The sequence below is a fragment of the Cupressus sempervirens genome, chromosome 4 (assembly GCF_028749045.1).
Source record: "Cupressus sempervirens isolate cs-2001-9-10 chromosome 4, ASM2874904v1, whole genome shotgun sequence".
NCBI lineage: Eukaryota > Viridiplantae > Streptophyta > Pinopsida > Cupressales > Cupressaceae > Cupressus > Cupressus sempervirens.
In genome coordinates this window covers 288345298-288489476 of record NC_143121.1, presented here as the reverse complement: position 1 = coordinate 288489476, position 144179 = coordinate 288345298, and the positions used below count along the sequence as shown (strand labels likewise).

Here is a 144179-nt window from a genome sequence, read left to right as displayed (position 1 = left end):
GTTGTAAGTATTAGTAAATGAAAAATTGTATCAAATTTTTTATATAATGTGATGGGAAATGCTAGGACTCCCTTTTTAGCTCATTAATTATAAATAGGTCAATAGAATATAATAACAATAGTGGATTTTTATATTCAATATAAACAATTCAACAATTGAAGTCAGACTCTACAATCTAGATTAGTGAAGATTCCTTCATTTACTAATATGACATTATTTACAGCTGCAAGAGCAACAAAGTGACCAATATAACCAGTGGCTCCAATCACTAATATTTTACTTTTCTCTTCGTTCACAAAATCCTCATATGAAGAAATCTCACAAATGGAGGCCATGGTTGAGACTGAATTTTCCTCCAATAGTTGAGAATAAAGGCAGTGATTGAAAGAATGAGGGAATGCAGCAGCACTTGTAGCCATTTTTATTTCCAAAGAGCTGAACTAACTCTTACCCAATTTAAGAATTTGGAGAAAATATGTTGGTACAAGCAAAGCATACAAACATGCAACATTTATATAGTAGATTGCTCCATCAAAACTGCTCGATTTTTCTCCTATTATATTGTGATGGATATAGATGATTTGTTGTTGATATTTTAACTACCCTCCATTGGTTGATGAAAAAATGCAAGTAAAATTCACCATACCACACAAAAATGTAGGGCTCAGAGTTCAAGAGATGCCTCATAGAAGAGGATAAGAGAATTGGCTTCCAACAAGGCTATAGAGCCGTGGCTGAATGGCTACGAGCTGAAATCAGTGTGGAAGGTTCTAATAATGATGCATCTAAGCCACAGGTAAATAAGCTAAATGAAATTTATTTCAAATTGAATACTTTACCAATTAGTCTATTTGATGTTAAGTTCCAATATAAAGTGAGTATATTTGTTTTAAGCAAGCAATGATAACAATGCGTAGAATGTTGGAATACAGCCCGACAATCCTTCTACACAATCTGTGGATGCCGAAGCTTTGCATGATGTGCATCCTAGTGGTGGAGGTATAAATTTGCTATTAAAATTTTAATATGTAATTGCAATTGGTGTTTTGATTAAAGTAACATTTTGTATAGAAGCTGTAGAGGATCGAGGGGTCGATGTTCATGACAAAGTTGACGTTGAGTCCAGACAAAATGATGTGGTAAGATCAGGTAAAGAGCACCACATTTATGTTATTTAAAATAATTAAATACTTGTAACAATTATAATAAATTATTTTTAATTTAACTCTTTTATTTTTTATTGCAGAGGACCCCCCTTTGCAACAGCATAGGAATTTGAGATCATCAAGAATAGAGAACAAAACAATTGATGAGGGGGGAATTGATGATGCTCCTCTTAGAGCTTACATAGAAAAAAGAAATACAAAGAAAAAAAAGAAATGATTGTCATCTACATACCTTAATTGATAATGAATGAATTTTATGTCTCAATGAATTTAATTATGTGCTAATGAATGTTCATGAATTATGTGTTAATGCAGAATATTGATGAATGTTGCATGTTAACGAATCTAATGTGTTAATGAATTTTATCATGTGATATTGATTGAATGTTACATTTTATTAATGGTTGAAAGAATGAATGAATGTTAGATGTTAACAGGGAATGTAGAGTGATGTTAGGGGGAGGGGGGTGGGGCCAAATGAGCTTCCACCTTCACGTGGTTGGCCCTGTTTAGTAGAGAATATTAAACTATTCTCGAAACAAAGTGAAGCTCAATAAGATACTAACAATAGGTAGAAACAAGAAGCAATAACAAGCTCCTTCTAGAACATAACTCTTACCAATTATTGCTATCTTCCCCACACTAGGAATCTCCATCATATTCTCATATGCCTGCAAAAATATTCTTTTTTGTCTTCATCAGCATCCTTTCTCTTTACCTCTGCTACAACTTTTTGAACCTTTTTGGTGTTAGGTTCTCCTTACTCTTCAACACTTGATTGCTGCTCATTTGTTATTTGTCCTTCAAATGGACAACTTGTCTTCATATCATCCTTTTCTAGGTTGTTTTCCTCAACCTCATTCTCATTAGCTGTTTGCTTCAAAGCATCATCCTTTTTTTATCAAAACATCTTCCATTGCTTCACCATGTTCCTCGTTTCTTAGGAACATTTCCCTCTCAAAGATGCCAATGCTCGCTGACACCTTTGAAGTTGTCTTGTGCTCCTCCAATGGTGTTAATACCATCTTCTCTCCATTATTTGTGAAAGTGTAGGTGTTCTTTCTGACATCATGTAGGGATCTCTTCTCAACCTGCCAAGCTTTTCCTAAAATTATATGACAACCACTCAAAGATACAATGTCACACAGCACAACATCATTATACGATCCAATGGTGAAGGGAACATAAGCTTGCTCCTTCACATCAACACAAAATCCAACATCCAATCCTTGTGCTTTGTAAGGCCTAACATGTGTTATTCTTGGTAGATTCAATTTGTTAACCATCTCAAATGAAACAAGATTTGTAAATGAACCACTTGAAACAATAACCTTTTAAACTTTCACAGATTGGAACATGAGATTGGATGGCTTGAAGCTGGGAAGCCTTTCTATCCAACAATGTTTGATCCTGTACTTCAGATTTTTAGTCATGACCAACCACTTAGTTGTTTGGGAAGACCCAGGTATGTAATTGCATTGTATTAGATATGGTTTACATTTTTGTCAAGATTCTATTACTACAAAAATGTTGTGCAGTCTGTAACTTCTAATTGTATGGTGTTTTAACATAATTTTTGTTTTAATTTGATTTAGTTAGATTGAAAAATGTCTACACAGTTACTGCTAGAAGCTCTTTCAATTTTCACCTGATGGAATGTAGAAATCTCATATCTTCAAATGTTTAATAGAATATGTATATGAATTTTGCTCACTTTCTTTTATTGCAGGTCAATTATTCAACTAATTTTTTGGGATTGACATTTGAACTTCCATTTTCAGAGGTTAGAAAGTTAGGCTTAGAAAATCAAGTTATGTTGAACCATGCTTGGACATCAATGTCTGGTTCAAATAATAGTAAATCTACACAAGAATCTCAATCTAAGAGAAGCTCTAAGGTATTCTTTTGTCAATAAATAAGTTTTGTTCTTGAATTGTGTTCATCGTTGAGGTTGTACTGAGATTTGAAATGATCTATTGTTGAAAGCATTATCCCATTACACGGTAGTGGAGCAGTTAGATGGGGGTGTGAAAAGAGATCAATGTGAACGATGCAAAGTAAAAGTGAAGGCTCTAGAACAACTCAAAATTGATAAAGCACCACATGTTCTTGCAATTCATCTAAAGTGCTTCAGTGTAGTTGGATTTGGAGGAAAAATTGACAAAAAAGTAGACTTTGGTTGTACGTTGGATCTCAAACCATTTGTTAGCAGTTCACATGTAAGTAGCCCTTACAATATTATTTGCCAGTGGATCACATTTTCAGTGGAATCTAATAATATAGTTTTTGTAATATCTACTGGTTTTTTAATAAATATTGCACATTTGAATGATATTCTAGTTTCTCTGTCTATTGATCAATCATAGGAGGGCAATTTTAAGAACACTCTTTATGGTGTTCTTGTTCATGATGGCTGGAGCACACATTCTGGTCATTATTTATGCTTTATTCGTTCATCCACAGGCATTTGGCATGCTTTAGATGATAATCGGGTATACATTTTCTACAGTTGTGAAGACATGTTTAATTTGCAAAGTGCTTGGAGCTAATTCTTTCAGACTAAGGTATTTGGATGGAACCGAAATACCTGTCTTACAATGGACAGGATTTGAAGCTTTATCAGTTATGATTGTTTTCCAGGTTGGGTTTTGTTGTGTCTTAGCTTAGTCTTTTCCTTTTTTCTTTTTCTCAACTCAGTTTTTAGTCTAGTTTGTTAACTACATTTAGCCAAATGATGCAATTAGGTTTGAAAATATGGCCTGATATACAACTCTGATGATTAAAATAAACCTCAATGACTAGAGCTAAAACTACAATGGCAGGCTGGGATCAAGCTATCTCCTTGAGTCTAATGCCTGTGATCAAATTCAAATTGTTAAGAAGTGGCCCCTCTAATTCGAAACTGAGGTCTTCAGAAAAGGTTGATATCAGACCTGCAATCAGATTTAATTTATTGGTGAAGGCCTCACTATAATCTAAAATCAAAATTTGACAATGGTGTTAGTTTGAAGTCAAATCCTATTTAATTTTAATTGATTTGGGATATAATCTTCTTGACAGTACCAGCTTGAGGATGGATTATCATGATTGATACAGGCACCAGAATAGTCTTAATTTACAAACGCAGGTCATAATGATGGATCAAACCTCTGCTACTCTCAACAGTCTCAGTAAAATGAAACAACTTTATTCAAATCTACCTCTAAAAGTTTGAAATTTCTGCCCTTGTCTTGCAATTGCAATCAAGAGATCTTCAAAATAGAGCCCTATTGCCCTGCCTTCATAGCAAATGTCTTGGTATATGGGGCAATTATCAGTGCAACTTAATCTTAAATGCTTGCAAATTTTCATTAAATGAAGATTGCCTCAAGTTCTGAGGGTGAGAGACATGGAATTTAGTTCATTTCCCTTTGAAATCTGAAATTCAAGATTGTGCATCGGGTAGAACCTGATAAAAGATATTAAATTTAATGCCTCGATTCACAAAGGTTAAGGTAAGATAGTGATAGCAAGGGCTGCCATTGACTTTTGGGCCCAGATCTGCATGTATTTAATTCAATTAATCCTCCATACCCCTACTCGAGTTTAATGCCCAAGATCCAGCTATTTGGATTGAACTAGGGTCTAAGCAACTTAAATTTAAATCCTTAAGGCCAGATGCTACATCTTTAGGGCCTAATTTAGCCAACTGATGTTACATTCTGGGCATAATGGTTCATTTCATTGGTCTTTGAGCACAGATCTGGGTTTAATTCACCCTAATTTAGCCATAGGGCAGACCCCATTTCAAATTACAAACACATTTTGATGCTCTCAGCCCATACATTTTATCTAGGATAGGGCTTAGCTGATTGAACTCTCTAATCTGATCATAATTTGGGCCTATATTAGGCCACACATCTTATACATGGGTCTTAATTAAAAGCCTTACATCCACACACCTCAAATAGGGGCAAGTTTCAATTCATTTCAAGTATAACCCCACTGTCTTAGGGCTTGATCCACCTTAAAATTGGGCCCAGATCTAGCATACATTCAATTATTTGTTCTTATAGTAAGGCCTTAGATCCCCCCCATACTTCATATAGGGATACACTTTGCACAAGATGTAAATTTAAAATCCACTGTTATCATATTTAGATCTGGCCTTCTACAGTAAAGGGAAAATCTGAGTTGTAATTATTTTCAAATTGCAAAGTTCAAGGCCATTTGGAGCTTATTAAACTCGAATCTTAGCTTAATCAGGCTTTTAAGGTCACAACATTTCATTGCCAGGCCCTGATTATTAAGTTTTAGGCCTTCTCAAGCCCATTCACCAACCATAGTGCCCAATTTTAAGCCCCATTCTTATGGAATTGTGACTTGGTGTTATTAGACCCGGCCCCCACGTTTTACCCCCAAGGGTTGTCTATATGCATTAGATGTTGCTCACAAGCCTAAGTTTACATTCTTAGCTATAGGGCATTATTACTAATACTAAGAGTTTTGAGCCATGTGGGATTGAATATTGGGCCCATAGGATCAATCTCGGGCCTTATCCACTTCTCCCTTCACATCTCCATTTGCTAGGAATGAACAAGATTCTTAGCTCCATTTTCTAGGAATGAAGAAGAGTCTTAGTTCTATTTTCAAGGAATGAAGAGGAATCTCATTTGCTAGGAATAAAGACTAGTCTCATATCCATTTGCTAGGAATGAATTGGAGTCTCATTTCCATTTGCTAGGAACAAAAGGAGTCTCAGCTGCATTTACTACTTCAGCGAATTTTACATTTCCTTAGCTCAATTTCTATCTTTACTCCCCCTTTTAGAGTTAGCCAAATTTTCTCAATTTTCATACTCTATCCAAACACAGCCTTTTGCACCCCAGATTGCTGCCAACCAACTCAACTAGCCATGCTCATCAGAAAAAGAGGAGGGGGGGGTCACTATTTGCAATGGGGTGATGTTGTGAAAACTGCTCAACAAGTAGTACATCTAAAACTAGACTAGTACATAAACCTAACTAGGTACTTTTCTCTAAGTTTTTCTACATATAGTGATGTGCCCCCCTTATCTCAAGACATCAACAGATAAAGTGCTTCATTATCTATGCATCCAAGAGAGAAAGAATGCCATCTCCTATCTCTTTGAGGAATATGGTGATTTATCTCAACGTGTACCTTTTGAGAATAAACATTTAGATGCTTTCTCTCCCACTGTTTGATGTCTTTTTATTGTTTTATTATTGGTATCCCTTTCTACAATCTTTTGATAAGAACACCGTATTTAGTTTTGAAAGTGTAATTTTAATCTTATAATTCATTCTGAATTCACAATATCCTTTTCACCGTATGTGACATAAAACATGCATTCTTTCCAAACGACAAAAATCTCTTTTAGTGTTGCAGGTGTAAACAAGATATCCCAACAGGTAGAAAATTTGTCAAATGTCAATTTCATTTCAAAAAGTCTAGAAAAGAACACAAGTTCTGGCCAGTCATGCAGTAAATCTAGATCATCAGCAAATCATGATGCATCATGCTTGTGGCGGGGCCGCTGTGGCGGCAACGTGAGTGGCCTCGTCGCAAGCATGATGCACCATGATCTGCTAATGATCTGGATTTACTGCATGACTGGCCAGAACTTGTGTTCTTTTCTAGACTTTCTGAAATGAAATTGACATTTGACAAATTTTCTGCCTGTTGGGATATCTTGTTTACACCTGAAACACTAAAAGGGATTGCTATCATTTGGAAAGAATGCATGTTTTCTGTCACCTGGGGGGCATATGAATTCATATGCCCCATGATGCATCATGCTTGTTGTGGGGCTGTTGTGGTGGCGATGGTAGTTGGCGTCGCCACCATAGTGGCCCTGCCATATTGCTAATCATGGACGTCACAATTGCGACACCCGCCCACGCATTGCGACAAAATGTGCATCGCATGCTTAGCGACGCCATCGCAATTCCTGACTATGCGTTGCAATTGTGACACATTTGGAAACATTGTGACAGCCAGCGACATTGACACTAGCGCTACCGAGTCGCTAGCACCGTCACATCCTCGTCACAATTTTCCAAGACTGTCGCAAGTGTGATGCCCGAGGATCAGCGAACCCATGGGCAAATGCCGACACCACCCCGTCACAATGCATGGGGAATCCGTCAGAATTGTGACGAGATCTGCATGCATTGCGACAGAAGTCGTGCCGATTTAGAATGGTGAGATTGTGATGAATAGGCATCACAATTGCGACGTCTAAGGATAGACATCGCAATTTGCGACTAAAAAACAATGAAGTTTGTTGTCGTCGCAATGGCGACACATTTTTGTCGCAATGGCGACACTTGGCCATCGCAAATCGATGCCAAATGTATTAGTGAGATATTATAGATAGAGAAAAATGGCATACAATTACTACGTGCTTCTTGGAATTAAAAGTTTTAAATGCACGAAATCTAATGATATATTTACTTGCATAAAATCTCATAATATTTCACTTGTATCAAGGCATGCCACCCAGAACACATTGCTAATATATCATTAAAAGTTAAAATTCAACTTTTAATGTCCTTAATTTCCTTTATGATGAAATTATAGAAGGATGAGTCATCAAACATGTGATGATAGTCTTCTTATAAGACAAAAGCTCAAACTTTACATGCAATTTGAAAGTTTTGAAAAATAAATATCCCCCCCCCCCCCCAACTAAGTAAGAGCATGGGCCCCACCAAGCTAGGATATGCAAGAGTAGAAAATTAAAATGATAGGAATTCCTAATAAATAATGAATGAAATAAAATATGTACAAGTCTATGTGGCATGAACTTGGTGAGTGTTATAGGAAAAGTGCTCTAAAAAAGATCATCTACATTGATGGAGTGATGGGATGGTATGGAAATATGGTGAAGTGAGAGGGTGAAGTAGAATGGATGGCAAAGAAATTACTTTCAGGAAGAAAGTTTTAATTATGGGGATCTTCAATGGAATCAAGAATCATCAAAAGTCAGGGTAGAAGACCAAGACTCTTTGGCTATAGGAATGAATATGTCTTCATTGTGATGGAACTATTGTAGGAAATTCTCGTGACTAAATGGTTTGTTGTAGAGTTTGAGTCAATTTCTGTTGACAAGTAGCTTGAACCATATAGGATCAATGGTAGATAACTAGACCGCTCCATTTGGAAACATAGCAATGATTTCATATGATCCTAACGAATGAGTTTGAAACTATCTTGGATTGTGTTGATACCTGGAATCATAAAGAAGTGCCCAATCCCCCACAATAAACTTTTTATCCTTGATAAACTTATCATGCCACTATTTTCATTGATGTTGGATGAGTTCTATGTTATTAAATGCAGATTTGCATCATTCATCAAGGCCAATTAAACTCAAAATTTGGTCTTGTTGTGCAATAGTAAGATCCATACCAAGCTCCAAACTAGTCCTTAATGTCTTATATTCAAACTCCATAGGCATTACAACTAACCTACCATAGACTAGCTCAAAAGCAATGAAACTTGTTCTAGATTTTTTGGTGATTCTATAAGCCCAAAGAGCTTCAAGTAGGTGTGCGGCCCAATCCTCCCTATGGAGTACTAAGAGTTATAGAAATCATCATAAAGATGTTGAAAGGAACAACAATCAAGATAGAAGTATTCACATTGAATATATTAGGAAGATGAACAAATTAAGGTAGCAGAAGAAGATGATATAATTTTATTAAAACCTACATAAAATTAAAGAGGCATATCAATATGTTTTAAAGGTTTCCAAACACTTGAATAGAAAGTGACAAAATAATAATAGAGAAAGAGGGATGAATACAAATGATAAAGTTCATAATAGTGGTGAAGAGGAAATTCTACCAAACAAGATTGAGTCGGTACCTCTCAACTAACTTCATACACTCAAGAAATAAGGGGTGGATGGGATTTTAGAGGAAAAGGAGAGTCATCTAGAGGATGTGGAAATTTTGGAAATGAAGAGAAGTAGACTTCACTTGTACATGCTACTAATGTTGGGAAGCAGGGAATAGAGTATTTGAATGTCCAAAAGATACAATTGTTGAGATTTTATGTTGCACACATTGCACAATATTTTTTATATTGTATTATTTTATTTTATTATGTAATATTGCACCTAGGAGCACCTAGATGGATGTGCACGACGTAGAGATTCCCATAGAATATCCTTGATAAGTTATATTGACACATTCTGATTATATTTTATGTAATTAGTTAGTATTGGGGAAATAAATTAAATTTTCAATAATGAATGTGGGTCAATGGAAATTTAGTAGCACGTGATTTTAGTAAATGGTTATTTAGTACCATTTGGTGTTTTTGTGGGAGATTTTTACTATAAAAGAAACCATAAGGGTAGTTCTTGATGAGAGACAACTGATCTAGATGAATTAACCAAGGGGGTATTCAGGGAGGTTAGAAGTGTGGCATGTGATGTGTGAATGCATGCTTGTTCACATGGATTGCTTGGTTGTGGCTATGGGTTTGAAGGCTTCTATGGTTTAATTGCAATGGTATTTTTTCTGAATAATACATAGTGATGGATGCTTTTGGAGGCAAGGGTTTTTCTCTTGATGAGGGTTTCCTAGGGTATATCTTGTGTCACATGTTTGTGGGTATGTTGTCTTTTCTCTTGCATGTGGGTTCTAAGTACTTTTTGTTTTAAATCTATTATGGATTATGTGAAAATGGTACTCTTTTTTGTTAGAATTTTCCTTACCAGTGGTATCAAAGCTATGGTTTTTTTGTTGTAACCCTGGACTGAATCCATGGGAATGCATGAAAGAATGAAATAAAGAGAAATATATATGGATTTTCCAGGTTGTTTATTGAAGATTTGAAGGTTTTTGGATTTGTTGTTATGATGGGTTGTTGGCAAATTTTGGGCATGTGAAATTGTTGGTCAAAAGAGTTTTTGGATGTTTCATTTAGATAAGGGTTTTAGGGGGGAGCTTGTATAAATGATCTCCTTGAAAAAAAATAGACCTTGTGACAAGTTGACCTTTTTCTAAATTTTGATACATAATTTTCCCGAGTTTGGCCATGTTGAGATAAAATGCAAAGATTTTTTAGTTTCAGGCCATGACAACCTTCAAATTTAATATTGTCAAAAAAATCTCCATTAAGAAAATAATTTCTTTGAAAGTGGTTTATATAAGCAAATAGGTTGTCTTCTTAAAACGGCCATAACTTTCACCCAAGATGTCAGATTTCAAACTTCTTACAATCATTAGAAAGCTAATTCAGAGAACAATATTTTGGTATACATTAATTTTGTAATTTTGACATTTTTGTAGGTTTATGAGCTTAAAAGTTAGATGTTATTAATTTTTAGCATACTATGGGTATAACTTGGGCATATGGAGTCATATTTTGTACTTTGAATTGTCAAAAAAAAGCTAATGGAGAGCTCTACAAATTGGTTTGGATTTGGTGTAGGTTTGGAATGGTTAATTTGGTGATATATTGATCTAAATTTTTTATGGTTTACATTGCTTATGGTAACATTATGAGTTTGTGGAATTTTTTTATTTTGGATATTTGGAGTTTGATGTCATTATATACTCTTCTTGTATTTTAGATTAGTCTCATGTTGATATGGTTATCAAAGTTTGATTTGGATATGTATGATGACTTGTTGGATCTACAAGTTGTGCAATGTTGTAAGTAGTCTAACTTATAGGTTGTATTCATGGCTTGGATATGGGTTGTATTTTCTCGTTGATCATTCATTATTGATGTATATTTAGATTGGTAGCTTGGATTTGGGTTTTCTATTACATTAGTCACATGAGTTTTTAATTTTTCTTCATGTAGAGGGGATGATATGTTTTTACCATGTACAATAATGGTGGAGGATTCTAATTGAATATTTTATGCTAACAAGTTGGACACTTTGAGAGTTAGATGCTTGGTTTATGGATGTGGTCATGTCACCATGTTTTTTGGCATGAAATTATTAGATATATAGGTTCATCATTGATGTTCATTGGTTTAGATTCCTAATTTTGTTATGGTGGTATATCTTCTTGGTTAAGGATCATGGTTATTTAGTTTCTTTGAGGAGCTCATGATGTGCACTTTGAGTTCTTTGATGATTTGATGCCTTGGTTAATTCTCATTTTTAGAGGATGGTTTTACATTATGTCATAGATATCTTGGATATACATTTTAGAATGCATCTTTTGATAGTGATGATGTGGTACTACAAGATTGGTTCTATTGGAAACTACAATTGGAACAATTTTTGTTTTTTCATTGATGTCAAATATACTGATGAGACATGTTGCTATCTGATCTAAATGTCATATTTATTTTGATTGATGAAGAGGATTTAAGAGCTTGCTCATTAAAAAAGTACCTAGAGGAAAGGTTGAGTTATGAAAAGCAACCTACAATGAACATTTGATTAGTTAGACTTTGATAAGATAAATTGATTGTTTATATCATTGATGTAAAGCTTAACCAAGCAATAGAGTAAAAGACTAAGTAATGTCAAGTGATGCTAGTGTCAACCAAGCCACAGTAAGTGTCAAGCAAATTCAGTGTTGATTGAGCATCAGAATCGACTGAGAAAGCTAGTTGATGTCAAGCCAAGAGTTCTAAAGTGATCAAGTAATTAACAGATGAATGAGTTCCAAAAAGTTAGTCGAGTAACAATATTTTGAATGCGTAAGAAGAATCATGATTTCTAGATAATTTGATTGATTTCTTGGGATATGGAAACCGTGTTGAAGATAAGATTGATGAGTTGGATCATTTAATTCAAGGAGATTATGTATTATATTTAAGATAGAATTTGATAGATGAAAAGTTTCTAGAAAAAGAAGAAGATGGACAAATACAATGAACCTGATGAACCTGATTGTAGACCCTAAGATCTACAGTGATCATGAAAATGACAAAAGACCAGAATTACCTATTTAAGGAGGCATAGAGTCAATAATAAAGTATGAGCAAGTGTGAGAATGAAACAAGAGAAAGGAATACTTGCACAAATACTGCTAAAGTTGATAAGTGAATATGACTAGAAGGCTTAAGTTTTATGTGGTGATAATTGACTACTTGAAGGGTTGACGAAGGGGGACTTATCAGTGAATTAGCACATGAGTCAAGTAGTGATCTAAACTTGAAAAAGTGAGTTATAAATCATACAAATAAAAACCCTATTATTTTCTTTCTAATCATTGTAAATAGTTTGTATTGAAATCCTTTTAATCAAAGGTTGACCTAATAGTCATTGAATGACTTAACAATCTATGTAAATCCTTTAGCAAGGTGACATTCTAAATGGAATGATCAAATTCCTTTGATAAGGCCACTCCTAATAGGGTGAATAAATCCTCTAAACAAGTCATATTTAATAGTTTGTAGTGTAACCTTTGACAAGGTTGGCTCCTAATAGAGCTCACTTTGAAAGAGTGAAAAAGTAGTGACATGTTATTGGTGGTTTTTAACAAATTGGGTTTCCATGTAAAATCCTAGTGTCAAATTTGTGTTTAATATTTTATGATGATTTGCATTTACATGTTTACATTCAAAAAAGTATGTTATAATAGGACAGTGAACTACTAGTAATTATTTTATCAGTAGTAGAGACCGAGCTACAGCTAGATAAGAAGAACAATGAATGTGTAATAATTGATTGTTCAAATGGTACTTGTGGACCTTGAGTAATTGATTCACCCCCTCCCCCCACTCTTTATTATTCTAAACATTTTAACAATTGGTATCAGAGCTCCAGTGCTTACAAAGAGAAGTTTGAAGGTACTTAAAGCTAAATATCATCACTCACAATACACAGGTACCAAAGTTGAACAAGGAAAACTTTTGTGGATGGAAAAATTTGATGAGGTTTCATATATCTAGTATCGGTGGTTCTACTATAAACTTTGTGGATAATGAGTATGTGAAAATAATGACTACTCCTCTGACACTTGAACAACTAAAGCAAAAGCAAGAACACAATCAAGCTATGTTGGAGATGGCCTAAGCCCTAAGCCATGTTGATTTTGATAATATAAAATAATGTGATAGTGCAAATAAGATGTGGGACAAATTGAAGACCATATATGGAGATGACAATGTTTTGAAAGCCAAATTAGAGAGCCTAAGAGGAAAATTTAATGAAATGAGAATGATGGAAGGTGATAACATAGTATAATACTACACAAGAGTCAAAGAAGTTGTCAATTCTATTCAAGGTACAAATGGAGAAATCAAAGATGAAAAAGTGATAAGCAAGGTATTGAGGACTCTACTCCAAGGTAAACTTTAAGAAACCCCACTCCACAAAAAAGATATAAATTATTGGCAAATCTTTCATTATTTTGAAAAAACAAATTATTTTTATCACCGAGTCTCTCAATTTTTTATTTTAAATATTATTTACATTGGTGATTATTTTGAAATCATATTTTTTGAGTAGAAAATATTGGTGAATCTCAATGATAATTGTCATGGAATATTACAAATCAAAATTGAACATGTTTTATCTCATGGAAATTATTAGGATAATTACATCATATTTTAAATCAATAGTGAAAACTAAATATTGGTAATATATCCCTAAAGTAACCAATAATTACGACAATTATTAGTGAATTAATTTTAATTTCTTTGATAATATACAGTATTTAGGTGAATCAAATCTAATCATGTATCGAATATTATGGCAAATTTTTGAGTTTAAATTTTTTAATAAAATAAATTATTGAGCGATTTTAGATATTTTAGAAATAAATTTAATAAAAATTTGGCGATTTAGGTTGCATTAAATCTTAAATTATTAGCCAAATTACTAGTAAAAAATTTCTAAAATTCACAAAATTACTAATATTCACCATTAAAAAACACCCTACTCTACTCCCTGTATATGCCATTAGATTTTCTACTATACAAGAGTTAATATGTACTCCAAGTAACACTTTGACCTTAAAATGTGTAATTGGTAGACTTACTACTTTTGAGATGTCTAATTTTGATAACTACACACCTACTACTATTAAATCTTCTTTCAAGTAACAATTGGTTCTTAGTAAAAGAAAAGGAGAACATGTGAAGAGTGGCAATAAAAATTATAATGATGAGCTTGATGAACTTGAAGCAAGGTTGGTCATATTTTTGCTAGATGTCCTGATAGGGAAGATAAGGATGAAAGAAAGGAAAGCAAGTACAAAGGAAGAAGAGATGACCGAGATTACAAGAAGAACAAGGATGAAAAAGGTAAGAAATATTTTTATATTTTTGAAGAAGAAACTAACACTGAATTTGAAAGTAATGATGATGAAGTTGTATATGTTGCTATGAAAGAAGATTCTGATGAAGATGAGAAAAATGTATTAATCTCTTATGTGAAAAAGAGTGATGGATGGACAATTGATAGTGGTTTTTCTAACCATATGACTGGTGATAAAAACAAATCTAATGATATTGGGCCATACAAAGGTGGATGTGTTAAATTTGGTAATGATATTCCATGTGTTGTGAAAGATAAAGGTACTATTCAACTGACTAACAAGATCAAGAGTGACAATGTTTACTAGGGTTGAAGGACTTAATTATAATCTATTGAGTGTTTCACAGTTAAACAAATTAGGATATAGAGTTTCATTCCATCACAAAAAGGCCAATATATATGATGTTGATGGAAAGCTAATTAGAAGTGGTGATTAGACAAGAGGTAACTTGTTCTATCTAGATTTATCTAATGAGACATGTTTGTTTGCACAAAAAGAAGATGTTTGGTCATGTCATGTGAATTTTGGAAATTTGGTAAACATTAGTAAAATGAAGAAAGTATGAGTTTTTTCTAAACTGAGGAATCTTGACAATGCTATGTGTGAACAATGTCAATTGGGAAAAATGACCAAGTCTAGTTTCAAGAGAAAAACATATGGTTAATACTAACCTATGTGGACCTATTGATGTTCAAACCTATTATGGAGATAAGTATTTAATTCTATTTTTTCATGACTAATCTAGGATGATGACTATGATGTTTCTTAAAGCTAAATCTAATGCTTTTTAGTTGTTTAAGTGGTATTTGGCCAGAGTTGAAAAAGAAATAGGGAAGAGTCTGAAGTGTCTAAGATCTAACAGAGGTGGTGAATTCAATTCCAATAAGTTCAATACCTACTACAATGACAAAGGAATTAAAATATATATGTTGAAGCATCAAGGACCCCTCCTTAGAATGGATAGCTAAAAGAAGGAATAGATCAATAATGGATTGTGCAAGAACATTGATGATAGAGAAGAATGTATGACAGAAGTATTGGAGAGAATTTGTTTGTACTATTCTTTATACCATGAACATAGTACAAGTCAAGAAAGGTCAAATGCTACACCTTTTGAACTATGGTATGGATATGCTCCTAATGTGAAATAATTCAAGATCATTGGAAGGAAATGTTATATATTCAAAGATAATAGGAATGGAAAAATTGATGCAAGGAGTGATGAAATTATGTTCTTAGGATATTCCACTAAGAGTGAAGCCTATAAGTGTTTAAACTCTAACACTAATAAGTTGTGGCAAGTGAAAATGTGAAATTTGATGAATTTCTAGAAAGAAATAATCTTGCATGTAAGGAAGAACATGAAGGTTACAACCCATTCATCTATGTGCATGATGATCCTCTAAGCACTCCTACTAAAAAGGTAAATAAAGCTACAGCTTCCCAATAGATAGGGAATGTCAAGGTGCAATAATAGGTTGTTGAGCAGAAGATAATGGGTGCCGATCAATAGGTTGAAGATGATGAGTCATGGATAGGCAATATCAACCATTAGGGAGACAATGTCGACCATTAGGGAGACAATGTCGACCATTAGGGAGACATTTTCAAACATAAAGAGCCTGGACTAGAACTTGAACAAGAAAGAGTTAATGAGCATAAGATTATCTTTCAAGATGAACTTATTGAAGAATAGAGAAAGAAACCACTTGTGCTAGCCAAGTTTGTAAGAAGACATCACAAACCTGAAAAAATCATTGGTGATCTATTGAATTAAGTGTTATGAAAAGGAAAATCTTCAAAGATGATACATCCTTACTATGTGAATTTGAGCCCAAATCAGTGAAGGATGCTCTAGATAATGAAGATTGTATTTAGATAATGAATGAACAAATTGAGTAGAATAGTACTTGGACCCTATTACCAAGACCAAATGATAAAAATGTATTGGAAAAAAGTTGGTTTTCACGAATAAGTTGAATGAAAATTATGAAGTAACAATGAACAAAGCAAGATTGGTATGCAAAGGATATGCTCAAGAAGGAGTTGACTATGGATAAACTTTTGCTCTTGTGGCAAGAATTGAAGGAGTCAAAACCCTACTTGCATATTCAACCTACAAAAATTTCAAGGTATATGAGAAGGATGTACAATATGTATTTCTGAATAATATACTTGAGGAAGAAATGTACATTGAACAACTTGAAGGATTTGTAGACCCAAAAATAAGAATATGGTATGTAAACTAAACAAAGATTTATATGGATTGAAACCAACCCCAAGAGCATGGTATGAAAGATTGCATAATTTCTTAGTAAAGATTGGTTTTGAAAGGACAAACAATAATAGTAACCTATATTTGAAGACTTGTAAGAACAATGAAGTACTGGTATCTGAAGTATTTGTTGATGACATTATATTTGGAGGTAAAGAAGCATTAAATGCAAATGATTTGTTGATGAAATAAAGAAGGAATTTGAAATGTCTATGTTTGGTGAAAACAAATTCTTTGTTGGGTTACAAGTATGTCAAATGAAGTTTGGTATTTTCATTACTCGGTCCAAGTATATCAAGGAGATACTAAAAACTTTTGGAATGGAAGATTCAAGACCAGTAAGCACACCTATGTCTACAAGACATAAGTTATCCAAAAATGATGAATATATTGATGTGAACCAAACACTATCCAGATCAATGATTGGAAAATTGCAATGTGTTATTCATAGTAGACCTAATATTGCATTAGTTATTGGGATAGTTGCTAGATTTTCACCAAATCTTATAGAGAATCACATGATGGTAGTAAAAAGGATATTAAGATATCTAAAAGGTACAGAAGATCATGGATTGTATTACAAGAGAATCGATAGGTTTGAACTTAAGGCATTCACTGACTCTGATTGGGAAAGAAATATTGATGACAAAAAAAGCACTAGTGGAGGTGCATTCTTTCTAGGAAAGAGATTGGTTTCATGGACAAGCAAGAAACATAATTGTATTTCCCAATCAATAGCTAAAGCTAAATATGTGGTTGTTGCAATAAAATACTCAAACATTATTGTTAGAAATGCTTTAGAAATTCTTTAGAAATATTGATACTTGGCACATACTATGTTACTCAGCATCAACTACATTTTATTGATGCTCGGCACTTGAAGTTCACTCAACACCTATTAAGATTTTCTAGTACTCAACACCTGTTACTTTGCTTGGTACTTGAACTTCACTCATCACCTGAAGTTTTCTTGGCACTTGAAGTTCACTTGACACACACTAGATTTTCCTTTTTTCTTGGCTCTAACTAAGAATTTTCTCAACTTCAACTAGCTTGCTCGGTACCCACTAATGAACTTAGTTTAGGCTTTGCAATCAACCTTATTACAACTCATTCCTCTAGTGTTTCTAAGTGTGACCAACCTTTGTATCTTCAAGTATGTTATCAATACATCATTTAGCCATTGGGTTAACTGATACTTGCACTTCATTACAATATCATAACTCAACCTTTCCCTTAGGTGTTCTTGTTACATCTTGTTGATCAAATCCTCTTCATCAATCAACTAAGTGATAGTACTTGGATCTTATAAGAAAATATCATTCCTACACATAGCAAGTTTGACATCAATGACAAAACAATGATTGAAAACATCCTTTTAATAACAATCTCCCTCTTTCAATCAATCTTCTTCATCAATGGTATTTTCAATCAGATTTCCAACAATTATGTGGATCAATCAATTATTGAAAGGAATAAAGGAATAAATTACACATCTAGTGGCTATCTATTGTGATAACACAAGTGCTATCAACATATTAAAGAATCCAGTGATGCACCCTAAGACTGAGTACATTGCTATCAAATATCACTAGTTCAAGACAAAGAAGTGAAGTTAGAATATGTGCACACCAAAGAACAAATTGCTGACATATTAACTAAAGCCTTACCTAAAGATGCTCATGAATATCTTAGAGGTAAATTAGGGGTGATTCCCCTTACAAAAGTAACTTAAGGAGACATGGTGCATTGTATTAAATGTGCTAATCAAAATACCATACACATTGATGTGGGCAGTTCTACTTTAGGAGATGCCTAAGATAGTGAAGTTAAGAAGAAGACCAACATAACAAATTAGTCATACACACATGTCAGAATTCAACCATTTATGCCAATATCTACATAATCTAGATGTAGGAATTAATTGAAGCCATGAATGCTGGTGTATTTGGCATTGTTGTCAAAGAGGGAGAGATTTACTATAGAGGGATACATATATCAAAGGAGAGAATTACAACCTTAAATGGAGAGATTTGAATATGAAGGATGACACAAATTGATAGAGGGAGTTTTCATAAGTTGTGGAGATGTGAATCAGAATGAAACTCATGTTAGTGAAATATTTTGGATGTATGGTAAAAAAGAGGGAGATTGTATTCTTGTATTGTAAGATGTATTGAGATATTGTCATCAATTCCAAAGATGGATATTGTTGGAAACTACAATTGGAACAATTATTATTTTGTCATTGATGTCAAATCTACTAATGAGACATGTTTCTATCTAATATAAATGTCATATCTATTTTGATTCATGAAGAGGATTTGATAGATTGGTCATAACAAAAGCACCTAGAGGAAAGGTTGAGCTATGGAAAGGAAGCTACAATGAACATTTGATTAGTTATATTTTGATAAGAAAAAGTGATTATTTATATCATTGATGTAAAGCTTAATGGAGTAATACAGTAAAAGACTAAGGAATGTCAAGTGATGCTAGTGTCAACCAAGCCACAGTAATACAGTAAAAGACTAAGGAATGTCAAGTGATGCTAGTGTCAACCAAGCCATAGTAAGTGTCAAGCGAATTCAATGTTGACCGACCATCAATATCAACCAAACAAGATAGTTGATGCCAAACCAAGAGCTCTATAGCAACTAAGTGCCAAAATTTAGTTATTACTGAGTAATAGTATTTTGAATGCATAAGAAGAATCATGATTTCCAACTTACTCAATTGATTTCTTAGGATATGGAAACTGTGTTGAAGATAAGATTGATGAGTTGGATCATTTAATTCAAGGAGAGGATTAGGTGCTATATCTAAGATTGAATTTGATGGATGAAAATTTTCTAGAAAAAGAAGAAGATGGACAGATATAATAAACCTGATGAACCAGATCATAAACCTTAATATCTACAGTGATCATGAAAATAGAAAAAGAACATAATTACCTATCTAAGGAGGCATAGATGAATAAGAAAGTATGAGAGAGAGTGAAATAAAAGAAAGAGAAACAAATTCTTGTGAAAATGTTTTTGAAGTTTATAAGTGAATCGAAGAAGAAGGATTAAGTTTTATGTGGTGAAGATTGACTACTTGAAGGGTTACCAAGCATGTTAAGAGACAAAGTTGACAAAGGGGGACCTATCAATGAATCGGCACATGAGTTGAACAATGATCTGAACATGCAAAAGTGAGTTGTAAATCATATAGATCAAAACACTACTATTTTCTTTCTAATCATTATAAACAACTTGTATTGAAATCTTTTTAATAAAAGGTTGACCTAACAATCATAGAAGGACTTAACAGTCTATGTAAATCCTTTAGCAAGGTGACATTCTAAATGGAATCATCAAAGTCCTCTGACTAGGCCACTCCTAATAGGGTGATTAAATCCTCTAACCAAGTCACATTTAACAATGTGCATTATAACCTATAATAGGGTTGGCTCCTAACAGAGCTCACTTGGAAAGAGTGAAAAAGTGGTGAGATGTTGCTAGTGGTTTTTCTCAAATTGGATTTCCACATAAAATACTAGTGTCAAACTTGGGTTGAGTGTTTTATGATTTTTTTCATTTACATGTTTACATTCAGAAAAGTATGTTATAATAGGATAGTGAACTACTATAAATTTTTTCTATCAGTATTCAGTAGATACTGGTTGGTCTCAAAATGGTTTTGACATTTGAGTGTCAACACACTTAACCACTTTCTACATAGAAGCTTACTACTCTATGTATGTCAAGCTACAGTATGTGCCAAGCCAAAATTCCAACAGGTGCCAAGTGATATATAGGTTTCGAGTCACAATTGATGCCAAGCAAGTAGGAATGCTTCATATGACAAGTAATCCAGATTCATACATGTGTCGAGCAAGACAGAGTGCAATAGGTGTTGACAAAAGTAGGATAGTATATGTGTTGAGCACCAATAGTCCAATATGTGTCGAGTAACATAGAATCAGCATATGAGTTTGTGCCTTCACAAACTTAGATATAAACCATTTTTGGAGCCTACATAGAAGGATTTTGAAGGATAACAAGGATAAGAATGAATCTTTTATATTTCCTATGCAATCAGCATGCAGCCAATAAGAAAAATGGAGAAGGCATGCAACCAATGAGAAAAGTGAAAGGAATAAGATTTAATATGGATCGTAGATCCATACCTAACCCTATGTCTACAAAATCTTTATAAGAAGGCCTAGACCCCACAATTTTAAGTTTCTAAATAGAAGTTAAGGAAGTTGCTAAGCAGATAGAAAAATTGTAGAACAAGGCAAACAACAGGGGTATCAGAGGCTTAGTGAACTGAGAAAAAATTACACATTTAGTTGATTAGAATAGTACAAGGGATATGGACAGATATTAGATCAAGCAAGGATCACATCAAAATGAGAAAATCAAGTGCCTAAAATCAGCAATTGAAGATAGTAAGCAATCAGGTCAAAGGTTTCTAATACTCTCTAGCAATTGTATTAGATAGTGAAAACCCTATGTTGATAGGTTAGCTTAACAGTTATTTTGTAAATCCTTTGAAGAGGTGATTAAATGCTTTAACAAGGTGACACTTCATGTGAAGTATTTGTAAATCTTTTAACTAGGTCACTATTGACACAGTGTAAATCCTTTAACAAGGCAGGCCTTTCACAGGGCAGACCATCAGAAGTGGTCAAACAATTATTGCTGTAGTGATTTTGTGGGTATCATCCCCACCCCAGTTTTACCTTCTTATTCCTGGAGGGTTTCTGGGTTACCAAATTTTGGTGTCATGTGTTTACTTTATGTTTATTTGATATGTTTGGATGCATGCAGTTTAATTTCAGTTATTTGTTTTAAAAGGATTTGCAAAGTTGATTGTTCAAATGGTACTTATGTAACTTGAGTAACTGATTCACACCCCCCCTACCCCACTCTTCTCAGTTATTCTAACCATTCTAATGGGTTCTTGGTTTTTTTTGTATCTTCTTGGTTTGGATATATTGGTTTTTCACTTGGTACTAACACTTTGGTTGTATGTGTGTAGACCTCAAGGATCTTTATGTAGGAGATAGATGTTATGATGCCATGGGTAACTTGGTACCATAATTGAGGGGGAATTTTTGGAACACACACACACATAGAGTTTTTAGATGTTGGAGGATGTCTTAGATCCTATTGTTTCATAAGTGTCTTTTACATTTTCAACATGCACTTTTTGGTGTTGTTTATCATCATGTTGTGTAGGGATGGTCGCATCTTGAGGGCTCATGGATCTCTTGGTAGAGTTTTGATTTTGGCTTTTATTTAACATGTTATCCTTGTCATTAGGATGGTTTCATTATTATATCATGATATACTCTTGATACATGTTTAGAGTTTTAATATGTTATTTTATATTCATATGGAGCATGTTTTCTCTTTGGTTAAGATGGTCTATATCATGTTGTCATGTTCTTAAGGTATTGGTTGTAACTTTGACATTGGTCTTGGTTTAGTTTCTTGGTATTAAGTGCATTGATCATTTCTTGGGTACTTCTTTGCATTTCTATGTTGGATTTGGAGTTGGCACAGATTGATTGGTTATAGGTGCTCATTTATACTTAGATATGATGGTGATGTTGATTTCTCTTATGATTAGAGATGTATTTGTTGGAACAATTGATGGTTTCAGCAAGAAGTTTGAGGGGAATTCACCTGATATGGACTAGAGAGGATATTTTTCTTATATTGGTCTTGGTTAGAGACTTGATATCTTGATGAGAATTCTCATTCCCCACTCTTGGACTACTTGGTAGTCTAGTACTTGAGAGATATAGTACATTGTTTATCTTAGGTGCATTAAGTTTATGCTTGTCTTTCAATTATATGGATATTGAGCTATGATACATGAGTTAGTTTTAGAGGGTTCATTTGAGAGATGTTTTAGCATTGGTTATCTCCATGTGCATATTTTGTTATGTTGGTTGAGTTTGGGAGATAGTTTATATTGGGCATATTCCTTAGATTAAAAATTGTTATTCCTTGGGTTAGGAATAGTTTGTGAGTTTGATCTTCTTGTGAGAGGTTTACATCCATGATTAGTTATATGGTATGGTTTGGGTGGTTCTGTGGCTTCTTGGTTGGGATTTTATGGAGGGGATCCTACTTGGAATGTTTTACATCTAGAGGTGTGTGCAGAAGAACATGGTATAGGTTAGGATTTGCATGTTTTCTACTTGGTCTTGGTTATCTTCCTGGATGTTTGGTTCTACTTACTTTGGATTTGGAATTGGTTGGATTTTGTGATCACTTTTTTATGTTCATGTATTTCATGTGAGAGATGGCATGGTTTTTCTTTATCTCTTTCTTTATTGGTTTTAGAGAACTTGGGAGAGTGTTGGAGACTTGTTATGATAGTTGTTCTTGGAAGTTATTGGTTGATGTGTTGTGGATGTCCTTGATGCTACATGGATTCACTTCTATGATATGTTGTGAGTGTATTGGTTATAGATTTGAAATTTTCTTTTTCAGTGGGAGCTTCTTGGTGTATATCTAACTAGTAGGCATTTCTCTGAGGCTTATGATTGCAGGTTATAGATTGGATATGTTGATTGTGTGAGATTCACTTACTATACCTTTGGAGGTATGTATAGTTGGATGGTTTGCAACTTATTGTGGATATTATTTCAGATATGGATTTTGATAGTTATTAATACATGTGATTACCTTTTGATTAGGGGCTTGTGCTTAGAATTTTGGTTGTTATAATATTATTTTTCAATCTTATGTGACATGTCAAGTGACTTTATCTTTGAATGGATTCTATATATGTCCAATGATAATGACATAATAGGAGGTGGGATCATTCATGTTCAAGATGTTGAATACTTTGATTTTGTTCTAGGCACCTAGATGAAGTACATGGTGGATGTGCTAGGAGGGATTGTTTATGTGGCTATAGGTTGACCCTGTGCAATGTATATAGCAAGTAGGAGATTGTTCAGATTGTGTGTTGTACACATTGTACAATATTATTTATATTTTATTATGCAATTTTACACCTAGGAGCACATGGATGGGCGTTCACCATGTAGAGATTCCCATGGAATATTCTTGATAAGTTGTATTGACACATTGTAATAATATTTGATGTAATTATTTAATATTGGAAAAAAAATGAATTAAATTTGCAATATTAGATGTGGGTCAGTGGGGTTTGGTAGCACATGGTTTATGTAATACCACTTGGCAATTTTTTAGGAGCTTGCTACTATAAGAGAAAGCACAAGGGTAGTTATTGATGAGAGCCAACTGATAGACAAATTAGCCTAGGAAGAGTTTGTGAAGTTTGAAGGCATGGCATTAGATGTGTAGATCCATGCTTATTTACATGGATTACTTGGTTATGGCTATAGGTTTAAAGGCTTCCATAGTTTTATTGCAATGGTATTTTTGTTGAATAATACATGGTAATATATGATTTTGGAGGTTGCATTTTTTTCCCTCAATGAAGGTTTACCAATGTATATCTTGTGTCACATTTTTTGTGGGTATGTTGTTTATTCTCTAGCATGTGGATTCTAAGTGTTTTAATTTTAGATCTATTATGGGTTATGTGGAAATGATGATATTTTTAGTTGCAAGTTTCCTTAAAAAAACAAGGTGGGGGTAATGAAAAATAACCTACAGTTCATGCTTATCAAGAAAAGGATGAAGGTGAAAAAATTTCAAGATAGAGAGAATGCAAAGGATGGAGAACCTTTAAAGATGAGATCAATTTTGTTAAATATAAAGAAGGTAGAAGCTGAAGTAGTTCAAAGGAGAATTTTGTTTCAAATCAAATGTAAGTTCGGTGAAAAATATTGTAAAGTGATTGTACAATATTGTTTTTGAAGAGATGGTAAGGAAATCAAAGGTGAAATGGTTAAAACACCTTAGCCATACAAAGTGTTATGGGTGCAAAAGGAGCATCAATTATGGGTAAGAGAACAATGTTTGGTCAATTTCAAATTGGTTATTATAAGGATTAAACAATATGTTATATAATTTCAATATATGCATGTCACATCTTGTTGGGTAGGGCATGGAAATATACTAGGAAAATTGTTCATGATAGAAAAAATAATACTTATACTTTTGAGAAGGATGGAAAGAAACTTGTTTTATATCTCAAGAAGAGTTTAGAAGAAGTTGAGATTTTTTAGTTTTTGGAAGAAAATCTTGAAAGACTTAAAGAAAAGGGATTAGTTTTTCTTTTATTTTTCAGGTGATGCCAAAAGGGATAGCAAGCAAAGAGAAAAAAAAATCCCATAAAACTTCAAGGGTTGATTAATGAATATGTACATATAATGATGAAAAGAATTATTAGACGAATTGTCACAGGAAAAAAAATAGTTATTGCATGGATTTAATTCCATATTCAAATTTGCAAAATAAGACACCATATGAATGACACCTTGGAAAAATGAGCAAATAAATAAACAAGCCCAAAAGCTTATGAACAAAGGGTTGATTAGATAAAGTCTCATTTCACATGTTGTACAAGCAACATTGGCACTATAGAAGGGAGGTGAATGGAGCATGTGCACTAATTATAAAAGAACTAATAATATTACCATTAAATACAAATTTTCAATACCCAAAATGAATGATTTGATGGATTGTTTCAATGGGGAAAGAATTTGTTTTTAGATTTGATTAGAAAAGTGGATACCATCAAATTAGAATCTATAAAGTGGATGAATGGAAAACAACATTCAAGATAAAATATGGATTGTATGAGTGCTTGGTCATACCGTTAGCCTTGAAAAATGCACCCAACACATTCATGAAATTGAAGAATCATGTCTTTAAACCTTTTATTGTCTATCTTGATGGTATTTTAATTTTTGGCAAAATTAAATAAGAACATTTGAAACATACTAAGATAGTGTTACAAAAATTAAAATAGGGAAAATTGTAACTAATGGTAGATTTTGAAAAAAAAAAAGTGTACTTTCATGAGAAATAATAAAGATTATATGGGATTTGTAGTTTTCGAGGAAGGGCTGAAAATGGACCCAAAAAAAGTGAAGGGCATTATTGATTGAGTATCTCCAAAATGTGTCTTTGGGCCCAAAGTTTTCATGGGTTTGAGAGTTGCTATTGCAAGTTCTTAAGAAATTATAGTGGGATATGTGCTCCCATAAAAAAATAAGGAATTCAAATCAACAACATCAAAATAAAGATTTTACAATTGTTGTAAAAGAAAGTGACAAAGAATTTAGTATTGGCACTACCAAATTGTGGAAAAGTATTTCAAGTTGACAGTGATGTGATCGATACAACAATAGAGTTCTTATCCAAGAGGATAGATCATTTACATACTTCATAGAGATGTTGAATGAAATAAAAAAAAAAATTCTATATATGACAAGAAGTGGAGACAGTATTTATTACCAAAAGATTTTGTGGTGCACACAAATCATCATGCATTGGAATTCATTAATAGAAAAAGTAATTAAAACCAAAGGCTATAGACTGGATTGAATTTATTCAAATTTATTATTTTTTTAAAAACATAAAAGTGGTATATCCAATAGAGTTTTTGATGCACTAAGTAGAAAGTTTTTTTTTTAAATAAGTCAAAAGAGTGTACTATTGAATTTCATTCTTTGAGTGAGATGTATGAACAAAATCCATATTTTTAAGAAGCATGTGAAAGGTGTAAGAATCCAATTGGAGTGAATTGAAGTCCATGGATAGAGTATTTTATGTAGGAGAATTTGTTGCTCAAAGGCATAAAGAAGTTGTGCATGTCTTAAGGTTCCATGAGGGATAATTTGATAAGAGAGAAGCAAAGTGGTGGATTGGTTGGAAATTTTGGTATGGATAAAAGAATAGTTATTTTGAGTGAGAGTTATTCATGGCCAAGGATGAGCATTGATATAAAGATGGTTGAAGGATGTAGAGTATGTTAGCATGCAAAGAGAGTGAAATAAAATATTGGCTTATATCAACCACTACCAATACTAAAGAAACCATAAGAATGGATTAGTGTGTATTTTATTTCAGAGTTGCCTCAAACACAGAGAGGTAATGATTTAGTTTTTGTTGTTGATAGATTTTCTAAAATAGCTCATAATATTCTTTGTCCAAAAACTAGTGATGCTTACTATATTGCCAACTTATTTTTCAAAGATTTAATTTGGTTGCATGGTTTGCCAAAAGTATTATTTCAAGTCAAGATACAAAATTTGTGGGCATAGTGGAATAAGCTACACACATGATTGGATTTTAATTAATTATATCATCTAGAAACAAATGGTCAAAATGAAGTAGTAAACAAAATTTAATGTAATTTGTTGTGGTGTTTGGTTGGTGACAAACCAAATCAATGGGATTTAATATCATCACAAGAAAATTTTATGTCTAATAATTTATTCAATAAAATAGTGGGAAAAAGTTCATTTGATGTTGTCTATGGACATGGCCCAACCAGGTTTGATGAGATCAAAGATATAAATCATGATGTAGCTACAAACTTTTGCAAAATTCATAAGAGATTTGCACAAAGAAGTAAAGAAAAAATGGAGAAGAGTAGAGTCAAGTACAAAAAAGAGCATGATCTTATAATCCAGTGGTTTTTGTGACCTCTTATGATAGGGAAGTCCAAAGTTTGAACCATGGGAATTGCACTCAAGATAGATGGTGTATGTTGGGTATAGGAGTTGAAAAGAATCATCATTCGGCACAAGTGCATGGTTCAAATATTAGAGGAATTACACTCAGAGTTAACTAATGTAAGTTGGGAATCAGATTCATAAGGAAACTCTATTAAGTGTAATAGTCACAAGAGTTGAAAGGAATCACTAACCAATAAGTGCATTGTGCCAAATAGTTGTTGATGGAGATGAAGATGAGGATGAAGGTTTTCACAAATACAGTTGTTAGACCCTCATTGTTCTTAGAGTTCTCATGATCATTGTATCAAACCCACATTGGGTGTGTGTCTCTTGCAACCCTTGGGCTCGGTGTCCCTGTTGGACTTTTGTGCTCACATGTCTAGGGTGTTGATTTCAAGGGGATGAGGTCCCCCAAATTTTTAGCCTCCCTAGTTCATAGCTCTAGTTAAAAGTGAATTGTTACCAATCAAAAACAAAAGTCTCAAGTATCTTTTATATATATATATATATATATATATATATATATATATATATATATATATATATATATATATATATGCATAGAAGATAGAAAAAATTCCATGTTGGTGAGCTAGTATGGATTCATCTGAGAAAAGAAAGGCTTTCAAAGAAAACTAATAATTAATTAAAATGGAAGAAGATGGTTCCATATTCCAAAGGGCATTAATATTTTACCTATATTCAGTGTTACTGATTTGTAAAGATATTATAGAGAAGAGACCAATACAACACACCTACCAATAGAAACATGTCATAGAACAACATGGATTAATAATTTGACAAAAAGGGAAAGCTAAGAATGTAGATCCAATTGTTTATTCTTGGAGAAGAAAACATGATATAAGGAATATGTAAAGTATTGCAAAAATTGATGTAAAAAATTAGAACATAAGCATTCCCAAAAAATATAGAATTGCAATTAATGGATTTGGAAAAATATCATCTTCAATACACGGAATACTGGGTTCGATGGAAAGATTAAACCAAATCAGCTTAATTTAACTTTTCCATGAACCAAATTTTTCCTATAATAATTTAGTGAATAGAAGTGTAAGAAATAATTCACTCAGTGTTGTCTATGGATATAGCCCAACGGGTGTGGATGAACTCAAATACAGTGCAGATCTAGTGAGGAACAATATTTTAGTTGAGGATTTTTTAGGAAAAATCAGATATTTGGACAATGAAGTGAGGATAAATGGAAAAGAGTATTGTTGAATACATAAATTATGTTGATATGCATTGAAATGATAAAATATTTCATGTTGTTTAGTTCATTTTGACTCATCTAAAAATAGAAAGATTTGTACGAGGAATCTATAAGAAACTAAAATGTAAGAAGATAGGGCCATGTCAAACCTTGAAAAAGTTGTTTTCTAATGCTTATGAAGTTGAACTTCCAAAGGACATCAATATATCACTTATTTTCAATGCTAGTGATTTGTATAGATATTATGTGAAGACTAGTACAAAAACACATCTACCAACAACCCTGTCTTCATAAGCACGTAGTTTTGAACAAGCTTCCTCCACCACTAATAAAGAGATGAACACTAACTTCTCTACTTCCCGCTCTGCATTTTCAAATTCATCGAGGCTCATTTGGAAATGGAGCCCTACTTTTTCCCCACATAACTATTGGATTGTCTGTGAGTGCCATACCTTACTTAAGGGTCCCAACTAATAACAAAAAATGTTAGTGTTGGCTTGATTTTGGGGTTGTCAGTTAACATTGTCAAAGATTCTTTGTTGGGTGACATTGGTTTGAGTCAATGTGGGCATCAAGTTGATGTTTCCACTTCCTATGGCCTCCCTAACTTTTCATCAAGTGGTGTCATTTTTAGTGGGGTTAAAGGGAATCTTGGGGATGTTGTGTCAAACAACCTAGGGAATATTGGTCCTAGTTTTTGGGGTGTTGGATCTAAGACTATTACAAATGGACTTCTCCCAAAATGTACAACTATTGGTTGAAGGATATATGATTCATCTACTAAGACTAATGCTACCATCCCTTATAAGGTGAAATATTGAACTATCACCTATGCCAAAGCCTCCCCTGTGGTGGTTTGTGGTTCTGCAATAATGAATAATGTGATTTATACCAACGATGTGGTTTGGTCTCCAAGTTCATAAACCTCCAACCATTCTTCTAGATTTACACTATTTGGTAACTTGTTCTTAGTGGACCCTTTTTTTTGGTGATATTGAGCTATATCCTTGTGCAAAATGTTTTTTATTGCGTCATTTTTTCTCTCTTGAAATCATGATTTAATTTTAAACAAGTTGTGGGTTTGAGGAAATTATTCCCTTTCTTCCAAATCATGGACAATAACATTAAACCAACCTATTGAACCATTCAAATTGTGTTTAGTGTGGGCTCACCTTCCTAATTTCCCACTTCATTTCTAGGAGATATCTTACTTCAAGGTGTTAGGAAATAGGATCATTTTTAATGCCTTTATTTCAAATTTATATGCTTGATCTGCAGAATATTATCTCTCAAAAGGATCTTCTTGATGACATTATAAACATATTTCTTATGCATATTTTTTATAGCTATATGTGGCAACCAACTCCAAGTATACTTTGAATTGGTTATGATGATTGTGTTTGTATATATAAATCAGATCTCTAGAATATTGATATAATATTGATTTATTATCTATGATTTAGATTGTTGCATCTTGAATGCCATTGCTTGTTATTTTTGTGTATTCAAATGTATCAATTAATTAGTCTCTTCATGACATACTTCTAGTCCCAATAAGTAATATAGCAAACTCAAGTTCTTCATTTCAAATTCAGAAGCAAGATCTTCTTTGCATTTTATAATGAGATGATCTTCTCATGTGATTAGTAATCATCAATATAAAGAGTGAGAATTAATGTATCACCATTTATTACCTTAAAGTGGAAGTTAGAATTTGCTTCATTTTTGGAAAATCTCAACTTGGTAACATAATTGTCTATCCTTTCATACTAGGATCTAGGGGCTTATTTGATCCCATAAAGAGTCTCTATCAATCTACAGACATGAGAGGCATTATTGTGGATAATAAACCTTTAGGTTTCTTTATTTATGCTTCTTCTTCTATAATATTTTTTAAGAATACAAGTTTTACATCCATCTAATGTAGTTTCCATCCTTTTGATGTAGTGATAGCAATTATGGTCCTTATTGAAGTGTACCTAGCAACTGGGGAAAATTTTCGTTTGTAATCAATTCTTATCTTTTGGTAGAAAACTTTGGCCACAAATCTATCTTTTAATTTATCAATACTTTCATTTTTTATATGTTTGAGTTTGAATAGCCATTTGGATGAGACTACTAATTTCCCTTTATGTCTGGGAACAATGTCCCAAACATCATTCTTCAGAATGGATTGATACTCTTCAATCATGTCATACTTCCAAACTTGATGTTTTAGTGCTTCTTCAGCATTTGGAGGCTCAAACTTAATAAATTCACTCATAAGAGAAAAATAATTTGAGTGACCTCTTGGCTTCCTACTTTCTCTAAATGTTCCCTTAGGTGCAACATAATTTTTTTCTTCTTCAAGAACTTTCCTTCCCCAAAGTGGTCTCTTTCTATTATTATTAGTAGGTTCAAGAGGTTCAAGAGTAGAATTTATAGCTATATAATTTTCTAAAGTGTCTCCCTCTAAATTTCTTGAGGTGACTCATCATTTTTCTCACCAATATTTTGAATTCTATGTCCTCTTCAAAGGTTACATCTTTGTTTAGTTCAATTTTTTTTGGTCAGGAACATATATCTTGTAATCTTTGGATGATTCACTATATCCAAAAAAATATATTCTTCTTTCCTAATAGGTCTAGTTTTGACCTTTTCTCCCTATGAATGTGAATATAGATCAAGCAACCAAATATTCTTAAGTGACTTAATTTGAGCTTGCTTGTAGTGAAAACTTCTTCAAGACTTACATTGTCAAGACTAGATTGAGGACATTTCTTATGTATGTCGATTGCAATGTTAAAGACTTCTCCCCAAAATGAGGTATGAAGGTTTTGATCATGCATCATAGCTTTAGCAACTTCTAGTACAGTTTCATTCTTCCTTTCTACTACCCCATTTTTTTAAGGATTATATTGCACATTGTACTCCCTCTTAATCTTGGTAGTATACAAAATTCTTAAAGTTTTTGGAGACATTTTCTCCCCCATTATTTGAACTTAGGGTTTTGATTATTTTCTCAAACATATTTTCTACTAAGGTTTTAAATTCTTTAATTTTTCTAATACTTCATTTGATTCTTTAAGTTTTAGAAAATAAATCCAAGTTTTTTTTTTTCTGGAGTAGACATCAACAAAACTAACATCATACAAAAACCCTCCTAAGGAGAGTACTTTCATTGGTCCACATAAATTAGTGTGGATACGTTCGAGTACATTTTTAGAATTGTGTTCACTATAATGAAAGGTTCATTTAGAATTCTTTCATATTCCATCATGTTCAAGTTTTAATTTAGGTAATCATGTAACAAGTTTTTCTATAGAAGGTAAGACATGTAAGTTTAGATGTCCTAGCATTTTATACCAAATTACATTTGTAGTGGAAACATAATGAGTCAAGCCTTATTTGTGAACATTACATAGCTTATACAATCATCCATCAAAAACTCCTTTTGTATATGCATTCTTGATGTTAGAGTTCTTAGGCCAAGTAAAAGACATTTCCATCCAAGAATGTGATGCAATACCTTGTCTTCCAAGGCTAAGATGGATACTAGATTTCTTTTTTATCCCTAGCACAAATAACACTCCAATTAGTTATAAGGAAACTCCATATTTTAATTGGATTGCGAAGTTCCCAATTCCTTTCACAACTAATTCATTTTAATTTTCATCAAGACTATCTAGTTATTCTTCGAACCCTATTGTATGATGGGATGCTCCATTGTCTATGACCCAAGTATTTCTACAGTCATTAATTCACTCGATAATGCTTAATAAAATATTATTATTTTTGTATCTTGACTTCTACTATGGAAACTTGAGAGTTGAGTCTTTTAGGGAAATTTACTATGAGATGTCCAAACTTATCACATGTATAGCATTTTACTTTAGAAATGTCCTTCTTTCTTTTGAATGGATGTTTATTGTATTTTCTTGTCTTTCATTTGGAGTTTCCTTTCTTGTGCGATTTTTGTTTAATACTTGAATCTCTTCACTATATTTATTCAGTATGATTCCTCTAGTGATCAATTTTGACTCTTCTTGAATGTAGTGAATTTTTAATCAATCGAACTTGGGATTCGGGACATTTGGATCGGGCACTTATCCCTTGTATAAATTATTTCCAAGATGTGGGAAGTTTTTTTGGGGCCAACAGTGTTAATTTTTTATTGTCAAATATATGTCTGATTGTAGATAATCAGTTCCTTAATTCAATAATTCTTATAAAGTAAGAAGTAATAGTTTCACCCTTATTCATTTTTATATGGTGTTGTTTCTTCAGTGCGAGGGCTCAACTAATATTATTTATCTCATACATGTTTCTAAGAAGGTAAACATGGCATGAGCAGTGTCCAATTTTGATATGATGAGGACTATGTGATCCTTTACTGAGTCTACTCGAATCTTCACAACTCTATTGATACTCTTTTTCCATTGATTTTTTGAGTCTCATCATCAGGTATAGGTACAATATCTTACACATATGAGTCTAATTCTTATTCTCTAAGTTTCATCATTGACTTGAGTATTGTTAAGCCAAAGTTTTCAGCACCTTCAAGTCTATCTTGAAATCTAACATTGTTCACCATGATTGCTAATTAATTGCTAATTCTTTATTATGTTTTTTTTAAAATTTTCTAAGGTATATGCTCTTGGTATTATTTCAAAATTGGCTCTGATACCATGTTCAAAAAATAGCATCAATTGTAATGCATTTATTTCAAATTTATATGCTTGATCTGCATAACGTTATCTCTCAAGAGGATGTTCTCGATGGTATGAAAAACTCATTTCTTATGTGGATTTTATAGAGGTATATGTGACAACCAATTGTGAGTATTCTTTGAATTGATTATGATGAAAAATTTTGTATCTATAAATCAAGTCTCTACAATATGGATATGATACTGATTTATTATCTATGATTAATATTGTTACAAATTGAATATCATTGCTTGTTATGTATGTGTATTCAAATGCAACAATTGATTAAGTATATATGGATAGTGGTAGGGACATGTCCCATGTAGAGACATGTCTCTGTGTGGCTTAAGCCATGTAGAAACATGTCATGCATGGTACATGCCCTTATAACCAACCCACAAATTCATGAAAAATGTTGTAAATGTCATTACATATAATGTGTGATGTGCATAATGATTACCAATCACAATGGACACATTTTACATAATGATAATTGGGGTTTGTAAGTAACTTGATTTGCATTATTAGTTCATGTCGTAGGTAGGAAACTATTGCATTCATGAAAAGCAACTTATTGACCAATCACAATATTGAATTTTTCAAAAACATTTTATTCTATATAGTTTTAATATATCTTGTTTTTTTTTTTTTTTTTTTGAACTAATAAAATTGATCTCTAATTCTATTGTCCATTTTGTCAACTTTATATCTTCCTATTTACTATTATGAACTTTGGCATAAATTATTATTATTATTATGAACTTTGACATTATTTATATTTGGCAAGATATTAATGTAATCATTCAAATCAATTAAATGTCAAAGTATCAATCAATCATCCTTCACAATTAATTAGTCACCTTTTTAAAAGTCAAACCATCCACCAATAAGAATGAAAATATATTGGTTGATTTTTGAATAATCATATTTTAACAAATACATACAATTATATGTTTTGACTTATCTATTTTTAAAATATGTGGATGATAAAACTACCTTTTTTTTTCTAAAATGTATCTCTTCGAATAAGACAAATGATACAATAAGATCAAAAATTCACCATGAGATTTAGAAAGATCTTTTAAATATTCCTCTAGAGTCTTCCAATTAGCACTATTTTGGAGTCTTTCGACTATTAAATGCATGCATATTCTTTCTATTCTCATTAATTCTCTATCTTATCAACAAACATTTTCTAGACCCACTTTGAATAAGACAAAAATTATTTTACATATTCCTCTAGAGTCTTCCAATTAGCACTATTTTGGAATCTTCGAATTATTAACAATATATGCATATACTTTTTCTCTTCTCATTAATTCTTTATTTTATTAATGTTGATAGGCATTCTACAATGATAGAATGGGTGAAGTGGGATGGTGTGAGCATGTTAATGTTAAATTTTATCTTTTTAGGTTAAATTTGACAATCATCTACATGTCAAAAAATTTAATTTAATTATAAACATAATATACTTTTAAAAATAATTTAATAAACACCACATAAAATATTTGATAAAATTATAATGTTTGGAAATATAAAAATCATCAATTTTCTTTAGAAATTATAATAAAAAGCTTAAGTTAATGAAAAAAAATAGAGATAAAGGAAATATAAATAGTTTTGGGTGTTGTAAATTAAGTTTTAATCATTTTGTAGTAGATATCTATCGGCATTCCTTTAGATAGATTTATTTAAGATAACTATACTAGTTTACATATTCCTCTGAAGTCTTCTAATTAGCACTATTTTTAGAGTCTTCTAATTATTAACAATATATGCATGCACTTTTTCTCTACTCAATAACTCTTTCTTTATCAACAACCATTTTTTAGGCAATATGATTTCATATGTGTACACTTATTCGTGCTCATTAATTGTCAATTTTATCGACAACCATTTTAGAGGTAATACAATTTTAGAGGTGGTATGAGTTTCCAATAGAGATTTCAGAGGTAGTGTTGTAAATTTGCAACCATAGTTGTAATTAGTTTCTTTCTATTGTATTTTATCGCAGATGTTGCTTATTTATTTAAACAAATCAATAGCTATTTCTAAAAATAGACCTAACCAAAATTGAGTAGATTATAAATCGTAGGTGATGACGAGCCTTTAACAAATATGGAATCCAGAAAAATAAAGCGAACAAGCAAAAAACACAAAAATTGTGAAAAAGTAGATTTTTCCAAGAAAATTTTAGTAAAGGTAACCATAAGTCTCAATGGCACTTTTCCCCAAGAAATCCCATCTATTATGAAAATCTAAAAAATCCCCTTAAAAATCAATTTGACATTCTAATTGAGCGGCATGAAGAATGAAACAAAGAAATAGCCGATCAAAATCAAAAGCTTTCTAGGAAACCTCTATTGAGCCCAAATCCACAAGTGCATGAAATAGAAAGAAATCAAAGGAACACTAAGGAAGAAGGATGGGAGAAAGTTCACCCACAAAAGGAGATCCAAAAACAAATAGATCTAAAGTGCAAAATCAATAGGGACCTCCAAGGCAAAATATTACAAAATCATGGTGAAAGAGAAAAGAAAGACAGAAAAACCAAGCAAATTTATTTGGGAAGACAAAGTGTGCAAGGTATACGCAACAAAATCATATCTTAGCAGTCAAATCACCCATGGAGCTTAAAAACAACATGAATTTAAGTAAGGACTCTAAGAAATGGAAAACCCTAAATTGTTTGAATCGTCCAATCTCACAGATCTTCCCTAAACCCTGTATAGTTTTAGAAGAAAATAGTATTCATGTTAACTCTAAACCTAGAAATCATCCAAATTACTCCTCAAACCTAATTCTTTATTTCAATTTGGACAATTTCATTTTCATAATCTAGGAATAGAACAATTTTGGTCACTCATGACCTAAAAATTAGAAGCAAAGGTAGCCTCTACCATCATTATCAACAATAAGATAAGCGAAGACAAATGGTTTGATTGTGAAGAAAGGGGTCTATACACGGTATGGACAAGGCTAGAATTAGAGCGGTCTAAAATGGTGAATTGGTTCATATCCATGGACTCTAAACAAGTATAACTTTCATCTCAAACTCTTTAGTTTTCTTGCATTGCATAGATTAAAGTATTAGGACATCTTTGCTTAAAAATTCTCTCAAATATATTAATGGATACAGTCTAAACTTTATAAAATGGAAACCCAACTTTAATGAAACCCTAGTGAGTTCTCTTAATCTCCCAATATAGATAACATTAATAACATCCTAGCTGAATTATGCAACATCAAAATTTCCATTCAAATTGGAGAGTTACTAGGAGGAATTAAGGGTTATGAACCTCATCATATCAAATCTACATCAATAAAACTCTTAATTAATTTAAAACTAGAACTCTTTGACCAAGAATACATCAAAATTATCACAAATAGATTATTGTATAAAATCAACTTCTCTATATACCAAGGGAAAATTAGACAGGTGAAATTTCTCAAAGAAGGAAGAAGGGTGGCATCAAACAATCCAAATTTTGAAGAAATCAAGTTGGATACTGATGCAAGAGCATCTTGGGTGTAAGAGCAATCTTGCATTATCCAAAAATATATTGTTTTCAGTCTTTTCTATTTAAATAAGGACTAGAAGACAAGGTGGTTATTGTTGACATTCCAGTCATGTTTTTTATTAGTGACATATACTTATTCAAATTGTAAGTATCTATTGAGCATATTGTACAGTCAACAATTTCAACCAAGCATTTCAGTTGCTACCAAGTTCTACAGTTGCTACCGAGTCCTTTCGACAAATTTTAGTTTGCGCCAAGCAGTTACTACAATAGTGATGATTAGTAGTGTAAATCGAGCATCTCAGTGTATGTCGAGTTTACCAATGCAAATCGAGTTGTGCGGTGCTTACCAAGTTCACAGTTGATGTGATGCAAGTCTAGTGCTAACTAAGCTACTCAGTGTTAACCCAGTGACTTGATTTATACCATGCTCGTAGTGATAGTATTGACCGAGCTATGTAGTGTGAATCAAGTGATTCAATATATATGCCAAGTTCCACAGTATTCATTGAGTCACCAGTGTAGACTAAGTTCAAGACTACTTAAAAGTGATTAGTATGGATTGGGCTTCTACGTCTACCAGTGCATGATGATGTCAAGTATTGATAGTGGATGCTGAGTATCAGAATTTCACTGAGTCAGTCTTCAAATCCTAAGTTTCTAAACTTTGGCCAACTTTGTAATATTTGTGTAAACTTGTATTGTGGCTGACTTTGTAATTTTTAATTGCATTGGTATATATGTAATGTATTGTATCACATCTAAAGTAATAATGAGATATGCAATATAACAAGCAGAGAAGAAACAAGAGTGAATTAAAAGGGCTATAGCAATATAAGGAGCAGCCAAGATTTATATATCACAGCAAGGTGACTTGTACACTCAGAGGAATCTCATTCAGCAAACCAAGTTGTAGATCAAAGTTAGCTACTACTTCATCCTAACAGGTGGATCAATCAAATCCTTTAACAAGGCAGACCTAACAGTCTTATGTAAATCTCTTTACCAAGTGCATACTTCATTGTATGTTTGTAAATCCTTTTGCAAGGTGGACCTAGTAGCCCTTATTGCTCCTAACAGGGCAGATCATCAAAGTGATCATTGTAAGCCTTAACAAGCCAACTTTATACTGTAGTACTAAAGCTTGTGGGTATCATCTCCACCCCAGTTTTACTTTCTATCTGGAAGTTTTTGGGTCACCAATTGTGTGCCAAATGTGTTATGAATGCTTTAATGTTTTCAATTTCTCATGCATGCAATTAGATCAGAATTAACATGAAGGATTAATTGTTAATTAAGGATGAAGTTTTATTAGTTATTGATTCACCCCTCCCCTCTCAGTAACTTAGCCTTTCATAATATTTCCAACAATTGGTATTAGAGCTTTGTGGTTCTTAGAGGAAAGTTTAGTAGCATGAGCAAAGATCAAAGGCAATGGAGGTATTCAGACTTCACAAGGCTATTGACATGAGAAGTTAGATTTGGAATTGGCTATTGGACAACTCAAAAAATCAAAAGAGCAACTCTCTCAATCCTTGAAAAGAATAAAAGATCTTGCAATCCAGATGAATGATCCATTCTACATTGAAGAAAGAATTGAAGACATCCATTCAAGCAATTCAGATGAAGCCAATGAAGCAATCAAATAACTATTGGAAAAGAATAGTACTCTTCAAGAAGAAGTAAAAAACTAAGAAGAGAGCAAGAATTTCAGTCAATAAGATTGTGTGAAGTCATGGAAGAGAAAAACGAGATAAGAGAAGAGATAGAAGGAAAGAACAATGAAATTCAACACCTATCCCTTCAGCAAGAAGATGTCATTGATCATCTCACTAATGCAAATGAATAAATTATAAATCTAAGGTCGAAGAATTAAAGATTGCAAAATGATCTAAACATTAAAAGGAAAACCAATGAAAGAATGATAAAATCTCAAGCAGACATGAACCAATTGAATGAGCAAAGTCATTACAGACAAAAAGGAAAAGCAATAATTGGATGTACAAAAGAAGGTGAATCATCCAAGAAAGGAGCTCAAAAGAATCAAAAACCTACTTGCAATCACTGTGGTAAGATAGGTCATACATCAAACAAATTTGGAGCAATGGGAAAGCAAAATTCAATGGAAAATGCTATAATTGTAATTGGCATGGTCATAGAGCTAATGAATGCAAGGAGAAATCTAAATTTGAAGCCAAATGTCACAAATGTAAGAAGCGTGGGCACAAGTCATCAGAATGAAAAACTATGATATTGAATCTAGTAGAACAGGTTGTAAAAGCTATATTTGGTTTGGACTACAATACTTGGTACAGATGTCATTACTGTGGAGAATTTGGATACATTGAAATGAATTGTGAGAAACATCACATGAGGAAAAGGGATACTACCAGAAGATGTTTCATTTGTGCAAACTTGGGCATCTTGCCAAGAACTATATGAATACTGGAAGAATTGAAGATGAAAAGAAGGAAAAAGTTGATAACATCATAAAGCCAATGAGACAACAATGGGTTCCAAAGTCTACTAAAAATGTAAGTCTGATCACTGATGATCAAGTCACTTAAGAATTGGGTGACTCCACCATTTCCACTTGATTTCTCAAAGGAGAACTAGAACTAGGATACTAAAGAAGACATTTAATATTAGTTCTATTTGACAGGATAAAAGATCCATATCAGCATTCAAGATGCAAAGGGATCACCGAGTAAGACATGGCAGCCACTACTGAATTACTATCCTTATAGAGTGAGGTCAAGTTGCAGACTCTACCGACCAAGGTCGAGAGTAACTAAGTTTTATGTCATTATCAAGTTATGGAAGACTACCGAGTATTCAATGCAAGTAAAGTGGATGACAGTCTGTCATTTGAGCGAACAATCATACCAAACTTATGAAAAAAATTGATAAAAAGGATGAAATTGAAGTCATTTCTCACCATAAATTTTTTAGAGTTATTTGTGCAGAGCGATCTTCAGAGCATTCAAGTGATTTGAGTGAATCATTACCAAAAGTTTTCATATTATTTCAAACCCTACCAAGTGAAGATGGCATCCACAAGTAGAAAAGTGAAAAGAGGTTCAGACATGTTGGTTCGTGGTGTGGAATGGAAGGCACCAGATTTCAAGTTGACTCTTGTGGTTGTAGAAACCTTAGATCTGAGTGGAGCGCAGTCACAAATCCCTCCTAAGGTATTGTTAATTAATGATACCCATTTGCATTTCAAATGTGCTATTCAAGATATCAATACACTAGAGATGGATGAATGTTTGAAAGAGTTATGTGTTGATGGTGTGTTGAAACCTAAGCATCAACATCTCAAGGCAAAGGTTTAACTCACATGCCACGCGATTTCCAAGTGAAATGGATAAGGTTTATCCTCAGTTGTGTGCACATTGGTCAGTTGTGGTTGGATAAACCAATATTGATAACCAAGAAGATGATCCATAGGATCACTAGTCTTCCCATGTTAACCAAGGCAAAAATGACTAAAACCCTAGGTTGGGTTGAGTTGGAGAAGAAAACCCTTGTGGAGTGGGATGGAAGGGGAATAAAGATAAGTTATGTCACTGACATGGAATTGAAGTTGGGCATTCATGTCATCGCCCACAAAATCTACAGTTCAAGGAGATTGAACAGTTTATCTTGTGAAACGGTTGATTTGGCATATAAGATGGTCAAGAACAACCTTTCTCTTGACCATGATGAGTTATTTTTGAACCATTTCAACAAAAACATGGAGAGCATCAAAACTTCCAAAAAAAATCCATGTGAGTTTGGTTCACTCTTGACCTGTTTATTTTCCTATGTTCAAAAATTCTTCCCATCAAAAGGTACTGTCATTTGGAGAAAATATGTACCAGTCCTTTATCAAATTAATGAGTATATTGCTGAAATGGGAGAGAATTATGCAAGCATTATGGACAACTATTTTGATGCATTTAAGGAGAAAATGAATAACAAATTTTGGATTCCAAGGAAATCAGTTGAAGATTACAAAGATGATGTTTGTTTCATGGTAGATAGTGATAAAGTTTACATTCAGGCAATTAGGCCAAGAATAGCATGGGTAAAACCTCTAGGATATGAAGTGAATATTGATGAAACCAAAGACATAATTGAGGCATTGATAAATGAGCCTGTTGATCCTAAGGCTACTTACTTTGGCATCTATGACAAGGAAAAGGCCAGGATAGAATTAGAAATCAAACTTCCTCAAGCAATTAACAAGGGCAAGAAGAGGATTGTCAAACTGAAAACTAGTTCCAATCTTCTATTAACTGAAGGAAAAGGAGAGGATGAAGAAGCAAAAGATGAGGAAAAGTCAAAGGAAGAAGAGCCACTGAAGAAGAAAGGTAAGGTAATCATTACCAAGCCTACCAGGACATCTATTGTTGTATTCACATAGAGATCATCCAGAAAGAAAGCAGATAAAGAAGGAGGAAACATAATCTTCAAGAGGTCTCCATGACCTTTGAAGAAAGAATAAAAGAATTAGAATCTAGATCTGGCATTACAAATTTCAAAGCATTGAAATATGAGACTGGGACTATAGAGGAGTAGAAGCAGATTGAAAATACATTAATATCCAAGATGGGTAAGTGGAGATACTCACCTTACTAGCTTACTTAGCAGATTCCTAATGCTTTGATGGACAAGATTAAGCTAAGACGGGAGCATTCCATGCAAACTGCAAAAGATATATATGAGCAAACCCTGAGGAAACTCATGCCAAATTTAGATGACAAGGAAGTCAAAGAATGCTTAAAGAAAAATGAAGAAAATTTAACTTTGAGATTCAATACTTGTCTTATACTATTGAAAGACATTGAGCATGTTGTGAAGAATGCTACAAACACATGGAAGAATGTTATCTTCTTCACAAATCGACTGATTTTTTAGTTAGTGTAAGTGATAAGGATGATGATGATGATGAGTAGGAGGAGAAAGATGAGGAGAAAAATGATGAAGAGGTGACTCATTTTGACAATGTAGATGATGATGAAGAACAGGGGCAGGAAGCTACTGAGGAAGATGCACAAGATACTGAAGAGACCAACCCAGTAAAGATTGTTGCAGCAATCATAGCCTCACTTCCTCACTCGCCAAACAAAACATTGATAATACCAAGCCCAGAGATAGCTTCAGTAGGATTGATTGTGACTAGCACTCAATCAATCTATGCAGCTATCTAGCTGAGTACTTCATTGATAGTGGTGCCTACCACCTCATCTACCAAGCAACAAGTTCTTCCCTCTAGTTCTTCCCTCTAGTTCTTCCCTCTACATCAATTTTGGCCACATCAGGTATTCCTACTACTAGTATTTCAATGAGTGCAGTATCTACTTTTGCAGCAAGTTTTACTATTTCAACAATTGTTTCCATTCCCAGTATGCAAGTAATAAGTGCAAGGACAGTTGAGACCAAGCCTCAACCGAGCACAAAATTTTTGGAAAAAGGAAAAGAGAAGGAAGATGATATAGATCTTGATGAGGAGATCATCATTCCTAAATGGGACATCCCAAATCTAAATCCTGATCAGATGCAAATTTTTGGTGAACTACTTCAAAAGAAAGCCAAACAGCAAAGGCTTAGAGAGGAAAGAAACAAGGAATTCAAGATCAGTGAGGATGCTAAGAATATTCTAGCAGAGGCTCTAGGCATAGAGGTTGATACTTCTCAACCAATTTTGTATCAGTTAGCAGAGGTACTCCATAAATACAATGAAGATTTGGATGGACAAGATAAATTTTTGTAGAAAGCCGAGAAAAAGTTTGAGAATAATTTTTTTTAACTTATTGCTCAACAAATTGGAATTCATCAAGTAGAATTATCTACTATCTTAGGCTCTCTAGAGACCTCTTATATCAATGTATCTTTACTTTTTGGTAAACTATGTGATACATCAATTTTCACAAAAGAAATAAGAGATTAATTGTCAAAAGTTGATAAGGATCTAAAGGCAAGTGCATAGCAATTGCAACTTAACCCGAGTTCAAGCTCTGCCTACTTCAATAAGCTCGAATTTATGACAAATATAGAGGCAAAATTGTTAAGAGAGGAGGCAAGAATCAAATCTGCATTGATAGATATTTAGAATATGATTCTCCCTAACATGGATGCATTGCAGAAGCACATTGTACATTAAAAAATGCTCATCCATGACAATAACTTCTCCATTGCAGACCATATGATAGAATTGTTAGCAGAAGTGCAAATTGCATTGCACACCTCCAAGGTGTTGTAGGAGAATTGGGACAAGACTTTGGTGTTGATCCTAAAGGTACATTTAGATTTCTTCTCACATTTTGATATTACTATATAGAATATATATTACATAAATCTTTAGCATTAATGTCAAAAAGGGGGAGAAGATTGAGAAAAGATTGAGATTGGAGAAGATGTAAGGAGAAAGGGAGAGAAAGTTGTAGATTGTAAATGTATATTTTACAAAGGGGAGAAGATGTATTTAGATGTATATTGTATGTATAGTATATTGTAAATTATGTATGGGGGAGCCTTACCATGTACAGAAATATATCTCTTACAAAATCAATCTTGAAAAATCTCAAAAATAGTATACTCTACCAAGTTTGGAGACATAAGGTGATGGATAAGGATGTTCTTGAACATTCTTGAATTCAGTTTTGACTGATAAATGTTTTTGTCACTAATGCCAAAGGGGGACATTGTTGACATTCCAATCATGTTTTTTATTAGTGACATACACTTATTTAAATTGTAAGTATCTACTGATGTGCAAGAATATTGTACAGTTAACGATGTTAACCAAGCATTTCAGTTGCTATCGAGTTCTATAGTTGCTACCAAGTCCTTTGGACAAATTTCAGTTTGTGTCGAGAAATTACTACTATGGTGATGATTAGTAGTGTAAACCAAGCATCTTAGTGTATGTCAAGTTTACCAGTGCCTACCGAGTTCACAGTTGATGTGATGCAAGTCTAGTGTTAACTGAGCTACTCAGTGTTAATCAAGTGACTCAGTTTATACTGATCTCATAGTGATAGCATTGACCAAGCTATGCAATATGAATCAAGTGATTCAGTTTATATGTTAATTTTTACGGTATTCGCTGAGTCACCAGTGCAAACCAAGTTCAAGACTACTTGGAAGTGATTAGTATGGACCGAGCTTCTACGTCTACTAAGTGCATGATGATGTCAAACATTAACAATGGATGTCGAGTATCAGAACTTCACCAAGTCAGTCTTCAGAACCCGAGTTTCTACACTTTGGCCAACTTTGTAATATTTGTGAAAACTTATATTATGGCCGACTTTGTAATTTGTAATTGAATTGGTATATATGTAATGTATTGTATCACATCCAAAGTAATAATGAGATATGCAATGTAACAAGCAGAGAAGAAAGAAGAGTGAATTAAAAGGGTTATAGAAATATAAGGAGCAACAAAGATTTATCTATCACAGCAAAGTGATTTGTACACTTAAAGGAATCTCATTTAGCAAACCAAGTTGCAAATTAGAGATCAGTTAATGCTTCATCCTAATAGGTGGATCAATCAAATCCTTTAACAAGGTAGACCTAACAGTCTTGTGTAAATCTCTTTACCAAGTGCATACTTCATTGTATGTTTGTAAATCCTTTTGCAAGGTGGACCTAACAGTCCTTATTGCTCCTAACAGGGCAGATCATGAGAAGTGGTCATTGTAAGCCTTAACAGGCCAACTTTATACTACAGTACTAAAGCTTGTGGGTATCATCCCCACCCCAGTTTTACTTTCTATTTGGAAGGTTTCTGGGTCACCAAATTGTGTGTCAACTGTGTTATGAATTCTTTAATATTTTTAGTTTCTCATGCATGCAATTAGATAAAAATTCACATGAAAGATTAATTGCTAATTAAGGACAAAGTTTTATTAGTTACTAATTCACCCCTCCCCTCTCAGTAACTTAGTCTTTCATAATATTTTCAACAGGTTACTATTTATGGGAACTTGCTATTTTTAGTAATTTTTTCATATGAACTCGAATGTTCTCATTTTCTACATGAAGGTTCAGTTTAGAAATATAAGCCTAACATAAAAATCTCATTGCTCCAGCTTAAGTATTAGAGAAGTTATTGTGGATTTTTGGTGGAAAAATTTGGAGAATAATCTTCAGGCTCACTGTTGGAGGCCTTAAACGATGTCCAAAAATTTGATGTATGGGTGCTCCCGTAGTTCTGAGTCTGTTGATCAAGAGCTGTTGTTTCCAAAAAGTGGTATAATAGCCAATCGGAGCAACGATTTGTGAGTTATGGCCTTCTAAAGTTGGGCTACCTGAAATTTCCAAAATAATTGTCAAAGATGTATTTGGTTGAATCTCTATGTTTTTTTAGGGTATGTCGGCCCTAGATATATTGTTTCAATGTCTAGAACCTTCTTGAGCGGCATAAAATTGTCTATTTAAGAAAGGCCCGAATGTTATCTAGAATAGCTCTAGATGGTAGTTCACAACTTAGTCTTGCAGATTATTGTAATGGAGTCGATGTGGGTTAGCATATTGTACTTGTGAATTCTATAATTCTACATTTGTGGGGCAAATAAGAAGTCCATATTTTGTTCTTTCATTTGATGTTGTTTCTTTTTTTTTGTTATGTATTTATGGTATTAAGGGGAGCACCCTTCATCAAGTGGTATCCGAGCTAGAGTTCTTGAGTGTGTGGACAAATCTCCAACTGTGAGGCAATTCTCACCAAGACTGTGGTTTGGGCTAAGGATGTAGATAGATCACTGATTGTGAGGCAATTTTCATTAGGGTTTCAATGGAAGCACAAAAATGCCTCCACGAAGAGAGCGTGGCAAAAGAGTTGGAGGTGTTACACCAAGGGTTTTAGAGCCCTCCAAAGACAAATGCAAGCATTGGAAGAACAAATGTGTAGAGAAATAAATCTTCCTGTAAGAGACGAAAGCAAGGGCGATGACGAAGTAGAAGAAAATGCCAAAGCAGAGGTAGTTCTAAACCTAGAGGAAGAGAGGCTTTTTAGGGTCATCTCCAAGATTGGAAAAAGACCTAAGTTTGAGGTTCCCAAATTTTTGGAAAACTTAACCCAGAGGAGATGACCAATTGGATCAATGAATTGGAGGAGTACTTTGAGTATGAAGATATTGAGGATCCTAATAGGGTCAAGTTTATGAAGGCAAAACTGAAGGGACATGCAAAGATCTGGTGGCAGGAGGTTCAGTTAGAGAGAAATAGAAAGGGAAAGAATGAAATCACTACATGGAAATGGATGATAACTAATTTGAAGTGACAATTCATTCTCGTGGATTATGAACTTGATCTATTGAAGAAGATGCAAGGGTTGAAGCAAGCGAAAAAATCTGTTCAAGAATATACCGAAGAGTTCTACCGAGTTCTCATTAGAATCAGCCATGCAAAAGCTGATCAAGAGAAAGTGAACCATTATCTTAATGGGTTAAGTCCAAGTATTTCGGAAAAGTCGACTCTAGTTTGAATGAACAGTATTGTTGAGGATTACCAGTTTTCCCTAAGGATTGAGGAGAAACTAAGCAAGATGTTTGACAACAAGAATAGTGGAAGAGGTTGCAGTGAAAGATCTAACGAATAATCTTATGGTGGTCGTAATGATGATTAGAAGAACAAGGATGAGGCTAGAAGTACTAGTCATAACTAGAGGAGAAATAATGTCAATCGTTTCCATGATCAGAACAATAAAGGTTAGAGACGAAGAAGCAAAGAACAAGGATCTACAAGAGGAGGCATCTGTGGGAAATGCTTTCACTATGGAGAAGAAGGGCATAGAGAATTTAAGTGTACCCAACACCAAGCAATGGTAGATCGAAGAACAGAAGGCCAAGCAAGAGTTGCACATGTTGCTGAAGATGTTAGATCCTCAAATTCTAAAGATTCTGAAAAAGGAGAAGTCCTAGTTAACAGAAGAGTCCTGCTGAGTGGTGAGAATGAACCTAATCAAAGAAGGAGCTTGTTTCGCACAAGGTGCAGATGTAAAGATAAGTGTTAAAATGTGATCATTAATGGTGGAAGTATTGACAATCTGGTGTCAGAAACGATGGTCACCAAGTTGAAGCTAAAGAGATAGAAATACGCGCATCCATAGTGTATTGCTTGGGTGCAAGATGACTACAAGGTCATGATCAATGAGCAGTGCTCAGTGAAGTTCAAGATTGGAAGATACCAGGATGAGGTAATTAGTGATATCATACCTATGGACATATGGCATATGTTGTCGGGTAGGCCGTGGTAGTTTGACAGGCATGTTGTACACAATGGGCGAGCAAATACTTACACTCTGACTAAGGATGGAGTGAAGCATAAGTTGAAGTCATTGAAGGAGAAAGAAGAAAAGGTATATAGTGCTACTAGAATATGTTTTATTGATGGAAAAGAGTTTTTGAAAGGTATGAAGAGTGAGCATATGTGTTTTTCTATAATTCCTAAAGATAGTAAAGAAGAAGTAGAGGAGGTACATGTAGAAGTTACAGATATGTTGGGAGATTTTTCTGATATTGTATCAGATAATGTACCTTATAGATTTCCCCCAATGACGAATATCAATCACTAGATGGATTTGGTTCCAAGAGCCAATTTTCCAAACAAGGTAGCGCACAGAATGACACCAACAAAAAGTGAAGAGTTAATTAGACAAGTTCATGAGTTTTAGAAGGGGTTGATTCGAGAGACTCTAGGTCCATGTGTTTTACTAGCCATATTAGGATGAAAGAAGAATGGAGAATGGAGGATGTGCACAGATTCTTGCGCTATCAACAAGATCACAATCAAGTATAGATTTTTATTGCCAAGGATGGATGATATTATGGATTGTTTGAGTGGAGCTGAGTATTTCACAAAGATACATCTAAAGAGTAGGTACCATCAGATTCATATCAGAGAAGGTGATGAGTGGAAGATAGCTTTCAAGAAAAAAGGATTGTACAAGTGGTTGGTCATGCCTTTTGGGCTAACCAATGCACCGAACACTTTCATGTGACTCATGAAGGAGGTACTAAAGTACTTTTTGGATAAGTTTGTCATTGTTTACCTAGATGATATTTTGATCTTAAGTAAGACATTGGAGGAGCATTTGATCCATATTCACAAGGTTTTTGATAAGTTGAGGGAAGAAAAGTTGTTGATAAACCTAAAGAAGTGCAGTTTTGTAAAGAAGCTGATGTACCTAGGATTTGTAGTCTCAGTAGAAGGTTTGAAAATAGAGCTAGAGAAAGTGAAGGCTATCCTTGAATGACCTACTCCAAAGAGTGCGACAAAGGTAAGATCTTTTCATGGACTGGCTAGTTTTTGCATAAAGTTCATAAGAGGCTTTAGCAGTATTTGTAGACCCTTGACTGAAACAATGAGAGGGGATAGGAAAGAATTTAAGTGGACTGTAGGAGTAGATCAGAGTTTTAATCTGTTGAAACAGAAAGTTATTGAGCAACCTATTTTAGCACTTTCTAATTTTAACAAGGTGTTTCAAGTAGATTGTGATGATAGTGGTACTACAATAGGAGTTGTTTTGAGCCAAGAAGGTAGACCTATTGCTTATTTTAGTGAGAAATTGAATGATGCAAAAAGAAAATATTAGGAAGTTTATGCTATAGGTCAAGCATTGAATAAGTGGAGACACTATCTTCTTCCTAAGGATTTTTTTTGTATATTGATCATCAAGTTTTACAATATTTGAATAGTCAAGGAAAACCTAACCAAAGGCATTTGAAGTGGATTGAGTTTTTGCAAAGTTATATATTTATTTTGAAACACGGGAGTGGGAAGTCTAACAGATTTGCAGATGCTCTTACTAGTGTTAGTGTAATTTTTTATTTTTCCTATTTTGATAGGTTTTTCCTACACTTTTAATAATCTCGCTTAGGTTAATAAAGCATGTCCTATTAGGTGAATGGTTGTGAGGTGTCACCTTCTTACATGTGAGCATCCATTAGCTATCTTGGGAAGATACTTTGCTATCTTTAGTCCAATAGATGGTTGCTCCTCATCGGTTGGTGTTGCCACCTCCTCCCTCTTCCTAGCCTATATAAGCATGCTACCTGGCTTGTATTTGCATCTCTTGTTTTTGCATCCCCTTAATGCTATTTTGCTTCTAGCATTTGCATTACTCTCTTGGAGACTAACTCTATGATGCTATTTTGATTTTGTATCATCTGCATTCATAGTTTAGATATTTACTCTTTGCACTAGTTTTCTAGGTTATTAATCTTATCAAATTCTAACATGGTATCAGAGCTTTTCTATGTGCAAGAGTAGATTTTAGTTTCCTTATTTGAGAGATTCGAGGGGGGCAAATAAACTTTATTGTAGTTTTTTGAAAAACAAAGTATGCTCTTCTCTTGCATCTTTGGATGATCCTAAGAATCAAAAAAATTTTGACAAAAACAGTTTTTCTCTGGGGTTTCAATCTCAAATCTGACAACCAACTTGCATATTTGGAGTTTTCAATCAGTTTTGTAGGTTTCAGCATGTCATTGATGGACTTAAGAAGCTGATCCAGCATTTGCATGTCATATTTTGGTTGCTGGGGTCATTTTTTGATTTTTGGAGCCGTTTTTTATTGTTAAAGGCATCTGATTTACACTACAACAACATCTTCTGTACATCAGCAAGAAAAACGCTTTCTGGGTTTTGTTCACAGCCCCGAAAAACCATTTGGGTATATTTTAGATTTTGCATGCAAGCTATATATTTTTCAGAATCGAGCATGCAAAGCTACGGCCATACCCCTCTCCGTTGGCAGTCGCAGATTTGAATGCAGTTTTCAAATATCTCGTTCTTGCTCATATGGACTCCGATTTTGATGATTCTTGTTATGAACTTGGCTATTTTTTTGTGCTCTATCCACTAGTGGAGTTGTTTTTTGATTTTCATGCATGAATTCTTCAGAAATTGCAGATTCTCAGCCGTGACTGTGCATAGTTCTCATTTTGGAAACTTCGGAGGATCATAACTTTCTCATATGACCTCGTATCGAGGCGATTCTTTTTTTGAAAGTGCATGATTTTTCGAGTAGATCGCAGTGGTGCTATTTTTTTCCTTGATTATTGTGCCCAAGTTTCACTTCTAGCATATACTCTTCATGAGGGTTTGTAATGCATTGAAATCAAGACCACTAAGTATTTCTTTCTAGTGGTAGTTGTAAACGCACTAAAATAAAGTGTCAAATCATATTTATTTGGGGGTGGGTTCTTTGATTGAGTAAAAAGGGGGGGGGTATTGTCGTGGCTGGGTTCTCTTCTTTTTAGCATTTCTTCTCTGCATTTCTTCATCATGGATCAAACAAATATGCCCATCCTAACTCCATACAACTACTTTGAGTGGAAATCACGCATGACAATTCACTTAAAGAAAGCTGGATTAAATAGGATAACTATGGGACTTGAAACTGAACCTACTAAAGATGAAGACAAGCTTAAGTGGTTTAACAAATGTGATGAGGCATATGGAACATTGTGTTTGTCTGTTTCTCCTAACTTGCTATTTCACATTGAGTCTTTGGATACACCAAATGAAGTATGGACAAAGCTAGAGACACTATTTGGCACACAAGATTCAATGAGGGGTCATATGTTGGAAAATGAATTAATTAGTTTGAGTCCAGGGAATTTCAACACAATCCAAGATTTCTTCACCAAATTGAAATCACTAAGGCTGCAGTTAAAACAATGTGGAATTGAAAAGAAAGATGAACAACTGATTCTTAGTATTCTCTCTAAACTAAGTTCAGAATATTCTGTGTTTATCTCTACCTTCTATGCTACTAAGGGTGCACTTGGTACTCAATTCACCATGCCATCTTTAGATGATTTTGCTATCAATCTCACTCGAGAACAGGACAAGCTAATCCAGATGGGCATTCTTAAGTCCTTTAAGTCACATGCCTTGGCTGCTAACCAAGGCACACAAGAACAACAAGGACAGAGTAGTAACAACAATAGTAAGGACGAGAAACAAAAGAATAGCGAGGAGAAGAAGGATCAGATGTCGGTTTCTTCAAAAGCAACTATTGATACACCATCTTCCAAGGGCGATAAGCCTAAGAAAGAAAAGGTCAAATGTGCCTATTGTAAAAGACTTGGTCATGATGAACATAAATGTTGGCAGAAACAACTTGATCGCTTGACATACATTCTTGAGAAGAATAATATCAGTGTTCCTGAGTCTATCAAACAAAGTTCTAATGAAGGGTCTAACAAGGAAAAAGAAAACAGCAAGGGGAAAGGAAAGGGCAAGGCTCTTTTTGTAGTTGCTTCCTCACCATCCACTTGGGTTCTTGATTCAGGTGCTTCATACCACATGGCTTCATCTAAGGAAGAACTTGCATCCTTGGAGCCGTGTACTATGCCTTCTATTTTGATGGGTGATAACACTCTTGTTGAGGTGTGTGGTAGAGGGTCTGTTGATGTGGGGGATGGTACATTCCATGATGTTCCTTATGTACCCTCATTGTCAACTAATCTCCAATCAGTACACCAAATCACTCACACATGTTTAGGCAAGCGGGTTGAGTTCACTGCTAATTCAGTGGAGATATGTGAGTTGCACAATGATTCTACAGTTGCAGTTGGGAGAGCAGATCATCAGTCACGACTCTATATGTTTTCTCACTTTGTTCCTGATCTTCCTTTGATTGTTTCACTCACTCACTTTAATGATGTGAGCAGATTATGGCATGAGCGGTTTGGCCATCTTAACTTCCACTACTTGCATCAACTTAACCAGCAGAGCATGGTCACAAGGTTGCCTTCTACTTTGACATTGGAGTCACTTGGAATACATGATAGATCTTCTAATGGGTCAGATTCACTTGAGCAGTCTTCTACCTCCACTTCTGATGCAGAGAGTGATTCAGAGGACTCACCTCCTTCCTCTCCTAGTCATCATTCACAGGTTGATGATTCTCCTCTAGATTCTCCATCTTCTGGTCCACTTTGGGCTAGACAAACCTTGCAGTTTGTAGGTGATTGGGTTGGGAATCCATCAGACACCAAGCAGACTCGTTTACAATTCCAAGATGCTCTACATATCTTCATTGCTACCACCTCAAATCCACAGTCCTTTCATGAGGCTTTTGGTATTTCTGAGTGGGATATAGCTATGCAGGAAGAGTATAGTTCCTTGATGAGGTACCACACTTGGGATCTTGTCCCTTTTCCTAAGGGAAGAAAACTTGTTCGATGTAAGTGGATCAACCGGACAAGATTTGCAAGCTTTGCTGGAGGTGCGGGATGCTTCATCTTTTGGGGGGGCCTCTTCCTCTCACTTGGAGTCCTAATTTTCTTTGGGGAGTTTCTTTTCTCTCTCTTTTGGGAGAATTTTATGTACATGGGTACTTTGCTATCTTTAGTCCAATAGATGGTTGCTCCTCATTGGTTGGTGTTGCCACCTCCTCCCTCTTCCTAGCCTATATAAGCATGCTACCTGACTTGTATTTGCATCTCTTGTTTTTGCATCCTCTTAATGCTATTTTGCTTCCAGCATTTGCATTACTCTCTTGGAGACTAACTCTATGATGCTATTTTGATTTTGTATCATCTGCATTCATAGTTTAGATATTTACTCTTTGCACTAGTTTTCTGGGTTATTAATCTTATCAGATTCTAACAACTAGGAGACAACTTTTGCTGACAGAAATGCAAATTGAGGTGGTTTGGTTCAAGGAACTCAGTACTTTGTATCTAGATGATCCTGATTTTGGTGAAGCATAGAAGGCTTGTATAGAACTTGTTGCACTTGACAGGACAAAGTGGTTGGATTTCATGATCCAAGATAGTATGGTGTTCAAAGGAAGCCAGTTGTGTATTCCCATTATTTCAATGAGAGAGAATCTCATCAAAGAGAAGCATAGTGGAGGATTGCTTGGACATTTTGGTAGAGATAAGACCATTGCTTTGGTTACTGAGAATTATTATTGGCCATAGTTGCAACAAGATGTGAAGAAATTTGTGTAGGGTTGCAAAGTATGTCAGATGGCAAAAGGAGTGAAGCAAAATATAGGGTTGTATCAGACGTTACCTGTACCAAAGAAGTCATGGGAGGATGTCAGCATGGATTTTGTTCTTGGATTATCGAGGACTCAGCGTGGGCATGATTCTATTTTTGTGGTGGTTGACAAGTTTTCAAAGATGGCACATTTTATTCCTTGCAAGAAGACTAGTGATGTTGTTCATGAAGCAGAGTTGTTTTTTAGAGAAGTGGTGAGACTACATGGTCTAGCAAAGAGTATAGTTTTAGATTGAGATACCAAATTTGTTGGGTATTTATGGTGTACATTGCGGAAGAAGTTGAAGATAGATTTAAAGTTTAGTTCATAAGTGGTGAATAGGAGTTTGGGAAATTTACTAAGATGTTTGGTTGGAGATAGACCAAAAGGATGGGATATGATTTTACCATAGGTAGAATTTGCATATAATAATTTTGTCAACATGAGTACCGGTAAATCACCATTCCAGATTGTATATGGGAGTAGTCTCACAAATGCTTCTGAATTGAGGCAGTTGGATAAAGGGGAGATAAGTAGTGTTGAACCAGAAGAATTTTTTGAACATTTGAAGAACATCCATGAGGAGGTGAGGAAGCACATCATAAAGATGAATACACAGTACAAGACTAAGGAAAAGGAGGTATAAGGAATTTCATATTCAAGATGAAGTCATGGTTCATTTGAGAAAGGAGCTTTTTTCAATGAGTACATATACTAAGCTAAAGATGAAGAAGTTTGCACCATTCAAGATAGTGAAAAGGCATGATTCTAGAAATGCTTATGAAGTGGAGTTGCCTACTTTGTTGAATGTTTCACCAGTATTTAACATTTCATATTTGAGAAAGTATTATGAAGGAGGTGATGGGGATGAAGTTACATAAGCACAATGGAGTATTCAGCAACTAGTTCGGCTACAAAAGAGATTGAGGAGATGCAGGACAATCATGTTGACAAAAGTACCAGGAACAGAACTTATGAGGAATATCTAGTCAAATGGAAAGGGAGGCTAGTAGAGGATTCATCATGGCTAGAAAGGAGGAGGTTAACTATCTTGGTTTTTCTTTGAAGACCTGAGACGTGATGAAGTCACTTCTCAAATTACCCCGGGTCTCTGATGCAGGAGCATCTTGGGTATAAGAGAAATTTTGCATCACCCAAAAACATTTTATTTTCATTTCTTTCTATTTTAATAAAGACTAGTAGAAAGGGTGGTTACTATTATGGGAACTTGCTACTTTTAGTAAGTTTTTCATACGAGCTCGAAATATTCTCATCTTCTACATGAAGGTTCATTTCAGTTTTATAAGCCTACCATAAAAATCTCATTGCTCCAACTTAAGTATCAAAGAAGTTATAGCAGATTTTCAGTGGAAAAATTTTCAAAAAAATCTACAGGCTCATCGTTGGAGGCCTTAGAGTGCTCGGATGAGGTCCGAAAACTCAACGAAAGGGTGCTTTCACAATTTCAAGCTTGTAGATCACAATCTGGCATTTTTGAAAAGTGGTTATAATAGTCAATCGGAGCAACAGTTCGAGAGTTATGGCCTTTTGAAGTTGGGCTACCCAAAATTTCTAAAATAATTGTCAAATATGTATTTGGTCAACACTATATGTTTGTTAGGGTCTATCGGCCATAGTATTTTGTTTCAATGTCTAAAACCTTCCCAGGCAGCACAAAATTGCCTATTTAAGAAAGGCCTAAACATTATCTAGAACAACTCTGGGTGGTAGTTCGCAGCTTAGTCTTGCAAATTACTGTAATGAAGGTGCCCATGTCAGTTAGCATATTGTACTTATGAATTTTGTATGCAAAAAAAATGTAGAGAATTATGACAAACATCCTGTGAATTATCATTTTCAACGTAGGCCATGGTTCGCAGATTGTAATCGCGAGAATTTTCTCACAGACACGAAAATGTCAAATTAAACGGACAAAGCCAATTTATGGGGACGTTTCTGTAATCCCGCATTTGCGGCATAAATAAGAAGTCCATATTTTGTTCTCGCATTTTTTGTTGTTTCTTTGTTTCTATTATGTTTTTATGGTAATAAGGGGAGAACCCTTCATCAGATACCACCATAGAGGATCAGCATCCAAAGTTGGTTGCAAAAGAACAACACAATTACTATAAAAGAGGAGAGATCAAGCAACAAAATAATAGAAATAGTCTTATTATATCCTCAAATGGGGAGATTGAAGAAGGTAAGATAACATAACCAAAGATCATACAAAGCATACTCGGAAGTATTGAAAATAAATCTAAAAAATCAGAGGGAGAAGAAATTAATTAGACACACAGCAGAGATATATGGAAGGAGTCAATTTACTCAACTCACTAAGTAAAAAAGTTGCAAGCTATAAAGAAGAATCAGTACAATCAAAAATAGAAATAATGGAACTAGAGGAGAATATTAGGAGCATTAAACAACTCAATGAAGAAATCACACTCAAAATCAATGACACCATAGATCCAATAGAGATCCTAAAACCAAAAGAGGCTCGAGAAATCATTAAAAAAAAAAAATTCTATATCAAAAATAAAAAAGCTTCAAAGGAAAGTCCTCAAAAAGAACAAAGAAAAGGAAAAATAGTAGTTGGAAAAGGTTCTATACCAGGAGAATGATAGTCAAATAGTTAAGAAAAAGCATTCATAGGCCCTTGTTCAAGAAAAGGACAGAATTAAAGCTATTGAGGATACAGAAAATGCATGGCTTTTCACAACAAAGGATCCTCAAAGAACAGATAAGAATACCCACAATCTAAATAAAGAGAGATCCAAATCAGCATCAATCTCACAGGAAATCAAAAACAATAATTTGGAACCGAAAATAGCAAATAATGAAGAACAGAATATAGAAGGATCAATTCCACCAGCATCATCAACATAATGGAGTAATATCATCATCAAGAAAAGAGCCAAAAAATGGAGCTACAAATTCTGGGTAACCCCAGCGAATGGAATAGATGCATTTGAAGTAAAAGCCAACAAGGAAACACAAAAGCCTAAAGAACCTAAATACAATGAAGAAATTTCAATTCCAGCAAGAGAAGATACACTCTTTAGAAGTCCAAATACTAAAGAACAAAGCACAAGTCAGGGACAAGAAAAACATAATGAGAAATGAATATGGCAAAATTGGGAAGAATATGGAGCTCTGATGGATCTAGAACAGATGAATGAAAATGAAAAGGTCAAAGAAGGGAGAACACAGATTGAGAAAAACACAGAACAATATGAAAATCGGATTGATTTAGCAGAACAAATAATTAAAGAACTAGAAGGGGAAAAAGAAAATGAGGAAGAAGAAAGTCATACAATAAGCATTCACAATGCTCGGGAGAATCTAGAAAACCTTAGAATCTCAATTAATCGGGCAGGCATCAAGACACCCAAATGTGGTAAACAAAAGTCAAAACGAGGGAGGAAATCACTCAAAGAACTAAGAGAGGCAAATGGCCAAGAAAAAGAACAAAAAATGCTTGTTCAAATTCTAAAAGCAAGGAAGGGGAAAAGCCTTCCCATGTCAATATGAGGATTACAACCTAGAATGCTAGAGGCCTAAATGCCCCTTGGAAAAAACGCTTACTAAAGGGAAACATATCTCTAATTGAATCTAGAAAGATATTAATACAAGAAACAAAACTTAATAAAGAAGAATGAATTAAATTAGGGAAGAAACTAGGAAGTTGGAGAATAGTCTTACAGGAATTTAGAGGAGCATCAGGTGGGATAGGTATGATATGGAACCCAAGGAAAATAGCCCTAGATTTAATAATCTCGAACCATAACTGGATGGGATGTAAAATCAAGAGTATCAAAAATAATCTCCAAATTATCCTAATCAATATATACGGGCCAACACAGACTGTAGATAAGAATGATTTTCAGGAAGAAATAAGCATATTCATGAGAGACTATCACAATGAATACATACTTATAGGTGGGGATTTTAATATTATTTTAAATCTAGATGAGAAATACAGAGGTATGCAGCACATCTCACCGGCTACTATTGACTTCAATAGTTGGGTACAACAAAATAAGTTATTAGATACTCCAACCAGCAATGGAACTTACACATGGAACAATAGAATGAAAATTTTCACCTACATTGCAGAAAAATTGGATAGATTTTTCTTCAAAGGAGAATTAAGAGATATAGACATGGTACTATAATCAACAATCTTACCAATAGCAAGATCATATCATTATCCGGTAAGAACTGAATTAACTAAACCCAAAAGAGCTTCAAGAAACCCCTTCAAATGTGAAAAATGTGGTTTCTAGACACCAACTTCATGGAACACATAAAACTATGGTGGTTAGAAGAAAACTTCCAAGAATCAAAAATGTATTGCTTCATTTCTAAGATGAAAATGATCAAAAAAATATAATAAAATGGAACAATACTCATTTTAATAACATATTCAAAGAAAAATTAGATAATGAAGAAAATCTAAATAACTAAACAATGATGTTATAAAAAAGGAAATGAACACTGAGAAATACCTAAAAGAAAAAGTATTACTGGCAAAGCAGGAGGAAATACTAACAAAAGAAGAGATTAATGGGATAATATTTGCAAACCCAAAGAGTTGGGATGCTTAGGTATAAAAAACCTCAATTGGCAAAATGAAGCATTATGAGCAAAACTAGTATGGCGAATATATCAAGAGTGGGAAAAAAAGTGGGCATATCCTATACAAAAAAATACTTAAATGAAGCAAATCCCACATCCCTTTTTAGAATGCAAAATTTACCAAAAGGATCAAAAAGTTGGAAGTTTATCGTAAAATGTCAATCACTTATTAGCAAATATGTAACTTGGGATATTGTTAAAGGAGAAGAAGCACTCTTCTGGTAAGATTCATGGGATGGACTTCCCCCCTAGATAACTTAAGCATCCCAGCCAATGTAAAAAATATGTTAGTAAATATATGGGGGACTAAGGTAAGCAATTATAAGCAAGTCCGGAAGGAAAATTGGAAAGATATATGGGAATGGAAATCTTTAGAAAATATAGATATGGATCCTAAAGAAAAGAAGACTTTTGAGGAAACTCTTAAACAACAAAAGCTCAATCATAAAGAAAGAAGAGACAAATTCATTTGGGGAGCTTCCAAAGATGGAAGGTATAGTTTTAAAAGAGGACACAAGCTAATAATACAATCAAAAAGATGGGAAGCTATTAATATGCCTCTCAAGTTCACTTGGGACTCAGCATGCCTACCAAAAGCAGGAATTTTCCTCTGGGCAAAAATTCAAAAGAGGATTCTAATAGCAAATAGACTAAGGAAGATAAAAATTGAGGGACCCTCGAGGTGCTATTTATGTAAACAAGAAAATGAGACAACAGAACACCTATTATTCCAATGTTTGTATGCAAAACAATATTGGGAATGGCTCTGACAAAAGCTTAATTGGACTTCCCCCCTACCTAGGAATCTTGAGAGTCTCTTGATAGGATGGCCTAATGGATGCTCTTTTAAAATTTACGAAAAACTTTGGAACATAAGCCCATCCATACTTATGTGGGAGATCTGGAAAGAAAGGAACAAGAAAATTTTTTGTGATTCAGAACTCAATATAGCATCATTACTCAACAAAATAGAAGCATGTATAATAGAAATTGTGAATAATCATTTAAGAAAAATAGTGAAAGAGGAAGGATCCTTCACAGAATGGGATGGAGAAATGAAGCAAAATTGGAGCAAACTCATTAATCCATCACTAGTATATAATAAGAACAACCAAAAAGCTAGGATTGATTACAATTGGGAACCTCCGCCGAAAGGATGGTCAAAATTAAATTTCAATGGAGCATCTAGGGGAAACCTCGAAATAGTAGGAATAGGATGTATCCCTAATTTAGATTCTAGAAAATGGGTCATTAAAAGAGCTAAGCCTATGTGCATCATCACGAATAATTTAGCAGAATTAGAAGCCCTCCACAAGGGACTTCAATTAAGTTTAAGCTTTGAAATAAAGAAACTAATAATAGAAGGGGACTCCCAAATCATACTTAATGCATTAAGGAAAAGAAAAAACCCCAAATTGGGTGCTAAATTCAAAACTAGAAAATGTATTAAAATTATTAAAACTTGTAGAAGAAGCCAAAATTCAGTATATATTCTGAGAAGGCAACCAAAAGGCAAATTACCTGGCAAATAAAGGAGCAAATGGTGAGGATATATTGATATATCAAGACTAATAAATACATGACAGTATTAAATATTATTTATCTCAAGTATACCCTTCTCACATTCTATATCCTTTTAACTCATAAACCTTTAGGCTCTTAACATTATCAATAATGAGTATGGAAATTTGGCAATCATGGTGGCAGAAGATTGCAATCGAGCATGTAAGTTTTACTCATCGAATTTTCCAGAACTATCTAGATCCTTCGACTTCATTTATAAAAAGAGGCATCTTTGCCAAAAGTTCACGATCAATCGCTTTAGCCCCTTATTAATTGGTATCTGTCTTAGTGTAAAAATGGAGACGGTTGTAGTAGTCTTTCATGCCCTGGAAACTCAAACCATGGCATTTAGGGTCAATGTAAAACCAGAAAGGTGGAATAGAATCCTGAATCCCATGGATGATTTGTCAAGGGTAATTATTAGTAGGGTCATAGGTGAGAAAACTTTCAATTACAACTACACATGGCATACCAACAGCTCGATCAGAGGGTCTTTCATTGCTTGTATGGCTAGAGAAAATATTGGTCATGCTGAGATTATTAGCCTTTGCCGTAACATCTTCTACCCCACGCAGCTAGAGGGATTGGAGAATGCAGTACTTTGTATCAACCACCAGTTGAGGATTCCCCTTCCAGAGTTCTACATGAGCCACACGTTGGGTAGTTTAGGGCTAGTAAATGTCCACAATCGTCAAATTCTATCTATAAGGGACAATGTTCTATTTTACCATGAATGGCTGAAGATGGAAGCCAATATAAACTTCCTACTACGCTAGAGAGGGATCGTTGAAGAGAAGAACAAGGAATGGCTTCAGAACTACCTAAATATGTACTCTGCATACATTGAACCAAGGGTAGACTTGGATAATCTTGATGATGTTGAATTCATTCTCCCAAATTTATACAAGTCCAGCAAAGAAAAGATGGCTTATGTGTTTCTTCCAAGGTGTTTGGCAACAAATATTACGAAAGCATTGGAAATCATAATGGTATGTGTGAAGAAAGAGGAGGATTAGGTTAATTGTTGAATAGTTGTAGGTTTGATATAAATAGCGGCTTTATAGGTTATCGAGCTAATCTAGGACCTAGGGCACTTCTTGATATGAATTCATTGGGACCTAGTATTTTAAAGATTTAAATACCTCCTATCGATTTTGAATTTAGCGATTGTTCCCCTTTGTATCGTCATGGGAATCTCTGGTTTTTGTATAAAGAAATGTCAAATTGTATAGTTCTTTGGGTTTTCAGATGACCAAAGACTTAACCTATTTCGCTTGCCTCTATCTTTTAGGGTTCTATATTCGGGATATAGTTGTGTCTTTAAACTTCTTTCTATTGTTTTCACACAATTTGTAAATACCTGACGATATATAATAGTATACTGAAAATTAATACTTGCCTTGTGTCCTGTTGTGGGCTAATGGTTTGTTTGTTTTTTTCTATCAGTGTTTCTCTTTGTTTTCCCTTTCGTTATGTTGAAACAAAATGTTAACTAAAAATTAAAATTAAAATTGGAATTTCCTTCTAACATTAAGTGGTATTCGAATTATCTTACCCCCTTTCTAGTGTTGTTTGGTGCATTTATATCAATTGGTTAGTAAGTGAGGCAGAGACCTGTCCTAGCCTGGAATTGATAATCATTCTTTAGCAATAGTCAATTCTCATCTAACATTGATATAAGGATTAAAAGAATAGCAATATTCAAGGATGGGATCTCTCAAGGCAACCTTAAGATCTCTTAATCGGTCATCTGATCTCTTTATCCTTGCAACTTCATCTTCGGCAATTGAAGTTTTTATCATCTAGCGCCCTGGGTGTGTACCCCCCTGTTAATCTTTTACGGTATTTTTTTTCTTCCCCTTTTTGTGCCTCCCTCTCCTTGTTTTTGACCCTGGATCCTTTCTACTATTATTTGTTTGATCTTCTTAGCATTTTTCTCTTTGTACCCCCTTTTGCTCTCAAGACTTCTTACCTTTACCCTTATCTATGAACTCAAACTTAGATAGGTTTTGTCAGCATTTGGATTATAAGCAATCTTAAACTAAAAATTACTAGACCAATGAATCTATGATCAAAAGAAGTAAACATAATATTTAATAACTGGATTATTTATTTAGAAACAATGGGATAAAGCAATGAAAATATTGATTTTCCTAATGTTACCAACGTTTTATTTTCAGTATAATAATAGCGGGTAAAGTAAGGCAAAAACTATCACATCAGGGTATTTTTAATAAAAGAGCATCAAGAAACAAAGGAATGCACTTATGAACAGACTCAAAACATTTGTAATGATAAGCTAAAGTCATGTATATGTATTAATTAGGGTGAAAATAAACTAGGGTATGCCCCTTTTAATTTGTAATTGTATAGGATGATAGTCCTGGGCAAGACTGGAGGTTTTCTTCCCCATTCCTTCCTACCAGTGCTCGTTTGAACAGAGAAACATTGTATTGTTATTTTACTTTCATCTATGTAATAAAAAGGCTTTGGTCATTTATAGATCTATATATATGTATGTATGTATGTATGTATGTATGTATGTATGTATAGAATCCAGGGGCCGAATTTTTAACTAAAAATTGGAGACAAAATGCACGTAATTAGATTTGCGTCTATTTCTTTGAATCAATATGAGAAGATTACATCAACATGAGTCTTTGTTGGCACTATGCTTACAGGATATATGATTATCATTTAATTCTTGTTTCTTAGCAGATAATAATAAATATTGCATAATTTGGAGCTTCAACTGCTACTGTTGGATTGTCTACTTTATAATTATTAATCAGAGTTATTTTGTTCTTTATTCTAAAATGTGGTGCTACAACGTTCTAGCAAGTGAATATTTGTCTCTTCCTTTAGAGTTGTGATTTGTTTTAAAATATGATGTGATAATTTCATTGTATGAAGATTACTAACGAATTAAGAACAAAAACTATTTTCAAACCATTCTTTTCATTTCTCCTAGGAATTCTACATTGTAGTATTATCTATGGACCAATAGGCTCATAATTAATAGTATGTTGACAACTTGCTTGTTTAATTTGACATTTAACATTTGCTTGAACAATATTTAGCACTTTGAGTACAACCTAAATTATACATGGGCAAAAACCTAGAGGTTATGCATCCTTGTTAAATTTGATATTTTCATTGATATAAATATCAATTGTTTCACACAGGTTTATTGATTTGATCATATTGATAATAAAATGTGTGCGTGTGTGTGTGTGTGTTGATTCAATCATATTGATAGTAACTCTCTTGATTAATTATTATTATATAATATTGATAGACTATTAATATGTTGTGCTCAATTCTATGTGTATGTGCACGTGCGTTGTGTGTATGTGAACTTGTGTGCATATGTGTGTGTGTGAATGTGTGCCCACACACATCTAATAATTATTAGTCAAGGATAATAATGATTAACTAGTAATCAAGGTGATTGATTGGACATAGTTTATCTCTTGATCAAATCCATCCAACTAAAGCTACAACATTACCACAAGCCCATCGAAAACTCTCTCAGTTGTTTCTTGTATGTGGATTTAGTTATGCAACATTAAATTATTTTGTTTTTGCCCATATTCTAGTTGATATAGATATCTCCACCTCACTTCCAGGGCAGGTACTGCTTATAGTTGGTGAGAGGCCATGGGCTTGAACATTGAATTTTTAGGTGTTTCCTTTCCAGTGTTAGTTATGTTTCTCTACAAGACAAATTGCTATTGGTTGCACCCTTCTACATAGAAAAGTAGTTGCTACTTAGTGGAGTGTTGCGAGTGTTGATCCTTGTGATTCTTCCTTTGAAGACACGCAATGTGTGTGTGTGTGTGCGTGTGCGCTTGCATGTGTGTGTGTGTGTGTGTGTGTGTGTGTGTGTGTGTGTGTGTGTGTGCATGTCTCTATATCCGTGATGTGTTTGTGTTTGTGTGCGCATGTGTGCATGCGCGCGTGTACGTGTGTGTGCGCACGATGTGTGTGTGTGTGCGCGTGTGCGTGTGTGTATGTGCACATGTGTGTGTTTGAACGTGTGTGAATGTGTGCACGTGTATGTGAACGTGTGTGCGTGCACGTATGTCTAATAATTATTAGTCAAGGATGACAATGATTAACTAGTAATCAAGGTGATTGATTGGACAATTTATCTCTTGATCAAATCCATTTGACTAAAGCTACAACATTTTGAAAACTCTTAGTTTTTTCTTGTATGCAAATTTAGTTATGCAATATTAAATCATTTTGTTTTTGCCCATATTCTGGTTGATATAGATATCTCCACTTCACTTCTAGGACACGTAGTCCTTATCATTGGTGAGAGGCCATGGGCTCAAACATTGAATTTTTAGGGGTTTCCCTTCCATTGTTAGTTATGCTTCTCTACAAGATACATTGCTATTGGTTGCACCCTTCTACATAGAAATGTAGTTGCTACTTAGTGGAGAGTTGCAAGTGTTGATCCTTGTGAATCTTCCTCTAAAGACTCACAATTTACTGATGAAGATGAAACTCCTACTGCAAATATGAATGTTTCTCATGGTGCTTATTAGGATCAAATCTCTACTGCTTGTTTGACTCCATCTACTAAAACCTTGGATGTTGCCCCTACTACTTTAGGTGTGACCCCTGTTGGCCTTGTGGTCCTTACTAATCCTACTACTACTCTTGTTGTCCTTGTGATCCTTACTAATCCTACTACTACTCTCTATCCTCTATGTTGACAAGTGTCCAGAGCAGGGTCTCCATTGTTGGTGAGCCCAAGGATAGCATTCCCTGAGTAGCTGTCTGACACCACTCAGCACTCGGCGACATCACAGGGCCTCTGGTAGCCTTCAGCCATATCAATAGTTGTTGGATTTTTTCCCTTTGAGGACGGATACCTAATCCTTTCTATGATGTCTCCTGCTTTCTTCTTCATTTATTGTTCTTGTTCTTTTGTGGACACTGTTTGGTGCTCCATTTGTTTGCTATCTTTTTGGTTGTAACCTTCCAGTGCCATAGACCCATATTGTGGTCTTTTGTTGGACATTAATAAAAATAAGCTTATCTTATCTGACAGTGTAAGAACTAATCTTCAAACTCTCGCTTGCCTTCTCATGTGGCATGAGTCTAGCCTTTCCTTTGATTTCTAGCCTTAGTGATGTGTTTTTTTGTCTTTCTAAGCAACACCTATTTTGTTACTGATGTGTTGATGATGGTATGTTTGTCTACCTTTAGGCCTTGTTTGTGTAAGGGGCAACCCCCTTGTTTTGACTGCTTCATTAATAAAAAAATACAACCACCAACAAAAACACATCACAAACCAATATGGATTTGATTAGTTGCCTAAAAAAATTGAGAATGTAGATGTAATTGTTGATTCTAGAGTTGCAAAGAAAACATGAGGGAGGAAATTCATTGCATATTTGGTTTGATGGAAGAATGAACCAGGTAAAGAGGCATCATGGCTAAAAGAAAATGAGCTCGCTGAGAATGGAACTCCAATTCTAAATTGGCCCAAATGATCATGAATTTATTCTCATGAATCGTTTCTCTACCTAGGGTGTTCGATGTAAGAGCATTCAAGCGTGTGTTCAATTTTGGTTTTAATTTGATTCAACAATAGAAGCAATTAGGACACAACAAGAGTAATCAAGAGGTTTTAGGAGTTCTCGAGAGTCATCAGGAGAGCGATCTAGAGGCAATTTGGAGGATTTTCAAAGCTAGATTGTTTGGAGCTATAATGAGTCATCAAAGGCCATGAGTGTAATTCAAAGCAATCACAGTGTTGTGTGGAGTTGTTGAGAGTTGTCAAACACAGCTAATGCACTAAAGTCTCAAAAAAATCCAAATATATATATTAATTATTTGTCAATTTGAATTTTATTCCAACTCTTCAATTCAAATTCGGAATAACTATTCATTTTTCACCTCATGTGTATGTATGTGAATTCAATTGATACAAGTTTCACAATTTTTTGTTATAGAATTCAAATAATTGTTGTAGTTTGTTTCAGAGTCGATTGAGATTTCTTGTTGCATCAATCCCTAGTCAAGATCACTCCATCTTGGGAAGAAAAAGAGACCAAAATATATTAAAATATTAAATATGAAAGCATGTAAGAATAACTATGAAAATTTGAAACAAGAAATCACATTATCCACACTACAAATATCATAAAAGATGACAAAAGCGAGGGAATTGGAACAAAGTATCATACCAAAGGGACTTTTCAATAGAGATACTAAAGAAATCATCCAAAAGAAAAACATCCTTTGCATTGATAAATAGATCTCTAGAAGTAATATTAGCAACCTACATAAGTCTTCTTAAGTAATGGAACTCCTATGAGAAAACAAGTAATGGAACTCTATGAGAAAACATGTCTCCCAAATCTATTGTAATTACCATGCTTTAGATTGAGTTCATTAAAAAATTGAGCTAGTTATGTGCGAGGCTGAATGCATCCGCTCTAGAGGGAAAGTACTAAACAGTCATATTAGAAAAGAGATGACCATTGTTTATTTTTAATCATATTTTTCCAACAGAAACGACAACTGAAAGGTAGATGTGAATCTCCAAAAATATACTGGGAATGAGATTGTTACATCATAACGGTTATCTGAGCCACAAAAATGGGTTTGGGATATTCTAAGATATATTAAATTTCCATAGATCAAAAGTTTGGTCATTGAATGATACTGGTGGGGCATGTTTCCACTCAGTTTAGAAGAACAATTCAATGACAGAGATGGAAGATCCACAGATCAATTCAAGGTGGGACTAGCTTGCACAATATCAACTAAAAGATCACAACATATTCAAAAAATAAACAGGCAGCAAATTACCAACCTTGATTGAGCTTATCTCCCAAGCCAACCTGAATTTTAACATACTGTGAATGCAGGAGAATCCATAATGTCAAAAATGAATTGCCTGGAGATCTGCCATCATAGACTTTTTCTTAGGTTTCATCTTAAATAACAAAATTGAATATATACACGTTGGCTGCTGTAATGTTTTGTACTCAGACACGGAAGCTTTAGATGACTTGTGCACGGATAAACTATGTTTTTGAATTTGTATGATAACTATTGTGTGTTCAAAAGCCATTTTTACATAGCCTGTACTTATGATGTCTTCATAGCTTTCTCATTTTATGTACATAAACAAAACACTTTTAAATAACAAAGAATTGCAGGAAAAAAATCATTTCCAGAATGGCAATGCGACATGACAATGATAGTGTATGCAGTGACTTCAGCTCCAAACATAGAACGTACTTCAACACACTTTTAGTGACCTTCCCCTCTACCAAGCAATTGGACGTGCCTTCAAATTAATGTCTTCTTGCTGCTGCTTGAAATTTGCTCTCTTTAAAGTTTATACAGTTACAGAGGAATTAGGGTAGTTCACCCTCATATGTTGTGTTCCAAAACAAGATCTGGATGGCAGAGAATTTCTGAGTAGGGCTTTACAAACCTTTCATAATATCCCAGATGATTTTAATTACAACAGACATTTGAAGATTATACTGAGCTTCCTATAGCCAGCTGGTAAAGAACAATGAATAGCACTTCTGATAAGGCAACCTTATTATTTGCCTATTATAAATGCTGGATCAACAACCCCCATACATTCCCAAATAACTAAAATGGAAAAGATCAGTTATTTTGATCCTGTATAGATGAATCATAACTGGCAAGACCAACTGTTGTACATAACCTGACCACAATATGCAGCGGAAAACTACTCTTAAATATTCTTGCATCCTAAATCAAACAAATCAGAAATCATACATCCAAAAAGTTGGATTGAATCTTGGCTTGAAGTTCTCAACTCTTCAAATCAGCCATTTCTATTGGTCCTCATGAAAACAATTGGAACTGATCATTAAAATCAAGGCTACTTTTCCTATTTAATAGGTGAGACAGAAGTCTACCAAAAGATTCTATTCAATCCACTTGAACCTTCTCGATAGAGAACTTAATCACAAAACTTGACAATTTTCCCTATAAGCAAACAAAAATCTTTAGGCTCAGGCACACCTGAATCGCACAAAAGCAATCCTCAACAAGCAGGTTACTCAGATTTTGCTTCAGTTTGTTTGGCAGTCTCAGAAACAGGAACATTTGCCAACTTGCTAATATCTTCATCATCAGCTACCTTTTCTGCAATGCTGCTAACAGCCTTCCTGTGTCCGGACAAACTATCATTTCCATCAGTTACCAAGTTGGATGTCCCTGACCCAGCTGTCATGTTAACAGTGTCTGCTTGCTGTGAACCATTCAGTGCATTACAGTGTGGGCAATAATATGTAATGTACGGAAAATCTTCTTTCCTTGCCAAACCTGCAAGCAAAGAGTTAAAGATATTAAAACTGGTCACAACATGAAGCTAAACGTGTAACCTCCTGCTGCATGTATCTTGTGGAAAATATCAGCTAATCAAGCATGTACCATCATTAATTGAAGAAGAATCATAAGGATGTTTGATACCATCATCAAACTCATTCTAAAACTTTTACAAAATTGGATAAATCTGACTAATACAGAATTTTTTATCAGACTAGTGCAGAATCTGCAGATCATAATCGCAAAATGAGAACTGAGAATCTGATCATTTCATGAAATAATCCACTCATATATGAGATACAGAGAACAGCTGAGATGAGAATACTGGGAAATTGAACTTCACTTCATGCTATTATAGTTAATCTACAAAACACTAGATGTATACAAAAGCGCCATTCCTCCTCCTATGCATCTCCCCATGTTTATCATATCAAAACAGGAAAACAGACAATATGAATGGTGGCAATAAATTGAAAAAAAAATCAACAGACGCAGAGTAATAAGTTTGAAAACGAAATAAATTCTAATTAACCAGGTGCAGCAGCACTTTGTGCAAAGAAAGAATGGATAGACCCATTTGCCCAAGTGCATATTAGTGGCTTGTAGTTGTATATGACTGGCAAGAATATGTTTTTGTTTTTTATATGACTGACAAGAATTGAACTCACAGATTAACAAATGGCTTACAATATGCTCGATATGCTTGAGAAACTGTAACTGAACAGGATCACTTTCAAGTGTAAATATAAATCACAAGGCAAACCATAAAACTAACCATATAAGAAAGAAAAGATATCCATATCACTTACCATTATGCATGTGACAGTTGGCACAAATTAAGGCATAGCATTGTGATGGATCTTCACCAACAAGCATGGCTGCAAGACGAGCAATCCATCCCCCATCACTAGCCCTTGCCCTTGGATGGTTGTCAACTACAAATCCCTGATGCCTTCCACCATCCAATGGATTCACTGGCATTGTATGAGGACCTGGATGTTCAGCTTCAGCTAATTGCTCTGTTGTAATGCTTCCAACACTTGGACTCCTCCCATGTAGCTGTTTCCTGTTTCGCAGTCCAGCGGGTTGTACAACTTCCACATCACGGCTTTTACCTTCATTTTGAACAAGGCTTGTATCTTGTATGGAGAAATTCAGCCCTGCTTCTGCCCCCAATTTAGATACCAAAGCACTAGCAGCCGCTGCTTTCGCTGTGGGATCAAGATCATATCTCTGTTGAAGAAAACAAAGAAATAAGAAAGCATGGAACATTGTTTTGAATTCCAATCAGCAGGCTATCTTAAATAGTCTAGATAGATTGATTCCTAACATCACATTTCTAAACACAGATCTGCAAGGCTGCTTCATAATATATCTTATATAGATATTAAAGCACAAGAAATGAACCTACATGCATCTATGTCAAACTAAAGCACAAGAATATTGGTAATTATTATCATTTTGAAGTATTGAAGAACAGCACCTTCTCAGCAAGCATGGCTCTGTGGATATTTCTAAGGTATTGAACAAGGTGAGTTGAGAAACTTTGGTTACGATGATTCAGAAATTTGGTTTCTCTAAGCCTTAAAAAGAGTGAGATTGGTAAATTTATTTTTGGTATATTTATTCTAAATCATATTTATCAGTTTAAAAACTCAAAACAGTTGAGGCAATGGGATCTACTTTCATCATCTCTATCGCATTCTAGCAGAGACTTTTGGGAAAACATTACTGGATGAGAGATGGAGAAGAAATCTCAGGGGTTTCACTTTGAACATCTCATCTAATGATAAAGCCGTTGGTCAATTGTAATTTAAATTCATGGATGACAAGGTGATGGTGACCAAACCTAGTCTCTGGAATGCAATAGCATTGAAAGGATCCTGAATCTATACAAGAAAATATTCAGGTTAATTTTCATGAATTTGGGGATTTGGGAACAAAATTTCAACCTAGTGGTGCGAGTGTTCCAAGGCTTGCTTGCACCGCTACTAAGAGACCTAGTCTCCTCTAGGTCCTAATTGGCTTAGATGATTAACTGAGTCCAATTCTAACTCTTCTCAAAGAGTTCTTAATTTTTGTGCTTAACCTTGAAAGACTAACAACCTTAGATAGTACAATCCTTCACCTTCACTTAGAAAGCTCTAAGTGCTACTTTCTCACAAACTCCACTTTTCATTGCAATGGTATCTATCATCATGAAAACATTCCATTTGCTTCCACTTGGATCCATTTGGAAGGATCTTCAAGTCTTCCTATCAATTTTAAGACTTAGTCTCTAGGAAGCATTATTAGGCCTAATTCCAATTAGCCCTTGACAGTGACTTTTCCCACTTTCTTGGCCAAACTTCCCAAACAACTTGGAAAACTAATTCCAAACTCGAGTACCCTTTTGGATTTCCTAAGAGATTCTGTAGGTTTTAGGGTCTGACAACCTCCGTACACTGGCTTCCTGAACTAGGGCAAATAGGGCTAATAGGCCTAGTTTTTAGGACTGACTGTAATCTTGAAGAAATCTTGTTCAAATCTTGTTCTAATGGATTGTATTAGGCTCAATCCTCACAGCATATTAGGATATGATGAAATCCCACCTGTAATTGTACTTTTGTCGTACATCACCTCTTTACCCTGCAAGAAATCTCCTCTTTCTTCTATCCTAAACCTCTAACCGGGTTCTGTCTGCTCGCCTAGGGCTTAGTAGTAAAAATAGCTACCCAAACTTTCATGACTCCTAATCCTAAACATATATACACTAATGACTCCCCTAACATTTTCATCTACCCTTAGGTGTTTCCCATGGCTAGATTTCATGGGGGAGCCATAAATGTACAGACTGGTCAGCACAGAACCAATAAGATCTCTAGAAAAAAAACAATTTATTCAACACTCAATAACTACTCCAATCAACTTGCCTATCAAATGAAAAACTCTCAAAACTAATCAAAGAACACTAATCAACCACCAGATCGAGACTTTCAATCCATTTCAAGGCACTGTCACTACTAAAACAAGAGATCTTTTTTGTAACACTGTTGCAGAGCTCTATTATCTACTCAAAACTATTACAATGCTTCCATACTCCTCGAGATTCGAGTCTTGACTAATATTAGATGCCATGTCCATGATTCTAGGGCCTGTTTGCCGAACTCCCACTCCCTATCCATGAGGTAATCCAAAGTAACTGAGTTGCATTCAACATTTGCAGTAATTGAAAATGATGTCATGACAACTTCTTGACAACATTTGGCATCTTTCTTTATTGCCATCATCCTATTTCTTAGGATTAATAACCTCCAACATTTCGAGGATCAAGACCATTAATGACCCTATGGCATCTTTGCACTATCATTTTGTGTTTAAAACACATTTAAAACTCTAACCTCAACTTTAGTTCCTAACACTAAGAAAATTTATCAGCAACTAACATTGGCTATTTGTGTGACCTTAGTCCTAGTGACTAACTCACTTAGCCCACATAGCAAATAACCTTCTAAGGTCTTAAAACAAACTAATCTACTCTTCTTGACTTGGCTAGAGTCAAGTACAAGCCAAAATAACTATACATGGAGATGTTAGCCTAGGTGTGCTCTTGCACCACCTAGCATCTAAGACTCTGAGATAGCCCCATCTCTTGGACACCTACCTTGCAATTCCACTCTTCAAATGATAGGCTAGGAGTAGCCATAGGCTCACTTAGCAGAAAGAACAAGGAGGCAATTGGGCAGCTAGAAAGGCAAATGGTTATCTTTCATTGCTTGCCTAAACCTCAACAAGTCTATTCAAGAGTAGCAGGTCTTAACTCTTAAGTATAAGAGCAATCTTGCATCCCCCTCAAACAAAATCATTTTCTTTTGTTTGCAGATTTTCAACATTATAGCCATCATCATCTAGGCACTGCAATTCCTATTGTAATTACGCATTTCACATTGTGGTTGGGAAAACATGTTCCACTAAGCACCAAACACGTCTCATCTATTTTTTTCGAGATTTTGATCACCACATCGGCACCAGCAAGCATAACAAGGTTAGAATCAATTTTACTATTTCAAACTGGAGCATGCAGCAATAAAGGAACATTTTCCTAGACTTTGTTCCTTGGACTGCTTATTAAATGGACTAGATGAGATACAATGAACCATCATCACTCCCTCCATTCTAGAGGTTCCTCTACACATTTGGCCAATGACACATTACACTTGGTACTGACCTTTGCACCTCCTTGCAGCCTATAGAGATTACAATGAACCATCATCACTCCCTCCATTCTCCCTCCATTCTAGAAGGTTCCTCTACACATTTGGCCAATGACACATTATACTCGGTACTGACCTTTGCACCTCCTTGCAGCCTATAGAGATCATTCCAAGTCTAAGACTCACGATATAAACACCACTCATGAGTATTTGAAGTCACTCGGACAATTCAATTCTAAACTACAAAATATATCATAGGATCATGTGACTATTTTGTTACTCACCCATAGTTTCGTCCATATATGTTTAAAGGCCAAGACCTCATATTCTAAGCCCTTGCTGCAAGTTGTAATATTCAATTGTAACTGCAAATCAATAAGGATCATATTGTTGTTTCATTAAGTACCATTATGGTTGGATAATCCCCTATTCAATCCTTGCCCACGATCAAATCCTATTTAATTGGGCCCTACCTATTGGCTTTTCTTTATTCAAGTCCACCCAACATGATAGAAGGGATTCAGGAAGACCCTAGGATGCTTTCTACAACAACGAATGAATAACAAAAGAAAGTTTCCTTTGGTTGCCTAGAACAAGCTATGCCTCCCCACAGAACCGAAAGGAACAAGGATAGAGAATTGTGAGCTTGTCAAACATTACATTGAACACCAAGCTAGAATTGAGGTTGTACAAGGAAGTAGATTCAAAGAATAGTTATCTAGTTCGGAATATATTCTTAAATTGTGATAACCTAGAAAGAACTTTTACTACTCTTATTCTCTAAAAAACTCGACAATATGGAATATCAATTTGGTTAAATTCTTAAATTCTTTGAGCTCCTTTTTGTGTCATAGATTATACACTCCTATCTAATTGATAGGAGTTTGTTTTACAGTTGTATTAGAGCATGATCCTCTCATCCTATAGGGTAAAAGACAATATAGAAAATAATTCATATGAAAGGCTAATGTGGAAAGCCAATGGATATTGGAAGAGATTCAATCATATCCATGACAACAACCTAAGAATTTGGACTAAAGACGTGTATCTTTAAAGTCAATAGAAGAGATCTATTTGCTTGAGGACAAGCACTTTGAAGAAAGGCTAACTTTCATAACCCTATTTTAAGATAGAATTTTAACGAATAATTAGATTATAAAATATTATTAAAAAATAATAATAAAGTCATACTAAAATTATTAAAATATAAAAAAATAAGAAATAATAATTAAATATATATAATCTATTATCAACTAAATAATATGTAGTATAATATTTCAAATAATTAGATAATATTAAAATTGCAATGAATAAATAAATTTAAATACAAGAGAGAATATTGTAGAAAGTATGTTACCTTTCTAAATAGGATTTAATAATAAATGATAATAAACACAAGAGTAAATAAGTAAATAATACAATAACATAAATTAATTAAATCTAATGAAAAGTGACGAGATATGTAATAAAGAGACGTGACTCCTTCAAAATAAGATATAAAAGAGATGAGAGTTTATTTTAACGGGGAAGAAAGAAGGGGAGAAGATAGGAGTTAAAAAAGGATTAATGGAAGAGGAAAGGAATGAGAAGAAAATAAGGAATGGACTTTTTTCAAAAGGTTGCAATGATGAAAAGATGTGACTCTTAGAAAAGGTTGTACTTATGAATGGTTGTGACTCTTTCAAAAGGTGGTAACTATGAAGTTGTGACTTTTCAAAAGGATTGTAATTATAAAGTGTTGTGACGTTTCAAATGATTGTTATTATAACAGGTTGGGTCTCTTGGAAAATTAAAAAAAGACATATTTATCTTTCCCTTATAAATAGCAAAGAAAGGATTTTCGATGAACGAAGTAAATATAGAGTTGAGATGATTTAGTAGGAAGAGTTCATTGAATGACCAACCAAAGATAGAGCACATGGACCAAGCAAAGCAGAAGGTAAGGAATGTATGTTTATGAATTATACTTGCTTAATTATATTTAAGAATTCATTTCTATTCATGAACCATGCTTATGGATGATTTACACATATACATATGTATATATATAAAGGAGGAATTCTAAATGGATAAGACACAACTTGATGGTTAAAGGTTTAACATCAAGAGAGTCCCTTTTGAGGGAAGAGAGATCTTAATATGGCATCACCTCCTTTATATCAGTATGTGAGGTTAGTCTCCATTTGACCTACAAGAGTGGGGATGATATTCTTTAAGGTCAGAATATTTTGTTGATGGTAACATATGCATATGTGATAAGGGCCCTGGACACAGGTTACCTCTTCCAAGAAGGACCTTAGAGGGAGCATTCCAGAGAAGACTGTAAAGTAACCGAGAATGGTACCAAAGTTGATATTATATCATCCTTGACCGGAGATCCTCAAGAGGGTTAGTAAGCCCAATCTGGAGACATCCTTAAGGTTATACTTATGAATGGTTGTGACTCTTTCAAAAGGTGGTAACTATAAAGTTGTGACTTTTCGGAAGGATTGTAATTATAAAGTGTTGTGACATTTCAAATGATTGTTATTATAAAAGGTTGGGTCTCCTGGAAAAGAAAAAGAAGACATTTATCTTTCCCTTATAAATAGCAAAGAAAAGATTTTCGATGAACAAAGTAAATATAGAGTTGAGATAATTTAGAAGGAAGAGTTCATTGAATGACTGACCAAAGATAGAGCACATGGACCAAGCAAATCGGAAGGTAAGGAATGTATGTTTATGAATTATATTGGCTTAATTATATTTAAGAATTCATTTCTATTCATGAATCATGCTTATGGATGATTTACACATATACATATGTATACATATAAAGGTGGAATTCTAAATGGATAAGACATAAGTTAATGGTTAAAGGTTTAACATCAAGAGAGTCCCTTTCGAGGGAAGAGAGAGATCTTAATATGGCATCACCTCCTTTATGTTGGTATGTAAGGTTAGTCTCCATCTAACCGACAAGAGTGGGGATGATTTTCTTTAAGTTCAAAATATTTTGTTGATGGTAACATATGCATATGTGATAAGGGCCCTGGACATAGGTTACCTCTTCCAAGAAGGACCTTAGAGGGAGCATTCCAGAGAAGACGGTAAAGTAACCAAGAATGGTACCAAAGTTGATATTATATCATCCTTTACTAGAGATCCTCAAGAGGGTTAGTAAGCCCAATCTGGAGACATCTTTAAGGTTAGGGTTAGGATAGAGGCTGCAATAGTATAGTTAGACTTATTATCGTAAAATTCTGACATTTGTTTTATAGGTATTACTTGTCCCAAGCTAACCATAATAGTGAGGACATTACAAATCCTTGGATTAATGTCCATCCCCTTTCTGAACACATGAAGGTAAGAGCAATCTATTCTTTAAATTCTTAGGTTAAAGGACCAAAGATGGAGGAATACTAGATCACAAAAAATGGCAGCCAATGAATTACTTGTACATGGAAAGACTTGAAACCCTTGTTCGATAAAATGAACTACGATACTTAGGAGGTTTAAAAAAATCATGAGTGAAATTAATGTTCCTTGGGGTGCACTCCCATCTAGTCTTCAATGGATTATAGGATTACAAGGGATAATATGGTGAAGCAAGAATATTATCAACCAGTTGAGAAGGCCCAAAAGATTTACTACTTGCCAAACACCCTCACTTTCATCTTTTATGTTTTTACCATCATCACCCATGTCAATCAGTGTCATCTATTTTCAAGTTTTGTCTATTTATAATGTCTCTAACAAATAGTTTCGGTTTGTGCCTATTTAATTTTCATAGGCTAAATTTGAGCTTTGCTAGGGAATAGTTTAATTTTAAATTTTATCTAGTCGTAAGCTTCTCAGGATTATTTACATTTACTTAAAAAAGGTTGAACCTTGGTTATTTTAATGACGTGGCAATTTTTTATGTTAATGGAATATTTATAAGTGGGTCATATTATTGAGGGAAAATATAAAATAACATATATTAAATCACTTTATAACCAAAAAGAAACCAAACTGATTCTAAATGAAATTCTGGAAAGGCCCAATAGGGTTTTAATTGGAGGTTGTGAAAGCTCATTTGATATATTAGATTGTTCATTTCTAAGAAAACCCTCTGTGAGAATCTGAACTGTGTTCACCTACTGTGCCATAAGACGGAAACCCATTGGCGAAGATTGGTTTTGGTAGTGAAACATCTACCATAACCGATTTGCAGGTGGAAGCAAATCAGTTTCACATGGGCGGAACAGTTGAAATTTAAACAGTATATCTGCAATTTTGCCATCAAAAGATAAATTGATCTTTCTTCATTTTGCAAGTGAAGATTTTATTGTCACTTTGGTATCAAATAAAGGTAGCGAATCAGGATGCCATATATTTGAATAATAGCTATTGTCAGGTCATAAAGATTGCATTGATTCAAGGTAATTGAGTATTTGTTGCTGGCTGCTACCCTAGGAACCAAACTGAGTGTGTGATATCATTCCTATGGGCAACTAAATGAGTTTATTGGTGTTGCATTTGGAGCATGCATATGGCATCCTGGTGTGCATAAGCTAGTCATGCCTTTTTCATGGAATTTCGGACATAGGCAACACTTTTTGGAGGTGGTGTGACGTCTGATTGGATTCTTAGATGTTGGATCAGCCATTAAGGGAGTTCCAAGAAAGCTAAAAAGCCACCTTGGGACTAGAGGAAGCTCCAGCCAATCGTCGAATGTTAATATATTCTGTCATAAGTTCATTCAGCTTGGGAGATACCTGCTATAGCTATTATTGAGCATTTAAGCTAGCTTTTCTCAAGGTCAAATCATTGTACAGGTATATTTATGTGGTTTGATATGTAAAACAACATACTGCTATATAAATTTCTGATGGGTTCAGTCACCATGGATGAATGCCAACTAGTTATCATATTGTTTCAATACATTTGTGAGTGTTAAGTTGAACTTCAGAGGGAAATTTGCTTTGATAGCCTTGAATGAAATATCCAAGTGATTACAAACACAAACCTATCATAATCAGTCAGATACAAGCTGTTTGACTAAATCCGTACATTACAAACAGGGAAGTTGCAAAAATTTGGCTTAGAAGATTGGTTCAGGATATTTCAGTGTTATCAGAATTGTGCATCCTGCTATCTTGACAGGTTAACAGTGAAAACATCATTTTCAAATTGCTCTGGTAAGTGATCAGTACTTATCAATTTCAAATTGTTGGTCTGATTTAAAGATGAAGACAAATGAGAAACTCCTGACAGAAATTTGGCAAGTCTTTCAAAAATATCAGAAGAATCTGACAATATTGCTAGAGCATCAATAGATGTTAGATCCTCACATATTAATTGAAAGGAAGTTTAAGGGCTGTCACTAAAGGAAACATCGAAATCAAAAATGGATCATTGAGCAGAAACCAATATTAGTTAACACTTGTGTTGCATTTGTGGCAGTTTATGGTTTACATTAAAATACACAAGCTAATGAAGGGCTACTCAACCCAACAATATGTCATGTCCCCTCTTTTAGCTCAGTCTAGCAGAGACATGTGAGTCAGCTTATTATGGGGTCTTGTAGGCTGACAGGGTTGGATAGAGACACAGTATGGCTATTCAGTGTTGGGGACTTGATGTTCTGACAGTTATTGATCAGTTGGGAGACATTCCTTGTTTTTAGGAGGCAGTTCCTACTTTTTAGGAGGTATGATCTTGCCCAGGGTTGGGTCTCCATGAGATTACTCTTTGGGTTCAGTTTCAAAGGGATAGGGCTTGTTTCCTAAATTTTAAGAGCATCCCTAGATTTTTGGGATGAGACTACCAGTGGATCCTTGATTTTCGACTTCAGTCACAGAGAGGTGACAAGATGATTTTATGGTTTGTGATGTCAGTTGGGCATTTTGTGGCTATTTGGGTTATATTTTTAATATTTCCTAAGTTAGCGTTTAGTAATTAAATAAGGCTAAGTTATTAGCCATTTTGGAGTAATAAAGGGTTTTTGGCCTCATCTGAATGCGCATCCTATGGTGTGATAGCTCATTGGAAAGGTCTTGAAATTCTCTAAATCTTTCTCTTTGGTCTCAGGACAATTCAGTGAACAGATTTCTATCTATGAGGAAAAAGGTCATTTTCTAGTAACATTACCACTTTAAAATAAGAAATTATAACACTTTCACTACCCAATGCCACTTGGAGACACTTAGGGTTCGACTTGCAATTGAGAGGGGTTATAAGGAGATAGAAGCTTCATTCTAAGATCATCTTTTGCATATTTGACAACTTGTTTATGAATTTGCTCTGAATGGGCGATTTCTAGTCTGGAACGCAAACCCCAGGTTAGTGATTGGCTGGGACGTAGTCCTCAGCAATCTTTGGCACCGAATATGTTTGGCATTGTGCGTGGTGATTAAGGATAGAGGCATCAATTCTCATTGGGGTTTCAGCGTGGCATACCATCTTTCCAGTTGGGACGTGGTTCATTGCAGCTTGTGGGACACCATTTGCAGCATATACACCACGTGGTGTATAGAGTATTGCTTGTATTCACCTCCAAATGTATGTTGGATTCAAGAACAATCTTCACCTTCCAGTTTGACATCAAATTTGTATGTGAGCTTTGGGAAATGCATTGGAATTATTACTTGGCTCTATAATTCAGACAAATCTGCCTAGTACGGTTTGCAATAATTCTGATTTTTACTGAACACCTTATTTATTTCAGTCTTGTTTCATACTTGTTGTTCCCTATTCCTTTCTATGTTATAAAACCATCAAAAACAAACAAACCTTTCTGCACTTCTGTCTAGTTCTGCAAGAAAACATAAATAAACAGGAAAACAGATTTAAAAATATAAAACTACAGTAGATCAGCAGAAGAGATCCATCAGGGATCTTTCACAATAACAACAAAAAATTTCAAGAAAAAACACTTGTTTCTTATTTCTCGTGGACGTCATTACAAATCTTTCATTCATTCATATTATATATAGTCCAATTTTATTTTTTATAGGAAATCAGTGGGCACTGTACTTTCCACAATTTGTATCCCATTACCTACTTCCAACTCCATATTGCACCCCCTATTCAATCTCACCTTCCATTCACATTCTACATAACACGCTCCCCTGTAAAAATGTTTGATCTTCCCTCCTTGGTTTGTGGAATTAATCCAATTTAATTGTTTTTACCAAGCACTCCCACTTGCTAAAGGTGATTTATCCCATTATGAAATTTATGAAATTTTGGGGTTTTGCAAGTTTATAGCATGTCTTCCACATTAAAATGTATGCCCCTCCCTTGTGCACCAAGCTTAATTTTACCCCTTGCCTTGCCTACAAACTAATTTGTCAGGTTTGCCTCATACCAAGAATGTATGTCCCTCCCTTGTGCACCAAGCCTATCTTACCCCTTGCCTTGCCTACACACTAATTTCTCAGGTTTGCCTCATACCAGGCCAGATCCAAGCACCGGACTGGTTCACCAATGCACCAGATTCTTCTAGGGTAAACCCAAGATGAACCCAACCGCACCTAGATAGAGCAATGTGTCTCTCTTTTCTTCTTTTTTCTTTTTCTTTAGCTTTTGTTAATTTGTTTTCATTTGTCATTAATCAAGCAACCTATTGAATCTTAAAAGTGACAACCAAAACACATTAGAAGACCAAAACAATTTCATTTTTGTTCGTTTCATTTTGCAAACAACAAATATTATTCCAACAGGTTGAGCATTCATTTTTGCTAGTTGGATCAACAAAGGGAATTAAAAATTGATCTTCTGAAGCTTCTACAGCAATTGCATTATCATTCCGACACAATTACAAATGTTCAGTGGCTGCCAAGAAGACCATAGAAGCATATTTTGCAAAGAGATAACTTCCAAATTTTCTCCTCTATTTTTATTTAATAAACATCAAAAAAAAATTATTTGCTTACATTTTTTACCTACATTTTTTCCATTCTTTTATTAATATATCTGTATGTTCAAAAATTGCATATCCTTGCAATTTCACCTACAGTTTTGTATCTATTTTAGTGTCTTGCAAGATTTACGAAGGAATCTTGTGCAAGTTTTAAACTTAAAGATATTTTGTCAAACGGTATGCTTACGTATCAAACTGAAACATTTAAGAAGTTTCCTAATTTTATTTAACAATTTCTGTTTGTATATTTCAAATTTGCAGGTTTAACCATTTTGCTGTTTACGTAATTAATTCTATAAATTTGAAATACTAGTAGAAGCAAGTAGATTCTGACTTTGGGTACTGCAAACTTAATGTCTAAACATATAATAAATCTGTCACAAGATATTACAGACTTGCAAGATGTTTAGCCAACCAACATTGTAGTGAAAGATCAATAACCATATACAGAATAAGACCATTCCCAACAATATAGAACTCACTGAATGAAGGATCAAGCCATCTTTAAACTCACTGGATGACACGAGCTATTCCTGTACCAGAAGGCATTGAATGAATTTCCAGAATAAATTAAAAGGCTTCTATGAGTCATCGAATCAATTGCTAACCTTGCTACAAAAACAACAATCTCACACCAAGGAGAGATTCTTATGCCAAATAGATCATTACTCACATATTGGCAAGCCCGCACAGCAGAGTATGTGCACTAGACATTCTGCCAACTCCAAAAAATGGATTAAAATGCTAACTCCTCATAAACTTTCACACTAATCTCTTCACTAAACTCAGACATGTTCCATCTACTTCACCACACCAAGAGAATAGTCAATTCCTCCTCAGCATACTACTCCAGAATGACATGAAGATAACTCACCAATCAAGTACCACTAGAACATTTTTAACATTGAATGAATACCAAGCCACACAAACTCATGCCAATGCAAGACCAAGTCCATGAAATGGCAAACATATCAAGTCCATGAATGCAATCAAACCATCATATCTGCTGGTATTTTCCTTTACGCTTGTGCACTCAGTCCATATGTTCAATATGCCCAGACATGAATTATGAGATGCTAAGCATGTAATATTCAACATATTCCACACAAATAGACCTTCAACTCAAGTTAATAGCAACATCTCCTCTCTGGGAATAATAGACCTAAACAAAGTAACCTTGGCAGCCATTTATATTCCAAACTCCACCTAGATTCTTTATGCCCAAGTTGATAAGGCTTATGCACAGAATCTGAAGGGGATGCTCTCTTAAATCCTTGCTACTTCATTCATAACAAAAGGGCCCTCAACATGCTTGGAAGTCATCCAAATCCTCCTTAAATACCCACGCACTCATATTAGTATTTTTACCCATATCAGGCATGGCCATATTCATTGACACTTAGCAAACTCAAAATAAAAAGCCCAGCAATAATCCTTCATAATCTTTAATGTCAGTCTTGCTAGTATTAGTGATTTGCTTTGTCTATGGTTTGATTATACTTAATAAAACATCTTCATAATATCATACCAAGCTTGGCCATGCTTAAACAAGGATAAAATGCATCAAGAAAACTCTTAAATATCAATAGGAAGACATAAAAATTGTTAGTTTTCCGAGGATCGCTGCAAATGTACTAAGCACTACGATAACATGTGGTATGTGTTTTCCAAATGGCAGTGACCTCTTATTTAAATTGAGAATAAGCCATGAAGAGACATGTCCCATTCACATGTCTATTCGTTAATTAGATAATTACTATAATAAAAATTTAATTATTGTTATATATATATATAAGATATTGGTGTGCGGGTTTTTAGCCAAGATGTTGGTGCGGATGCGCGGAGGTGTTTGGAAGAGCGTTGGAGGTAGGCAAGAAGCGTCGCTTCTACCTACAGATTCTCGTGGGATGTTTGGGGAAGCATTCGTCGCACATCCACGTGAATCCACGAAGCATCCAAGCATTTCAGGTGCAAGGTCACTTAAGTGACACACAATATAACATGTGTTTTTGGGGATTTTTTTATTCTATTTTGTCTCCTTTTTGCCCCAAAACCCTAAAACAACCCTAATATGGCCATTCATTGCTCATTCCTCTCATTTTGTTTACAGTTGGGCTCTCTTCTCATTTGATCTCCATTTTGGCATTTTGAAAGCAAGGTCATTATTCTTGAAGAGGACTATTCGTAGGGTGTCTAATAGCTTCTACAAAGGACGTCTAAGCATCTAAGGTAAGCATTTGATCCATTTCATGAGCTTTTGTAGTGATTTTTTTGAGATATTCAAGAATTTTTCAAGTTTTGGAAGAATTTTTCCAAGTTTTTCCATTTTTAATTTTTTTAAGAAATGAAGGAACAAGTTTAGCTATCTTCCAATCGGCCATGTAGTTTTGGTGCCACGAATAGGATCAGACCTGTAAATTACAAGTTACATGAATCGCCTAAATAGGGCCAAACTCACAAAGGATTGATATGAGAAAAGTCATTGGCAACATGGCTAAGGCTGACAAGCCAATTAGCCATAAGATGTACTAGGTCACCCCTAGAAGGAATCCAATCTAGCTACACATCAAAAATGAGAAGTGTTGACTAAAAACAAAAGTTGTCTAATAAAGACGTCTAAAAATAGAATAGATTAAGACAACTAAAGATAAAGCCTAAATGACCATTAACTAAGATTCTAGAATAACGATCTAAAAATAGCAAGAACTTAGGAGATTAAATATTTTTGAATACCCTCCCTTAATGGAAGATTGGATTCTTGGCTAACTTCAACACTCCCTAATTATCACAAATCAAGGGAGTAGGTCCTCCTTGAGGCATTTTCTAAACCAAATTGCCTCACAAGCTGCCATAACAGTTCCTTGATATTCAATTTTGGAAGTGTCTTCGGAAGTGTTGTTACTTCAAAGCGATCCATTGCTGTTCCAGTTTGTGGACAGTTTATACCTTCTAGTAAGGCAACATCTTGAGAAGGCTTATCCTTATGTTTAGGTGTTGTTTAAGGTGGTTGTTGAGAATTGAGATGATTAGATTGTTGTTACAGTTTGTGGAGAGTTCATGCCTTCTAGTAAGGCAACACCTTGAGAAGGCTTGTCCCCATTTTTAGATGTTATTTAAGGTGGTTATTGAGAATCAAGAGTGATTAGAAGTGAATGTGGCCTTGTCTCATTCCTTGTTTCAAAAAACCAATAGTTGTATCTTCTAGTAGTATTGGTTTTTGTGGGTGTTGTAAGAGTTCCTAAGGTGTCTTAGTGTGGATATGGGGTTAATGATTCCCTCATCCTGTCCTTGTGTAGTGTTGCAAGAGAACATGAATATGGGTCAGTACTCGATCATAGTTTCAATGTCCTTTTTACCTCATGAGTTCATCACTAAGTCACAAGGTTTGCCGAATTTTCGGCTTCAGATTCGAAATTCAGTGAACCTTGAAAAAATTAGAAAAAATCGTATAAATTCGGATTAAGTTCGTACAGCCAGGAAAAAACTTCTGGTTCACCGAAATACATATCCATTGGTTTCACTGCCTGAGCTTCGTCGCCACTGTTGTTATCTGTTCTCTGCGTGAGCTGTTGTCGCATCTATTATCTCTTCTTGACCTGGGCTGCCGTCACCAATATTGTCTTCTCTGCTTGGGCAGCCATCGCCACTGTTGTCGTCTCTTTGCACGCAGACCACAATAACTTCTGATGGCAGTAAATAATGTGCTCTTTCATCACAGTAATGTGCTATTTCTTCACTTTGGTTGCAGACAACGATCCAGCAAAAAACATTCGAGCTATTCACGGGAAGAATAATATATTAGGTTTTTTTGGATGTTTAAGATACATTTGATTTTATGTTATTATTATTTTTATTTACTTATTAACATTAGAAGATTTAAGTTTATTTATTATTATAAAATTTATCTTTATTAACTCTAAATACAATATTAATATCTAGTATATAATTTATTTATTATTACATTAATGTGTCAATAAATTTAAAATTTGATTATTTGATTATTTTTCATTTTAGTTTGTTTACAAAGTTTAATGTTTTATAAAATAAAAACTACTACTATTTTAATTTTTAGAAATCAGAATAAAGAACAAAAATAAATTATTGGATATACTATTATATATATATATATATATATATATATATATATAAAAGGCGAATTTAGTATCGAATTTTTTTTCGAATTTTTATCCTTGTCGAACTTCATCCGAATTTCATAGTTCCCGAACTCGAACTCGAACTCAAACCTTGTGACTTAGGTTCATCATGGTGTACTTGTCCTATGATCGTACATCTACTATAATTTCCACCTTGCTTGTAGTAATGGTGAAGTCATTCACTCAATTAGTGCCCTTGTGTCATACTGACATGACACGTGCCACAGTTGTTGTGCAGGTCTGATATGTTGCTGCCACACCTTAGTGCTCGTGGTTTCAAAAAAAAAGTTGTGTTCGTAAATCATAGGCGTGTCAGGTTGGGGCATTACACATAGTTTTACTATAAAATTTCAGACCATTATTGCATATAGTCCTACTGTCACTAATTTCAAGATGCAAAGTACTGGTCTAATTTCAAGAAGCCTAATTTTTTATTCCCAAGAGCAAGAAGTTGTTCATGTATAAGATTCAGAAAATAAAATGGATCTACATAACAAAATCAGCTTACTTGTGATTTTTAATTTTAAGGAGAACACGGCAATACTGAAGAGCAAAGAGCAAATTATATAAGAGTACTATAGCACTATAATTTGTAGAACTTACAAAAATAGACAAATAAAAACAGCTTCTGACCTGTATAAGCTGCTGAGTCATGTAATAGTTTGTCCGCTCCTTAAGTTCATTGATTTTAGCTTGCCTTTCGGCACGCAATTTTTCAAGTGTCTTTTGGTCTTTGTTTTCACCTACACAAATCGGGCAAAGCTTATATTTAAATCAATTAAAACCAGTGCATAACTTTGAACACACAGCAAGAAGTTACATTTACATTATAGATGGTGTTTCAATTGTAGGCACATATAAGTTGTTGAATCTGCTCAGACAATTCCTGCTTTTTTGTCCATTAACACGATAAGTTTGAACTCAATGACAGAAAGCAGAAGAATACTCTTTTTATTCAGTTGGCCAACCAACATTTGATGCTTTACAAACTAGAGCAAAGAGTATGACCAACCGCATAACTAAGCAAACCAGGCACTAAGCCCACTGAGAATTAAAGTGCAGGCCATTTGCCTGGTGGAAACTCCTTCCTACTAGTTTATCCAGCTCAACACTCTAACAGACAAATAAAGTTAAAACTATTAAATCATGCGGATCTTTAATACATGGTTTGGAAGTTTCTTTTGGCCTATCCATAATGCAAATGCATTATAAGATGACCTGGTACATAAACTATTAATCCTCAAAATGTCACTTCAGCAAATAGGATAAGTGAAAAATAAAAAGCAAGAATCTAGGGCAAGAAGCTTATCTAGAAGGCTATAGTTACAATGAACGAACAAAAATTTATTTCCATAAAACATATTTGATATTAAATGGCATGTGTTTTTTAATTTTTTAAGTCAAACGACCATGTAAATATTTATAATGAGATTTAGCCCAGAGCTCAGAACTTATAGTTGAGAAAGATGCAAAACTGTCAATCAATCCTAACCACATGCGACCTATAATCAGGTCATGACGTGTACTGATAAATTTGATATATAATTTGCTCAATAAACTTTGCAACACAAACTGATATTGCATATCTAACTGCCAGGCTCAACTGAAAGTGTCCATTGATTCTATGATAACAAACATAACTCCCCAACTTAGAAAGAACCATTGGAACAAAATAGAACCTAGAATTTGCAACATATGACCTAGAGTTGCTAAATGTATCACACTTTTTAAAGAAGTAGATGATATTTTACAGGAATATAACCTAGACATCGTCTGCACATCTGGTTTGATATCAAACTGACAAATAAGAATAAAGGTAAAGATAGTTTTCTAGTTAGAACACCAAACAATAACCAAAATATAATGTATTAGAACCTACTAATGAAACACTCAAGGAATTTTTATTTCCAATTAACTTATAATATTTTAAGGTGTACATCACTACCTTACTCTAAATTCAAACACATGACCATCATTATGGAGTTGTATACACACCTTTCACCATGAGGAAATCTCGGGTTAACAAATTCATTTGCAGTGGCTAACAATCAGGGCTCCAAGAAGTGTAAAATGAATTTATGTCACACTCTTTTAAATCTGACAAGCATAGCTTAAAAAACTATATCATAAAACCATCTTTACAAAAAATCTAATAAATAAGTTAACTAGAGGTCTGAAGATTTTGTAAGGTAGCAATTAGTGCTGCTGCAAACTTTCAAATTACCATATAACCCAAAATAACATCAGAACGGTAGAAGCATTATTTTCATGTTGATATGCAAGAAAGCCCATAAATATTTTGTTTCTCAATTTCTAGCATAAGAAAAGAGATTCAACTCATTGAGCAAAGACCCTCCAAGTAATTTGGAGTAGCCTGCCTACCCTGGGGATCTAAGTAGGAACACCCTCTCAATACCTTCTCTATACCTTGGTCCGAGCTGTATACTTGAGAAATATGTCTTTTACAAGGATGTTGTGCCAACTTTCTTTCATTCCTAACCTCCTCATATTTGTTTTCTGTGTCACCATATATGAGTTTTTCAATGGTGTCAACCCTTCAGTTCTTCTTCAGGAAGAAATCGATCAGATAGGCAATCTATACCTGTCCGCATTGGAAATTGATGTTTTCTGTGACCAAGTTCGAGATTCCATGTTCATCAATAATGTCACTAAGGATTTTAGTACTACCATATATGTCATGAAAAGCATTATGGCATAACTTTCCTGGAGATTGTTAGCAGGTTCTGCTCAAGAGATATCACTAGCTTCTTCATTCTATGGGACCTTTAATATAAGACAATAGTAGAGAACTATTTAATATTCTTTCATTCCTTTTTAGCAAAACTTCAGCCTACCCAAATGTTTCAATTTTCAAACATATGGCATTAAATGCTGGCAGGTAGGACAAAGTGTTATCTGGCATGAATAATGAAAGACCCAACAATAATCCATTCTTAAAGGCTCAGATACAAGTTATTTTGTCAAAGCTTACGAATATATTTCCATCTTATGGATAAGCAGCCAAACATATGAGAAACACCAAGAAAAATGAAACTGGCAAATATCTTTATAGTTGGCTATTGTATTTAGATGAAGAACATTAAGCAAGATATATAATTATCTAACTAGTACCAATTATATAATTCAGTAAACCTATGAATTATTATATTATTATCCAACTGGTATATTACCAATTCTGAATTCCATAAATCTATACATTATATTAATGCCCAACAATAGATACTGACAATGGAATAGCATCCAAGCCAAAGGCCAAGTTACTGTACGAGACATCCCTCGTGCAATCCTCAAAGAGAATTTTTTCCATTGAACATATACTGCTCTGATTTTGTGCCTAAGCTTCAGCCTTGCGACCAAGCTTGGTAGTCAACAGAATTTTGCCAAGCAACCTAGATTCAAAGTATGGAATGATAGATAAAGAATAAACATATTTGAGAATGAATAAACATATAACCTACCTAATGCAAAACAATTATACAAGAATCTCCTTCAAACTAGTTCCTTAACATCCATACCAAAGAAAAAGTGTGAAATCACGTTCGTACAATTCTACAAGAAACAAACATCAACAACTAATATGAAAAACAAATGCACTTTATGCTTAATAACTTAATTAAATATTACCATAACAATAAAAATAAGTACAAACAAGGCACACATATAAGTCTCAAGATTCTTTCAGATGGAGTAACCATGACCTAAACATGTCATATACTTACGCATGCGGAAATAGCTAGCGAGTGTAGTATATATAATGGCAGATATTCCTGGCAAGGCAAAGACTGGCAGTACACGAGAAGCTCGGTTTTGCCAGGTCAAATCTGGAGATCTTGTTGACATTATTGCAATCCCAAGAGCCCCTATCTGCACAATGAAATAAAAAAATTACATCAGTGATTGAAATTGCACTAGAATCATTTGATTATCAAAAAGTTAGGTTAAAATGCTCTAAAATACCAACACCTGAATCTGACATGATATAACCTGTGAGTAGCAGCATGCAAAGTTTTTTTGAGAAAATTAAAATAGCTGGAAAACTGTCATAATATCACTTAATCTAAGCCATTAGTTAAACATATTGTTGTATTTAGGAACTAACTGTTTTCTGTAAATAAATCATGTGATCTTGTGCACAACAAATAATTTTTTAGATCGCACTTTATACAGGTTGACCTGACATTCTATCAGAGATACAATCTGGACACGTCGATAGAATATACATACATTGTGATCTAAGTCCCGAATCCATACAAATAGTCATACCGTGCATAATTTGTGTTTCAACTTGCAAGTATGTAATACATGCATGCAAATAGTTCAAATGAATATGTTGAATCCATGTATCTTGTAACTCTCATTTTATTTCTTGTATATTTATTTGTAATTATTAATAACATAAATATCCTGATATCTAACAAGTACACTACAAAATTAATTTGCTTCTTGAAACCCCTCTTCTAGAGAAACCTTTGTAAAAAAGATCAAATTCAAATTCAAAATCTCATCAATCAAGCCAAGATTAAGTCCAACTCTTGTCCATGTAGAATCCCAATAGTATTTGTGCCACAAAAAGATGGCACATGGAACCTCTACATTAAATATCACAACATTCAATAAGATCACAACCAAGAACAGGTACCATCTACCACATGTTAACAACTTCTTGAACTAGCTCCGTAGTGCACAATACTTCACCAATGCCGACCTAAAGTCAAAAAAATACCAAGTAATAGTCAATCCTAAAGCTGCAAGGAAAGCAACATTCAAAACCAACCAAGATGGTATAAATACACGGTTATAACTTTTGCTGTAATATCCCGAACAGGATATTTGCTGATTTTTCCTTTCAGCAATACACTCAAAAATAAAACATTGCAGATAGTTTCCAGCACAAACGAATCTAGTACAATAGCCGACAGATGTTTAACCACTTCTTCTTAATAATAATATTCAAACCATAGTTACAAGACTCGGACTCGCCTCTAACTGGAAAGTCAAAATCCGACTTGGACTCAGACTTGGTGACCGGACTCGGCCAGGACTCGGCAAGGACTCAGAAAATCGAAAAATCCATGAAATTCAAAGATTTTTAAGGATTTAATGATTTTTTCATGCATCATTTAGTCAATTAACATCAAATACACAATAATTGGGATAAATAGAAGCTACTTAACACTCATACACAATTTTGCATAGATCACATAAGTATAACAACGAATTTCTGAAGGAAAAAAACTGAATAACATAATATAAAGTTGAAGATTTAAGATTTAAGATTCAATCCTTGATATATTCGTGACATACCACAATATCATTTTCAAAATTAATATAAACTGAAAAAAAATACCTTCCATAAATCTCTATCTTTTTAAATTTTTAAAAAAAAAAATTGAAAAATTAAAAAAAATATATATTTTTTTTGGAGAGTCTTGGGCTCGGGACTCCATAGAGTCCCTGGACTCGGTGAGTCCACGTGGACTCCGCCAAGACTCGGCCGAGTCCAAGTCCAAAGGGAAATTGCCTTGGAAAGGGCGACTCTAGCTCGAACTCGCAAAGTCCTGGTCAGACTCGCCAAGTCTCGTTACACTGATTCAAACTCAGAATTAGGCAATTAGAATACAATATGATGTTTAAACCAGAGGATTCTTCACAAATTAATAACCAATTCCTTTCAAAATAATATTCAGAATTCCAAGCATATAGAAATGCATTACAGACTTATAATGTTAAAACTAGAAACTTCCATACAACTCCGCAAATACGTTATTGTATTATACAACAATACAATAACCAATACATAAAACCCAATCCTAAATACAAAGTTAACAGTCAGATTGGAATGCTAGGATAACAACCTGTAAACGTGAATGAAACACTTGAAATGATGTTTCCCGAGACAATGGGTTTGCGTCCACTGTTTGCTAGCACGAGGGGCTACGTCCTCCAACTAGCTGAAAGCTAAAGCTTTTTGAGGCTCTCACAAGAGAGAAAACTCAACTGAATAATAAAATCAAGCGTGACCAGCAATGAGCCTCTTTCCCCTTTTAATACACCAACCAAGACTCTTTGGCTCCCCTCTGGCTCTCGTCTTATTCCCTTGTGGCTCTTCAACTTCCTTAAGGCATTTCATCTTGTTCCTCCTTGACCTTTTGCCCTCTTTATAACATTAAATTGACCTTTTAATAATTTGAGCATTCGTCTCATAGTCACTTTTAACATTATATAAAATAAGTCTTCAATATCTCTAATGTCCAAAAAAGGGGACATTACAAATCTCCCCTCCTTAAAATTGATTGTCCTCAAGCAATCAGTGCCAGAATCCCATACAAATTTGCAAGTAGCCCTGTAGCCCAAACTGGAAAGAATTCCAGCCATACTGCAAAACAAGATATCACTCTGCAATCTATCTCTCAATTGGATCCCTGGATCCCATATAACTCTCCGAAAAAACTCTGTACCTGTAGACGATACGACTCTGATCATCACTGCATCCAATCTCAAACTAAGTAGAGTTGTAACCAAATCCTCAATAGGCCATAGATATATGCTATCAACGCCTGGATCCCAAACCCATAATGCACCAGTCATGCTAATACCAAGATCCTGTATTACTACATGTGCATAATCTAACGTCTCAACCAGCCATGTGTTGCTAACATATGCGAGTGAACGCTGAGTCCAACTAAGAACTTCACTCCAATTGAGATCACAAGCACTACTAGAGTTAAATAAAAATGGGAACTCAACATCACGCCAACCAACTCCCTGAAACATTACTGACCATGTGGTTGGTCTCCCTGGGTCCCATAAACAAAAAAGACATTCCCCTCCCCAACTGCCTAGAATATCTTGTGGTTCCATACGAGGATATAGTAAATTCTCCAAGATATCAAACTGCGACAACATTGCACGTCTCACATGTATGTTGAATCTATAACTGAATTGAAGAATCAAGCTAGATTGGGCTTCCTCCTTCACGAAGGGAAGTGTAATCAACCACGTACCCACAGTACGCTCGACATTTGTGACAATAGTGTAATTGTAGATATTAAATAAATGATCAAAAAAGTCAATCAATGAATACCCATCAGTGTTGTCTTCACTCCTTATATGCTACTTGGCCATGTAAGTGAAAACACCTTCATGTCTCTCTGTCAAATGTAATGAATCAGTCATCACCTAATTGCAATTAGTATCAATCGATAACTGCTGATCAACATCAACAGTTATTCCACTCTCAAACTCAAATAAGGGATTCTCCATTATCCACGTAGCATCCATCTCAAAAAAGCAAGTTACTATGATCTAACCAATCAGAATTATATTGATTGAAAGTATTCTCATCATAAGAACAATTATCCTCAGGTGTTGCTACCCATTTAGCTGATCCAATAGATGATTCATCAATCCTATAATCATCAACCAACAGACATGATGTCGTAATGCATAAAAATTCTTTTGAATTCCCAGGTAGCTAGTCCATAGTTGTGTTTCTTTCAGCCTTGTGGTACTGAATAATACCATCAGCTTCATCCTTGTTAAGCTGCCTATATGATTTAGTTTTGTCTTTCCTTTCATCTACAATCTTGCATGCTGCTGAAAATGGTTTCAATTTCTGTTCACATTGTTTGAGGATACTGCCAACCAACCTGTAAGCATCAAAAGAAGTGACATGTATTTGTTTCAGTTCAGCCAATAAGGTGGAAAACAAATTTTGTAAATCATCATCACTCTCTTTGATTATTAAGGACATAATGGACTGCATAAAATCTCCCTTAAGATCCCCTTTAATAGCAGCCATGAATTGTTGGAACATCTCATGAATAAAGTCTTCACAACCGAGGTCCAACCAAATCACAGAAGCACGAAGTTTTGCCACTATTTCTAAAATATTGATTGCCTTACCAAAGGACGGATTATAGATATTACACAATTTTTGAAAGCTTTCTACAATCAACTGGAATACCTCTTTGATCACTTCCTTGTTGTATGGATCATACGGTGCAGTTATTCTCATAACCTAAACAATACATTGCATGACTGCAAATCTTAACTCCTCATCAGGATGTCTCAACAATGCTGGCTTAGCCTAAGGAATCACAGCAAGAATGATATTCACAAGTTTATTCTTTGAGTCCAGTTGTTCTATTGTGGATAAATAATTTTCTATTGCTCCCAACTTGCAAAGTAGCCCATGTTTTGATTGAGGCAAATATGCAAGCTCTGTTTTTATATTGTAGAGCTTTTCTTTAAGGTTTTCTCATTATCCTTGACAATAAATCTAGGTAGCTGCCGGAACAAGTGAAGTACCTCCCACTCAAGGCTGCAAGAGTAGGTGGCTTGTAGCCCTTTCCTGCTACCATACAACCAGTCACAAAATTCAAAAAATATGGACTTGTTTCAACATTGAAGGAGAGCTTGTTAAAAAACCAAAAATCAGCACATTGAATGTCAAGTTGCTCATGCACATCACGGTTCCATCCAGTACCCTCCAATGATGGTTGTGCTCCAAGTGTGTTTCTATGCACAAAATAACCATCAATAGAAGAGTTTTGCGGTCTACTAGAACCAGCAGATGTGGAAGTTGAGCCCGAGGACCTGCCACGGGTAGGTGTGCTCCGTACACAGATCCATGGGCCACAAAAAGAGCCCACTATCCCCTCAACTGCTTCTTCTTCATCAAGGGTGACTGGGATACCTAGTCACATGACATAACCCACATAAACTCATTATGAATCATGATAAATTGATAATTATTTTAGCGCAATCATTAGTCGTGATTAGAAAATAATAAATGATTCTTAAAAGGAAACATACCTTGCGATTCGTAAATGGCTGCCCTTATGGCCAATTTTGCCCTTTCCCTTTTCAACTTCTCTTCTTGAGCACTAAGCAAAGCAATCATCTCCCTTTTTATTTCCTCCGTAGTCACATCACAAATCCTTGTGTCACGCTTTTCTATACAAGCAAGGTGGTATTTCAAACGAGATATGCCTCCACGGATTTGTTTTTCACATTTCATGCATATGACACTATTATACTCTATTCCTTCAAAGGCATATTTCCATGCAAAGTCTCTAGCCCCTTTAGGGCGCGTGCCTATGAATCCAAATGGAAATGCTAGGAGACCATTGGGAGATGTTGCAGCTGACCCAAATGTAGAGGAAGCCATATTTGCTAGAAAATCGGAGAATAAAACAAAAAATATATTAGCCTTTAGGTTTTGAAACTACTGAGAAAAACTTGATCGTTTTTGGAAAAATTTCAAAAAGATGGTGTTAGGTCCTTGTCATTACACTCTAAAACATATTAAAGAACATTACAAATGGTATTCCTAGAGTCTTAATTAAGTTGGATGCAAGATATGCAAGTATGGGAAGACAAAAATAAGTTTAACCCAAAAGAACAAAAAATTGAGAAAGTTACTTGTGGATCCGGATTTGCTTGGAAAGAGCTTTGAATCCGCTTCCACTGGAGATCGCTACAAATCAATGCCAAATACTTAGGTGCTGCTCCAAAACCCTTCTCCTCCACCCAAGATGCCGAACGCAGCAAACGAAACAATGAAATGTCGTATTTTTAACCGTAGGTATTTACTGGACACCGCCCGCGAGAAAATTCCAAGTTATTGCGAGATATTGGCAATATATCGCCAACTTCTCATGGCGATGAGTTCCAAATCTCGGCACCCTAATTTGACGATAAAAACTCAAGTTTTCTCGCCACCTGAAACTTCTCACGAGAAGTTGACTTATCGGTGATAAAACGGCAATATTTTAAACTATGAGCTAAATAAGTTCATGGCCCTGTAGGGCCATGACTCTATGTGGCCATTGGCCATGTATATATAAATGCAGATCGCCGGCTGGGTGAATGTCATCAATCAAAAACGTAATGTACTATCCCCAGCAGCGATCAAATACAAGACTCAGTCCGAATATATATAATTCAGTCAAACAGTATATGGTTCAGTTTGACAGTAGAAGATATTGTAGAATACACTTGGCATCATAAATAGTCATATAAGATTATTATTGTTATATAACAGAAGTCTGAATCAGATTCAATTTTATATATATATATATATATATATATATATAAAAGAAATACTGACAATTCTATTTCAGTACCTTGTCATTACTACAAAGAAGAATAAAAGAAGATATATCTCTATCAGAGATCCTTTAAACTTTTGAATGGTATCAGAATGATCCTGATAGAGAAATTCAACCTTATAAATTTTTAAGATCAGATTCTAAATACCTTCAATTCAAAATGGTGAATCACGTAAGGTTAGAGGATAGACTTGAAGGAGCCTCAAACTTTGCATCGTGGAAAATTTGAGTAATGATTATTCTACGAGAGATGGAATTGGAATTAGAAGAATATATAGAGGGAAATAAACCTATACCAGAAAATGATCCAGACATAACAACCTGGAAAAGACACAACAATAAAGCTATGAAGAATATTATACATTCTATGAAGGATCACATTCTCCCTTCTATATCAAGTCTTAAGACAGCTTATGATTGTCTTTATTCCTGTCAAAGTTCATTGCAGTGAATGAAGACTCCTGTGCACAAGTGAATACGATTGTCGTGTTTCACCAAAACGGTGCATCATCTGTCCTCTGCCATCAACGGGCAAGCCTGATGTCATGTCCAGATCAACGGCCCTTCACACAGTATTAAATATTGTCTTCCTCTTTTTAGAGTTCACACTTAACCAGGTCATAGCCGATACAATCATATCGGAATGAAATTTACTTGTTATCATGATACGTTACTGGTTATTGCTTCCAGAAATACATATGCAGTCTGCAGATTTTCTCCATATGAAAGTTATCGTGTCTCTTCTCACATTCAACCATATTATCTGCAGGAAGATAAAATAACCCGTGCAGATTGAAAATAAATTTCCTTTCTTTGAGTATCTTCTGCCGAACCCCAATAAGTATGTTGCCATATTTTATTCTGAAGACTTCAGATAACTGTTAGCAATACCAAATGATCACTGCATAAACTAAAATTGATATCTTATTCATAATTCCTTCCAGAATTAACAGATTGAAGATGTTTCATAAATGAATTCAAGAACCATACAGATTAACTGAACCACGGGAAAGATAACCACAATGTGATCATAAGTATGTATCAAGCCAATCAAAAATAGTTTGTCTCTACTTTACATTTGACATCAATGACACAATAACGCATGGCTAACAGTACCCTGCTTTTTCCAATGATTGTCAAGCCTTCTTCCATTAGCCTTGGACAAATCCCCTATCGGCTTTATCAGACCATGCATTGTTGGTTGCATGGTTGTGGGTGATGATGTCGATGGTCCTCCTGCAACAAAAATTGCCATTGACTAGTGACTTACCAGTTTCAACTTTGACCTAGTTCCTTGTTTCCTCAATAGTTCTTACAAATGTATTCAGTTACCTTCAGACCCTAGGGTTCTTGTTGTCCTGTTTCTTTTCCATTGTAGCTGAATGTTATTTTCAGTCCAGGAATAAAACAAGTTGAAGAATCATATCTATACCCAGTCCACCACCATTGGTTGACACTAGTTCATGCTACAAACTATTCTTCAATACCACACAATGAAGACCAATCAAGAGTGTTTGGTAGAGATTACCTTGTATTTGGGTCATAAATGTCCTTTCTATTTGTCTTCTATCTTGTGTGTAGAACTTATGATTTGTGTACACTACATCTACTTTTTCGGATTTCCACATGTCAATTGAATGAATTCCAGATGACTCCTCCCAGCATGGTGTTCCTTGTTTTAGAGATAAATAAGAGCTTCAATCATGCAACTGTCAACATTCCACACGAGGAAATATGATGGTTTCTTTGGTAACCCCCCAAAAAAATTGTCATCACATGCTAGGGAATAGCTCTTATTCCCTCTATTTTTCAGTTTGTCTCTTCCTCATGTCCGTGTGTTCTTAGATGGTTTCTTACTTATTCTCAAAGAGCATCCAGCCCTTCTCCAACCTTTTTTATCTCGATATTTTAATATTTTGTAATCTTCTCGTAGATTCATGAGAAGTTTTTGCAAACCACAATTACTCTTCTCCCTTCATCTGCCTCAAAACTTCTCAGATTGTGAGTTTCAAGATATCTAATTTTTGTAATATATTATCTACTATTAAATGTTTTAGTAGTGATATTGAAATTCTAACTTTCAAAGATCCAAGTCAAAACCACATAAAATCCCAACTTTCAAAAGATCAAAGTCAAAACCACATACATTGAACTTCCTAAGTTCTAGTGCTTCACCCTATGAGCATCGCCTCTATGCATTGAGTGCTAAATTGACCTTCCATGATCATGAGACCGGATTCTTAGAAACTACTACACATAAAATAGGACGCGGCTATTATCCCTACAAACTGTACAGTTGACCAAATTCCAAAAAATCGAAAACATCATGGATTTTTCTGAAAATTTCAGCATTTGATCTTGATGATCTGCATAGTTTGTAGTCATAAACAACAAAAGATTTGGAAAAATATAACTACATTTTCGTGAATCTGGGAAAAAAAAGTTTTGACTTTGTTTTGTCTTTAGTGCATTTTGTCTGGAAATTAGCCAGTACCCATAAAATATGGACCAATGTAGCTTGACCTGAAATTAAATGACAGCTAGTTATAAACAAGATACTTTAATGCAAAGAGAAATGTCTATGAAAGGATAAGTCAAGTCTTTTCAACAAACTAAAATACAGAAATGTGATCCTAGGTACAAAATGCCAACCTTTATATCTTTTACAAATAGTGCAGGATTAGGTCTTTGCTTAATATTTTAAGCACTAGAAAAGGCTAAAACTCACTTACAAAGCAATGCACCCTATGATATATTAAACTGTAGCTTGTGAAAAACTGATCTGATTCATGACAATTCATAGTTAGCTATTTTACATTCCAGAGTAATGTCCCCTATTCAAACTTAAACTGTATCCACAAGCTATGAACATGATCAGGTGTGTATCACCATAAAATATACTCTAACCTAATGCAGTAGACGAACTCTCCAGGACTGTGTGACTTTCAGAATTAAGAAGAAAAAAAAACAGAATAAAGAATTAAGAATAATCATAAGAGTACACCAAGAGCTTTGAAGAAAATGACTTGAAGTACCAAGTAAATGAAGCGGTTAGCAATACGCTCAGTACATCATCTATACAAAAAAAATGTGATTTCAGCAAGAATTAAATAATATTACTAGTTATAATTAAAGATTGATATTAAAAACTTCAATAGGCATGTAAAGAGTTGTGCATTGGAAGAAAAAGGTAATTTAGAGAGACCAAGCAAGGAAGATAAAAACCCATCTAGATCGGCAATTGGAGGGCAACAACTCGCAAATTTTTAAAATGCATACAAAAATCACCTCTGCAAAATTGATAAATTTCAATTTGAATTAAGATATCCTTTAACCAGCAGCTGGTCAAGGTATATTAAGGGCAAATTTCAAACATATTTTGAAGCGGTTCAAGGATAGGAAAAGGTGCTATCACCAATTAATAGATCACTACAAAATAGCAACCTGTACAGGTCATTAATTTGGTCTTTCTGTACTATACTATAACCATTATATCTGATTGGTGAATAAACTATCAAACTGTGATTTCTGGGTTGATCTTTTATTATGTTAATTTGCAGACTATTAAATTTGCGTACTAGGTGTTGTTACATTCCAAACTAAAAAAACTAGTGAAAAACTTTGTAAAATATTTATGAAAAATAGTGATGTTTGAAAGTGATTTACAAAAATGATCAATACATTGTTGATCAATAAATAACTAGATTTATCTTTCAGATTTGTATACACACCTCTAAGATGACAGAATAAATTATAAGCATGCGAGCAATCTTCCGCCAGTTTTGAGCACGGCGTTTTGATTTGGCATGAACAGAAGCCTCTTCTTTGGAAAGGTATTCTAGCTTTTTCTCAAAATCTTCTTTTCCGCCTCTAAAAATTCCATTCCACAAACGTGAAAAAATACTTCTCCGCCGAGGTTTTGAAGCTGTATCGCTTGCAACAACCGATGGATTTGCATCATTGGAAACAACATTCTCTGTCTTAACTGTTGCCATTATTCTGTAAATGCATCACGCTTTGAAATCAGCACCTAGTTTTATTTGAACTATCCTTCCACAACAGAACATGCAAATTTTTGATAAAATCCATCCCCGGGTCATTAAACATTACGTGCCATTTAATGGATACAGTATAGATATGCCAGATTCATAAGACATATTCAAAATTGAAATTGACACCTGCAGAGAAACAACCTAATATTTTCCTGAATTTGGAGGAGAGGCTAATTATTTTCCAGTTCAACTTGAAAAATTAACAAATCAAATAAACACATTTAATTACAGAAAGACTATAACAGTGATTGTTAGAAACAGTCAATAAGCATAAGGATTGAAATACAGTGAAACAGAGTGAATACTACACAAAACTGACCGAGATGCATGCAGCTTAGAACAGCACTGACTTGCATGTTACAATTTCCCACAATTACATTGGTGGCACATTATAAACAAAAGACATCTGCTTTTGTTAATATATTATCAGAATGAAAGTAGCTGCAGCTCTAAGAGAAAAGTTGATGTGTTTCCACAATTATTCGGCCAAACAAGTGTTGGATCAGATTATGTTTGGACTTTATCTATTTTTCCATTTAGACATTTCTCTTCAGTTAAGTCGATAATTAGGCTTACATCACCGTTTAGGAGACACATTGTTCTTCAAATCATCATATATTAATAATTCTGCAAATGCATACTCAGTCATTCTGTATTGAGTTAGTGCATATAGAGGATTTACATTTGATTGGATGTTAAAAGTTATGATACTTATACTAGTGCCATCATAGTTTCAAAGATCAGCAACTTGCCCACTTATGGGTTAGGGCAGCCCAGAAAGTAACTTAATTGAAACTTGTAGTTGGGTGTTTGCATAGGATCTTGCAAATAATCAGATCATCGAAGGACCAAAACCAGAAACTTGTCTAGTGGCAAAAATGTGCAGCCATGGGTTGAACAGTGAACAGACCATTTTCCTCATTTTCTCATTTATACTCTTGTGCCTTCTACTCTTGACAATATTGCATCGAGTATTGAGCGTTGGTTCAAAATTAAAAGCAATCAAATTATGAAAATTGGCACATGTTATAAAGGGACACATGACCTTTGGGCCATTAATTTGAGCTTGGTGCCAGGAGCTCTGCCCGTTGACCCTACCATGTACCACAAAAAGGAATATGCCAGGGGTGCTACCTTGGACCTCACAAATGGCAGACTGCCCTTTGAACCCATCAAAGTCTACTTTCCCAACACCCCCACTCAAGTTGTAATAAATAAGCATTAGATGGACAAGCAACCTTTTTCCTTTTATTAAATTATATGGCTTGAGATAATGGAATCAGTGTGATATAACTGACTATATGAATATTTCAGTATTTTTTTCTAAGTTGCAAGTGTGGGTTCAAGTTCACAAGTACTGCAGTTTTTTTCCCCAGGGATCAGTAAAACTAGGTTTGGTCATACGGTGTATATAGTGTATATGTGTGTGTGTGGATATATATATATATATATATATATATATATATATATATATATGTTGCATCTTAGTTTTTACTTTTTAAATATTAACAGGTAATTTATTAGCAAGACAAAACACACAGCAGCTAAAAGGCAGATATGATAAGATAATAATATTGATATTCAACAAAAGACCACAAAAGGTCTATGGGATTGAAAGTTTACAACAAGACAGCTGACAACAGTAGGAGCACCAAGCGGTGTCTGAGAAAAGCGAACAACAATAAACAAGAAGAGAAAGAGAGAGGCATAGAGAAAGGCCAAGACAAAAACTAGGAGTCCTTCCTTGGCAAAAAGAAATCAGTCACAAAAGGATAAGACTGCGAGTAGACAGAAGCCCTGATCTATCTCTGTGAGCTCATGGAGGACTGTTGCTGACGTAAGAAACCGCTGCGAGGTCTGACAGACCTGGAATGACCAGTAGACCTGGTAGAATTAGACGGTCTTTTCACACCACATAAAGGAGATAAGGGTGAGAAAAAGGCAGTAATGAGCTGATCAGAGGTATGTTGGCAAGGAAGTAGTGACTGTAAAGTACTATCACGGAACAGGGTGGCCTCCTGAAGATAGAGCGCGAGACACTGCTGGTCACTATAACTGAATAAGGCTGAAAGAGAAAAATAGTCCCGAAACAGACAATAAAATCTCCCTCTGATCTCATAAAAGTTAGGGCAACGGAAAATAAAGTGTCTCTGTCTCGACCTCTGCTAAGGTACACAGCGTACAGATTCGTTCTCCGCTATCAATATGATAGTCGGTCTAAGCCCGAAGACAGTGAGAACCAACTCTGAAGAACCCCAAAGAGGTACGCAAGGCATGACACCACCTTCGAGATAGGTAACTACGACGAACAATAATCCCATCACTGATCTCCAGAAAGTGCTCAGCATAGAAGGCCATCTTTGGACTTAAGCCAGAAGGAGGGTTAGTCCAGGTGGTGATAATGTATTGTCTGTAGTTATCCAGTTTGACATGCTCATTTAACTCCTGCCATGAGGGAAGGAGATGAGCAGGGGCATTCAGCGATAACTAATAAGGAGGGAGACTGTCAATATCAATCCCAATCGAGCTCAGAAGAGAGGATGCATGTGCATACAAGCAACCAACTCGAGAGCTAGTATCAGAACTCGCAGTAGCAATAGAAGAACAATACGTCGGGTAGGAGTATCTATCGCGTTCTTCAACCAAATCCGCAAATCACAAAGGCGATGAAGGAACCAAATCAGATCAAATATGGCCGCAAGACTGAAGCGGGGTCCAGAAAACTTCACTCCTAGATATATATAAGAAGTTATCTCAATCTCCTATCCCTGAAAAAAGAAGTGAAGATGAGAAGTCTTTAAGCAATTAAAAAACATAACCCGAGTCTTACCCAGGTTAACCACAAGCTATCGCTGATCACAAAAGGAAGCCAAACCATCAAGAAGCCTCTGTAAACTCTCTAGAGATGAAGCAAGAAAAACCACATCATCCGGAAAAAGAAGAATGGAGATCAAAACCTGGTGTAAGTAGCAACCATCACTTGGGAGCGAGGACTTCAAAGAAGTCCTCAAACTCGTCAATATACAAATCAAACAAAGTGGGGGAGAGAGGGCAACCTTGTTTAACCCCAATGGTGCTATGCATCGGAACTAAGAATCCCTCAGGATCTCTGAATCTACCCACCACAATTTCATATAATCTCATGATAGCAAAAGAAAATAAACAATTACAAAGCTGGAGACAAGCGTATTATCCATCACATATACATTCAGCCAGAATCAAAATATTTGCGAAACCAAACTCTTGGATTGATAGCAATGTAATCTTTGATCCACGGCCTTCATATGTAACAATGCTATAGAACGATAATTCTTTAGGACAAATTCAGTGAACAACTGCACTCAGATTGCCATTTACGTGATGCCAGTGTCTAAAAATTTCTCTGCATTCAGAATTGTTGCAATGCTAGCCATTTTATCACATGTACTATTTCTATTCCTTTCAATATGAAATGATTCAATACACAAGAACTGAATTATGTGAATGTGTACAAATCTCAACAAGAAAAGGGCGGTGGAAAAGTTAACATCAATTACTATTTCATAATCTCCACAAACTGTTCAAAGTTTAAACCTCAAGTTCTACTTCTTTAGCCAATAAAAGGAAATGCTTAAGGCCTGAGCCAGCGTAATATTACTTGTAGTATTTCCAAAACCCAAAGCAAATTTCAGGATTGTTCTACCATTGAAGGTGATAACACTTCCATTTCCAAAAACTCTAGGAATTGATTTAAAAGTACCATCGAACAAGAGAATAAGGCCTTGCCTGTTACCTTTTTTTTCCACACTTTGGTAGCTAGATCGATGAATTATCAGCACATATTTAGCTGAATTTGCCACAGTCCAAGGAGGAGTTTTATTGTCTCTGAAAATCAGCCACTTTCTAGCACAAGGGGAGTGTGACAATTGACAATTAAATGAAGATGAAGAGATGGCTGACTAACCAAACAAACAAGGATGATATTATATAAATGTACCTTTCATAAGAGCCACGCCTCTAATTGGAAATCAACTATGAATGAAGATTTAGAATACAGAAGAAATTTTGATGTAGAAGTGTTAATAGTTTGGATTTCGAAGATGGAGTAATACTAAGTTTGAATCAACCAAGGACCCACACAGGGTGATCTTAGCAGTCACAAAAGTCAAAAGGTCACATTTCCCTTGGTGGGAACTGTTGTGAGGTTTTCTCACCATCACACCATTGCAAACGGGGACCCCTTCTTTTGTTTTTCTGCTTAGGCTGTTGTAGTAGAACTGGGGTTATAAAGTTTTGGCAGTGGCTTAATTTTGAAGAGAATAGGTTTTTGTTTAATTGAAATGGGAATTTGGCTAAGTCTAGGAGATGGAACAAAATTGGGAGTGATGCTTAAAGAAGAGTCAAATCCGGCTAAGTATAAAACTCATCTTGAGCCGAGACATATTTGCTACCCAAGGAAATGGTGTCTCAGCTTGGCTGAGACGTGTTTCACTACCCAAGTAAATGCTGTCTAAGCTTGACCAAGACGTGTTTCACTACCCAAGTAAATGTTATCTAAGCTTGGCCGAGACGTGTTTCGCTACCCAAGTAAATGTTGTCTCAGCTTGGTTGAGACATGTTTTGCTACCCAAGTAAATGTCGTCTTAGCTTGACCCAAGATGTGTTTCGCTACCCAAGTAAAAGTTCTCTCAACTTGGTCAAGACATGTTTCACTACCCAAGGAGATGTTGTCTCAGCTTGACCAAGATGTGTTATGCTACCCAGGTAAAAGTTGTCTCAGCTGGCCAAGACGTGTTTCACTACCCAAGTAAAAGTTATCTCAACTTGAGATAGAACTTAATTTCTACCTATGTTAATTTTGTCTCATCTCGGAGCAATGATCTTTAAACCTCGAAATGGAAGTTGAACCTAGAAGTTTGTTGTAAATGTGTGGCCTTATTTATATATGGCATTGGGTCCAATATCCGAGGCAAAGCAACCTTTGAAAATAATGTATGAGCATGGATGATTAAAATGCCTTGGATTAAATATTTATAAAGAAATTAATTTCGAAATTGAGGTAAGACCCTTTTTTTTACTAAAAATTTGAAAATTTATTTTTTTTAAATTAAAAATGAGAGAAAATGATGAAAATTAGAAATAAAATAAAATAAATGAAATAAAAATGGGTTTTAAATTGAGATGAGATTTAAATTTACCTCGATTTTGCAAAATATGAACTGATTGTAAATGAATTAATTAATTTATCCATTGTTGCATTGAAATTATCCAAATGGCATCGCATTTAATAAATGGAAAATTGAATCAATGGAAAATAAATCATAAATGGTAATAATTAAATATTTTCCAATCAAATTTGCATTACCCAATTAAATTATTTAAATTAAAATGGTAAGTTTTTTATAATTTTCTAAGGCTTATTGCAACAATTATTTAAAATTTGATAATTATTTACAAGTGGCATTTTGCCTTGCAAGATAAGGAATGCATTTCTCAAAGTGATAAGGTGACATTGTCTACAACGGGTTATCTTCTCATGGATCTGCGTGTCATTCATCCTTATCCAGTTGTTATGGATTTAAATATTTTCATTGGTATTTTCATTGGTCGAAGGGGTCAATGTATTTTTTCATTGGCCCACAAGGTTGTGCTTAATTGTAATTCGTTGAGCATTTAATATTTGTAGCAAGTGGTTATGAAACCCTAAATAGGGCTTATGTGGATTAATCTTGGCCCTTGATTTCAAATCAATCTTGGCAATTCATTGTAATTGAGGCTCCTAAATAAACCCCGCACATCTCATTTGTAAAGGAGGACTTTATTGGAGAAAATTGCTTATATAATACCAAATTTGCTCTACTTTTCATTGGTGTGTCTTGCATGGTGAATTGTTGTGATCAAGTTTGTATTCATGCATGGTGATCCATATTTCCTCACTTAGTTTAGGATTTTGTTTCATGTTGTTCGAAGTAGTTTAGTTGGATGGAAGTCATTGTGGATGTTCACTTGAATGACTTGACAAATCCAGGCCATTAGCCTCATGTTGATGGTAAAAGTGCCTTGTGTGGTAAGCCGATGATTGAAAGTACTTAACTACAGTTGATATTCAATCTTTAGTTTGCATCCATTTGATGGGATTGAAGAGGAGATATTGATGTGAAAACCATTAGTGTTCCTTAGAAGCTCGCACTAGGTGGGTGGAATCACTAGCGAGATTGCATCTAATAGAATCCAAGTTTATCCATGATCCTTACATCTAAAATTGAAGTAGAAGTAGAAATAGAGGTTAGAAGTCTAAGTTGGAGTTGAAGTTGAAAAGTTGAACTATATTTTCATCACACATTGTAAAGCCAACTCTTTCGAAGTGCAAGAGTTGATATCCATTGAATGAATAGTGTAAGTCCCTTTATAATAACCAACATATCACATCATAAAACTAAGTGTAGTCCACGATCAAGAAGGAACCTTGAAGTCATTTCATGATCTTACTTTGCAAGCTTAGCATGAGAGATGACCTTATATCAAAAGAGGATTGAGTGTTTGGTGTTTCTCCTTGAAACATTAAGTATTTGACTCTACATGTTGTAGTGGAACAAAATTCATGTCAACGGGAACATGTTCAAATGGATTGAAAAGGTAAAAGATCGAGATACAAGATCAAATGGTTACAAAGTTAGAATCAAATTTTCTACTTGTTGATTATCATATGAATTTGTTGAAACAATTGCAAAATCTAAATCAAAAGGAAATGGGAATGCAAGCATTCACTGAAGAATTTTACAGGCTTAACAACAGGCCTAGTCATCTCAAAGACACTTAGGAAAAAGTAGAAAGATATCAAGGAACTTATTTCCATAAAAATTGAGCTTTACAAAATTCAGGTGAGATCAGTACAAGACACCTGCCAGTGTGCCTTGAGAGCTGAAGAAAAGATTGAAATGAAATGAAAGATTTTTAATGACATCCACAACCAAAAGAGAACTCATTAATCGATCTGTTAAAACTTCTCTAGTTTGTCCGTTCTATTGTGGATCAGCATAAGTAAGATGGCCCCCTTGTGAAGTCTTGACTCTTCGAAAAGCTCTTTTATGATGTTCACCTATAAAGTGTCCTTGTATTGGCTTCGCATATCCTCGTATGCAATGCATTCTTTCACATAATGCCATTCTATTTCTACCACCCCTTCATTGCAAAACCTACAAATTTTGTCCTCCCACTCTTCTTTAGGAACCTTCCATATGCTAGTTTCGCTCCTCAAACAATGTGATCCAAACCTCAATTGGGCGATTAAAATTTCCTTTTATCTCGGCTCCTAAATACTCTTTGTCACCATGTTCGCATGCAAGGTTAAATTCTTTGAAATAGTAGGCCTTTTTTCTACCCATTTGCTTTGTCCACATGGCAGACCTGATTTTTTCTGCCACCCATTTTTTTATTTCTAAGTTGGTTTCCAAGCATTCTTGGTAGTCAATGTTCCATTTGTTGGGCCATTTGTTATTTTGTTTCTTCCACGTCCTCTTTCGACAGTCTAGCTCCTTATCAACCACCATCCTAGGCCAGCGATGTGCATCCATTTTACCCACTTTTTTTAGATAACTCAGTAGTCAAATAATTGCCGAGGCCTCCATTGGGAACATTGCAAAGAAGCAACAAAACATTTTCAGGAGAATCAGAAGATCAATTATAGAAAGAGGAAAGTTTGGTGAAGATTAAGGACAGCATGCTAATGAAAAGCAATCTACTACTTCCCAAAGCCAAATTTATAAGTCAGAAAAGGTAAAGGGAATGTCTTTAGAGTAAACGAGAGCTTCAGAAGAAGAAGAGGAAGTTTCAATTGTTACCGATGTGATGAAAAAGACTTTAGGCCTTATATATGTCTTCAAGAACCACAAGAAAATGGAAAAGATCATATTAATGAAGCCGATGAAGAATCTGAAACATGAAGCAGAACAACCAAAACACGAGGCTCTCACATGAAGAGGATATTGTTGATATCAAAAAACAAAGAACATGAACCAGCACAATGAAAGAATCTCTTTTGTACACTATGCAAGTACAAGGATAAGTGTCGCAAAGTTTTAAACAACAGTGGGAGGCCTAGCATCCAGTGAAAAGGTGAAGAAACTAAAGCTCAAAAGAATCTTACACCCAAGACCGTACAAAGTATTTTGGCTAGACAAGGGACATCAACTTCTAGAAACAGAGCAATGTTTAGTTGAATTTCATATAGTAGAATATAAAGATGAAATAGTGTGTGACGTTATGGCTATGGATACTTGGCACATTTTGCTTGGAAGACCTTGACAATGTGAGAGAAGAGCTATTCATTAAGGCAAAAAGAATGATCATGTTGTCATCAAGGATGGGAAAGAGTTCATAAAAAATTTAATGAAGGATGGAAGAGAAGAAGTGGACAGCAGTTCAAAGGCATGCTCGACTGCTAGAAAAAAAAAATCAAATGATATAAAAGAAGAGAATGTGTTTTACATTTATTTCAAAACCTGCAGAAGTAAAAACAGCAAGCCTGGAAAAAGAAATTCCTTTAGAAGTGCAAAAATTGATTGAAGAACATGTTGACACTGTGCCACATGAGATGCCAAAAGAACTACCACCTATTAGAAGCATCAGTCAATGGATAAATTTGATGCTTGGAGCAAGCTTATTGAATAACACAGCATATAAAATGACACCTGTGGAGAATGAGGTACAAAGACAAGCTCGAGAACTCCTAAACAAAGTTTTAATCAAAGAAAGCTTGAGTGCTTGTGTTTTACTAGTATTGCTAGGAACAGAGAAAGATGGAGATGGTGGACGTCTATAAGATCACAATAAAGTATCGATTTCCTCTACCTCAGATATGGACGATTTAATGGATTTTCTTAATGTAGCAAGATGCTCCACAGAAATTGATCTGAAACGCACGTGCCATTAGATTTGGATCAAAGAGAGTGATGAATTGGAAACAGCTTTCAAAACAAACAACAGGTGTACGAGTGGCTGATCATGCCATTCAGATGAACAAATGCACCTAGTACCTTCCTGAGATTGATGAATGAGAAGCTTAAATCTCATCCTGGTAAGTCTGTGATTGTTTAACTTGATAATATTCTAATTTTTAGTAAGATAGAAAAGGAACAATTAGAATGTCTGAGACTAACTTACATATATTAAAAGAAGACCCATCACTGATAAGTCTGAAAAGGAGCAGCTTTATGAAACAAAGAATTGGTGTAACTTATTATTTCATGGGAAGAGTTTAAAATGGCTCCAAAAAAGGTGAATGTAACACACATCCAGGTAAAATAAAAAAACATTTTTTGAGAAGTCTCTGCCACTCGAGGTAGCTTGCCAATTCACTAAAAGTACTTGCTGATATATTTTGATTGCACTGTCCTTTTATCATTTCAGAGCTTATACATTGCATTGGAAGATACAAATAAACAATCCAAACTTGCTATGTTCAAAGCAAATGGCATTACAAATGCATGATAAATATATTACACACTATATTGCTTCCAGAAAAATGGCAAGTGGGAAGAGTAGCCAAGGTAGATTCTCAAATCTTGATGCAGAAGAGGGGGATGAAGTCGATGATACTGATGAAGGTCCCATTGGATTTGTGGGGATTTGGACGGAATGGAGGCCCTCGATGCCCTTGCCATGCCCTTGTGTCAATTTTTTTGTGGATGTGACTGGTTTGGGATTGATTCATCCATGTAGCTGCGTCTATGCATATTCCCAACATTGTCCATGGTGTGGCCAGTTCTGGGTAGCCCTGGGCTAGCATGGTTGCTGTGGCTTTACCTGCTCAAGTTCCATGGTTGGTTTCCATCTTTTGCTAAGTTCCCGATGCGTCAGCCCAAGAGGAGGGTGCGGATGCAGATGCAGATGCGTATTAGTGTGTGGATGCAGGAGGAGGTGTGGTGGATGTTGCCAGGCAGTTGCATTGTCTCATGCAGATGCCGTGGGGTGCTCTGGAGAGCATCCCGGCGCATCCCGCGAGCATCTAACTATTTCCAGCATCCAGTCACTTAAGTGACTTAAAAAACATGTGCTCTAAATAATTTTTTATTGTTTTTTTCCTTCTATTTGCCTCACAACCCTAAAACGGCCCTAAAAGATGCCATTCATTGCCCACTTTTCCCATTTTGTTTTCAATTGGGTTCTCTTCTCATTTGGTCTCCATTGTGGAATTCTAAAAGCAAGGTCATTAGTTTTGAAGAGGATCATTCGTAGGGTGTCTATTAAGCTTCTACAAAGGACAAATAAGCATCTAAGGTAAGCATTCACTCCATTTCATGAGTTTTTTTAGTGATTTTTTTAGTTCTTCATAATTTTTCAAGTTTTTAGAAGAAATTTTTCAAGTTTTTTTTCTTTTTTTTTTTGTAAAGAAATGGAGTAAGATTTTTTAAACATTTCTAAGTTATTTTTTTCTATTTTCTTATTAGATTCATAGTTTCTATTGTGCAAGAATGGCCACTACTGATAGTTAAAGTTCAATGGTAGGGCAAGAACGAAGTGATAACTTCAATATTGATGTGGCATCTCCATTAAAGAGATACACCACAAGATCATCACAGGTTTGTGGAGGTGGGTCATATATTTGGAGATTCAATATACAGCTCATATTCTCGAGTCAAAGTTCATTCTATTGGCCCTACTAGTAAAGGAATAGCATTGTGCAAAGGAAGTAAAGATGGAAAAAGGTTGAGCGATGCACAGTTAGCCACATTCATAAAAGAACAAGAGGTTGCTGATCATTTAGTGAGAAAATCAAAAAAAAGTTTGTACAAACCTTCATCTACAAAAAGCAAACTGAATGTACCCACTGATCATGTTACATCCTCCAAACATCCATTCTTGGAAGTGGGAAAGGAGGATGATGAAGTAGAAGTTATTACCTACAAAAGAGGTCCATTGGATCAAGCATTCAAAATGGAGGCAATAGAGATAGTTGATGAAGCAATTGCACGTTGCCTTTATGCCAATGGGCTTCCTTTCAATTTGGTAAGATCACTATATTGGAAGGAAATGGTTGCAACCATCCTTAGAGAACCAACTGATTACATTAGCCCCAAGTATGAAAAGGTGTGTACTACTTTTTTGCAAAAAGAAAAGATTTCTATAGACAAAGCTCTTCAACCAATTAGGACATCTTGGAAAACTTCCCTCATGTTCAATATCAAATTTCTTGTTTATAACTTCGTTTTATATTTGATGTCATATTGTCAACTTGCTTATAGGTAACTAAGACTAGATTTGCATCTCATACTGTTGTTATGAAACGACTCCTCAAGGTGAAATCAGCATTGGGCCAAATGGTTATTTGTAACCAATGGGCTATATGGAAGGCTTCAAATTCAAAGAGAGCCTTGAAGGTCACGGGTATGATCTTGGATGAGCATTGTTGGGCTTGTGTGCCATTTGTATTGGATTTCACTGAGCCTATCATGACTATGCTACGCTTTGCCAATACAGATGCACCTTGCTTGGGGGATGTATACGATGGCATGGACACCATGGTAGAAAAGGTAAAGCTTTCCATACAAGCACATGAGACTAACCCCACAAAATGTGGAGCCTTGTGCAAAAAGGTGGAGTATATCATTCATCACCGTTGGGAGAGGATGACCACCCCATTGCACCTCCTTGCATATGCCTTATCTCCAAAGTACTATAGCCAGGAAATACTTGCTATGCCAGATAGAAAGAAGTTGCTACTAGGTGCTACACTGCATTTGCAAGACTCTTCCCAAATGATCAAATACACAAAAAGGTGAGGCAAAAATTTGCCTTATTTGCTTCCGAATCAAAACTTACTCCAAATGCAATAAAGGACCAAAATGACATGGGAGCTATCACATGGTGGTACATCTATGGTCAGCCATTCAAGCATCTACAACCTCTTGCAATCAAGATCCTCTCACAAGTAAGTTTTTATTTATTTATTTATTTAGCAATTGTATTCTACACTTAAGTGTTTAACATTCTCTAGTTTTCTTTTCATTTGTATTTTAAATTTTAAATTTTTAAATTTTTATGAACACTATTCACGCTGCAAGTTCTTCTTCTACTGAATGGAATTGGAGTACATACTGCTATATCCATTCAGTGAAGCGCAACCGGTTGGGCTCAAAGAAAGCTGAGGACTTGGGTTATATACATACCAACTTGCGTCTTTTGTCACGTAAGGAGGATGGATACAAGGGTCAACCAAGCTTTGGGATGTAGCCCCTAAATCTGCAAACTTGGATGCCACACTTCAGGATCTTACTGTGAGGATGGATGATGATGTTGATAACATCATAGCACGTGCATCTAGCACAATTGGAACCATGCATGGTTCAAATGAATTTGCAAGTGTTGCAACAAGAGGAGATGATGAGAATGTGGATTTTTTGAGAATCCTTATGATTCTGAATGACTGAATGTGATTTGTGAATTTTGAGCCTTGACTTTTGATTGATCAACATTGAACCATGAACTATGTTTCGATTTTGTAATTCAAATTGCATTGGAATCTTGATGTTTTGATTACTATTATTTCAATTTGATTATGATGATGACTCAATGAATGGTTTAGTTTTGTATATTTGATATTTCTTGTATTTCTTTGCATACATTGTCATAAATTATAGTTGACAACTTTACATATATATATGTGTGTGTGTGTGTGTGTGTGTACATATATATTTATTTATTTATTTTAAATATATATACTTATGTATGGATGCACCCAAACACATCCAAAATCCACACATGCACGCATTAGCACCCCGCACCAGCATCAGAATCAAAACCAGAATCGATAACTTAGACCTTTTCGTATGACTGGGCGTGGATGAAGGGGTTTCGACCCTTTTGCTTCAGATCTGCACTGGATCTGTTTTGTGGATGTCCTTTGCTGTGAACGTGTTTCAGTTCGGATGTGCGTTAATTGCCACTGTCATCTTCATGTTGCCTATTGTCTTATTCTGAGAACTCTTTGGTTCTTTTTATGCCTGATTCTTCCTTCAGGTGCAAGCAGTTTTTTTGTGGATTGGCAAGTCTTTGTGTTGTTGTGGGTATTTCTGTGAATGCTTCTTTGACTACGCAGGGGTTCCTTCACCTAGTTTGGAAAGCTAGTATGGCATTGGCCCTATCTAAACTGTTTTATGGACCTGCTAGTTGTGACTGTTGGTGGAATTGGTGGTTGGTAGGGGCTTACTACATTAGTGTTCTTGGGGCTGTTACTCTGCTCCCTTATGTGTGTGACTATTTCTTTTACAGGGCTGTTTTCAGCTAATGCCTCTTGTGGATGAACCATGGTGGCAATTGCCGATATTTATCAGATGAATATGTGTGGGTTGGGCATGATTCCAACTGTGTTTGGTTTGGAACTGTATGCAGTGGATGAAGTTGGGGTTCTCCACAGTTCGCCCCTATGTTCTCTTGTCATGTCCCCTTCTCCGCACTAGTGTTATGGCACCAGGTTAATCTATCTCCACATCCGGATAGATTAACGGCATCAACAATTAGGATGCTTACCAGTCACACAGGAAATTTTATCTTAAGTACATCATTCATTATATTAAAAGTGCTTGGATAAAGTTACTTTATGTTTATAAAGTCATTTACTTTATAAAGTGACTTAAATGACTACAGGACTAAATTGTTGTTTTATCCCACATCTCTTATTCCAACGTTCTTTCCCTCACTTTGAGGTTATAAATAAGAGACCTTGCCTTGGGATTTACACACACAAGAATTTATGAACCCAATATATTGACATATCCTGGTTGCTTTAATGTGACTGGTTAGAACTCTACGGATGAAATCCCTTGAGTTTGGTTTTTACGAGGAAGTTGGACATTACCCCAAGCTCCTCTTTAGAAGTTAAATTTCAGTTCAAGCAGAAAACAGCAAGGTGCCCCAATTCAGACAAATTGGAAGTAAGTACATTCAATTTTTACATGAAATATAATAGTTTTATCTGGTCTATTGTGGATATGAACAGTGGATAGTGGATAGTCGGCTAAGAGGAATATATCAAATTTAACAACAGAAAACAGAGGGTACGGTTGGTTTCCAATTGAATGCATAATCTCCATGTGGTCTTACGATTGCAGACTGTTGTTGGAGCCTCTAAAAACGTTGGCAATCTTCCGACTCACGTTGCAAGGTATATTCATAGAAAACGTTACCATACGGGTCTCCTTAAAGCGTGAATAACAAGATTTAACTGCGGGCTGGGAAGGTCTTAAGAACTGTATACACGTGACACAAGCGGAATTCATGAACAACAACAGACAGTGAACTCAAAAGGGAACCTAGGTGTTTTCACAGGAGTCACAGTTGGCAGCAGCATTGGCTTTCACTCCCTCCATGGGTTGAGCCGACAACTTCCCACAATACGGGTGATTGAAGAACACAATGACAGTCAGCAAATTGGTTGGGTACCAAGTAGTGTGTCAGGCTAAGTGCTTGGCACATCCACAAACTCCTGCAGTGGTATTCTCCATTGTTACGAGTCTGTCCATCATATACCTCCCTTGCATTATTCATACTGAATATTGCTAATACGAAAGGTTTTTTCATCTTGTTTTCTATGCATAGTTTTAAGTCTCATTCATGTGCTGTTATGAATGTATGGTCATGATTATTAAGTTTTGATTTTAATATAATTCCGATTGGTTGTGGTTCTATTATCATTTCATAGCCATTGTCTCAGTAATACAATAATATGATAAGTACAAGGTGAATAATGCTGAAGGATTGTGAATTCATGACAACTATTTGACAATATACCCTAAAGTACGGACCTGAACTCACTAATCAAAACTAGTAGAGATCTTTACAGTGGTATCAGAGCCACAAGACCTACCATCTTATGGGAAATAACAGAATTTTTGCAGACTGTGTTTTTCCAAAATGACAGTCAGGAATGAGTAAAAGACAATATAAGTTCGGTCATCTACAACCAGAACAAGCAGGTTCTTTAGATCACATTGAAATTGAAGATAGTTTTCCATTAGATGAGGAAGTAATATTTGGAACAGGTGAAAAAACTGATATTACTAAACAGGTTGATAATCCAGGATAGGTAGAACAAGTAAAAAAACATCCAAATGGCACATCTTGAAACTGAACAGGACAGGGAAGTTTGGGAAACCTTGCAGGCTATCAGGGATGGACAGAACAACATTGTTAATGCTCTTCAGCAACTAGCAAGTACTATGCAACAGTTGGCCCCGGCCCATAAAAGAGCACCGAGCCATCACAGTGGAGGTGGTAGTGTAGCTAGATCTCCCTGAGCTATTAGAGATCCCACACGTAACACTGACAGGCCTTTAATGCCAGTGTTTAATGCAAAAGAAGTAGTACCACCAGCAGCACCAAATTTACTAACAGACAATGTTATGGCAATGTTTGATGAATGGAATTTGTTTTCGGACCCTATTAAACAAAATTTGACCTTTGTCCAGTACCTAAATCAGAAAAGGAAGGCTGATAGACAGCAACAGGATGGGAGGCCAAGGGCACCAAACCGGGACCTAAAACATGCTATGAACAAGTTAACTTCCCCACTTTTGATGGCAACAGTAGACATCTGCTAGAGCTTGGATTCACAAGCTTGATACCTATTTGACACTTAAACCCGTGGCAGAACCGGAAGCCATCAAATTTGCAACAATGCACCTTGAGGAAGCAGCGTATGATTGGTGGCATCACGGATTAGTCACCCAATATCATGGCCTCATAACTTCATACGAGATTTTCAACTCCAAGCTGATTACTTGCTTTGATAGGAAAGATATTGAAGTTTATTACAACGATTTGGCTCAGTCAAGACAGAGTGGGTCTTTGGATAAGTTCATTGATGAGTTTCAGCATATATCACTAATGGTGCCAGATATGTCAGAGAAGCACAAGGTGATGTTATTTACAGAGGGGTTACAAGACAGATTTAGGGTTTTGGTTAAGGTACTTAAACCGAACACCTTGGATGACACGATTAAAATCGCCCATTATTTGGATTCACCTTCATCACAATTGCAACCTCCGAAGAAACCCTATAGAGGGTCTACATCGACCCAAGGGAACAAAAACCAGCAAAAACTAAATCCTCCCAGATTGGATTTTGAGACACGTAATGAACTAAGGCGGAAGAAATTGTGCTTCACTTGCAGGGAACCTTGGACACCCGATCACAAATGCCTTGGTAAAGGCAAGATTCACCATGTAGAGGTTATTTCCAAGGATGAAGGAGAGCAATAGGAAGGTAATGATGTTGAGGACAGCAAGGAGGAAGAAGTTGAAGAGCAACCCCTTAAAGATAAAAAGAAGGCCACTACAGAACAGCTTCTTGTTATAGCCACTCTTTCTGGTGATCCGACATGTCATCCTTTCAGAGTAAAGGGTGTGGTTAGGGGACAGCACATTGTTTTTCTTTTGGATACAGAAGCATTCCATAATTTCATTAGCACGCAAATGGTATCTAAGGGAGGATTGCAGACAATTGAGAAGTGAACATCGCTGGTGGTGAGGTTTTGAGTTGCATAGAGAAAGTATCTAGTCTTCAAATACAGTTTGATGATTATCTTTTAGAGACTGATTTTTATGTTGTTGATTTGGATGAATTGGATGCCATTCTGGGTGAACAATGGTTAAGGACTCTCCGCAGGTACACATTTAATCACGAGACCATGTAGTTGGAGTTCTCACAGGGTGATCGATTGGTAGTCCTTAAAGCCATACCAGATAGTGGACCCACGTTAATAACAACTCACAGGATGGAAGCCATTTTGAGGCACAATGATATCGAATGGGCGACACAGTGTTTCATCTCTTCCAAGGAGACACAGGATACAGGACAGCAATACCATTGTGACATTCAGACGGTCCTAGACAAGCACAAGAGGGTATTTGAGGATTTACCCCCAAGTATTCCACCAAATAGAGGGTTTGAGCATATCATTGAGCTAGAAGAGGGCGCTAAACCCGTCATTACCACTCCTTATCGTCACCCCAGGCATTACAAGGAAGAGATAGAGAAGATGATCAAAGAACTTCTAGATATGGGACATATCAGACCCAGTGCCAGCCCCTTTGTCTCTTCAATGGTGTTGCTTAAGAAGAAGGACAACACCCTTCGGATGTATATAGATTACTGCACCCTAAATAAGAGAAGCATTAAAAACAAGTATCCAATTCCCCGCATTAGATGAGCTTCATGGGGTTGTTTATTTCTCGAAGATAGATCTTCGATCAGGATACCATCAGATACAAGTCCGAGAAGAGGATGTGCATACGACAACTTTCAGATGCCACTACGGACACGACAAGTTTTTGGTGATGCCATTTGGGCTCACTAACGCACCAACCACTTTCCAGTCATGCATGAACCATATCTTCAAAAAATAGCTACGGAAGAGTGTGTTGGTTTTCTTTGATGACATAATAATCTTTAGCAAGATGTGAGAAGAACATTTGCAGCACTCAGATGAGATCCTTAGCCTCATGGAAGAACACTTTTTATTCGCAAAAGAGTAAGTGCGAATTTAGGTTAACTAAGATTCTCTATTTGGATCATGTGATTGGTGCCAAGGGAGTTAAGGTGCATCAGGAAAAGATACAAGCAATCCTGCATTGGCCCCCACCGAGAGATGTATCTGAGTTGTGGAGTTTCCTTGGCCTTTGTTCCTATTACCGGCGATTCGCCAAAGGTTTTTCCCAAGAAGTAGCACCCCTTACCGATCTGACACGGAAAGGGGCATTTAGATGGACAAAGGATTCAAAGGCAACCTTTGATAGACTGAAACAGGTGATGAGTACATGTCCAATACTAGCACTTCTGATTTTTCTAGACCCTTTGTTTTGGAGTGTGATGCTTCGGAAAGCAAAATCAAGGCAGTTCTAATGCAGGATCGTCATCCTATAGCTTTTGAAAGCAAGAAACTTAGGTGCAGCAAATTACTATATTCTACTTATGACAAGGAGATGCTAGCCATAATGCATGCCTTAGCCAAGTTTAGACAATACTTGGTGGGAATTAAATTTACAGTGAAGACCGATCATAACAGTTTACGTTACTTCCTAGAACAGAATGAATTGAACGAAAGACAACAGAAATAGGTCAGCAAGGTCTAAGCATACGATTTTGACATTAAGTATGTCAAAGGGAAAAATAATATAGTTGCTGATGCACTTTCCCGAAGACCCCCAGTGCTAGAGTGTTGCACCATTTTCGAGATTTCAGCGGATTGGAGGTCCCAGTTGTTAGTAGAGTATTCTAAAAATGTGCACACGTGTCAGATTATGGATGGTATACTTCAGGATGACCGGTACAAGGTAATGAATGATATTATATATTACAAAAATAGAATCTACCTAGTACCCAAATTTAAACTAAACGGGGATATTATGTACACCATACATGATACACCATCAGCAGGGCACCTAGGTTTTTTCAAAACCTACAGGAAGATTAGGGAGAGATTCTCGTGGAAGGGGCTAAAGGATGATGTATTGCAGCATATTAGAAAATGCCAGACTTGTCAACAGAACAAGTCAGAACAAGGCTTTCCTGCAGGTTTACTTCAGCCTCTCCCTATTCCAGCTCAGAGGTGGGAAAGTATCTCCATGGATTTTATCACAGGATTGCCTAGGGTCCAGGGCAGAGATTGCATTTTTGTGGTAGACAGATTGACTAAGTTCGCACACTTTTTTGCTATCACCGCAAATTGGTCAGCCTCTCAGGTGGCCGAGTTGTTCTTTCGAGAGGTTTTTCGTCTCCATGGATTACCTAGGACTATTGTGAGTGCCAGGGACAACAGCTTTCTCAACGCCTTTTGGCAGGAGATTTTTAGATTGACAAGTACAGAGTTAACTCCCAGTATTAGCTATCACCTGCAAACGAATGGTCAAATTAAAATGGTAAATAAATGAGTGGAAGGGTACTTGTGAAATTACATTGCAGGTCAACAGAGAGCATGGGTTAAGTGGCTGTATTTGGGGGAGTATTGCTATAACTCCACATATCATATGTCTATTCGGATGACTCCTTTCCGCGCTCTTTATGCTTGCAAGCCTCTCTCTTTCATTGATTTAGCTTTACAGGACAGCATGGCGCCATTGGTCAAAGATTGGATTTTGGATCAATAAGACATCCTCAGAGCTCTTAGGGATAATATTCACCAGGCATCGTACTAAGCGGAGTTTCAAATTGGGTGACAGGGTTTTTGTTCGTCTACAACCATATAGATAGAGCTCTTTGAAGAAAAGTCTCAGATTTTACGTATCTTATTGCATCACCAGGAGGGTGGGAAAGGTTGCTTACGAGTTGGATTTTCCGAGTGACAGCCAAATCCATAACGTATTTCATATCTCATGCCTCAAGAAGGCCATTGACCAGCAGATTGTTCCTTCAAAGGGTTTGCCTCCACTTGATGAGGAGGGTAAGTTTGTTTTGGTGTCGGATGAGGTGATTGAGACCAGGGAAAGGAAGCTGCGAAACAAGACTGACAGAGAATATCTAGTTCGTCAGAAAGACTTACCATATGAGGACGTCACTTGGGAAGGTGAGTCTATTTTGCAGCAGCCAGCATTGAGATTTCTTGAGGGCAAGCAATCCCAAGAAGGGAGGACTGTCATGTCCCCTTCTCTGCACTAGTGTTATGGCGTCCGGTTAATCTATCTCCACATCCAGATAGATTAATGGCATCAACAGTCAGGATGCTTACCAGTCACACAGGAAATTTTATCTTAAGTACATCATTTATTATATTAAAAGTGCTTGGATAAAGTTACTTTATGTTTATAAAGTCATTTACATTATAAAGTGACTTAAGTGACTACAGGACGAAATTGTTGTTTTATCCCACATCTCTTATTCCAACGTTCTTTCCCTCACTTCGAGGTTATAAATAAGAGACCTTGCCTTGGGATTTACACACATAAGAATTTATGAACCCAATACATTGACATATCCTGGTTGCTTTAATGTGACTGGTTAGAACTCTGAGGAAAAAATCCTTCGAGTTTGGTTTTTTCGAGGAAGTTGGACGTTACCCCAAGCTCCCCTTTAGAAGTTAAATTTCAGTTCAGGCAGAAAACGGCAAGGCGCCCCAGTTCAGACAGATTGGAAGTAAGTACATTCAGTTTTTACATGAAATACAATAGTTTTATCTGGTCTATTGTGGATATGAACAGTGGACAATGGATAGTCGGCTAAGAGGAATATATCAGATTTCACACCAGCAGATAGAGGGTACGGGTGGTTTCCAGTTGAATGCATAATCTCCACGCGGTCTGAAGATTGCGGACTGTTGTTGGAGCCTCTAAAAATCTTGGCAGTCTTCCGACTCACATTGCAAGGTTTATTCATGGAAAACATTACCATACAGGTGTCCTTAAAGCGTGAATAACAAGATTTAACCGCGGGCTGGGAAGGTCTTCAGAACTGTATACACGTGACACAGGCGGAATACATGAACAACAGCAGATGGTGAACTCGGAAGGGAACCTGGGTGTTTTCACAGGAGTCACAGTTGGCAGCAGCATTGGCTTTCACTCCCTCCATGGGTTGAGCCGGCGACTTCCCACAGTACGGGTGATTGAAGAACACAGTGACAGTCAGCAAATTGGTCAGGTACCAGGTAGTGTGGTTGGGCTGAGTGCTTGGCACATCCACAAACTCCTGCAGTGGTATTCTCCATTGCTACAGGTCTGTCCATCATATACCTCCCTTGCATTATTCATACTGAACATTGCTAATAGGGAAGGTTCTGTCATCTTGTTTTCTGTGCATAGTTTTAAGTCTCATTGATGTACTGTTATGAATGTATGGTCATGATTATTAAGTTATAATTTCAGTATAATTCTGATTGGTTGTGGTTCTATTATCATTTCATAGCCATTGTCTCAGTAATACAGTAATATGATAAGTACAAGGTGAATAATGTTGAAGGACTGTGAATTCATGAGAACTGTTTGCCAATATGCCCTGAAGTACGGACTCGAACTCAGTGATCGGAACTAGTAGAGATCTTTCCATCTCTATCGGGTATTTGTCTGTTTTACTGGTGACCTGGTTCGTGGTGCTTCTATTTATTGAGGACCTTCCTTCAGCCAGTGTGTTGGCAGTTTGGAAGAGGAGTTTGCTTGCTCCTCCCCCTCTACAGACTTTGTCCTTTGTTTGCGGTTTTTAATGGTGCTTGTCTTCAATGGTTGGTGGTCTACTTTCTCGTATTTCATGAAAGAAAGAGATACAAATAGAGTAATGGAACCTGTTAGTAAGCCCATTTATACTCCAGGGTACCTGCAGCCTTAAATCTATGCTCATTCTAAAGGTTGTAGTGGTTAAGCTGGTCTTCAACATTGGAACGTTATGTTGCAAGTGGTATCCTTTTTGTTGAGAGTCTAATGATGGTGCCTGCACTGGTTTCAGATGATGGCCTTTTTGCCCTTCAGGACTTGACTGTGGTGGAAGTTGCAAACACTACCAAATTTTATTTTATCTTTTTGGTTAGACTGTCCATTTTAATTGGTAAGGACAGTGGTCTTGCTTTTTTTGGAGGAGGTCGGTTAATATCAGTTTTTAAGGGCTTGTTTTGGCCTATGGTTATTTTTTATCAAGGACTGGTGCACGTTTGGGGTTATGCTCGCCCGTGCCAAAGCCAGGATTTGGAAGTGGATACTGCCACTTTTTGGTGGGGTGTGTTCTAAAGGCCATTTTGAGGGTTTGAAGCATTATGTTCTTCTTCCTCTTTCACAACTCCTACGTAGGTGGACACTTGTTTTGTGAAAAAGGTTGGCTGTAACATTATGTGGTTTCCTCTTTCCTGTGGCTACATGGGACGTATTCATTGAGGCTCTCCAGTCTGTTGATCTCTTCCGTATTTTATCTTATTTAGGAGGACTCCATTTTTAGTGGGTGGAAAGGAGTTTTACAGATAGGGTGGTTGATTTTCTGCTGGAATGCTGCTGTTGCTTTCTATTGGATGGATTTGGACACCATTTTAAAATCTAATATGAAAGTTTGCGGAGCCTTTCAAAAACCCTTGTATGTTTGCCCCACTCTTGCAGGTTGCTTCTAATTGTTTCTCGTTCTGAGTAATCCTCTGGATGTTTGCTGTTAATGTCCTTTTGGCCTGAGACCTGCAACTGGTCAGGTATAGCCTCTTGTTCAGTAAGCAGCCTATTGGCTGCATGCAGTTAATGGCTGCTTTGGCCAGTCTACTGTAAGCAGCTAGTGGCTAGTGTGACCTGTTTTGTGGTCTTTCTTGGGCCTCTGTACCTTGGGGAGAGCACCCCTGTTTTGCTCCTGACCATAATCAAAAACGTATTAGACATTGAAATACCTCTGATCTGCAGTCTGAAACACAATCAAAGATTCGCTGCAGGTCATCAAATACTCAACAGCAAAACATGAATAATTCCCTTGCCCAGCAAAACATGAAGAATTCCCTTGCCTGAAATCAAACTTCTAAGGGCAGTGATAGGTCAAGAAACCATCCCCAACATGCAATGACTCTTCCAAATCTGCTCAGAACTATATAACAGAAAGAAGAGATCTTATTTAGACTGGCTAATGCTCAGAAAACTTCAAGATAAGATGATCGTAGCTGTGTTATCTGCCATCTAGTAATGGGATGGCTAGCTAGTCTCCTCCAAAACTCCTTTTTTGCTTCAAACTGTCTTAAAAACATGTGCTATCTTATTGCTCAATCTAAAAGACTCAAAGGGAAGAGTTTAATATCCTCAAACTGTTGGAAATTTGTCCAATGCTCCCCTCGGGATTCGTGACCAAGGCTTAACCGCCTCCTGTGTACTATAAGTTGAGTTGTTGTATCGGGCATTGACAGATCGATCTTTTGGTGCAACGGCAACCCCACTCTAACAAGTGGTATCAGAGCTTGGTCACAGGTTCGAATCCTCAAACCCTCGGGTAATGCTGAGGGGGAGATTGTTGGAAATTTGTTCAGTGCTCCCCTCAAGATTCATGACAAGGGCTTAACCACCTCCTATGTACTATAAATTGATTGGTTGTATCGAGCATTGACAGATCAGCTTTTTGGTGCAACAGCAACCCCACTCTAACACAAACCTCACCGTAAACACTTGGCACAAATTCCAAAGCATCCAACACTTGCATGTCTTGCCTAGAGGGATGATTCTTTTTAGAATATTCAAATGCACTCAAAAACTCTCAGATGACATGAATCATTGTCATCTAGCTGAGGAAAATGCAATGAAACAATGCCCAAGAGCGAATTATCAATATCAAAGAAATATGAGTCCAAACATGGGTGATTCAGTGGATAGATCATAGAAGCATACGTCCAGGTTTAGAAGTTCATCCCAGGGGTCAAACTCATGGAAATGCTCCAAAATCATACAATCTCACCAATCATGTTAAATTCTTTGAAGGCTAAATCAAAATACCTTATAAATCTTCATTCTTATAAAACCCGAATCACCAAACTCAAGCAAATCAAGCATATTGTCAAAATAAAACCAAAAACCAGCTTAGATGGCTCTTTCACCACCAAATCCAAACAAATTGCAGAGCATTGTTGTCCTTGACAAGTCCAAGAAGAACTCCAAAGTGCATTAGCCAGCATCTCTATATGTGTGCAAATCAGAATGCAAAAATGAGAGACCAAAAGTCCAATGTATAGAGCTTGGGGGCAAATAGGGCATTTAGAATAGTTGAATATTTTATTCCCTCAATAAAGGCCCCAATAAAATGTTCTAAAAACAGCTTCTGTCCCTCACAGCCTAGGTGTCCAACTTGGGGGCATAACGTTTCAAAATATTTAACACTTGAATATTAAAAGTTAGTTTTAAAACACCAAGTGCAAGCGTGAAATGAAATTTCCATCACCTTAGAAAAATTTACAAAGGCATTACAAAAAAACTTCACGCTGAATCTGAAATGGATGCTAGGCCCCCAAAATAGCACTTAGTAAAAATGGAATACACCAAAAATAGCACTGCTGTCAAAAACCACTCAAAATGAAACCCGACCTCTCCCCAAAAAAATTAATCCCCCTAACAACTCTGAATAGTCTATAGGAACAGGAAAAAAAAGCCACCAGAAAGCAAGCTGACTAGGTGCGAGAAGGGGACATTACAGTGAAAGCAATTGTAGATCATGCATCGCCAAAAAGTAAATTTGAAGCAAGAAGTTTTCATGGCCTCACAAACATCTAAGGAAAGTTTATAAAAATGTGTACCAGTCACAGAAGCCAGAAAAAGAAATAGGTTTGATTTTCATAGGATAGCAACAAAAGAAAATATTCTAATGGACCAAGACAGAACACCATGGGTGGACTATTTCACTTTAAAAGGATTAATATTCAAAGGAAGGTGTTTATGCATCCCTCAAAGGATCCGCGAAAGAAAGTTTGATAAGAGAAGGGTTTTGACTGGTCAGTTTGGGGTAGATAAGACACAAACAATTGAAAGAGAAATACTAATGGCCTAAAGTGGATAGAGACATGAAGCATATGGTTCAGCATCACAAAAATTGTCGATTTGGCAGCGGAAGAAACCTAAATACTGCACTGTACCAACCATTACCTATTCCTAAAAGGCCATGGGAACAGCTGAACACAGATTTCATGCTAGTGCTGCCTAAAAACACAGAGGTAATGATTCAATTTATGATGCTGCAAATCAATTCTCTGAAATGGTACACTTCATTCCTTGTAATAAGTGAACTCATGTATCTCATGTTACAAATGTGTTCTTTAAGGAGATAGTAGAACTCGATAATTTACCAAAAGCAGTCTGAGATAGTGATCATAAATTATGGGATATTTTTGGCAAAAAATGTGGAGGAAACAAGACACTACGCTAAGTTTCCAATCAGGCTACCATTCTCAAACTGATCAGCAGAAAAGGTTGTAAACAAGAATACAGGAAATCTTTTGAGGTGTTTAATAGAAATAAAGCACATTAAATGGGACTTGGCTCCTGCACATGCAAAATTTGCTAACAATAATTCAGTAACTAGAAGCGCCACGAAACAATTTTTCCAAATTGTGCATGGATTTAGCCCATGGGAGGTAGATAGCTTGAAGCTAAGCTGCTGAGTCTGGAACTTTTTGGCTGTTTCCAGGTACAAAAACATACCGGAATCTGATTCTGAAATGAATCTCCTGTGGGTACAGATCTGGGATTTTTGTTTTTACATGTCAAAATGTTTAGTGATTCTAGTTTGATCTTTTTGATATTTTTAAGACCTATACTGCTGATTAGCAAACTCTGAACTTATCTATCATGAGATTCTGGCTTGATGTTTTTGATACAGAAACCTGAATTCAGATTAGAATGATATATTTCAATTTTGAAATTTGTAATGGTTTTGTTTAGCATATGTATAGGTATATGATATTTTAAACTTAATTCTGTTTTTAAGCTGTATATGGTTAAAGATGTTAGCATTCAGTGTATTGAAACACTTGCTGTTTTAATAAGTATTTGACAGTATATTAAATTACACACACACACACACACACACATATATGTATATTTATTACTACCTGTCAATTCGATTCTGAATACAGTAACCTTAACAGATGATATTCCTCTTATTATATCTGATGATCTTCAGATCAAATATATTTGCAGTCATAAAGATGACTTATATAACCCCGATTGCTATCGGGTATTATCATTGATTATATGTTAACTATATCACTCACACTGATTGATAAATCAGGAGTTTACCTCGGCTATCAATATTCGTTATTAAGAATTTGTTATCGGGTGGGTTTAGCATCAGTCAATATTAGTTATGAATGGATGTTATTAGTATTATATATATTGAGGCATGACAACGTAGGGTCATGCCCCTACTTGATCATGTTTCAATATATATATATATACACTATGTTCATTTGTCATCTGCAGATCAATATCAATAACACTGGCAATAGAGATCTCAGACTGAAATCTGAATACATGTTCCAAATCATATCAGATTAGAATTCAAGCTATAAATCAATAACAAATAGGTCTGTCAAGAAAAGGAAATCAACCAGAAATATATTGCTTAGTCTCCACCAATCAAGATCTATAAAATTTTACATGGTATCAGAGCCTAATTGGTAGAGAGACTATCAATCTGATTATTTTTATATAAGGGACAATATGTCAGAGAATGTAGGAGTAGAGGACAGACTCGAGGGAGCAGCAAACTTCTTTTCTTGGAAAATTCGAATTACTACAATTCTTGAAGAATTAAAATTAGAGTCTTTTATTGAATCAGATATTTTGATTCCTAAAGATGAGGCAGAAAAAGCTACTTGGAAAAGAAGAAATAATAAAGCCAAAAAAATCATTGTGGATTCCATAAAAGGTCATATTCTTCCATCCATATCAAACCAAAAGAAGGCATTTGAAGTATTCAAGACAATTAAGGATTCGTTTGAAATCAACAACTCAAGAAGATTGATTACACTAAAAAATCAACTAATGAATACTAAAATAAGTGAAGGAGAAACAATCTCATCATACTTTGGAAAGATCTCCGAAATTAAAAATCATCTAAATTCTATTGGAAGCAAAGTAGAAGATCAAGAACTATCGATAATAGCACTTAGAGAATAGGCATTATCATGGGAAGCGTTCATCTAAGTAATGAGCAGACCTTCTATACCACCTTTTGATTAACTAAAGAATGATTGCACATCAGAAGAATCAAGGTTAATCTCTAGAGGGGTCATCTCAATCAAGAAGGAGAAAATCAAGCCCTCTTCTCAGTTTCAAATTATAAAGGGAAAAAGAGGAAATTTAAAGGGAAGAAATATGACAAAAGGAAAGAGAATAATAATTTCAAAAGAAATGACTTCTCAAAAGTAAAATGTTATAAGTATGAGATACTCGGACATACCTTCAAAAATTGTCCGGAAAGGGAAAACATCTTGGCATCTTTAGCCGAAACAAAGAAAGATGAAAATCTATTATTCTACTCTGCCTTATCAAGTGACATAAACTCAAACGAAAATGTGTGTATAATAGATAGCGGTGCTTCCCGACATATCACTTTTAGCGTGCTTTTAGCACCCGCATTTTAAACTTCCAAATCAGCCCCATCAAGTAATTCTTTTGTTGGTTTGTTTTGCTAATTATGGTGTTGTAGGATTTGACTTGTAAGGGGATAGTGTTTGGAGAATGTATTGAACCTAAACCTTGATCTGCAAAGCTCAGAAGGTGAAGTTAAAATGTTCAAAAGCATGAGATACAGTTCAAATATACATGGTACTTGGTTCGGAATAAAATTTAAAGTTCAAATTCTGACTTACAGTTTCAAAGACCATCCTCCAAGCCCAACTTCATGAGCACGAGTTGTCGGTTCAAATAATGAGATCATTAGTTTAGAAGGTCAGACGCATAGTTCAAAATTGCAAGCTTTTCCGAAGATCAAATTTGAAGTTCAGGGTTCAAAGTTCAGAATGCAGATTCAAGTTTATTTTAAGGCAATCATGGCTTAAAGAATGATGAAAATATGTAAGAGTATGTTTTTCCCCACACATGTGGCTCCACTAGAATCAACTTTCATGGTATTGAGGTAAACCACATTCTTTTAAATAAGTATTGATTCATCTGCATCAAAATATATTAGTTTAGAATATCAAACAAGCATATCAAATAAGGGATGAACATCTGAAGTTTCCAATATGAATCCAATGGTGAATGAAAATGATGCATGATATGAGATCCCTATGATGCCGAGCATTGCAAGCTAGGGAGATTTTGAAACTCCATGAATATGTGAGATGCCACGAGTTCTGATAAAAGAATCAAAGAAAAATCCTCAAAGTCTACATCACATGTACAATCAGCATTTTAATCAATTAATAGTGACATGTTTGAGACATTTATTGGGAGCCCTAAATTGTCCATAAGATGAGCCACAAACTTCTGTATAGATACCAAGTGTCTATAAATGGAAACCCGATTGTATGAAATTCAGTGGCAAATTCTATCAGTTGAACCAATCACATACAAATAAGAATGCTCATCAAATTCTGTTTGGAGGTGAGGATAAATCATGTAGGAGCAGCATGAAGAATTTGGTCAAAGTGTTCGACCAAATGCCAATAGTCTCCATCAAGTGATTAGCTCAATGCATATGGGAGCTTCAAAACAGTTCATAGCGGGATGGCAGGACTGTCTTCCTCACACCAGCCACCTGCCCAAATTCAAAAGGTATATCTATGACGGCATGAAAGATGAAATCGACAAAGTGTAAGACATGGAATAGTGTTTATGTGCTCAGCAAAGGCTCGTGCTTGATAAAAAATGAAAAGGCATCCCTACCCAATGTAAATAACAAAAGTGATGTTCGACAAGCCATAGAAAAATCACCTGGACAACGAAATGAGTTTGCGCATGCAATGTTTGATGTTTTGTGCAATGCAATCTGTGGATAACATGCGGCAAAGTCTATACATATTGGAGCTGCGAGGAACCTTGTCACCAAGCATCATGGAGAATGTGATCAAAGACCATAGAAGACCCACGGCCATGTCAAGATGAATAAGATATTCCTACTTGATGTTCAATATGGATAAATGGTTACAACACGCATCGAGATACATCAAAAATTCAATGACATAAATGGTGCTTGTTTGATGAGACAGGGTCCAGGCAAACTATTTGACATAATGCCTATTGTTCATTTGCGCGGTGGATTGCATGTCTTGGACGATCAAGCCATGGATAATTAATATAGTCATGTTTCAAATCTATTCGACCTACAGACGATCCATATTGTTGAGCGCTCATGGTGGCTATGTATGCATAGGAGCCAGCGAGGTGTGTCTTGTGTTATATATAAATAGTGCGAACTTGATTGAATGCCACAGGTGGGAGCATAGACCATTTGTTTGAATCTCTATTTCCCTTCTTGGCATGGATTAGTGAAATGTCTGAAGGCAAGCAGCGAAACAGGATATATTCGATATAGTTGGCCTTCATATTTCTTGGAACTTGCGAGGCTAACATGATAATATGCAAAATTGGGAAGGAGAACAATGTTCGGCTCTGTAAAAGATGTAACCCGACAACAAAGATCTCCATAATCATAAATTAAAATCAATGAATGAGTTGTCAACATAAGAGTAGCAATAATATTGCATATCAATTTATGAAATGCTCAGGTATGAGAGCATTCTGAACCTCCACCCTCTTCGGCAAACCTTGACAGAGTATTTACCATGCCACCCGCTTAATAAGAGAACAAGTGATGCTCAACAAGTGACATTTGTCGATTGATTCATTAAATCAGGGAAATTGAGAAGTCAGTTTTAAAGGGCTAGTTATGGAAATTGGCAAAGGGGATTTTGATTGACAGAAGAAGAGGGAACCTGATGGGGACACAACCCAAGAACAGAATGGACACAACAGAAAAGGGGAAATTATATTAACAGAGAAAATCAGCTAGTACAAACAGTACAGGAAAATAAACTTCAAAACATGCCCTAAGGGCTTACAATAGCATAAGTCTGGAGATAATTTATCCTTTTAGTACCTCCTCTCAAACTCCACTCCGAACTGCCTTTTACAATGCCAAAAATCTCCTTAAATAGACCCCAGAGGGTTAAGGACTAGGAGTACATTCTAGAAAGTGCTAGTAGGCACCCACCGACCAAATAGAAGGTTCCGGAAGCTGCGGTAGAAGTCGGCGCAAATCTAGAAGAATCCAGAAACGGTAACCGAACTTCCGGGAGGCATAACTTTTGAACCGTAGCTTCGATTGAGGAACCGTTTACATTTCCGGAAAGCTCTCGAAGCGCTCTATAGCCCTATGGACAAGCTTTGCTCGTCCCCCATTTTTCGACCCTTTTTGAGGTCATTTAATGCCCCTAACCTGACTTTGAAGCATTCTTAGGAGGTCTCCAAAACCCGAAAAACTGCAATAACTTTCAAACCGTGGGGCCTTTTGACCTGATTCTTTTTCTGGAATGCTCTAAATCACAATTACATTCATCTGGCCAATTCACACCTTCTAGGTCACCAAAATGATGGCCAAATTGCATGCTCCTATTTTTTCGGGATTTTCTAACACACTGATAGTTGAACTATGAGAGTTGGAACCTTTATTTGACCCAAATGGGTATCCAAAAATCAAAAGACATGAAATAGAAACTAAGTCTAAGTACATTTTTTGGGTGACACAGGATTGCCCTTATACCTCTGGATGCTCATGCATCAAAACCTCTAGAGATCAATTTTGGTAGCTGAAAAGACATGATTGATCAAGACAAATAGAGAGTTGAATGAAGACAAGAGGGTTCTTCTTTTCTGCAAGAGACAAAGCTGGAGTAGGGGGGAAGATTTTTGTTTTTCTGCATTTTTATTATGCATTTTAGGAGTTCAACTTTTTGTAATAGATTTAGCATAAGTTGTGACAAAATAAAATCTAAGCATTCTTATTTGTGATGTTCAAGGCAACAAGGGTTTTATTCTGAGTCGAAGCATTTAGTTATTTCTCCTCTGATTATAACCAATCAAAGCATTATTGTATTCGGTTTTGGGCATCATCTTGCATCTTGTGTTAAATAATGAATGGGTTGTAGATCAGAGTATTTGCAGACATTCCTATTACAGGAATTGGGATTATTTAACTTTCTTTTTCATTTCATTTTGCACTGCATTTGCATAAGTAGCATTCACATTGCATTACCAATGTCAGGGAGTCATAGGAAATGTGAATTCCTGGGGTTGGCTAGGTTTAGAACTGAATTCACTGCCTGAGTTAGTTCTGTCTAGGGGTGGCTTGGTTTTTCCTCTTTCGTTCTCAGGTTAAGAACCTACCCAGTTAGTTTAGGAATAAAACAAAATTCACTGAGTATCATTCATAAGGGAGTTGTACCTTTCAATTCAGAGAAAATCTATCAACCTAATGATAGATTATCCAACTGTTGGTATCAAAATGTTTCTCTCGGATTTGGGCATTTAAGAGTTAAATTGAAAAGAACAATATGTTTACCAACAATAACAGGATTCAGAGAAAAATTTGAAACCTTTGAAAATTATGTTTCTAAAGGAGTCACCATTGGAGACAGCTTCACTCATCCAATCAAAGGAATTGGGACATGTTCTATACAACTAAGGACTAGAGTTACACTAAAATTAAAAGATGTTTTATTTGTACCAGGCATAAAAAGAAATCTAATTTCAATTTCTAGATTAGTTGATGAAGGATTTCAAGTCACCTTCAATCAAGATAAAGTCTTGTACTGGCCTAAAAACTCTAATCTAAAAAATGCTATGACCATAGGGACCAAAGATGGGACCTTATATAAATTATGCAACATTCAAAAACAAGCCCTTAATCATGAAGCAACAAATTCTAATGAAGTTTAGCATAGAAGACTTGGACATATTGGATTTAGTTCTCTTCCAAATATAGAAAAAATCACCTCTGGAACACCGAGCCTAAATTCAAAGCACATAGGCATCTACAAAGGATGTGTTCTAGGAAAGAACATTAAAAAACCTTTTCCTCCTACTAAACACGAGTCTAAATCAGTTCTAGAACTAGTTCACTCTAATTTGTGTTGGCACATGCCAACACTCTCTCTATGAGGTTACTCTTACTACATTATATTCATTGATGATTACTCTAGAAAAACTTGGATCTACTTTCTAAAAGTCAAGGAATCTAATGAGGCTCTATCAAAATTTAAAGAGTTCAAAGGAATTGTGAAAAATCAAACCTCAAAGAAAATTAAAACCCTAAGATTTGACAACAGGCGAGTATATACATCTGAAAATTTCAAAGCTTTTTGTACTTCTGTTAGGATTAAGAGGGAGTATACAATACCATATAATCCTCAACAGAACGAGGTAGCAGAAAGAAAGAGTAGAACCATTGTTGAAGTAGCAAAAGCCATGCTTCATGATCAAAACGTACATTTTTCATTTTGGGCGGAAGCCACCAATACTGTTGTATACATTCAAAACAAATGTCCCCCACTCTATACTAGTAAACATAACACCTGAAGAAGTTTTTGCAGGGAATAAACTTGACTTAAGTCACTTTAGAATTTTTGGTTGCCCTGTTTATATTCACATACCCAAAGAAAGAAGAACTAAGTTAGAACCCTCAAGAAAGAAAGGGATATTTGTTGGATATAGTGAAACCTCAAACGGGTATAGAGTTTATGTTCCTAGACAAAGATCAGTTGAAGTAAGCAAAGATGTCAGAGGAAAACACAGCATTAAAACTATCTACAAATACAGAAGATGAGCCCATTACAGACTTAGATGAAAATACTCAAACTGAAATTCAGAGGGAGAACGCATCAAATAAGATAAGATAATGATATTAATGTCCAACAAAAGACCAAAAAGAGGTCTATGGGACTGCAAGATTACAAAAGTGAGGGTAACACCAGTAGGAACACACAAAGGTGTCCGAAAGAAACAAGATAAAACTAAAACAACAACCAAAGAAGAGAGACAAAAAGAACACTAAGAGAGACTAGGAGTCTTTTTTAGGCGAAAAGAAATCAGTCACAGAATGTTGTCTCTAGCTACTCGCAGAGGAGTGTCACTGGTGCAAATAACCGAAATGGAATCTAACACATCTGGAAGGCACAGTAGATCTAGTGGAGCTAGAAGGCCTTTTCACACCACGCAAAGGAGATAATGGTGTAAAGAAGGTAGTGATAAGTTGAGTACATGAGCGCCGGTGAGGAAGCAGTGACTGAATCATACTATTACGAAGCATAGTGGCCTCACGAAAATAAATTGCAAGACATCGTTGATCATAGTAGCTGAAGAAAAGTCATAGAGAGAGAAGCACTCCCGAAACAGATAGAAAAATCTCCCTCTGAACTCATAATAAATAGGGCATCGAAAAAGGAAATGAGCCTCAAACCTCCACCTCCCCTAAAGTGCAGAGCTTACAGAGTCACTCCTCCCTATCAATATGGTGATCAGTCTAAGCCCGAAGACGGTGAAAGCCAACTCTAAAAGAACCCAAAAAGATGTGCAAGGCATGAGACCACCGCCAATAGAGGTAGCTAGGACAGACAATAATCCCATCAGAAATCTCCAAAAAGTGCTCTACGTAAAAGGACATTCGCGAACGTAACCCTCCAGGAGGGTTAACCCAGGAGTGGCAATGTATCGTCTATAAATGTCAAGTTGGACATGCTCGTTCAACTCCTAACAAGAGGGGACAAGATGAGTTGGGGCATCCAATGAGAACTGAAAAGGGGGGAGACGATCAATGTCAATCCCAATCAAACCCAGCAAAGAAGAAGCCTGTGCATACCAACAGCATGCATGAGAACCAAACTCAGCACTAGCAATGGAGACAGATGAACAATAAGCTAAATAGGAGTAACAGTCACAACCATCAGCATTGTCCACAAAACCCCAAAGTCGGTGGAGGAACCAAACCAAATCAAAAATGGCCACGAGACTAAGAGGATGAACACCGAACTCGGCAAGAATGATACTCTGAGGAGTGAACTTGTGACATATGATGATGCGTCTTAAGAAAAAAGTCTGAACCCGCTCTATCGAGGCCCAATCAGAGCTAAGAAGAGAAGGCAACGTCTATGCAGCCACGAAAATGCACTTTCATACGAAGGAGAGGACTTAGTTAATTTTTTCAAAAGTTAGAAAAAGCAATGTAAAGAAAGTGCATTTTCGTGGCTGTATAGCCACGGGCAGAAGAGAAGGGCCCCAAACCACCGACCCATAAAGAACAGTCAGTCGTACAAGAGAGTCAAAAAGAGATAACTTGGACAAGGTATCCTGAAAGTGATGTCTAAACCACTGTTTCTCAAGCAGAGCAAGAGAACCCATACCCTTATTGACTCTGGGCTGAATAGTTGGTCTCATACTGAAACGTGGACCGGAAAACAGAACCTCGAGATACGTGTAAGATGAAGTGATCTCAATCTCCTGGCCCTAGAAAACAAAGTGAAGATGAGAAGTCTTTAAACAATTAAAGACCGTGACTCAAGTCTTACTCAGGTTAACCACACGCTGTCGCTGATCACAAAAAGAAGCTAAGCCATCAAGAAGTCTCTATAATCTGTCTGGAGAGAAAGCAAGGAGAACCACATCATCTGCAAAAAAGAGGATGGAGATCAAACCCTGGTGAAGATAACATCTGTCCTCAGGGAGCAAAGACTTCAGGAGGAAGTCCTCAAGCTCATCAATGTATAGCACGAACAAAGTAGGGGAGGGAGGGCATCCTTGCTTAACCCCAATGGTACTATGAATCAGATCCAAGAATCCCTCAAGAGTCGTGAATCTACCAACCACAATCTCATAAAGTCTCATAATAGCAATATGCAACATATCAGATATACCAACCTCTCTAAGTTTCTCAAACAGAGCCACCCGAGGAACAGAATCGAAAGCTTTGCGAAAGTCAACAAAGCAACAATAGACCTTCTCCGATCTATGTATGGCCTCCTCAATAATAGCCCATAGGGTGAAGATGTGATCCATAGTCTGATAATTTGCTCGAAAACCAGCCTGTCCACTAGCCCTACAACCTATCCTGTCAAGCTCCTCAAAGAGCATAGCATTAAGGGTTGTCACATAAAGTTTGGCAAACGTGTGCCCAATCATGATGGTTCTGTAGTTCCCCGAATCAGAGACAGGGCCGGTCTTATGAATAGGATAAATCAAATGCCTTGACCAGGAGGTCGAAAACCCAGAGTAGATGACTCTATTGAAAAGAATAGAGAGATAGGGACCCAAAAACAAAGCACCAAACTTGAAAAGCTCACCCTGGAAACCCTCCTCATCAGCAGCTCTACTACACTTCATGGATCTGATGGCCTCATAAATGCAAGAAGGGGTGAAAAGGAGGACGAAAGGAGGCAGAGAGGGGTGATTAGAAGGCTGCCCAGGAATGTCATAAAGAGCCATAGTTGTGCAAGGTAGGAGTGCGGTAATCGAGGGTGGAGGGTGGAGGAGAACTATGGGGGAAAAGAGTGCGCCAGAAGAGCTGGGGGTTGCGGATCAGAGTGGATCAAAGGGATTTGCACTTAGAAGTGGCGAAGGAACGCTTCTTACTTCGAACAAAGCGGAGATAAGACAAGCGGATGTGGGAAAAGTCAGTAGAGCAAGCCTCAAAAGCAAAATGCATAAAACGATGGAAAGATTTGCAATCTAAATCAAACCACTAGTTCATGGGGCAGGTCTTACGACGTTTGTTGCGAAGGAGCAAGGGAGGATGATGACGAATAGAAAGGATGGCAAGCTCAAGGATAGCCGACGCAAGCAAGTCAAACATGGAGGAGGCCTCGCACGAGTCCGAGAAGCACGAAAGGTTAAGGAGTCTCGAAAGATGAGCAGAATAGAGCTCACAATCACCGTCGAGAAAATGGAAACGAATGGGCGAGCGAGCAATGGCAGATGCAAGATGAGGTCACTGGAGGGGGGCGAAGGAAGAAGAGGAGCGAGGCGAATATGGATACTGAGGAGAGCATGGTCCACTAGAGGAAAGCGCAGGATGGTGAAGCTGCTAATGTAGGAGATGAGGGAGGGACAGGCAAGAACATAATCAACGACACTAGCGCCCCCACAATGAGCCCAACAAGTAAAGGACTCTGATTAAGGAAAGCAGGAAAGGCCCTTCAAGATCACAAAGCCAGAAGACTCACAAAGCCGCAACAAATGTCTGCCATACACTAATAACGGCCCAAGAGCATCCTCTAAATATCGCTGAAGCCCCAAAGAAGTTGGATCAATCTCCATGGAGCGAGTAGAATCTGAACTGTGATCATAAAGTGGAATCTGGAGTACTCTAGTTCTCGCATGAAGTCCCCGAGAATAATAATGTCCCCTAAAGAAACAAACTGAGACATGGTCTCCCAAAGGTCGATAAAAGGGTCTCTGTCATCGGTACCATGAATAGCATAGTGAGAGGAAGACGGTGGAAAATAACAAGCAGCCAAATAATGATCTCTGTCAATGACACTTACAGTCAATGCAAACCCACATAAATTTGGCAAACATATCTGAGTGTACAATAGAAGTGCCCCTAAAAATATCCTCCTTAATCAAACAGGCTATACCACCAGAGCCTTGTACCCCACCAGAAGCATGAACCTCCTCACGACAAATAGATAACCACTGATAACCGGTAATATCCAGAAGAGGACACATAGGACTCATGAGTCTCGGTAATGACAAGAATATCCGCAGATCCCAAAGCATTACGTAGAAGACTAGGTAATGAACATAACGATCCATTACCATTCTAGCAGTTAACAAGAAGGGAGCAAGTGGGGGTCTCCCTCTTGTCCGACTGTTGGTGGGACCGTCATTTGGCCTTGGGGGCCTGTCTCTCTGCCCAACCACTGGGGGGGAATCTCTAATAACTGCCCATTTGCCAACTTGCCTCGCCTCTAAAACAATACCACAAGCATGTTTCAGCTCTGCAACTTGAACCTTCGTGAGATCTTCATCTAAAAAAATCTTGGAAGGGAGAGAGAATAATTTCCTCTTAGCACGGAGAGCCCAAAGCCTATCAGCAAGTGAGAAAAATTTGATAAATAGGATGTCACCATGTCCAAACCAGCATAAGTCTAACGTGATATCCGTAAGACCAAGCTGATCACAGAGGAAAGATTGTCCAGCAACAAGAAGAATTGAGGTAGAGGGGAGTCCACAAACCCGCAGATTGAGCTCACGAACCCGTCTCATTCTCTCATCCTCAATCTTACCTTGTCCCTTTTGTCAATACTAGCCAGAGGTGTGGAATCTGAGCTACTACAAAGGGAGGCCCAAGACTTGACTTTCATTTTAGTTTCAGATACAAGAGAAGAGTGTTTAGCTGCCATAATGGATTGTTGTACTTTGATCGTATCAAGTCCCTCCAACTATGCAATAATGGAACTAATACTGGTTTGCAGGCCCGCTGTCTCAATGGTGAAAGTATTTGAGAAGGTTTGGAACCGAGCCGAATTGGAGGTTGTGGCACTCTTAAGTTTAGAGACGGTAACCGTTAGGGAGGTAACGTGCTCTCTCAGCTGCAAATTATCCAATTCCAGTTTAGAAATCCTGTCACATAACCTCCGATACGTGAGGAGTTGTTGGCCATGGGTTGAATCACTACTGTCTACCATGTCCGAGCAGAAAAACCACAGCCCAATAAGCAAATAAATGCAAAAGAGGAACCCCAAAAACAATACCCACTAAAGACCGACAGACAAGCATGCAAAACACAGTAATCCTGCAAAGACACCTGCACACGGAAGAGAGGAGGAGAGAGGGCACAATCACAACCAAAAAGGCAAAGCACCCACTCGTCTCAGACAAAGCAGCAACAAACATAGCCAAAAAGACACAGGCGGAGCACCCACTGATAGCAATCGTCAGCATTAATGGAAAGAAATCAGGCCTAACCCGTCTCACACAGAAACAACAGGCTCCAGTCGCATATCCCGTCACGCCAGTCGCGTAGCAAACACCAATTGCAAATCAAACCCGTGAACAGTGAAGAGAGTCAACGCGGAAGGCAACACACAATAGTAAAATGATGGTATCCCATCGAACGCACAGCAGGAGAGAGAAAGAAAAGTAACCCGACCACCAGCAAAATGCGACCACTAAAATGAAAGCAAAGCGCCTTCAAACGATGACCACCAGCAGCAAACCCTAGATGCGTCGGCCATGATCGCAACCCGTAAAGAAACCGCAGAGATGATCGCAGGAAACCATGTCACAAATTCCGAAGGGGCCAAAGGAGAAAACAAGGAGAAAACCGTAGAAGAAGAAGAAAGTCACCCTCAAGATAGGTCAAAGAAGAAGAAAGTTCAATGTAGGTACTGCCACCAATTTTATCACTTGATCAAGGATTGTTGAAATTGGCTTGCACATGAATAGTGAATGCATGGAGGGTCAAAATAAAATGAACAATTACTCCATACAGAAGATAGAGACATCTCCAATACCAAGAAAAGGTCTTTATGGGCAAGAAAAATGATCGAAGAAAATAATGTTGAACCAGATGAAATCTCCAGGGAAAGCAAGAAAACTAGAAACAAATCTTGTTATACTGCCTTAATAACTGAACTTGCTAAATCTGAACCAACAATTGTTGAAGAAGCCCTGACTTGTCAAGCATGGAAAGATGCTATGGTTGAAGAATATCAATCGATACTACAAAATGATGTCTGGGATATTGTACCTAGACCAAAAAACAAATAAGTTGTTTCTTCAAAATGGCTATATAAAATCAAATATGCAGCAAATAGCAGCATTGAGAAACATAAAGCAAGGTTTGTTGCATGAGGGTTTTCCCAAAAGGCAGGCATTGATTATGAAGAAACTTTTGCTCTAGTTGCTCATTACACTTCGGTCAGGACAATTACTACAATTGCAGCAGCTAAAAGATGGAAGATACATCAGATGGATGTAAAGATTGCATTCTTAAATGGAGCCATTAATGAAGAAGTATATATTGAGCAACCTGAAGGCTTTGTTGTAAAAAATAAAAAACTATGTGTGTAAACTCAAGAAAGCCTTATATGGCCTTAAACAAGCACCTCGAGCTTGGTATGAAAGGATCGATAGCTACCTCACCAAATATGGATACTCTAAGAATGAAGTTGATCTTAACATATATTTCAAAATCTCTAATAACGATATGTTAATACTCGTTTTATATGTTGATGATCTATTGATAACAGGAAATGATCCTCTAATTGAAAGATACAAACAAGATCTTGTAGCTGAGTTTGAAATGAAGGATCTTGGCTTACTGCATTATTTCTTGGGTCTAGAAGTATGTCAAAAGAAAGATCACATATTTCTAAATCAAGGGAAATACACTCAAGATATCTTGACTAGATTTGGGATGATGGACAGCAAATCACTTGCAACTCCAATGGAAACTAATCTACACAAGCTAAAAGAGGAAGCAGTACACTCAAAATCTATTTATCCAACTCTTTACAGACAAATCATTGGATCTCTCATGTATTTGGTAAATACTAGGCCTGATATCTGCTATGCTACAAATGTATTAAGTCACTTTCTGTGTGAGCCTAAGAAAATACATCTAATGGCTGCAAAACACATTTTGAGATATCTACGTGGCACTATTGGTCTTGGACTAAAGTTCAGAAATGTTGAAATCAAACTTGAAGGTTATACTAATTCTGATTGGGTTGGTTGTTCCATTAACCATAAAAGTACAACCGGATGTTGTTTCAGTCTCCGATCAGCAATGATATCATGGTTCTATAGAAAACAACCTACAGTTGCCTTGAGCTCCACCCAAGCTGAATACATGGCAGCCTCTATGGGAGCCCGTGAAGTCATATGGTTATGAAAGATATTATTTAGATTATTTGGACAAAAGTTAGATCCTACTGTGATTCATTGTGACAATCAGAGTTGTATCAAACTCTCCACAAATCCTGTGTTCCACAATCGATCAAAGCAAATCGAGACTCCTTACCACTATATCAGAACATGGCTGATAGGAATGTGATCAAGCTGATCTATATTAGCACAAATGATCAAAATGCTGATATTTTTACCAAACCTCTTGCAAAAGTGAAAATGGAGTACTTCAGAGATGAACTTGGTATGACAAATTTGTAATTATATTTGTAAATTTATATATATTCATGAATATTGAAAAATAAATTGTTTGCAAACTTGTAAAATGAAAGGTGACGATCTTTCATATGTGTTTAAGGTCTCTATTGTAAGGTGACGATCTTGTCAATAGATGACCAACCTTCTAACACCAAAATTGTTGAAGGAAAGTGTTATCATTGTTCTTCAGGCCGGATTTTGCCGGACACCATGAAGATTATTATGGTTATTTGGGTCAGATTTTGCCAGACATTGATAACCATCATGGTTCTTCGAGCCAAATTTTGCCGGACACCATAAAAATTACTGTTATGGTTCTTCAGGCCGGATTTTGCCAGACACCATAATCATTAAACCACAGTTGAGTGGTACTTATACTTGCATATAAGTAAATGCTTCAAACCCTCGCTGCTGAAGAGGGAGTGTTAAAGATGTTAGCATTCAGTGTATTGAAACACTTGCTGTTTTAATAAGTATTTGACAATATATTAAATTACACACACACACATATATATTACTACTTGTCAATTCGATTCTGAATACAGTAACCTTAAAAGATGATATTCCTCTTATTATATCTGACGATCTTCAGATCAAATATATTTGTATTTGTAAAGGTGCCTTATATAACCCCAATTGCTATCGGGTGTTATCATTGATGATATGTTGACTATATCACTCACACCAATTGATAAATCGGGAGTTTATCTTGGCTAACAATATTGGTTATTAAGAATTTGTTATCGGGGTTTAGCATCAGTCAATATTAGTTATGAATGGATGTTATTAGTATTATATATTGAGGCATGACCACGTAGGGTCATGCCCCTACTTGATCATCTCTCTCTCTCTCTCTCTCTCTCTCTCTCTCTCTCTCTCTCTCTCTCTATATATATATATATATATATACTATGTTCATTTGTTATCTGCAGATCAACATCAATCAATAACACTGGCAATAGAGATTTCAGACTGAAATCTGAATACAAGTTCCAGATTATATCAGATTAGAATTCAAGCTATGAATCAATAACGAATAGGTCTGTCAAGAAAAGGAAATCAACCAGAAATATATTGCTTAGTCTCCACCAATCAAGATCTATAAAAGTTCACACACACACATATGTATGTATGTATGTATGTATATGTATTAACGTGTATGTGTTTATATATATATATATATATATATATATGTATGTATGTATGTATGTATGTAGATACATATGTATATACACATCTGCAAACGCATATAGATGCATACATACATCCATACATAGATGTATCTGTATGAACATACTGAAAATGTACCCACCACCCTACAAAAATTCTGCCGTACCAACATTTCGTACCCACATACCTATATCTGTTCCCATTCCCATTCCCAATTCGGCAACTTAGTTTGAGAGAGACCACTAATTTAGACAAGAAAAGCGAAACAGCATAATACTTTTCTGATTATAGACAAGAATTACACCAAGAAGTCAAGAAAAACTTGGAAAAGACAGCAAAAAGGTACAAGGAGTTGATCAAAGAAGAAGACATCAGGAATATCAAGTTAAAGATTTAGAGTTAGCACATTTGAGGAAAGAGAGGTTTCCTCAAGAATCTTATAACAAACGAAAAATTGAATAAAACTGGACCATGAAACATCTTTAAAAAGTTCGCAGCAAATGCTTATGAGTTAGAACTCCCTGATGATGTGGAAACATTCCTGATCTATATTGCTATTACCAAGATTAAAAAGTGTGAAGCGCAAGGTGCCACTTTCAGGGAACGGAAGGAACATTGCATACAAAAAATGCTTGTGCATACATCTATGGTGGCCAAGCATGATATAACAGTTACAAAATCTTTAATATCCATAAAATTCAGACTCGTGAATCATTATCTTCATCCTCGAAGACATAATGTGAAGCATCTCATTAATCTTATCCACTGCTGCTTGCTCAATTTGGCATTGAATTCTAATTGTTTTCTTTCTTAAAACTTTATGTTAGCAGGGGCTGGAATAGAATTGTTTCAGTTTTGCACAGTGACAGGGTAGTCTTCTAATTTTAGTTATTTTAGGCATTTGTTATTTGGTTGCTGGGGACTCGGTTAATAATGCATTACTTGTTAAAAGTTTACTCTTATGCTGATGTTCAAGTGGAGGAATAGACCAGTAGAAGAAACAATTTGGGTGCATGCATCTAAGGTGGCCAAGCATGATATAACAGTTTCAAAAAATTTCATAATTATTAAATATCCATAAAATTCAGACTCATGAATTACTCTCTTCAACCTAGAAGGAATAATGTGGAGCATCTCATCAGTCAATTAATCTTATTCACAGCTGCTTGCTCATTTTGGCGTTGAACTCTAATTGCTTTCCTTCTTAAATCTCTGTTTTAGCGTGTGCTAGAATGAGTGGTGTGAGAGTTTAAACAAAGTATTGGTATTAACCGAAAAAAATGGAAGAACAATATTTGGATAAGGAACGTTGGATGCCCGGTCTTTTGTTTACAATGTTGCTTATGAATGAGATGAACCTGGAGAACGCCCAGAGTGTTGATCCTCCTGTTTGACTCAGAAATTTCAAAGAAGTGTTGGTTCAAGAACGCCTGGGTATAAGTGTTAGTTCAAGAAATTCTGATGCAAGGTGGTGTTATTTTGTTCTTTTGGATTGTTAAAATTATCTGTTATAAACTTGCTGACATTTGTTACAAATTTTGCAAAACGGACTGCCTAGTTCATGACCTTAATTGGGTTCTCAAACCTGGACTGCATTGCATACACAATGTTATCTCATAAAAACTTTATTTCATGGAATCTAATTGCAATGATGTAGTCTAAGTTTCCCATTTCACTATTTGGGGAAAATGCCTGCATATAATTTGTCCAAGATAAAAAACAAGAATCTTTCTCAAGCAGTATAACTAGCATTCAATCGAAAAAAGTTGTAAATAATACATTTCAGTACACTTACAAAATAGCTTTATGAAGTTCAAGCTCAAGGCATTTGACCCACTCTATGGTTTGGCTTAACATTTATTAATCTGTATGTAGTATGAATTAGGAAGATAGTAAAGGAGTAATATATGATCGCTAGAATTACATGTCCTCCCAGCATCCTTAGGTTAGCACATCAATTGGAAGCAAAAAATTCACAAAATAAACTAAGCATGCTCTTTTTAATATGATATACTTATGCTTGCTGGTTTATATCTTGCCGATTCATAAAGATCAGAAAAATAACTTCCACATTCCAATAAAAAAAAATTATAGGTAATTGGCCGAAGCCTAGATTATTTATTATTTATTTATTATCATTGTTAAGATAAATTATTATTATTATTATGTGTTAATCTCGAGTAGATTCGAACCCAAGACTTCACCGATGAGAAGCTCATAATTTTCTGTTGCATTGTAGGCTCTTGCCTTACCACATTCCAATAATTACGACTCTCCAAAACTACCCAATTTTGTTAGCAGGACAAAATTGCTAATTCCTGCAAGTAGTGATTTCAAAAGTGCCAGTTACCGAAGCACTAATTCTGAATTGTTATAATGGTTCCACAACCAACAGGCAAAGTAGCTGGATGCTCCTCTATCCTTCCTCGGGCATGCATACCCCCCCACATTCAATTTGGATAGGTGTTTGAATGGCCTTGATAAACATTGGATGCACTACCCAAGCTTCCCCAAACAATCTTGATTTTCCAATAGTGACAAATGCTATGTGATTTGATTTTATTAAATTTAATTAAATCTTCTTAAATTTAATTTTAAAATACTTCATTCATGCATTTTTTTTTTTAAAAATAAGTATAAACTAAACCTACACCAAATGAGATGTCTTTCTATTTCAACCACCAATTTTTTAGGGTTATCTTCCACTGCATGTTATAGAGTGTTAAATTAGCTTATAATAAATTAAGTAGCATTTATCATTTATGTGTCTATATTGCTTTTGAAGTAGTAAAAATCTCCTCCACAAATTTAAGAAAAATTATGTTAAATATATATGTATGTATTTTTTATTAATGTCATATCCAGCCGTATCCATATTGAGGATCTTAAAAAATAGTCATTTACAATATTTATATCTGTTTCCGCTTCCATGCAACTTTGCCACCAGGGCAATTTCATAACCACAGTGGTGAAATACAAAACCAGCAGTCAGCACAAAATTAGTGGTTTTGTGACAGCTGAAATATTAAATTTGTAGTTAAGAGTTCAATGTTCTCCTTCGACTTCTGCTTCCAGGACCTTCTAGTGCATGAGGAACACATTCCAGTAGATTCAAATTATGGAGAACATTCAGAAGTAAATTCCAATAGTAATTCAAACCATAGAATTAACAGGATAAATGTAACACAATAATGCAAGGGTTAGATTGTAATCCGCACTATTTCGTGACTCGCTGTACTTATCTAGGTTCCAATCAGAATTCATTAACAGTGCTAATCCACCGCTAAGCTGGTTTTCCCCTTTGGAGGTTTTCCACCATAAAATCTGTAAGGGTTCACTTCTGTTTCGTGTATTTCTTGCCTTCCTGGCTGTCATTTATTCACAATAGCTCGCACGGTCCATTAACTAATCGATTTAAAATTCATAAACGGATATTTTGATGAGATTACGCATCACTGACAAGCATAGGAGGCAACCCAAACAATTTAAAATCCAATCCTACCTCCTTCGTCCAATTATAAATTCTTGGTCAATCTAATAAAAAAGTGAAACAAGCTGAAGTTTTAAATTTAGCTTTCGGAAATAAACCTAGGAACAAAAAAGAAACTCAAACGTTCTAGTTATGCTGCATATTGGACCTCACTTCACCACTTCCCATCCCGAAAACTGTTCCAAAAGCTGTGCCAAAAGAATTGAGGAGCTACACAAACTAGCAAATCTAATACTTCCCTATGAAACAAAACTGCTGGTTTGGAGTATATACAATTTTTTTAAGAAAAATCTTTACTCTGGATGAAAGAAACATCCAAAAATGAGAAACAATAAAACATCTTCCAGTCTATAGAAATCAATAGTTGCACCTAATTTAAAATGACTAAAATTGGACCTCAATCTTAATCAACTAATCAATTTGAATGTCAAACACTGTTGCAAAATTACACATAGTCATTTTAAGGACATATCCACTCTTAATCCTTCAAATTAGCGCACCAAAAGAAAATCTAAAAACAATCAACGACCAAAGGCTGCAGCCAGCATGTATTTACAGGCAAAAGAAGCAAAATGAATGTCAAATCCTAAAATAGCAAACACATATGAGCATAATTCCGCAGATTACACCAAATTTTTTAGGTTCTAATACAGAAAATGCCCCTAAAGTAATCGTCTACGATTCCAAAAAACGATCCAAAACTATCAAAACGAGTCCACTACTGAGCAACCAAAAAACAAAAGAATTAACATCTGATAAAATCGGCAAATATATAAGCACTTGAAAGTAGGGAAATCCCACTAACCATGGACTTGCGAGGCAAAATATTGACCAATCTGGACCAAATTTATGTCGAAACAGAACAAATTTAAGCGCCGCAAAATGCAGAGATCAATTTTCAGCGGCAACACAGAATTGTGAATTCAGATCTACGGAATTCGACATTAAAAGGGTCCTCGGAATATTCAAAACCTTCTACGAGCGTATAATAGAGCGGAGGGAAAAGAAAAAACTCGATACATACTTTACGATTTTATTTAAAGCTTAGACAGTTTCATGATCAAGTTTCGTTTTCTTGACTGGTGGAAGCCAACTGTCCCCGATTAAATTTTACAAAAGTTGAAATTTCTTATGCGGGATCCTACAAAGGTGAAGTCGGTTAAAAAATAGATCATCAGTCTTTTTTGCGTTGAAGAAGTTATGCTTTGCATTTCGTCAGACGCCATGTGAAATATAAATTTTCTTTCTGGGTTTGGGGGATATCCAAAGCGAGGTTAGCAAGAAATGGTTTATATTTTAATGAAAGTGATGAAAATGATTTTTGTGTCGTTGTGAAGCCAAGATCATTTAGGGACATGGTTTATATTTTAATGAAAGTGATGAAAATGATTTTTATGTGGTTGTGAAGCCAAGATCATTTAGTTGTTAGTCCCTGCCACTAGACTAAAGTTTTCAATTGCACTAAAGTTTTCAATTGCTTCTATAAGTATTAGTCTATTGGTTGGAAATCGTTTTTTAGATAATAACATCTAACACTATAGTTTGTAGGCTGTAATCAATCTTATTTGACGTCATTTATCTAAATTAGCTTTTTTCTATTGGTAGTTATTATTTTTTTCGGTAGTCTTTCTCTTTTTCTATAGAAATATTATCTTCAATATTTGAACATGACATCTGTCATTTTTCAAAAGAGCTACACGTCCAAAAAAATTCTTTGCATGGGATGAGGTGTAAGTTATTTGATGAATTTGTACATAAATTAAGTGACAGCTAAAAAGTTAGAATACAAAAACTTATAATATAAGACTATGAAAAGCATGCTTCACTATGTTTTTTTTTTTTTTTTTTGGGTCAAAGCGCAGGTTGTATGTTTTTTCATGGACGGTATAATTTCCTTTGTTTTGAGCTAGAACGGTTTGTTTTGATTTTTTCCAATTGTTGAAATCTCAAAATTTAGATGTTTTTTCATGGATGGTATAATTTCCTTTGTTTTAAGTAAGAATAGTTTCTTACAATTTTTTTTCAGTTCTTGAAATCTCAAAATTTAGGTCTAAAAGAAAAGTGTTAATAGATAAAAGTTTTAAATACAGTTTAATTTTTGTTGTAGGTCATAAGAAAACATTTTCCAGAGGTTGTTTACTACAGAGTAGAATCCTCACCAAACAAAATCGTTGGAAAGGGGAATTGTGCATTGTGACAAGTAGAAAACATGAGCCACTTTTATTGTATG

General features: G+C 35.6%; 1 protein-coding gene across 1 annotated transcript; it reads right to left on the bottom strand.

Annotated features, from left to right (window-relative positions):
* Positions 1-66143: 66143 nt before the first annotated feature.
* On the bottom strand, positions 66144-143268 carry LOC149561135 (uncharacterized protein At2g24330-like). Its single transcript, XM_089824982.1, has 6 exons — positions 142755-143268; positions 97405-97672; positions 87278-87422; positions 84171-84280; positions 68112-68535; positions 66144-67299 (listed from the first exon to the last, which is right to left on the bottom strand). The coding sequence occupies exons 2-6, from the start codon at positions 97666-97668 to the stop codon at positions 67031-67033; spliced, it is 1212 nt and encodes a 403-aa protein (XP_089681108.1). The 5' UTR covers positions 97669-97672; positions 142755-143268; the 3' UTR covers positions 66144-67030.
* Between the last annotated feature and the right edge of the window lie 911 nt (positions 143269-144179).

What these genes read in the sequence shown, in the direction of transcription:
- LOC149561135 (XM_089824982.1), bottom strand. Translation starts at nt 97,668, where the DNA reads ATGGCAACAGTTAAGACAGAGAATGTTGTTTCCAATGATGCAAATCCA. An exon ending in CGCTAGCTATTTCCGCATGC is followed by an intron (nt 84,281 to 87,277) that starts GTAAGTATATGA and finishes CGATTTGTGTAG; the next exon opens with GTGAAAACAAAGACCAAAAG. An exon ending in CAACTGTCACATGCATAATG is followed by an intron (nt 67,300 to 68,111) that starts GTAAGTGATATG and finishes CTTTGCTTGCAG; the next exon opens with GTTTGGCAAGGAAAGAAGAT.